The sequence below is a fragment of the Glycine max genome, chromosome 17 (assembly GCF_000004515.6).
Source record: "Glycine max cultivar Williams 82 chromosome 17, Glycine_max_v4.0, whole genome shotgun sequence".
In the NCBI taxonomy this organism is placed as follows: domain Eukaryota; kingdom Viridiplantae; phylum Streptophyta; class Magnoliopsida; order Fabales; family Fabaceae; genus Glycine; species Glycine max.
Window position 1 is genome coordinate 12,125,214 of NC_038253.2, and position 126,734 is coordinate 12,251,947.

At 33.5% G+C, this 126,734-nt stretch overlaps 9 protein-coding genes across 14 annotated transcripts; 3 read left to right on the plus strand and 6 right to left on the minus strand.

The window, feature by feature from the left end:
* Window positions 1-7,272: 7,272 nt before the first annotated feature.
* LOC100779487 (expansin-like B1) lies at window positions 7,273-9,943 on the minus strand. Its single transcript, XM_003549899.5, has 4 exons — window positions 9,700-9,943; window positions 9,161-9,267; window positions 8,381-8,695; window positions 7,273-7,760 (listed from the first exon to the last, which is right to left on the minus strand). The coding sequence occupies exons 1-4, from the start codon at window positions 9,833-9,835 to the stop codon at window positions 7,563-7,565; spliced, it is 756 nt and encodes a 251-aa protein (XP_003549947.1). The 5' UTR covers window positions 9,836-9,943; the 3' UTR covers window positions 7,273-7,562.
* A 3,716-nt stretch (window positions 9,944-13,659) lies between these two features.
* Window positions 13,660-24,623, minus strand: LOC100780029 (ATP-dependent Clp protease proteolytic subunit-related protein 4, chloroplastic). Of its 3 annotated transcripts, none has more exons than XM_006600793.4 (8): window positions 24,302-24,621; window positions 22,041-22,244; window positions 18,142-18,197; window positions 17,200-17,326; window positions 16,220-16,297; window positions 15,536-15,649; window positions 15,359-15,466; window positions 13,660-13,896 (listed from the first exon to the last, which is right to left on the minus strand). In XM_006600793.4, the coding sequence occupies exons 1-7, from the start codon at window positions 24,563-24,565 to the stop codon at window positions 15,395-15,397; spliced, it is 915 nt and encodes a 304-aa protein (XP_006600856.1). In that variant the 5' UTR covers window positions 24,566-24,621; the 3' UTR covers window positions 13,660-13,896; window positions 15,359-15,394. The 3 variants fall into 3 exon arrangements, with proteins under 3 accessions (XP_006600856.1, XP_003549948.1, XP_040867146.1); XM_003549900.5 differs by having other exon boundaries at window positions 13,660-13,902; XM_041011212.1 differs by having other exon boundaries at window positions 13,660-13,902; window positions 15,359-15,649; window positions 24,302-24,623.
* A 5,705-nt stretch (window positions 24,624-30,328) lies between these two features.
* Window positions 30,329-32,390, plus strand: LOC100780555 (light-harvesting complex-like protein 3 isotype 2, chloroplastic). The gene is made up of 3 exons (XM_003549901.5): window positions 30,329-31,128; window positions 31,730-31,867; window positions 31,974-32,390. The coding sequence occupies exons 1-3, from the start codon at window positions 30,723-30,725 to the stop codon at window positions 32,222-32,224; spliced, it is 795 nt and encodes a 264-aa protein (XP_003549949.1). The 5' UTR covers window positions 30,329-30,722; the 3' UTR covers window positions 32,225-32,390.
* A 782-nt stretch (window positions 32,391-33,172) lies between these two features.
* On the minus strand, window positions 33,173-37,250 carry GDH2 (glutamate dehydrogenase 2). Of its 2 annotated transcripts, NM_001249488.2 has the most exons (9): window positions 36,948-37,153; window positions 36,646-36,759; window positions 34,923-35,144; window positions 34,745-34,819; window positions 34,538-34,654; window positions 34,198-34,451; window positions 33,817-33,892; window positions 33,642-33,728; window positions 33,173-33,543 (listed from the first exon to the last, which is right to left on the minus strand). In NM_001249488.2, the coding sequence occupies exons 1-9, from the start codon at window positions 37,053-37,055 to the stop codon at window positions 33,358-33,360; spliced, it is 1,239 nt and encodes a 412-aa protein (NP_001236417.2). In that variant the 5' UTR covers window positions 37,056-37,153; the 3' UTR covers window positions 33,173-33,357. The 2 variants fall into 2 exon arrangements, 1 of the variants encoding a protein (NP_001236417.2); XR_005889158.1 differs by lacking the exon at window positions 33,173-33,543 and having other exon boundaries at window positions 34,067-34,451; window positions 36,948-37,250.
* An 11,589-nt stretch (window positions 37,251-48,839) lies between these two features.
* LOC100781097 (uncharacterized) lies at window positions 48,840-72,998 on the plus strand. 2 transcript variants are annotated; one of them, XM_041011213.1, is made up of 5 exons: window positions 48,840-49,130; window positions 49,314-49,592; window positions 50,188-50,361; window positions 50,450-50,549; window positions 72,693-72,998. In XM_041011213.1, exons 1-4 carry the CDS (start codon window positions 49,116-49,118, stop codon window positions 50,501-50,503), a joined length of 522 nt encoding a protein of 173 aa, XP_040867147.1. In that variant the 5' UTR covers window positions 48,840-49,115; the 3' UTR covers window positions 50,504-50,549; window positions 72,693-72,998. The 2 variants fall into 2 exon arrangements, with proteins under 2 accessions (XP_040867147.1, XP_003549950.1); XM_003549902.4 differs by lacking the exon at window positions 72,693-72,998 and having other exon boundaries at window positions 48,842-49,130; window positions 50,450-50,760.
* Window positions 51,573-97,247, minus strand: LOC100809637 (uncharacterized). 2 transcript variants are annotated; one of them, XM_014769639.3, is made up of 35 exons: window positions 96,371-97,247; window positions 96,171-96,267; window positions 95,869-95,963; window positions 95,230-95,747; window positions 94,922-95,138; window positions 94,522-94,833; window positions 93,509-93,656; window positions 93,191-93,328; window positions 92,882-92,963; window positions 91,033-91,307; window positions 90,621-90,734; window positions 75,817-76,079; window positions 68,374-68,616; window positions 68,126-68,281; window positions 64,542-64,679; window positions 64,202-64,441; window positions 63,784-63,911; window positions 63,445-63,568; window positions 62,505-62,666; window positions 62,261-62,408; window positions 62,058-62,158; window positions 61,703-61,864; window positions 60,030-60,077; window positions 59,717-59,824; window positions 58,910-58,984; window positions 57,605-57,655; window positions 55,595-55,738; window positions 55,360-55,490; window positions 54,528-54,615; window positions 53,328-53,387; window positions 53,007-53,247; window positions 52,687-52,838; window positions 52,500-52,570; window positions 52,074-52,230; window positions 51,573-51,963 (listed from the first exon to the last, which is right to left on the minus strand). In XM_014769639.3, the coding sequence occupies exons 1-35, from the start codon at window positions 96,548-96,550 to the stop codon at window positions 51,799-51,801; spliced, it is 5,532 nt and encodes a 1,843-aa protein (XP_014625125.1). In that variant the 5' UTR covers window positions 96,551-97,247; the 3' UTR covers window positions 51,573-51,798. The 2 variants fall into 2 exon arrangements, with proteins under 2 accessions (XP_014625125.1, XP_014625126.1); XM_014769640.3 differs by lacking the exons at window positions 94,922-95,138; window positions 95,230-95,747; window positions 95,869-95,963; window positions 96,171-96,267; window positions 96,371-97,247 and having other exon boundaries at window positions 94,596-94,768.
* A 2,869-nt stretch (window positions 97,248-100,116) lies between these two features.
* Window positions 100,117-101,599, minus strand: LOC102662090 (protein ALP1-like). The gene is made up of 3 exons (XM_014769434.3): window positions 101,348-101,599; window positions 101,042-101,230; window positions 100,117-100,951 (listed from the first exon to the last, which is right to left on the minus strand). Exons 1-3 carry the CDS (start codon window positions 101,597-101,599, stop codon window positions 100,253-100,255), a joined length of 1,140 nt encoding a protein of 379 aa, XP_014624920.2. The 3' UTR covers window positions 100,117-100,252.
* A 535-nt stretch (window positions 101,600-102,134) lies between these two features.
* On the minus strand, window positions 102,135-103,306 carry LOC102670199 (uncharacterized protein At2g29880). Its single transcript, XM_006601393.4, has 2 exons — window positions 102,680-103,306; window positions 102,135-102,585 (listed from the first exon to the last, which is right to left on the minus strand). The coding sequence occupies exons 1-2, from the start codon at window positions 103,034-103,036 to the stop codon at window positions 102,421-102,423; spliced, it is 522 nt and encodes a 173-aa protein (XP_006601456.1). The 5' UTR covers window positions 103,037-103,306; the 3' UTR covers window positions 102,135-102,420.
* A 1,001-nt stretch (window positions 103,307-104,307) lies between these two features.
* LOC100781644 ((S)-ureidoglycine aminohydrolase) lies at window positions 104,308-111,483 on the plus strand. The gene is made up of 13 exons (XM_003549903.3): window positions 104,308-104,498; window positions 104,717-104,833; window positions 105,320-105,407; window positions 105,502-105,578; window positions 106,442-106,481; window positions 106,610-106,676; window positions 107,913-107,998; window positions 108,271-108,352; window positions 108,847-108,903; window positions 109,035-109,073; window positions 110,125-110,195; window positions 110,875-110,928; window positions 111,256-111,483. Exons 1-13 carry the CDS (start codon window positions 104,465-104,467, stop codon window positions 111,323-111,325), a joined length of 882 nt encoding a protein of 293 aa, XP_003549951.1. The 5' UTR covers window positions 104,308-104,464; the 3' UTR covers window positions 111,326-111,483.
* Window positions 111,484-126,734: the final 15,251 nt, after the last annotated feature.

The window sequence follows — 126,734 nt, forward strand, 5'->3', positions numbered from 1 at the left end:
CAACTTCTGGAAGATGTCAAGGAACTGCTTGAAGTAGCACTCCTTGTCCTTCTTTGATGTCACCAGAGAGTACGGTGCCTCCTTTGGTGAGGTTGGTGGTATCTCTCTTCTATCTTCCTGAGCTAACTGACTCTTGGTCTTAAGGATTAAGACCTCGTCATTTTTCTTCTTCCCCTCATCATCTTCTTCCCTCTTCGTATCCTCTCCTTCCCCTTTGGTCACATCCTGCAATACTCTGTCAGCTTCAATGTGCTCTTGCTTCTAGCTTCAAGTGACGACTGCCTTGCATTCCTCTTTGAGGTTCTTCTCAGTGTTGGCCCCAAAGGTTCCAGTAGGCCTTTCAGCCATTTGCTTAGCTAACTGGCCCATTGTACCTCTAGATTCCTGATTGTTGCATCAGTGCTCTTCTGGTGTGACATAGTAGTCTACATGAACTGCGTCAGCAATTCTTCTAGCTTGGTAGTTTTCTCCTATATACTAGGCTCTTGGCTGGGAGGTTGATGAGATGAACCTCTTGATTGAAAATATTACCTGGATGGGATCTCCAACCTTGGCCCTAAGAAAAATTACCTCTTTGATAGAATCTTAATGGTCCTCCTTGATGGAATCCTTGACGATTATGACTTCCCATGTAGTTGACCTCATTGGCTATGTCGTCTTGGACCATGCATGAACTTGATTCATGAGCACCCCCATAAATGTTGCATCCCCCACTATGCATGGCTGAAGGAGGTTGCACTACATGTAGTTGTTGAGAAAGATTACTCATAGTGGCTATGAGAGTCTCTAAGGTCTTGGCCAGGAGCTTGTTTTGAGCCAGCATAGCATCTTGAGAAGTGAGCTCAAGAAGGTTTTTCTTTGTGGGCGTGTAGGCTCAATCATAGAGGATGGTGTGATCACTGGCTATCATATTCTCTATCAGCTCCATGGCTTCTTCTCGCATCTTCAGCTTGATCTTCCCACCGACGGAGGAATCGAGGAGCTGCTTGGAATGGGGTCACAAGCCATCAATGAAAATGTTAAGCTAGATTGGCTTGCTGAACCCATGTGTAGGAGTCTTCCGGAGTAACCCATGGAAGTGGTCAAGTGCTTCACTCAACGATTCATCAGGGTGTTGGTGGAAGAATGAGATCTCCACCTTACCCTCAACGGTCTTGGACTCCGGGAAGTACTTCTTCAGGAACTTCTCCACTACCTCTTCCCATTTCCGCAGGCTATTCCTTGAACGAGTGAAGCCATTTTTTTGCTTCACCGGCCAAGAAGAAAGAGAATAGGTTAAGGTGGATGGCGTCTTTTGGCACTTTTGCTATCTTAACCATGTTGCAAATCTCGATGTATGTGGCTAGATGTGTGTATGGATCTTCACTCGGCAAGCCATGGAACATATTCCCCTGAATCAGCTGGATGAGGGAATATGGATATGTGATGTTGACTGCCTGCACATCCGGTCTAGCTATGCTGTTGAAGTAATGAGGTGTAACAAAGCTACAGTAGTCCTCTAGCATCATCCTCTGTGGACAGTCCTCTGCCATGATGCATTCTTCAGAGAAAGGTTGTGGGCTGGTCACAAAAGAGGGAGAGGATAATTCAGATAAGGATCTTTTCTCTTCTTGATTGATCTAAACCTCTTGTTGCTCTCTCCTTTTTTCTTGCAGTGTTGTTCCTTCTGCAAGTCACTTCGATCTCTAGGTTCAAAGGAACAAGATTTTCCCCTGTAGTTGTACCTCACATACAAGAAAGAGAAACATTGTCGTGCAGGTTATCAAGATAAAAGAATTAAAAATAGAAACATAAAAAGAATAAAATAAAAAAGAAAAAATTGCTTTCAAATTGGGATATGTGACAACCAAATACGAAGGACAAAGTCCCCGGCAACGACGCCAAAAACTTGTTAATTGATTGGCAAGTGTACCAATTTTATCACAAGTAGTAAAGACTAAATGGAAGACCGAGTGTCGAGTCCACACAGACTTTGTTTGTACTTGCGTTGATGAATACCCAATTTATAAGCAAGAGAAGAGGAAGTATAATAGAAATAAGAAAGAAATAAATTGTAATTTTAAAAAAAAATAATAAAATAAGCAAGATGGATGCAAAAGATGACTTCAGAATGCAATTATGTTGGGACCTAGCGTGCCTAACTACCCTTGATGCAATATTAATGTTTTTCTCTATTAACTACTTTCCTAATTTCCACCAACATCTGCTAAGATATTCAACCCTGATCCCTCACGATGAAGAACCTAATTTATGTATTCTCTCTCTCAAATCTCTTTGCAAAGATTGAATCATAAATTGCATTAAGTACGAAGATATATGCAGAGGCACAATAAAGTCACTTTATCCCTACCAATGCATTGTTGAGATGTTCTTTCCTAGTTCTTTAGACATTACCATTTCCTAATGTATAACCCTTAAAACAAATGCATGGATGGTCAAACCACACAATAAAGATGAAGAGCATAAAAGAGACAATAGAAATTGAAATTACATTAATAGATAAGAAGAGCAGTTACATTACAAGGACATTGGCTGCTAGGCTCCCAACAGAGAGGGTTTAGCCTCTCATAGCTGAGAGGATTTACACTTCAAAGGTTAATAGCAGAAGATATTGGATGACTAATAGCAAGAAAAAGGGAGAATGGCTAAGAAAGAGGGTTTCCCCTAAGGGAGAGGCTCAGACTTTGGATTTCTTCACTAGAGAGCTCTGAGACTTGGTATGTCTTTCCATTCTGCTTCATCCTCCTTTTATAGGCTTCAGGTAGCTTAATTTTCATGTTGACTCTGCGCTTAGCACGAGTTCTCGCGCTAAGTGTGCCTTTTGGCTTCATTGTGAGCTTTTCCGCGCCCTAAGCCTGAACTACGCACTAAGCGCGGACACACGCTAAGCCTGTGTGGTGCGATAAGCGAGCTGTCCATTTCTTTCATTTTTCTTTAAGGCTTTTTCTTCTAATTTTTGCCTCAATTTCCATTCAAAACACTTGATTTCTTCTTCTCTTGACTTCTGTTAATCAAAAATAGCAAAGATATTAATTTCTTCATTATTTCAGTAAAAACAATAATAAAGTAAAGAAATTATATTCATTTATTAAGAAAAATTGATTATCAAATTAACTCATATTTCACAGTTATCAACTAACAAATAACACAAGAAAACCATAAAAACATTAAACTTTAATTGGTGTTTTGGAACTTAAAACCAGAACATGAAGCGAAATGCAATAAAAATGATATTTTTATGGTCTTTTAATAAGAATGACGTTAAAAATAACAAAATTTTCAAATAACAAAGATATTGTCTTTAGACTTTGTCAAACTTTACTCTTTTGTTACTTGAATGCATAATACATATACCCATTGTAAATCAATGTTAAAATCAATCAATACATATTTTCTTAGCCTTGATCCTTTTCCGTTGAGTGAAAAGTCTTAGTTCCGTTATTAAGTTCTAATTCCTCAAAACTTAATAAAGAAATTAGCTTTTAAATCTAATGACTCAAGATAATGTCGGAACTAAACTTCATTCCTAGACAAAGTCTACTTGGTATTTGCTTCAGTTCAAGACTTTGAAAGTATTTTTTAACAACAATCAAGTCCCAAAAAATATCATGATTAGCTCATTCCACAACAAGCATTAAGTAAAAAAAAGTAAATACTAACATTAATACACTGAAAATATATATATATATATATATATATATATATATATATATATATATATATAAAGAGTATAACTTTGATTACATCTAACCCAACAATGGACAAAACTAGCTACTCATATAATCATGAGTAGCATAAAATACATGGAGTGAATAAGAACATATATGAAGAATGAAACCCAAAGGAAATTTTCTCTCTCAATAGGTTAGTAGTTTCGTGCCAAATAAAGTACGTATTTTCTCAAATTACACTCGAGTCATATTTATACAAGAGCAAAATTTCTATTTTTAGTGAATTGTAGTTTAAACTCGGAATTTTTACTTAGCTAAAGTGCAAAATAACGTAAGTGCAAAAATAGAACCTAGCTTGGCTCTCAAATTTAGCTCAAGCATGCAGAGATCTTTTTGCTTCGTGCCAAAATTTAGCTTAAGCTCCATTTCTTAGCTTAGTTGCACTGAAATTTGTCTTTTCTTCAAAATGGCTCTAAAGGTTTTCCATTTTCTACGACACTTCTACATTAAAGTAGATAAAAATATAAGATACAACCTAAGAAATTAAACATCTAAACTAAACATTTAATATTTATAAAACTAAGAAAAAATGAGTAAAACATCACTCTAAAATTGAATAAAATAAGATTAATTGTCTTATGAAACATGTAAAAATTCAGTATGTAAGACGATTAATATAACACTCAATGTGTTGTGATTTTGGAAGCTTGGTTTGATTTTAACATGTAAGATTAATTGATTTTCACAAACGATTAATCTTTCCTTCTTATACTGAGACAGATTATTCAATCTGACACCATTTGTTTTGATAGGTTGAAGCAGGATCAACATGTTAAAATCTTTTTAATTATTGAATTTTGTGACAATTTATTAATATTTTACTAATTTTAATTATTTTATATTGGCACATATTATTGGCTTGGTTAATTTGCATTGGTATGGCAGTTTGACTTTCTTTTTTTTCTTTGGTTAACTATTTGAGTGCCCTTTACAAAACTATTTTTTGAATAATTTTGTGCCATTTACCCTTCTTTTTCTTTTTGAATAACTTAACTTCCATATACCCTCTATGACTTTTGAATATACAATGTTTATTCTTCAATGTGCAGTGCTCTATTCTATGATTTATGTTTATGTATGGTTTGAATCATCCATAGGTTATTTTGATTTGCAGTTGAAAAACACTCTTTAAATCTTGAACTGAAGTACGGTAGCTAATAAACATTGTTGCTACTTGCTAGGAATAGGACTTGGTTTATTAGTCATCTTAAGATCATGCATTTTTCTTAAGACATTTTTCTTAATGAAGAAATTTAGCTTCTCTCCACCTAAGGCATTAGGATTTGAGTAAAATTGTGGATTGATATGTCTTTTGAAGTATAAATGTAATTAAAGTTCTTGAGATACATGATAAAAAGGTTTCAAGAAGTTGAATTTTGATGTTTTATGTTATCTTATTAAACCAAAATTTTCTATGTTGTAAGTGTTCCTTAAAATTACCAAAACAAAAATCCCATCACTTGTTTAGTTTAATCATTGTTTAATTCACACTCATATCATTTATATTTTTGTTATTCAAATCAATTATGATTTCTAATAGTTTAGAGAGTGAAAAACATGATTTTAATTAAGTATTACACAACTCTCTTGAAAGATGATATACCCTATGTATCACTTTGCTACTTATGTAATTTTATAAGTTGTCATTAGCATAATAGCCACCATAATTCATACTCATTTGAAGGCGAGAGCTCTTGCTTTCCATTGTAACTGACTTTTTCTTTCTCTTAATTTAATTTGTTCACAAATAAAAATATGCTACAACACTATCTCAATTCAATTTTGTGTAGAAATAGATATGCTAGAATGGATTCTTATTGTAATTCCATGAGTGATAAATAACATGAGGAGATGGATTATATTTTTCTATTATTGCCCTACAAAAGCATGTTACAATGGTGAGGCTTAAAATGGGTAATTCCTTATGAAATTGCTATCTTTGAGTGACGAGTGACTCTAAAATTGTGGTTTCTTAGGGAACCATTGTTAAAAGGCCCCTCCTTCTTAAGTCATTGATACTTCAAAAACAACAATTCTATAGGAAACTCAATAAAAGGCCTCTCTTTTTAGTCATCGATACTGCTATTAAAAGGCTATTTTTCAGAACATGTTAAAACAATTCATGGATCATAAACACAAGCCTAACTAATCTTGAGGGAACGACCAAGATCAAAGACTGATAAGCTTTGATCAATTTCAATCCTTCACCATTTGAATCCTCTCCAACACCGATTGGCGTTTGGATCCGAATCAAACAATAATAATGTGATGCATTATAACAAAAAATTATGTTAATATTATATAAAAAAAATTAATATATCATCGTTATATCTTACTCTTTACATAGTAATGCATCGTATTTGACTCTCTTTTTTGTGGTGGTACATGCCCTATCCAAAATAAATCAGAAGAGGCGTATCCAAATAAGCAACTACAATTTATTCTTTTTAGGTAGTGGGAGGCAAAACAAGTACAAGTTATTCACAAAGTAAATTAAATAAGCAACTAAATAGGAATAAATTATAAATGGGGTGTGTTCCTTTATCAATTACCCACTAAATAATCCCTAACCTTTTTCACATATGCAATATTTGACTATGCCTCTTGCCATCATTTGGATCGGGTAATACCTCAGATACTCGCATGATCACTTTTGAGAGCTTCGAAGGCGATAATGTACTTCATGTTGCTCCCGGTGTAAGAACTGTGATCTGGTCAAGGTCATTTTGTCACAATATGCTCAAGTTTATTCTGATTACTCTTCAGTTGTTTGTCATTGCCAAATTGTTAAGCTTTTTTGGGTACAGAGTGAGACGTTATTCCCAGTGTTTCGGATATATTAATTTTTAAATAAATTATTAATATTTTCTATTTTTTTATTTTTCTTTTCTCTGGGTTTACCCCATCTTCCTGTTAACACTTGTCGCCTCCCAACCACAACTCTCGGGTCAGAATTCCACCGTAAATGTTTTCACATCTAAATTTTAGATGGGTTAGCGATAAACTTATTTGGAAAAAATGCAATAGCATTTTCAAAATTAACTCATCGAATTTCTTCTCTTTTTTTTGGTGAAGAACTAATTGAGTTTCTAAATCAGTTCTTGTTTGTTCCTAAAAAAAAAAAAAATCAGTTCTTGTATATTTTTCTAAAATTAATCGTTTTCTTTAAAGGCTCTAAAATTAATCGTTTATAACACAATATCAATACAGAAAATTATGCTCAGATTCTCATATGTTCTCCATTGCCCTGGATCCCATCTAATGCTGCATTTTCGGTCTGTTCTTCTCCATCTAGCAGGTCCCTTCGATTTCTTGTTCTTCGTCCACCTAGCTGCTTACACAATAAATTTTGTTTACACCTTTTTTTCTTAGAAACAGGATTTTCCAGTCCGCAAATTTTGAAATAGAACTGTTGCTCGATCAGTGCAAAGAACAGTAGAACACGATTTCGATTTCGATTTCGATTTTGACAACAGAAAAAGGGTTCAACAGAAAAAACGCGAGAACCAAGAAGAAGAAGAAGCAGAAACATGCCCAGAAGAAAAGGGAGTTTTTCCTTTTCAAATTCATGTAACCTTGATCAAGATGGAAACTTGCCTTTACTGTTATACCAATGTAGGAAAAGGGTACCATGTTTATTTTATTCAAATTCATGTAATCTAAGATGGAAGTACATGAATCCCCATTATTTTAGTCTTCAACAAAAGAGACACACAACAGTACACACTACACACAAACATTCTTAGAGTGAAACTAAACAGAAACAAATTGAATACTAGTGCCTATCTATTTCTAATCCGTTCAAGGGATCTCAAAGTGCTTCTTTCCTTCCTAATTAAGCTGAACATTGGTGTCATATGTTGCTCCGGCCTTCCAATCACCAGAGATAGCATTCTTGGACTGTACCCAATAAAGCCCTGCACTGCCACTCACTTGGAACCTCAAGTAGATCTCACCGTTTGGTGGGTTGCTATAGTCAAACATTGCCCCAAATGCCCTGCGCATTGGCTTCCATTCTTGGCAATCTTGCTGCACAGTTCAGAACATTTCATGAATCAAACTTTGTACTACATTGAGAGACGAAGTAAAAATTAACTAATCTTTTAGTGCTTGTTTAGCTTCACATTTGATAATCCAAATTTTCAAATACTGGTTAGCATATTTTAAGTGAATGTTTATATAACAGACCACGTGTTGAGAAATTGATTTAGGTTCAGAATTGAACGAGTTGAAATAACTTCTTTTTTTGTTGAGTGTGGTATCCTTCGGCCCAGAGTAAGAAATTATTTTTTTGAAGTAATAATATTCATTTAAGGGATAAATCTCTCTTCACTTATGGAAATGTTTACATTTTTAATTACACGTTGATAAATAACTTTAAAAAAATCACATTGGATAAGTTTTACTACTAACTTTTTTAAAAATTTAAAACATCACACATAAATAAATCACTTCACTTCAAAATCAATTTTAATCAACATCAATTATATTCAAAAATTAATTTTACAAACACTCACCAAAAACACACACTTAAGCCAATTTGCATGACAAAGTTTATATATTTCAATGATTCCACCTAATAATTCAGAATTTTTTTTGCTAAGAATTGCAAGCATATAAGTGCAATAACCAACCAAACATACGCATACCTGAAACAACTCAACAGCAGTGACATCGTATGTTCCATCAACATAGAGAACCACAACAGCAAAGTAGTCAGGGTTTCTGCTGTGTTCATGAACCTTAAACACCACGTTATAACCAGTGTAACTGCAGGGGACCCTTCTGTATTCAATATCCACTACACCGTATTTGAACAACTCTGCAGATGCATCCGCGTTGCGTCCCAATCTCGAGTAGGCGCGTGGACTCATTATGAAGTCTGTTCTGTCTCCTTCACCATAGTCTGTTACCACCACATATGCTCCATTTTCATCACAGTATTGTGGTATTTTGCACCTTGCCTGGATTATCATCATCGTTTATTACTAGCCAACTTTTGTCAAATAAATAAATATTTTGTTTTAAGGACGAAGAAGCTTTTTCTTTTACGCTAAACTATATTTTTCGTACTCAAAAATATAAAAATGATCAAGTATAAAAAGATTTAGTATATTTTTCATTCTCATAAAATTTAAACATGTCAATTTTAGGATTAAAACAAGATTTGGATACCTAAACTGTATTACTTTTTTACATCCATTATATATATAATTGATATAAAAAAATATTACATTTATATTAAATATATGTATGATTGGTATAAAAAAAATGTTATATTTTAATTTTATGAAAATAAAAAATATATTAAAATTTTTATAAGAATGAATTTTGATCATTTTTATATTTATGAAGATAAAAAAAAATATTTTAATTTTTTTTTAAGGACAATAGGAAAAAATGATTATTGAAAAGGGAAAGAAAATTACCTGATAGCATGCACCACAACCACTTCCATTCCTCCATAGCCTAGACACTCCTGCCACACTTCCATCATTCACAGTCCTTCCATATTCGCCAAAGCCACAAGCTCCCCCTGAAAAATATTTTATTTGTTGTGTCATGCTGCAAATAATAATGATTTTTTTATACAAATACCATAGAAGTATTCTTGAAATACGTGTCTGCAAAACTAAAAACGGAAAGATTTTAAAAAAAACTATAAATGTTAAATATATTGTCAATTATTTAATGTTGAGATAATGGGGCATAGTCGCAAAAGGTGGTATAATGTCACACTACCATATAGTGCACATTTTTTACTTCTAAAAAGCATGCCCAGGAAGTACCATGCATCAACAGAGTAAATTTTCTAAATTTATTTTTGGTTAAAAAATATCAAGATCATTATTGAAACATGCAAACATGGGTGTATATCCTAAATGCCTAGTCAGCAATCAAATGTGTTTGGTACAAACAATTTATATGTACTAGCACATTCCATAGTTAGTTAGAAAAAGGCTCATACTTGGATTCCCATAGCAATCAGGGCTACCATAATATGTTGCTCTGGAGTCAGTAAAAGAGTCCTGTGAGCTACACAATGCAGGTAAAAGAAGTACAACACAAGCAAGGCCAAGTTGGTGCTTAAAACTAAGTTCCATGTCCAAATGACAAATTCTCAAGGGTGAAGAGTAGGAAAGAAAATGCAGCAAGTGATTAGTAGTGACCAATGTAATGAAGTAATGACTATGTAATGATAGAATGCTTTGTGAGATAGGAAGCAAAGATTGGGGTCATATTTATAGTAATGGACTAAGGTCTAGATAGTACAGGTGTTAGTCCACTTTTTTCTCCCACTTGAGGACTATGGATTGGGATAATGATGTGCATACATTTTAGACCCTAGCTAGCAATATTGAATAATCACAAGGGTCCTTCCTATGAACTGATTTATCGTTACATATTATTAATATTACAATGCTAAAATGCCTAACTTGGTTCTAAAGTAAGAAACAGTATTCTGGGAAGGTCCATGCACTTGCAGCTCCAGTCAAAGTTCAGAAATGTTATCCGAAGGGGCGCGAGCGCGAGGATATATACCATTGTTTTTTAAAATCGATCCCGTCGTTAGACTAGTCAATTTTATAAACCGGAAACTAAAGTACTAAATCAGAAACTAATCATAAGTTCAAAATAGTTTAAACCAGAAACTAAACCGGTTTAGGCGGTTCATCAATTTTCTATTGGACTAACCAGGATTATATAATTTAAAAAAACACATTTATTTCGTGTCTGATTATAGGACATTGTTAACTAATTCATGTATGTTAAGAAAGTTAGTCAATTTAATTATTAGTATTAAACTTGTATATAACTGTAATATTTTTTTAAAAAATTATCTTTAAATAATTAATGCATTGAGAGAAAATAATAGTAGTGAAATTTTAATTTTTAAAACTAAATCCTTCAATTTTTCAATCTCACAAGAGAGAGAGAGAAAATCATAATATTTATTATTTATGAACTAAAATAATTAAGAGTATTTTGGTTAAAAAATAATTAATGCAATCAACAATTAAAAAAAGTCTTTATAAGAGAAAAAAAATTTAAAACAATGTCTTAAAAATAAAAAGCAAAGGAAATACTACTTATAGGTACTATTTTTATTTTATTTAAAAAATATAATTTTTTCATATATATCCGAGGGGGTGTATATAGGAGTGTATAAACACCCGGGAGAAATAATGAGCGATGGCGAAATGATTATTATTTTTTGTTGAAAGGTGGGTATCCTTGTAATCAAAATTCATGAAATTAATTTCTCAGAGACATAGAAATTAATTGTCTTTTTTAATTAAAAAATTATACAGACGATAAAAAAAATTAAACTTTATCATTATGCTTAAAAAATTAATTATTTATTTATCAATTATATTATACATTGTTAGTGATGAAGACAAAAGAGAAATATGATAACACGTAATAATGTGATAAAAAGAGGAAAGTAATAACTCAATTATTTTTAAAATATTAATTTTTATATCTTCTTTATATTATATATTTTTCTTTTATTTTTATTACATTATTATTATTATATATTTATCATTTTTTCTTTTAGTAGACATCATTGTTACCTTAAATTAGTTTTTTGTCCTTTAATTTTTTTTGGGTTCAATTTAATCTTTTAATTTTTTAAAAATAATTCATCTTTTCGGGGATAAATATGCCGTGTGTCAACATTTAAAATTTGATAGTGATGATTTTAAACCGTCACAAATTATGATTTTTTACTATTTAAATTGAAGGATTGATTTTAAAAATTAGAGTACCAAATTTAACCCAAAAAAATTAGAGGATCAAATTGAAACTAAATAATAAATTTGAGAAAATAAACTAATTTAACCTTATTGTTATTCTTCCTGTTTTTGGAATGGTTTACTGGTTCTGAATACTAGATTTAACGATAGAGTGCATTTTTCTGCCATTATATGCTTGATGTATAACTAAAAATTTAAGACTATGGTTTCAGTTGGATCTAACTTTGATTGAAAAATACTTTTACTTTTCTATTTATTTTCCAACTTCGTCCTATTTGTTACTTGGTGAGACTGTGAAAGTACAAAAACATCAACCATGTACCCTGAGGAGAGGGTGGGTATACATCAAATCTTCAGCTATGTTCGCATCTCTACAGCATTAAGTTGTTTGAATGATATGAGACTCATTTTCCAGTTGATTAGAAACTGAAAAGACAAAGATATGACATATTGATAATCTTTGAACAAACACACACTAAGGTATAGTTTTGACTTTTGAGGATTCTCCTGTTAAAATGTGGTTTATTCTTCCGGTTTTTCCAACTGTTCTCTTTTCTGATTGTGAATTTCACCACGGAGTCATTTTTTCAAATATAACTAGTACAAAAGTTAAAATTGTTAGATTTAATGATGAAGGTATACTTGAGAGACTTTAATTTACAGACATCAAACAATCAAACTAGTTTTAATATAATAATCATATAAATAAATAGATGAAGAAACGTATAAACAACTAGAGTGATTATTGTTCAAGATTCCATACGCATGCACTTAAATCTCTAGCAGCCACGTTGGTCGTAACGCACCCACAGATTCATTATTTGGCACGCAATGAAATCGACAAATTGTAATTGAATTACTTGGGGCTCGTTCAGGTCAAAATAAATCAGTTTAAATTGCATAAAAAGTTATAATAGTGATACTAATAATAATAGGTCCCTTTAATTCCTTTGTGCCTGCCGCCAAGTTACTAGCGATTTTATGGTTGCCAAGTAGAAACGAGAACTGCAAAGGCATCCCCTCGAGTATAGTAATTAGCAGTGTTAATCTTAGTTGGCCCTCTCTCCCATGTGAAGTTAAATTACAAAGGCTTCAATTGATCTTCTAGCATAGTTTGCATTGTTATTAAATATGCATATATCTAAATGTTAATAAGAAAATAAAATAAAATAAAATATTAGATTTATTTTAATGAAGAACATTAATGTTAGATTTATTTTTGTTTATATAAATATAGTTTACCAAAACTAAATTATTAACATAAACATTAATGGGCAAGTGTTAGTCCCCCATTGTGAAGGAGGCAACCAATCAATCACCAAAATTTGAAATCTAATGGAGTAGGTGCTTCTTAAGTCCAGCCATCCATGTGGTGGCTCCATCCTTATTACACGAAGCTGCCAAGAAAGATGATGCTGAACACGCAGTTATCTTACAATAGAGTGCTTTGAATAATTGAACTTTTTTTGTTACACCCACAATTGTTTGAATGATAGAACTTCCCTTCTTTTTTTATCTTTTGTTTGTTTTATGTGATAAGTACCCACGGGTCAAAAAAGAACTACACACGGGATATCAAAAATGGAGAGTAAAACGAGAATACGCGATATTTTAAGGAATTAAATATAAAAAAATAGCAATATTATATATTACTGGATCATTGATTCCACGCTTTGACGGTTAATAAAAGAAAACTTAATGCAAAACAAGATATTTATTTATTTATATTTTATATGATTTTACCACCCAATTAAAATCGACTGCATCTACCATTGACCGTATGAATTAACAAACACTGAAATACTCCACTTAACTGGTGATCTCAAAGCCCTGAATATGCAACTTATTTAATATTTTTAGAAAAAAAAATTACCATTATTTTGTCAAAGTTATCATATATAACTTAAAATAAGATAGTTTCTTGCAAAAGATACTTGTGGTTAAAAAAAATCTAAACTTTTACGTATCCACACTGATCTTACCATCTTATGTTAGCAAGGTGACGTGACAAGAAGCCTTAAATCGCCATTAAGTTTTTGAAAAAAAAAACTTATTTTCACATGTTTGACATATTATTCACTAAATGTGGTTTTTAGTTCGTACGAGTAATAAATTAAACAAGACTTGCCTACACTCGACCAATATCAATTCTCATACATTGCCATTAATTTGACAGAAAAACATTTTGAATTAGAATGAACCAGAATACAATAATGTGATGTGCACAACAGAAACCAATCATGTGTACAATTAGAAAACAAGTAATGGTAGATCCTTCAGCCTATATTGTTGGGGGAGGGAAATGTAGTCTACGATATTAACAATGAGACTCCAATGTCCGCTACTTGCTTGGCGCGGTTGTACAATTTGACTGCTGATCTTGATCTTCTTCCATTTCAATTGATCTACTTCTACTCATAAACAAAGAATTTATTAAGAATAGAAAAAAACTATTGAAAGAGAATAAGGAATCCGCATGACCAATTCCACACTAATTCCTGTAGTCAGGAACAATTCCATCAGAAGAAATATATCAGATCATGCTAAAACAGCCTTTGATTGGAACACTTAATATATTTATATTTAGCTCAGCACACATTTTACCATTCTTGCTAAATAGTAGAGTACTATCTTTTCTTTCACGGTTTCACCCCTCCCATCTCAAAAATAAATCAGGTCAGAAAAAGGAAACAAAGGGGAATATTGTTTTAAAAAGCAAAAAGTACAATCACTATAATGGCCATCAATATTGATAACACACTCCATCAACAGGACATGCCACTTAAATTAGATAATGCAAAAAAATACACAGCCAAGACTAACGGACCACAAATGTGCAAGTAGCATATTCCTGTGTCTCCCTTAGATCTGTCTTCAACACGTGTGGTGAAGCAAGCACCCAACTAACAAAATGAAACTAAATGAGGCCAAATACATTATACAAAGGATGCCTATTCACCAATTCAATCATAGTCTTAACTCTAATGGCTATTTGTAATGCAAATGCAAGATATAAACAAGTATACCAAACAGCCCAAGCAACAACCTTAGCATGATCATAAATGTACCCTCCTGGGATTATGATTCCCTAAAGTTCAAAAGTAACTGCACCATCATGCAGTTCAAATCCAACAGATTATATTATATCTTAAGTTTCATATTTTATCTTAATTTTTTGTTTGTCTGTTATAAAATAAAGCTTATTTATGGCTTAGATCCTTAGCAGTTATTTTCTTGACTGTAGAGATCTTGATCCCTTCAGATATATTTCTGTATAGTTTGGGGGTAGGTGAGGAAAATAATCGCATAGGCCATAATGCCATATAGACATTAAAATATGTAACCACTCCCTTCATAGCGAGAACCGGGTTATGCTTGTAGTGGAAAAGAAAAGAATAGAAACTACAGAAGTTGTGGATATTGCTGTCAATAAAAGCTTACTATTTAGATCATTAAGAGTGACAAGCTTACTGAAAGCATCATATATTCCCAAATAGGTTCAAACAAAGGGCTTTGGCACACAAACATGAAACACTAACTCATGGTTGATGCAATCATTATATCACACGAGCCATAATATCTCTGACCCATGCAATATCATGAAAAATGGATACAAATTTTTGGCTAGAAAATTACCCACTTTACAGTGACAAATACCAAAAGCTTAAAGCCAAGTGTAAATAGAAAAATTATTACCACAGGTGATTGCTTAATTAACCAATAGCTTCATGTGCATTTAATTTCTGAGTGTTTCATGATTCATGTAGGTAAAAAGGGGACCGTTACTCTTCTTCTAAGATAACATTAGATCAATTTTGAAGTTGCTGGCAACTGTTTAATACAATAATGACTCACGATGTACTTTACCTGAACTCCAAGAAAAGGGCATTTTAATTCCAACTGTCAAATAAGCCGTGCCTTTTTAAGGTCAGAAACAACTCCACGATCTTCAGTACCCCTATCATTGTATATAACCTGCAACAAGACAGTTATTTTAATTTTCAAGGCAAACAAATGACAAAAAGAAATGTCTATGGAAAGTACCTTATCTATGATGCCATACTCAACAGCTTCACTAGGGCTAAAATACTTTGGACGCTGGATATCAGCTTCAATCTGCTCAGGTGTTTTTTCCATATGCTTTGCATACAATTTAACCTTTAAAAAAGTTAAACATCGTGCATGTGAGTTGTTACAATAATCTTTCAATCAGCCTTTGTTAAAGATAATTAGTAAAACACTAAAACCTACATTCTTAAGAGTCCGTAGTAAACCAAAAGCATGCACAAATCCATTGTGAAGCCCAAATATATAACAATTCATAATCTCATATGCTTTGCAGTTGAAGGGAACCAACAAATGTTTGGCTACTGCTCAACAAACTGATATTTCAATATTTTGAAAGGACTAAAAACACAAAATAATGTGCTGGTCCACATAGCTTTACAGATAGTAATAATCAATTACTAGTTAAAAAAGAGGCACTTGGTGCCTCTATCTTTATTTTTAAAAAAGAAAAAGTAGTTAAAGAAAGTAGTGGTAGCAATTTTTTTAGAAGTGATAACAATTATATCTTGAAGGTTCATGAAGGAAATAAAAACAGTTATATATATTAAAGGGTAATTTAGGAATAAGAAATGTGTACACCAAAGGAGGTAATTGCCTTTACTAATAGTTATATATAACTAAAACTTAACTATATAAAAAAAATTAGATTGAAGTACTTACCAATTCTGTCTTCACATTATTGACTTCTCTTCTTGCAAGGTTAACATCTGTTGCTTGACCTTGAAACCTTGCAATTGGCTGCAAATTGAAAAAGCATACTACTGTTAAGAAACTTGGATAAAAGATCCCCAAAAGACTAAGTAACTGAAGCGACCATTCATGTGCTAGCACACAACAACTCAAGCTCAACTCAAGCTTTTGGGATAGTTAGGGTTTGTTTGGTTTAAGAAAATGTTTTTTATTTTCATTTTTTATTTTCACTTTGAAGTAGAAAAATGCCACCTTATTTTCAGTTTATTTCCTGTTTTCAAACGTTAGTATAGAAAACAGTAAAAACTTTTTATTGTTCTATTTTCAGAGTTTTGTATCTGAACTTTTGTGTCAGAAAGTGAGTTATGAGCCTAACTCAATCCTACAAAACCAGCTTATAAGGTGAGGACTACTCTCCACTTATATAGTTTATCTTGACACTATCTTTAATCGATGTGCAACTTCAACATGTCTCATTTTGTCCACAGCTACCTGCCATATGTGACTTTCAACACACTCCCTCTATCTAAGGGTGACCACAATTTAGGTAACTTTTCCAACACCCCCCCTCACACACAAGGCTACCTACCTAGAGCATGACAGACACAAGGACCCATCTAGGATAGGCTCTGATATCATGTCAGAAAGTGAGTTATGAGCCTAACTCAACCCTATAAAATCGACTAGTAAGGTGAAGATTGTTCCCCACTTATATAGTTTATCTCGGCACTATCTTTAGTCGATATGGGACTTCAACATGTCCCTTTTTGCCCACAGCTACCCGCCATGTGAGACTTTCAACACACTCCTATCTAGAGATGACCACAATTTAGGTGACTTTCCAACATTTTGAAAACGGGAATCAAAGTAAAAAGTAAATACAGAAAATGAAAACAAGAAATTTTTCTCAACCCAAACGATGTAACAGTAAGAAATGGTTGGGAACAAACCTGTCTTATCATTATTGTTGATGATGGCAAAGCAGAACGGTTTCCCTTTGCACCAGCAGCCAAAAGCAACGCTGCTTCTCCCCAAGCATTACCAACACAAAGAGTAAAAATAGGAGGCTTGACATACCTGTATCATAACAACTTGGCTAGATTTATAAACAGACTTTCTATGGGGAATTCTTCAAGTTGGGAAAAGACTATAGAATAAAAAGAGAATATGTGTCCTATTTGGGGGTAGGGTTGTACAGGAAAAGTAAACATGGTTGTTCCATCATACATATAAACATTTGGCATCATGTCCATTTAAAATCTAATAGATATTAACATCATGTAGTTAGCATCCAAGGGCAGAAATATTAATCCATAAGAGATAAGGAGAAGGTATGCAGTATAGCAAAACTTGGGAAAATCATTGCCAAATAAACGGGGAAACACACAACAACTTCTAAACGGGGTCAGTAATATACATAAGCTGAAATATATTAGCTCCATGAATCATGAAACACTCAATGAAAACAACAGCTTTAGAGAAAGAGTTAATTTAGAAATCTGGCAGTCAGTTTAAAACCTTCATACAATTTAGAGATCCTCAAAAGTACTCAACAAAAGTCAGCACCAGCTAGATAATCACTTTCAATGGAAAATACCTGGGTAAGGATGCATATTATAGGTACTACTACCACGCAAATTGCCACCCCACAGAGGGCCTTGTGGGTTCCTAATTATCAAAATATGAACACAGTGCCTATGTAAGCACTGCCAACAAAAGAACTTCTCCACCTTACAACCCAAAGCGTGCAATGTAAGGTGCAGCAGAGAAAATAAATAAAGACAGTTAAGATTTTTTCCATTTAATGACACCTATGTAGTATATAGTTGAAGAGCCCAACATAAGTGAGATAAAAAAAATAAATGACATGATCACACAAAGCATAGTGAAACCTCATCACGTCATAAATTGCAAAGGCCTCAGTCTCATAACCCAACTTCTCACCTCCCTGAAAGAAGGAAACAAAATTCTGTTAAACAAATGAATATTTTCATGGAGATTGTAGCACCAAAATTCTAGTATCTTATGAAAGTTATTTGCTGTTCAATAGTAGTCACACTATAGCCCAATAGTTCAGATTGATTCCTGTAGCCACCTCCTAGTAGGATAAGGCTGAATTCTTGCTGTTGTTATCGTTGTATATGATATTCTCATAAAGCTGGGTAGCTATCTGCTCATAATACAAATTCTACATTTTGATACAAAAAGAAATATAGTAACTTTTATTATTTTTATTAATTTCATTCAGCTAGGCTATTTAAAATAATTATTAAATTATCTATGCTAATATGTCTTAGGCAGAGGTTTAGCATTAGCATCATTGCATCCCCATAAAAATATTAAACTAAACCCAAAAAATGTCATGATTAGTAATAGTTTCTTGTAGTTTCAACTTTCAAAACTCATCCTTATTATTCTTTAGTTTCTAAAAGAACTAGATTGACAATTGTTGGCAACTTGGCATGGCCCTATATGATAAGATTAGATATGAACTGCAATTAAGTAGGATTGTGATTGTAATTACCGAAATTAGGGGATGGATTGTGTGCAGTTTTAATTTGTGATCTGTTTCCTTATTTCCTTGATTAGGGTAGCCTCATTAGGATCTATATATTTGTATCAATTTTCTACATTTCAGTCAACAGAAACAATTCAGTCTTTCCTCTCTTCTCTATTTTCAAGTACATGCATGTATCAAGATGGCAATTTCAACATATTATTAGCTATTAAATATTGGTCCCCTTTACTCGAAATCCTGGCTCCAACACTTTTGGCTGTCACAAAAGCTCCATAAGCCATGGTGTACATAAAAAGTGAGGCTTGGTAGATTTATAGGCTTTAGATATGCTTCATCCTCACAGGATTGAGCCTAGACTCAAGCCAACCTAGAACCCCCCCACTACCTGCCCAATGCTTGCAACCTGGTAGTACCTTAGGCTAGTTTGGACTTAGCTCAAGAGCTGCACTTTCTGTGCACTATAATCTAGTGAGAGCATGGACTAGTGCACTCATGAACACCTCTATTCACCATAACTGATAGAATATATGTTTACTGTGCATCACAATTAAAAGCAACTGCCACCAATATTGTGCTTGTCAAAATTTACATTGATATGCATTTCAGATAAATAACCAAATTTAACGATTAAGCAAGTCTTGCAATTTCTTAGCACATAGGATAACTTGAAAAAGGAAACCCCAAAAGGCATGATTTTTATTAAGGTGCACTGCACTAGGGAAGAATATACTTATTAATTCCTAAAAAATAAAATGTGTTTACACTACAAAACCAATTATATTTCTAATGAAGTTGTTAGAAACCAAGAATTGAAATGAGGAAGAAAAGAAATGATTTTATTGACTAGTAAGAAAAGAACAGAAAATAGGAGAAAAAACTCTCCTCCAAGGGTTTATCCTTCACAAAGGATTTCTCATTCAAAAAGAGCTAATGCTCAATTTACAATGACAACAAATCTGCCTCTATCCTATCCTTCTTCCCCTATTTATATCTAATAAACCCCTCTACCTAACTAACTCATTAATAGTCTAACTATCTCAACTAACTCTTCATTCTCCTTATATCCTAACAATACACTCATCCTAAAAATCAACCTTTTCCTCAAGGTTGGAATTTGAAAACCGGAATTGCACATTGAAACCTCCTCAAGTTTTCTCTGATTGTTGGAAGACATTTGCATCCCTTGTAGCTTAACTGGGAACAACCCACTGCCCCTGCATGCGGGGTTGAGTTTGGTGGCTCCGGTGGAGGTCAAGATGGGAGCAAACTCTGATTAAACTGGACCTCCATGTGTGATGCTTCAATCTCTTTCCACCTCTGCTCTTTTAACATGTCATCAGGTACACAGACATCCAACTTTAGCAATATAAATCCTACCACCCAGTTTGAATTCCAAGTTTCAGCTCCTCTTTTATGAATCTCATTTCTACAGCCCATTTGGGCATGACCCACTATGTAAAAAGTTGGACCTCCTTTGCTGAATTCCAAAACTCCCCCTTCCTCTTTCATATCCTTCAGAACTGAATCATTTACACTAACAGGGTGTCCCTCTTTGGCGCCCCACTATGGGGGACCAACTGTGAACCCATTGGCCACTTCATGCAAACTCAGGTCCGGTGGCTTCGGTGGTGGTGGGGATGAGGGTGGAATCCGTATAACTTGAATCATCATGACTATCTTTGTTCCTCCCTTCTGCCTTGGCTCCATTGTCGAGTTGTCATCCATAGACATAACAAAATTTAATGCTAAAGGTTCACCCAACAAGTTGACATTCCAAGATTCCAACACCATTGATGTTCCAACAACTTCATGAATTATTTTTGTTTCATCATAACAATTTTTTTATGGAAATCTGAACCTTGAAAACAATGTGGCTTGGTTGCATCACCAGCTTTGACTTCCTTCTTGATCAAATTTGTAATTGGGTTATCAAAAAAATCATCTTCGCAGCCCACATTCATCACTCTATTTTCCTTGTGCTTCTCCCTCTTTATCGATGGATCAACTTCTTCCTCCATAATCTTTTCAGTCTTTGTTTCTCGCTAATTTTGCTTCATCATTTTTGGTTTCTTCTCCACCACAAAGGGTGTGGTTCTTGATCACTGAACATTCTTTACTTCTATTTTCTGATTTCAAGAACTGCAATGGGTCACTGTCACACTCAAAACTCTTACCCTTTAAATCAGTTCCCCCTTCTATGCTTCTATCAAAGCAGGGTAGTTCCACCTTTCTTGTCCAAGAACTAGCCTTTGCTTCACTGAATTCTGAGTCACTTCCCTCCATGTTATTTTTGTCTTGTTGAGAGGCATAGGATTCAATTTCTCCGTTCAATATCTTGTGCAACATGTGTTTCAGCTCTAAAATGTTGGTCCTCTCTTTCAAGAAGTCTCCCTTTTTTTTATGTGGGTTTCTACCTCAATTTGCTTTTCTTGCTTCAAGATACTCAATCTGTCAAAGATGTGATTACCATAGCAATCTCCGAATCTTTTGATCAAAGCTATGGAAAATGACTATCAATCTGAATCTGGGTTGTTTTGGCTCCGAATGTAGAACTAATGAGTCACAGCACCCTCCATGCTCATGAATGCATATTGCAGCTTATGAAACGAAGGAATTTCTTGTACCTCAAAGAATTTTTTAGCCCTAGCAATCCAAACAATTGGGTCTGTCCCCATGAACACTGGCAGCTCCACCTTCTTAGCCCAAATTTGCACTTCCTCCATCTCTAACACTGGCTCTGCCTCTGCCTCGAAGATCCGGCAGGTCAGACCAATTTTTAGGAACCAAGAATTGAAATGAGAAAGAAAAGAAAGGATTTTATTGACTAATAAGAAAAGAACAGAAAATAGGAGAAAAACTCTCTTCCAAGGGCTTCCCCTTCACAGAGGATTTCTCCTTCACAAAGAGCTAATGCTCAATTCACAATGACAACAAATTTGTCTCTCTCCTATCCTTCTTCCCTTATTTATATCTAATAAACCCCTCTAACTAACTCATTAATAGTCTAACTATCTTAACTAATTTGATATGTCACATCTACTTCAATATCACTCCTCTAATCCACACACTCCCCAGCCCCCTACATCTTCATATTCTATTCCCTCTTAAACCATGTCATTCTACATCAAGCGACTCCTGCTATGTGCACTTCAGTAATAAGGTAAATGCTTTAAAATTAAATAAATCAGTTGTCAACGCACATCAAACTATGAGAAAGTATTTCTGATGGAGAAGACAAATCCTAGGCTAAATACATAGAGAAAGGTTACTCACCTTAGTTGTCCCAGTGGAGTTTATGTATAGGTAAATAGGCTTATCATCATCTTCATATTGAAGGTAAAGAAATTCAGCTAGTATCAACTCAGTAACAGATGGAACAAGAGACATGCCCAAATAAACAATTCGATTTTTGTATAAGTAAGAAGCTAAGTCCGGTGGAGGTTGCTCCCATGCACTTCCTCGTTGAAAAGGAATAACCTATCCAAAGACAAAAAAAAAAAGAACAACAAACCTGCATAAATATTATTTATAGCATATATTGTTCTGCAATGTGCCATAAATATTGTGAGAAATGCCAGTAAACTCTATTTTTGGTTGAAATTTATTGAAAAGTACAAGTTTTGGTGGGTCTCACTTCTTAAAGAATCTCTCTTAATTTTGTAGTTATCAACAAATTTTAACCAATAGTAAAATGTGCATTAGTAAAAGTGTGTTGCTTTCACTCCTCAAATATTGTACATTACAAGTGATACCACTTACTCAGTTTATATATATATATATATATATATATATATATATATATATATCATGCACAAAGAACTTTACACCTTAAGGAACCAAGCAAGTTACAGAACGTTAGTTCAAGACACTGCACAGAAATGACCACATAAAACTTCTAATACAACATACAACAGAGATCTACATAGTACATACATCAGTCTCTTTTCAACAAAAGAAACACAAAAACTAACAGGAAATTAGAAGAAAAACAAAAAAGAACAAGGACATGAGCTCTATACACATGGCATCAAACAAAGACAGATAAAATAAAATAAAAAGAGGCTCCCTGCCCTCTCCACATACCTACCAAAAAGACTCTGAATAAACTGTCCAGTGTCCACTGACTACCAAAGAGAATCCATCAATAAAAATCCTATCCCTTATCAAGTAGACAAGTATGAGGACAAAGTGACAAAGAAATCTAAAAAGGTGTGCAAGGCAAGTTACCGGAATGGATCATTGCCTCTTGGCACCTTAGGAATGTCTTTTCTAGTTCAGGCAAAGCATGCCTCTATCATCTTACTAGTAGCCTAGCCATCTAACTTGCTATCCACTATGATAAATGGGGGTAAAGTAAGCTGAATGTGGCAAGAATTACTAGTTGTCAATCTTTGGGATTCTTAGCATCAAGTAGTTTAGGGTTTTTCATTTTGTAAATTGAACATCATAATCTTGACTTGTTGTATGAACATTGTGCTTGCAGAATGAGTAGTTTATTTCTATAGAAAATCGATGGAAAAAAAGTCGAATATTTTACTGTTTTATTTTGATGATGTTAAAATTTTCTTTGGTAAGGTGAACATGCTTTTTATGGGCCTCTGATCCTTCAGGGATTAAGGTGGCATTTGGTAAACATGCTAGAACAAGACAGAACATAACATGAGTTCTATTTAATGTTTAGTTTCAAAAATGTAGAACATGTGGTTAAAAATGGTTGGCTACCCTTTGTTTGTTTGTTTGTTTGGAGAGGAAGAAATAGGGTGGAGAGGAAAGACATAGGTGGGAAATAAAAAAAGTATGGGATCCACAAGTTATTTTCACTCTATATCTCACCTATCTCCATTCACCTATTTCCGTTCACCTATATATCTCTTACCTATTTCTTCCCAATTTCTCTTAAACCAAACTCATTTAATTGTCACTCTATTTCTTACCTATTTCCATTCACCTTCCCTATTTTCATCTATCCTATTTCTCACCTAATATGATCGTCTATCCCAATAAATATTTTCTAGTTCTGCTTCCGAGAGAAAGCTATTTTTGATCAAGTTTGTCGTCCCAGCTTACAACTTCGTTTTGTTAGGTGTGCTTATGATGATTGACCTCAAGGACTCATTGATACATTTCAAATCCCTGATTTGTAACTGCAAACTCTATTCGAAAATGCCCTTAGCCATCACCAAAACCTACTCACCTCTTCTTCAATCACCATCAAAGTCAAATTCAACACCTCTATACCATGTTTCGAATTGTATAAATTCCACATACAGCAACATTTTCTGCTCTAGCAAAACGAAAACTATAAACCCTACGACCTCATACGCGTGATCAGTGACAAATTAAGCGTTGAAACCGATAAATTCACACTCGAAACTATCACAGCACGCACAGACAAGTTGTGAATATTCACGCCTAATCAGATTCTGAACTATTACAGCATTCGCGTCAAGTCTCCAATCTCTTATCCAATTCGAAACAAGCACCGAAAACGCGAATGCGAAACGCGCTGATAAAAGAAGTTGAAAAGGCCGTACCATGGTAACGACGCCTCGTTTAGCGTTGGAGCCAAGAAACGACGCCGGATTGAGGGAGGAGGGACGGAGCTTGTGGCCGGAGAAAGGGCTAGACGCGCTGCAGATTCCGGCGTAAGGAGCGACGAAGCTGGTAGAGAGAGAGGTCCTGACGGGGGAGGTGGAGGTGTTCATGCATCTGATTGGGGTTACAGTTCGAGATGAAGAGGGCAATGCCAGCATGGGCTTGTTGAGTGCGAAGCTAGAAGCTGCTGTAGCAACCTCCATGGTGTGACTGGGGTGAGTGAGACACTGCGTGAGAGGAGAAGAAAATGGAGATGCGATGAAGGCGCACGGCTTTTAAATGGATGGCCTTGGGTTGGGCTTATTGGACTACGGCCCAGTTAGATTGTTTTGTTGGGAACACCCCCAACTGCAAGGCAATTGTTTCGTGCACTCAAATCCAGAGTGTAATTTACATTTTGGATTGCATTCCGAAAGGTTAATCCATAAAATTATATTCTGAATTATGTTTTTTCGGAAGTTTAAGAGGTGCAGGAAGTAAATGCAGAAGTGTATGAAACAATTGTCCAATTGCAAACATCCTTCACCCCTTTCCTTGTTCTTTACTCTCTACTTTTTCACCCCCTTGGCCCATTACAGTTGACGAAGGACCATGTAGGCAAGCATTGAAGTCTCTCAAGCATGCAAGTAAGGTTATCCACATGCCTATGGATGAGAGTGATAGAAGGTATGTCAAGGAGTCAGGGTTGGATCCTCTCACATGCACACAATAGGGCATAACAAATAAGGTTATAGTGTTTGTTTTTATTGAGCAATGATATAGAGACATCGGCTAATTTTACCTTCCTATAGGAGAAATGGCCATCACACTAGATGATGTGTCAAGTCTTTGACACATTCTTGTCACTAGAAAGTTATTTTCTTACCTTTCCAATTCACACAATGAGGTCATTGTCATATTAACAACATGATCAGAGTCAATTCCATGGAGGCGATGTCAAGTACAAATAAGGGCTCACACAAGAAACTTGTACGAGTAGCACTCAGTGAGAAGAGAGACAGTTTATGCCATGCATGCTAACATTCTACATCTTGTTGGTTGCACAATGTTCATAGGATAAGAGCTCATATTGTGGGTTAGTCTACTACTTGTCATTGTTTCAAGATCTTAGTACATGTTTTTGATATGCCTAGGGTGTTACATTTTTGTCTTGTGTTTCATGTATAAATATTATATATTATATTGTTATGTAATTCTAGATTTTTAGTTTTACAATAATTATTTATGTTAATGTTCTATGTAAGCATGGTTGTATGAGAAGTTTTCGATTGTCGATTATGAGGTATTTTAAAAAGGATGAAAACATTATTCTATCATAGTTTTATTCTAGAGACCAATCAAGTCCATCAACATAGGTTACACAACTATTTAAAATGCTAAATGCTATTACAATAAACATTTATGTTAATGTTCTATGCAAGCATGGGCGTATGAGAAGTTTTCGATTGTCGATTATGAGGTAGTTTAAAAAGGATGAAAACATTATTCTATCATAGTTTTATTCTAGAGACCAATCAAGTCCATCAACATAGGTTACACAACTATTTAAAATGCAAAATTCTATTAAAGATGAATTTTTCCATGCGGTACTTTGTGACTCGACATGGTATCTATGTAGGACACTGAAGTGTACCACTTCAATATCCTACATGGATGTCATGTGACCTCGACTAATTAAATTTTTTTGTTAACAAAAGGTAAGAGCTAACATGACAATGAAAACTCTTGACAAATTAGAATTTTCTAGGTGTTGGCTATCCTATTTTGATAAAACATTTCATAAAAATCATTTTGGTAATTTTTTTTTTGTAAAAGTGAACCCCTTTTATCAATTAGCCAAATATAGAGTGGTGCTAAAGAAGTGAAACATGTTATAAATGTTTTGTAGAAAGAAGAGAAGCAAAGTGTTGTTTATAGTTGAATAACAAGCAACAAATGATTCATCTTTAGAGACAAAATCTTCATGATGAATTTTTTTTAGTAGAAAAGAAGATTAAATGTTTCATTTTATAACCTTAGACAATAATAAAGACTTTTTCTTTGGCTTTCGGTTTCCCACCAAGCATAAAGAAGGGTGTTACAAGTGAAGAAGGGTGTTACACTATAACTTGTTTCTTATAAATAAGATTGGAGATAATAATATTTAATTGAAGAATAATAAATAGAAATACACTTATGATCACTTTTTGGGATGACAAAAAAATTTGAGATCAAGGATATTCATGGACAAAATGGATACTCACAGGTAGAGGGTATAAGTATTCTTTTTATCTTGTCATTAATAGGTAAGGTACAAGTATCATAGTATTTGTATTCATGAATATCTATTACCGGTTAAATTACAAAACTACACTTATATATATATATATATATATATACACTAAATCTATAATCTAATTTTCATATTGTCTGAATCTTCATCCCCTTTCTTCCTTTATTTTTCAACCAAACTGTAGCATGTGTTTGCTTCTGCTCATTGCCACACATGTTTGCTTCCTACCTACCATCCCACCAAAATCTAATTTCTTTACACACAAAATCTAAAAATATTATAATTTTATTTTCAAATTTTGTAACAAATAAAGAGTTTGTTTGATAAAGTGTATTCTTATAATTGATCACCATTTGATTGAATTTTTACTTTAAATTTTAATTAAAAATTAATATCTAAATTAAATAGAATTGTGAGTTGTTTATTCTTGATTCTTAATATGTATCTATATTGTGTTATTGAACTTAAAGTTTATTTTGAGTTAAATTCACTTAAGGAGTTAAGATTTTGGTTAATGATAAAAGAATTATATATCAATGGACTAGGGTTAATTTAGTTATACAAACATGGATATAACTTGTATGAGTTAAATGATATCAGGTTAATTTAGATGATCAGGTCACATTGGAAGAAAATTAAGAGATTTTAATGCCTACCTATTTGTATTCATTAAATTTAAATTTATAGATTTATGCTGTGATTTGTCACTCATTATTTATATTATTGTGTTGTGTTTATTATATAATCATATGATAATTTTGCATGACTTGTTTGCATTATTGTCAATTATATTTTTACCTTAACCAAATTTACATCAAGCATCATTAAATAACCAGTTCAATTAGTAACCTCTTATAGTAATTGATAATTAATATCATAATTCTTATATAAATGGTAGTTTACTTATTTACTTTATTATTTGTATGATTGTTGTATTTGTCACTTTTATTTGTTGAAACCAACATAACTCAATATTTATTCTTTGTGAAAAAATAGATTTTAAATTGATGTGAATAATATTTTATAATAATGATAAATTAGTATTGTGGTTGCAAAATATTTAATACATATTTTTAATCACTATTTAGATATTGTAGAAATAATTTTTTTATTGAAACATATTTTTTTCAAGTTTACTTAAATATCACAATGTGATAATGACATGACTATATGCACTTATGTGTATGCATATACACCATTGAATACACATTTTTAGTCAATATTTAAATGTTATTAAAATTGAGAAAAAAATTAGTTAAAAGTATTATCTTTTTTATTTTCAATGTTAACTTAAGCTTATAAATATATGAGTAAATTTCACATGAATTAAAGAATAATTATTTCATAGTAATATAAATTTTGATGACAACTATATATATTTGTTAAAATTCTTACATTTTAAATTAGAAAAATTTTTAAAGTGTTTAACAACAATAAGAATACATTGTTATTGTTGTTGATGAGGATGATATAATATTATACCTTATAGTTTTATCTAGAATAAAGATTAATATGTTGTCAAATGAATGAGATAGTCATAATCATAATTGATCTTGTTTGTCACCGTATCATAATTGGTGTTGATAATGTTATTGGTGTTAAGGTTGTCATAAGTAATAATCCTCTATCATCACACATTATTGAGTTTTAATGTGTAATTGTTATTCCCCTGGGTTTGAAATTTTAGATTTAATATTTTTGCCATATTTTGTTATGGATTGTGAAGGCTCCATATTGTTCATATTTTTGTCAAACCTTAGTTTTATGTAACCAATACTCAAGTAAAGTTAGGCAAAATTTTCAATAGATTGACTTTTTAGTACAATTGTGCATACCAAAAGTATATTTGCATTGTTTTTTTTGTTATGGTATTAGCCAAATGAATTAACTAAATAGCTGAATAAAATCAACTAATTGCAAAAAATATTACTCCTTATTGATCATGTTATTTTGTTAAGAGATTTTGTTTCTCAATTATAGAATTTCCAGTTATTTTAGAAAGTGTTCGGTGTAAAAATTGATTGAATTTATCTAAAAGTTGGATTTTAAAGTAAAACAAAGGCAAAAAAACATTAAATATAAAACTTTAAAAATGTTTCAAAGGAAAAACTATAGAAAAAGTTTTAAACAAAGTTAAAATGTAAAGCTAAAGAGGCAAAAATATAAAGATAAATGAGTGTAAAAGCCTTGTAGTTTAATTGAAGTATTGCAAATCATGCACTTAGTTGTGAGGTTAGTATTTTTAAGTTTATAATATATGTTTATATATGAGATCGTATCTAAGAACCATATCAACGGTAATCGTTACATCAACCATTAAACCAATTTATATACCAAAATACATTGAACGACTAATGCATTAAGAGGATTCTTAACTCACCATGCTAACCATGTTCCTATATTCAAATAAGTTAACATTTCATCTTAACTTCACAAACATTGTTAAGTCCTCTTTTGCACATTAAAATGGTGTAGCTTCTATAAATATTTTTAATCCTCAGTCCTAAATTATATAAATCAATTAAGTAGTCAATCTATCTATTTAGTTAAATCTTCATATTTCTAAAAACTTTGCTACAAGAACTAAATATGGTAACCATACATAAATTTATACCAATTTTTTTTCAAATTACCATACAAACTCGATTATCTCAATACTTAGTCAATATCCTAATCAACCAATATACTCATATTGGCTTCATTGGTATTAGATTGGTCGATTAATTGGGTAGGTTAACTTAAATTTTATGATCAACCACTTCATTGATGATCAACCCAATTTGGACAATAACAATAATTTAGCATGTGAATAAGAGAATTATTCTTCTTAAATGTCCGCAGTATTTTTTTCCTATAAAACTCAAATATATTCAAATCCATAAAATTTATCCTCTTCTCACACCCAAGCCATATATAGTCTTCACATTTTAAAAAAATTGAAAAAACATTAGGATAATCCGTTAATCACAAATGAGACACAAGCCATCCTAAGTTCCTAACTCCTAAGTTGACACACACTAACATAGACTCAAGAAAGCAACCAATAAATGAATCATTTTGATGTCCATCCCTCCCAAGTGATGGGGCAATTGCTTTGCATACCAGTCAAATTGTTGGTACACCCAATACAAGATGGACATTTTGAATATTGTCCTTTCTTAAAGCTGATATGGATATGGATTCACAATCTGTAAATTTACGTAATCTGTAAACAAATCTGTAACATAATCTATATACAAATTGTCAATCTGTATATTCATACGAATTGTCAATTTGTGTATTCATATAAATTGTCAACCTTTGACTTTTAGGTTATTAGCATGATGCTCTAACCAATTGAGTTAATAGGTCAATTATGTTATAAAATAATTAATGTCACTATATATATAACACTAACATTTCTAATGTATATTGCACATGTAAATTTACATAATAAATTTTGTGACAATTAATTTTGATCTAATAATTAATTTATTTATATATAAAAAAATTATGAAACCTATGATTTTTATTTAAAATTTATATATATAAAAAATACATTATTATATAAAATTAATTGTAATAAAATACATACGAATTATCAATACAGATTGTCAATCCATATACGGATTATGTTACATATTACATAAACTTTATGAATTACAAATCCATAAGCTTACTCTTATATATTACAAATCCATATCAATTTCATGTAAGAATAATATTAGAATTCTACATCTTGTGCTAAGTAATTTGACAGGTGTGTAAAACAATTGCCACTTATGGGCCATTTTGTAAGTTGGAAGATGGTGCAATCCATAGATTTTGCAAAGCAACATGTGATTGGATGAGGAAATGATGAGAAGGGACAAACGACAAACGAGTTGCGAAGCCAGCAACAGTGTACCTTTTTTTTCCTTTTTCACTTCACACACTCCAAATTCACACTCGTGCTGTGCCCATAATTTCTGAGGCTGAGGAAAGTGAGTTAGGATAGCCCCAGAAATAGAAACTCGAAGTTACTCACTTACTCAACTACCACCACCACCACCATGTTCTGATATTCCCCCAACCACACACAGTCACTCTTAAAAAAATAATTAAACTTTATGCAAATGCAAAGCATGTCAACCACCATGGCTTCGTTTTCTCCTCCGACCCATTTCTCAGCCGCACCTTCTTCCTCGAAACTCCGTCTTGTCTACAAGAACAACAATTTCTTCTCTCTCAGGTCGAAGAGTCTTGCTTTCTCTCCCTTGAAGGCTGCTGCTGCTGAGAACGGCGTTGGGACCGCCGTGGAGCCGCCGCCGGAGCAGGCCGTTTCGGTGCCGGAGCTGCCTCCGCCGGCGGTGGGAAATTCTGTGGGGACCAATGGGTCAGCTGCTGTTGCGGTCGAAAGTGAGGAAGTTAAGGTTAAAACCGGTTTCGTGGATCCGAGGTGGGTTTCAGGAACATGGGATTTGAAGCAGTTTCAGAAAAATGGAACCACCGATTGGGACGCTGTTATTGATGCTGGTAACGTTATCCCTTTGCTCAGGGTGCTACAATCCCTTTTTAACTATTTTTTTTATTATTGAAAATTGAAGTTAATTTGTTGCTTAAAATTGAAGTTGAAATTTTTTCTTTAAAATTCTTTCGAATTGGATAAAAGGGGAATTTTGGTTGGTGTCTGTAGCCTTATAGCCTTATCTATGGTTATTTCTTCTTCTGGGGTCCTTCAATTTTGTTTTAATTTTTGGATATAAAGGAGGTATGGGACTTGGTTCAAGAGCTTCTCAGCCATGATCTAGCTCCATATCTATGACAGATTCGTTGATTTCCTTTGTTCTTCAATCTTGTCCTCATTGCCAACAAAATGGTTGTTCAATGCTGCAAATTGTATTGGTGTAGGTTGTGATTTCTTTCTGGTTTGAAACTACAACCGCAATCACAACCTTGCCAATTATATGGAATAAGTGCATATGTTAATAATGTCATTTCTTTTTGACACTGCATGGGTTCATTTTGTGTTTCGATTGAGTTGATGTAGGATTAGATTCATATTTTGTTGTTTTCATTTTTTCCCTTATCAAAGTACTTCAAACTTTACTTCATCCAAGGATGTAATTATTTTCAGAGGCTAGAAGGAGAAAATGGCTCGAGGATAACCCGGAATCATCCAGCAATGAAAATCCTGTAGTTTTTGACACCTCTATCATACCTTGGTGGGCGTGGATGAAAAGGTTTCATCTCCCTGAAGCTGAACTACTCAATGGTCAGTTTTGATTTGCATTCCATAATGAAATCAGAGAAGAAAGGGACAAATAAAAATTAAGAAAACCTTCACTGCTGACATTTTTCTTGTTTTGATTATCATTCAGGCCGTGCCGCGATGGTAGGATTCTTTATGGCGTATTTTGTTGATAGCTTGACAGGAGTAGGTCTAGTTGATCAAATGGGCAACTTCTTTTGCAAAACTCTGCTGTTCGTAGCAGTGTTGGGAGTACTTCTGATCCGAAAGAATGAGGACTTTGAAAACCTTAAGAAGCTATTTGATGAGACTACATTATATGACAAGCAATGGCAAGCAACTTGGCAGGATGAGAATTCAAGCACTTCCAAAAATGAGTAGTGGAATTGCTGTTTTGTAGTTCTCCCTCCCTCAATTGTCTCTTAATACAGTGCTGTCTGATAATTTTGTTAGTACAAAACAAGACATGGATATGGATTAGACATTATATTTCGTTTCCTTCTCTCGTCCTAGTTCCAAATGACCGAGAAAGTTTGTTTGTTTGCAATGCTGGAATTTTCTTGAGAGTCTGAGATTGTTTTGTTAATTTTAGTAGTTCTTAATTAATTAGGTTTGTTACAGTCAATTTGACAAATATAGTACATTCTCTACTCATAATGACTACTAAAATAAATTCACGGTAGCAACTAGCAACTTATTTTTTTGTTTTTTGTTATCATTTTTACATTTTCATTTTTGCTGTCATTTTGACTGATAATTTGAACTAATTCACCAAAAAACCTAATTGGAACTTCTCAGCAGCATCATTCCTAAAAAGTATACAAAAGTTGAACACATTGGAATGACTCATTAAGGGGTAATTGCGGTTGAGGGATTACTAAATGTCAAACATCTAACGGAAACTAATTTTTCAAGGAATTGAAATTCAACATAGAAACCAATGTACATTGTCTTTTAAAGTAAGAGTGGTCATCATATAACTTATCTTCCTTAAGTTGTTGTCACTTTCAGTGGAGATAACCCATACGTTCAGTATCTAGTATCTGAAAGCAGTGGATGCTTTTAACTTGCTGCAACTATAAAACACTTTTGTTTTTTGTTTTAAGGAATCTACATATCTGTTAGTTAAACACTGTTATTATCTATTTTATTAATGATTCTTTAAAACAATCTTTGGTACTTCTCCCATATCGTCCTTGGACTGATGGAGAGATTATTTATTAGTTAGGAAAGGATCTTATTTTTTTCTTCAATCGGCCGGCGAGGTTGTGACTACGATTTCAAATAAAATTACAACAAAAATACGATTGACATGTTTCAACTAATCAGGAACCGCGATGCATCAAATATTTTTAACAAATATGGTAGTAACTTCCATTCGCAGGACCCAATGGCAAGAATAATGTTTTATTGGCAAGTCTCACATGACTAATATTGTTATTGTTTGACTAACACTAAGACAATAAAGAAAGAAAAACACAACCTTGTAAAATCCTACTTCTCATGTAGTAAACCTATGCTTCCCAACCCCTCAAAAGGGTAGCACGGGCAACACGGTTCACTCCTAGAGTGAATGCCCCCATTCGCAGGTCACAGTTGTGAATTTTACACATTGCCTTGATATCCTGGAAAGCTTTGGTCATGTACTTCTTCAGCTCACGGTTCACTTTCTCTTCATCCCACATGAAACCTTGAATATTCTACAAGCAGCATAGAACCAAAGGAGATTTAAATTAAAAGAGAGACTTAAGGAAGATTTTCAAAATAGGCTTTGAGTGTTTATGTTGATTCCATTTACCTGAACCCATTCAAAGTAGCTCACAGTCACTCCGCCAGCATTGGCATAAATATCAGGTAATATAATGACTCCTTTCTTAGACAAGATCTGCAAAAAGAATCGCTTTCATTATGTAATGTAAGTTCAGGATATATATTTCACAACAAATGGCATAGCCGCAAGTCAGTAAACTTACCCCATCCGCATCAGGGTCAGTGGGGTGATTTGCTGCTTCTATTATAAATTTTGCCTTCACATCAGCAGCATTTTCCCTTCAAGAATAATATCCCAAAATTAGGTTGTAGTTCTTCAGATCCAAAGTGTTAAGTTAAACTTAAAAGTATAATGGGAAAGATAAAACTAAATAAGGAGGATGCTGTTTTTTAAGTTTAGTGTGCAAGATAAAGAGAAAACTAAAATCACTTTGGATGTGTTTGAAACCCAACCAGGTAACGTTGAATGCCAATCCACTGTGAGAGAAGGACTAGCGTTAAATGTGCATTGGAAAGTGGGAACCGGCGAAAACACACTCTTGAACGCTGATGATTTGATTTTAAGGTGAAATAGGCATACATACTTGTTTAGAACTCCACCCAAGGCACAAGGGACAAGAACATCGCATTCATGAACAAGCAATTCATCTGGATCCATGGCTTCTGCACCTGGGAAGTCCTTCAAGACTCCACCATTGCCATCCTTGTGTTTCAGAAGGGCAAGGATGTCGATTCCATTTAGGTTTTTGATAGCACCACTGATGTCACTCACAGCAATCACCTTTCCCCCCCTCTCAAAAATAGACTTAGCAGCCCACGTGCCCACATTTCCAAAGCCCTGAATAGTGTGATTAAAATCAAATAGATGTTGAAAGTGGGATTAATATGCATATACTATATCCTGCCATGGCGGTGAAGGAATACCTGGATGACAAATGTGTGATCCGAAATTGACTTCCCATATTCAGCAAATAAAGCCTCAGTTGCAAAAACCACTCCGAGACCTGTTGCAGCCTCCCTCCCCAACGAACCTCCAAGATCCTGCAGGAAAAGAACATTCAAAGCCAATTTCCTAATCATCAACAGAGGATTTTGCAGTCTCTTAAGGGTATGTGTGTGTTTGATACTTACAATAGGCTTCCCTGTCACAACTGCAGGTGAATGCCCATGAAACTTTGAATATTCATCAAGAATCCATGCCATGGTCTGTCAAACAGTGGACCAATAAGAAAGGATATATGAAACTATTGAATGCTATTTTTTAGATAAAATAAATGGACAGAAATGTACTGTGTTGTGAAATCAGTACCTGAGCATTAGTTCCCATATCAGGGGCAGGAACATCCCTCTGAACGCCAATGAGATCATGAATCTTTTGGGTGAAAACCCGAGTTAGACGTTCTAACTCACTGATACTCAGATCCCTTGGGTTGCAGCCGATCCCACCCTTTGCTCCTCCATAAGGAATGTCTGCTACAGCAGTCTTCCATGTCATCAGCTGAGCTAGAGCATTCACTTCATCAGGGTCAACCTGGCATCACAGAATTTGACAGTTTGATATTCAAAAATAGTATAAAGAATCTATATTGATAACATTCATAGCTGTAACTTAAAAAGTATCAAAATGCAAAAATGGTCATTAGAAGAACTGTGTAGATTAACATCTCTTTTTGGTAAGCAATGTGTAGATTAACATTAAAGTTAAAGCACTGTGAATTGATACATTTACATTTCTCAGGTAAGTAACAAAATGAAAAGGAAAATGCAGCATGCATCATCTCATGATTGAATTCATAGGAATGAAATAGGAAGGTAAAAATTCAAAGGCATCTATAGAATTTCATTATGACCTTATGACAAGCATGCAGATTCAAGAAAATAATATTAGCACGCAGAACAAAACCACTGCATTACAAAATAAGTAAACATGGCCAAGGTTTTGAATTGCAATTGCGGTTGCAGTCATGTTGCGAGAAAATGTGGCATGTATCTCATGATTGGATTCAGCGGACCTAAAGAGGAAGGTAACATTTGGAATGCATTTTGGAATTGCAGCATGTATCTAATGATTGGGTTCAGCAGTCCAAAAGAGGGAGGTAATATTTGAAACACATTTTGCAATTGCAGCATGTATCTCATGATTGAATTAGGCATGTATCTCAAGCAAGATTGGGTTCAGCAGTCCAAAATAGGGAGGTAACACTTAAAACACATTCTGAAATTGGGCATGTATCTCATGATTGGGTTCAGCAGTTCTAAATAGGGAGGTAAGTGGTTAACATTTGAAACACATTTTTGAAATTTCATTATTTATGACAACAGAAGAAGCAGACAGGTACAAAAATTCATATCTGCACATCGAATTAAACCACGACACGACAAAATGAGTAAACATCATAGAATTTAAATTACGGTTATGGTCGTTATAGGCAGATGTGGCCGTTGGAACGGCTACTGAAGTCAAGGCATCGTAACCAGATCACATGACATGATCCATGTCTTGAAACCCACATCACATAATATCAAAATCGTTGGTCTCTTCTTACTCTTGGAAAATGAGAATAGTTCACAAATTTGTATAATCACTTTTACAAAATAATAATTATAATGATAATAAGCAGTTTTGCACAAGTTTTATAACTAAATAATCACATTTTTTTAACAGATTGACCAGTATGGAATAAAATCAAATACTTTTCGCCAAATAGAACTTCCCTGTAGTTTTCCAATTGGGCTCCTGGCAGTGATCACGTAAACCTACAAACCACTGTCACATTCCCATAACCCCAAAATACAATCTGAAAATTTTCCCAACAATTCTCCACCAATGATTGTAGAACTGCCTATTTTATGAATCGGGGTTCCATAAAAAAAATTAATTTGACAAAACATGATGTATCAAATAGCACACACGAGTTAAAGCACATAAATTTTCAAGCACAGGGAATTCAATTGAACATAAACTCAAATTCCAAATCCATTTGTATTGATGAGAAAACAAAAAACAAATAAAAAGAACAAAACATGAGAACCTCAGGATGATAACGAATCCCTCCCTTCATAGGACCACGGGCATTATCATGTTGGATCCTGAATCCCACATAGGAAACCAGAGTTCCATCATCCTTGGGGATCGTGCATTCAACCTGCGAATCAGACACAACAAACAACCGATAAACCCTTTTCAACACACACCACATGAAAAAACAGAACAAAAAGATCATTTTTTCCACCAGGACAGTGAGAAAGAAAAACCATGCAAATGAATTTTTTTTCAGAGAAAACAAGAAAACGGATTGAGACTCAGAAAAGGGTTGATTGGAAAGACGATTACTTTGATTTCTCTGAAGGGTATGAGGAGACTCTTCTCAAGCTTGGAATCCAAACCGAGAATGCGAGCTGCACGTTGAAAGTTGCGGTTGGTAGCTGCAAGAGCGTTCATAGTTGACAACAAAGAAGCAATGAATGAAACAGAGAAGAGAGATGAGTGAGTGAATGACTCAAAGGGAGTGAGTGATGATCTTCAATGAAATATGAAATATATAAAAATAATAGAATGCAAATGAAAACGCACCATTTGCTGAGGATGTATATTGGAGAAAGTCAAGAAGAGAGACTAGGCATTCATTGCTATGCGTAAAACACTGAAGCAAGTGTAACCGTCATTACTAGTTATTCTTGTGTATTAATATTATTTAATGATTTAATTAATTAGGAATGGATACATTACATTTAACCTCATTTATATCGTTTTTTTACTCTGGGAAAAATAATATCTTTCATTCTTTCTCATCTATGAATTGACTTTTTTTTTAGTTCTATGGATCAGGCACGTAAAAGCTTTTAATACTGTGAACTAGTAACCGAAAATGAGCAAAAATATACTTTATGATTGTAATAAGAGAAAATAAGCTGGTGTAAAATAATCTTATACCATCTTTCAATTATAAATTATTATATTATATATAATAAATTTAATAATTTATGTTAAGCTTCTTTTATAAAAAAAAAACTTTGTTAAATTTAAAATTAACTTTCATAAAAGTTATACTAACGACAATGTTTTTTATTGATCGTTAGTGTAATTTTTTTTTATATTTTCAACGTATAACCATTAAATTTATATAAAAATTAATAATCTCATTATATGTAGTTATTTATAATCAGATGAAAAGCTAAGATTATTTACATTGATATGTGTTTGAATTAAATCATTATAAATTAGAGATTTGTTTTTTAATAGAAATTAGAGATTTGTTAATACACACTCAGTCATATTTCTTTTTGTAAAAAAAACTATATAAGTTTGTTAATTTTTATAATATTTAAAAATTATACTTAAAATGATTTTTTATTAATTAATTATGTATAGTTTATATTAAAATTTCATAAAAATTTTACTCTCTCTTTCTCTTCCTATTAGATCTTATCATGAATAATTAAACACAATGTCACATTCTTTTTCAAGTAATACTCTCTTCATTCTAAAATAAATATTGTGCTACGTTGTTCTATAGATATTAAAAAAGCTAATAAAATAAATTTAAAAAATGATAATTTTAAAAAATTAACCTTAATATTGATATTATATATAAAATTTAAAGTAACATTTATTAGGAATATTAATGAAAATAATAATTAATATTATATTGAAAAAATAAATATAAAACTTATTTTTTAAGACTTTTTTCCTCTTATTTTAAGACTGAGAGAGGGAGTATTTATATATTTACCTTTTATAATTATTAGCATTAATTATTAGGATTAATTTCAGAAAGAATTTGTCTATCCATCTTTAATAATCACATTAGTCTTATTATTATTAAAAATTACGAGTTCTTATTCTTGAATGAAAGTATTAATTTAGCATTTAATTTTTTATTATATTTTGTTTTGTTCATTTAAATGTTTAAATATTGAGGAATCAATGATTGAATTCTTGTTTATAGAAGTGTAGCTAAAACTCCAATTTAAATTTTAGACATCGACGATTAAAAGTTTAATTTCTTAATGATAGAACTATAAAATTGTTCATATTTAATATTATACGATATCTCAAGTAAAATTATCTTGAAAGGAATATATTATGTAAAACATAAAAAAATCATGAAAAAAACTTTTTTTTTTAAATCTTAACACAATATATCAAATTAAATACATTTTTTTAGATAAAATAAAATGTAATATTATTGTAATATTATGCCCTCTTAATTAAATTGAATTTGATTGTATTTTAAATTTTGATACACCATCTTAAGGAAGATATGTGTTTTGATTTAAATAATTAAGTTTAATATTTCGGCTCATAATTCCAGAAGGTTTATATTTTAAATTTATTTATATATTTTTTTCATTGGTATCTTTCTTCAAAAACATTTTTGTCAATGCACCTTCAAATATCAGACACAAACACTTATTTTCAGATAATTTATTATATTTACTACAATAAAATATTTATTATTAATAATAAAACTATTTTATATTTTTCTAATTTATTATTTGTATATTTTTTATTGAATTCAAAATATATTGGTGCATTTTATGATTTTTATTTTCTAATAATAATGTAATGATGTTTAAACAAATCATGAATGTGATGGTTACTCCTAGTACTAATAATAATGTAATGCAGTGTCAATGACATGTTCACCCACGGAAGATATAATGTTAACAATATATTCTCTTACATATTTTTTTAATTGATTATTTTTTTAATTGGTTAAAATTTATTTAAAATGATAAAATTTTATGAATCTCATAATTCTTTATTTTAATTGTGTAACTATTTAAAATACCTTCGAAAAAATATTATGTTAGCACTTCTCCCTACAAAATAACTCTAGCACTTGAACCATAAATAATTTAATTTATTCAATCTCAAGATCTCGACTACTTGGAGTATGTTTAAGTAAATATTCTCCTGCCTTAAAATTACGTTTGTCAAAGCAATTCATGTCTTACTTATGTGCAACAATTTAGACGGTAATCTAAACTAAACATGTACTTCATTAGAATCTCTACGCCAGAGATTTTTTTTTTAAAGAGTATGTGTTAGTTCAAAAGAATATTTCAGTATCATCAAGAAAAATCAAAGGGCATGCATTAAAAAAAACGAATTTCTATATGTAAAGGTGATTTTAAGTTCTCCTAGCCATTGATCAAAATTTACACTTTATATTATACGTAAGATATGATTTCATTTAGTGGTTCTAATTACATTAAAGAATTGAATTACTGAAATTAATATTATATATATATATATATATATTGTAAATAAAAGGGGACTTAAACCCCGAACATATTTATATATAAATATAAATTTGATTATTAAAATATTAAGTAGTAACATTTCTACTTATAATATAAATTTCTTTAAAACAATAATAAAATATAAAAATTAAATAAGAAACAATTACTTATATATATTCTTTATTTTTTAATTTAATTCATTTCAAATCTTAAATACTATTATAGACGTAAAACATGTACAAGAAAAAAAATACTATAATAATAATAATAAGAGCTTTTTCATAACAAACTATAAGAAACTAAATATCCATTACATATACTAAAATATAAAATAGTTATAAAGTACACAATAATAATGTATTTATTTATTTATTTTTCTTTTGATTGACAAATGTTAATTGTTAGTAAAAAGAATAAAATCTGTGATCTATTTTTTGTTTTCTTATTTTTAAATTACCAAATCAATCTTATATCATCAATAATTATATCATCAATAATAATATAGTTATTATCAATGCTCCTTTTACAACTCGCTAGAAAGAGAAAACAATAAAATATGAAGAGTACCATGCAATAATATTAAATAAAAATAACAACACATAAGTAATAATTTTATACAGAAATAATACTCATAATAGTTCAATTATAAAATATAAAATTAAAAAGTATAACAATCTTTATAGATAAATATTTTTTTAAGAAAATCATAGATTAATAACTTTAAAATAAAGCAAGCAATGAAATTAAAATTAAATAACAAATAATAATAATAAATAAATAAATCTCATTGTATTGATAAAGAGTATTCAAGTTAAGTTATAATGAGGTTAAATCGATCAAAACCTTAATAATCTCACATAATTAAAACAAATATATTCAAAATGATTAAAAATATAATTTTAATATAAATTTTAATTTTTAGAATAAATACATTTAAAATTTATTTATTATAAACACACAAAATTAAACTACATTTAAACAAAGTATCTACGATAACAAAAATGAATACTCATATTTAAATAATTATAAAATTATATTTATTATTATTTTTAATTTTTATATTTCTTATGGATATTACATCTCTAATATTACTTAACAAAATAATAACCCATAATAAATTTCAGTACATTTAATTTTTTTAAGACAATGTTTTATCAACTAAAAAAATTAAATTGACCATCTTCTTCAATTTTAATATAATTAATTTGATAAGCTACTAGTACTCTAAAAATTAATTTTATTTATGTATATATATAATTTAATAAATATTAAATATAAATATAAAAAAATATAATTAAAATGAATTCATGGATCACATGTGTTTAAATTGTAGTTAACTATGAATCTTTAACAACTTGTATTAACCCACACATTTAGCACAAATGACTGCTTTACCCTCCCCAACAAAGCTGTCGGAAATTGCAGTTGAGAATTGGACACGCCTAACCCAGTAAACCCAGCTGGAATGAGATTTGGTTCATGTTTTTCCTTATTAGAAAAATAAAAAAGAAGGAAAAAAGTGTTGAATATGTATATGCAAGATTATTATTATTATTATTAAATCAGTTACTATTATTTTTATTGAAATAATTTTAAGTGAATTATTAGGTTCGAAATCAGAATATATCTCAAGATTAAAAATTTCATGTAAAAAATCATATAAAGTAATTGATAAATATAAAATGATATTGAAGAATATATTGATATGATTTTGCATATATATTTTTAAGTAATTGTAATTTTCATTTTTTAGTTAATTTTCTACTTTTTCTTTTTTTATATAAGATTAAATTATTTTATTGTATCATAACAAAAAGACTATAAAGGAATGTGGTAAACATATGAATAAAATAAATATACAAATTAATCAAATAAATTATAAATGAACTAAACATAAATTCGTGAAATATAGTCAAGATCCTATAAACAAGACAGTTCAATCCGTATTTACTAAAATGAATTGTCAAAATCTTCATAAAATACGTTCGATGGCGATGCTTACCAAATACTACCAACTGTAGCAAGCATGGCAAATCAGTTACAGTACTATATTTAATAATGAATTAAGCCACCCCATTTATTGATACAGGAATGTAACTAAAAAGTGGGCCTTTGTACCACAATAGTCGTAATTTGAAATTAATTTACTCAAAAATATAATTTCAAACAATTTCTTTTTTTGGAATAATTTTGTCGCGTGATAATAATATTCTCTTTCTCTGTCTCTTTTGTTTTTCCTTCTTGTCTTGTTACGTAAAATGCAATTTCATGTTGCATTGACATGTTTGTATCACGTAGTTACTAAAAAAAACTTTGTAACAAGGGTGATTTTTTTTTTTAATATAAAGTAGCAAGTGAAGATATATAGTTCAAGTATCGTGTTACCAATTTTTTTCCCTAAAAAATAAGTTTCTTAATATTTTTTTTGGTTCAATGAGGAAATAGAACAACATCTAAAGCAAAAAAATAAAAAGAATAACAAACTCCTATGTTTCCTAAAAAAACTCCTTTCTATTCATGTAGAGAGAAATTATCTCATAAAGATCAATAAAATCTCATTGTGTTCTCATACTCAAAATCATGATGAAAACTAAACGTGGAAGCATACCTGAATTATTCATAATAGAATGATGAAAGGTTGATGAGAATCAAGATTGATTTTACGATCTTCCAACTATAGAGAGCTTTTTTTTTTCTTTGAATTTTCTCTTTTGATGCGCATAAAGAGAAAAGAAAGCAAAACTATAAGTTTTGTCTCTTCTCTCTATAAATGGGACCATAACCTCTTATATTGGTAACTGTCATCAGTTACCTCAAATTTGATAATTATAATTTGACCCTTCATTAAATTATAATATCACTTATGGTATTTACACAATTAGTCTTTCATGACATATATGTATTTAGTCATAATTTTATATTCATTAGACCACGTAAAATAATGATCATAAATCATTCAATTATGTGATATATATATAATCAAGTATATCCAAAAGTCAATGTATGCATATATAAAATCTAACATAGAACATAAAATACATAAAAGTAACTAATTCCCACTAAACCAAAGATTTTTTGAACTGTAAAACACCCATGTGAGCAACATACTCATGAAAGACCTTGGGTGAAAGTCCCTTAGTTAGAGGATCTGTTATCATATAGTTTGTCCCTAAGTGTTCTATGGAAATTTGTCCACTTTGTACCATTTCCTTAACAACTAGGAACTTGATGTCAATATGTTTCGACTTGGTTGAGCTCCTATTGTTGTTAGAATACAATACAACTGATTTATTGTCATAATATAACTTAAGTGGTCTTTCAATTCCTTCCACAATTTGCAGCCCTGTGACAAAATTTCTCAGCCATATTTCATAATTTGATGCCTCATAGCATACCACAAATTCTGTCACCATAGTGGATGAAGTAGTAAGGGTTTGCTTGGCACTGCGCCAAGAAACTGCACCACCAACTAACATGAAAATGTAACAGAAGTGGATCTTAAACTATCTAGGCATCCTACAAAGTCTGAGTCAGAATACCCAGTGATCTCTAACTGATCTGACCTCTTGTATGTGAGCAAATAATACTTTGTTCTCTTCAAATACCTCATAACTCTTTTGGCTGTTTTCCAATGATTCATTCCTGGATTGCTAAAATATCTGCCTAATACCCCAACTATGTATGCTATATCCGAACGCGTACATACTTGGACATACATCAAACTCCCTACAACTGATGCATAGAGAATCTTCTGCATCTCCTGAATTTCCAAATTTCCTTTTGGGCACTGTTTGAGACTGAACTTATCTCCCTTAGCAACTGTAGTATCCTTGAATTTACATTCCTGCATGTCAAACCTTTAAGTACCTTTTCGATATAACTCCTTTCTGATAGTCCTAGAATACCCCAAGATCGATCTCAGTGCATCTGAATTCCTAATACAAAGGAGGCGTCACCAAGATCTTTCATTTCGAAGTTTCTTGATAGAAATCTCTTGGTTTCGTGCAATATATCTATATCATTAGTGACAAGCAGTATGTCATCAACATATAAGACTAGGAAAATGTACTTGCTCCCACTGAATTTGTGATACACACAATCATCAACAAGATTCATCTCGAAACCAAATGAGAGAATTACTTGATGAAATTTGTGGTACCATTGACGAGATGCCTATTTTAGCCCATAAATTAGTTAAATGGTAACTTTCATTTGGGTCAATCACCATTCATATAAATAATCATACATGTTAACATTTCTCATGAACAATCTACACAAGAGAGGTCACTTTGGTGATATCTTGATTCAATTAGCTCATTTAAATGCTAAACAATTAAAATGATATACTATAGCTAAATTTTGAACATTGATGCACCTAACCCAAAATTAAAACATTTTTAGAGTAGATTATTTTAACTTTATTTATTTATTTTAAATTTTAGAAGCCCATGATTGTTATTTTAATTTAATGCAGTGGTCTCTAAAAGTAAGAACAAATACAAAGTTTCATATATATATATATATATATATATATATATATATATATATATATATATATATATATATATATATATATATTAGTGATGTACTGTAACCTTTAAATGAGCGATGCATTTAAATATTGTTGAAAGTTACGCTTTAGTAAAAGGTAAGATCAAGCAACAATATGTAAAATAGTTAAATTCATTTAAAATTTAGAATATGCCAAACAACCTGAATAAATAAAATTTCCAAAATTATACATGAATCAAGTATGGGTGGCTGTGATACCAAATTGTAGGGATTTAATCAATCAACCTAGTTTGATTTTAATAGACAATCATCAATTTTAACCACATGTTTTCTATCCATGTAAAGAGAAATTACTGTATAAAGATGAATAAAACCACATTGAATTCTCATACTCAAAATCATGATGAAAACTAAATGTGGAAGCGTACCTGGTTAGCCATAATGGAATGATGAAAAGTTGATGAGGATTAAGATTGATTTTATGATCTTCCAATGATGATAAATAGAAAAGAAAGCAAAACTGTACGCTCTGTCATTTCTCTCCACAAATGGGGACCATAACCATAACATCTTGTATTGGTACCCCAAATTTGATAATTATAATGTGACCCTTCATTAAATTATAATATCACTTATGGTATCTATATAATTAGCCTTTCATGACATATACTTCCTTAGTCATAATTTTATATTGATTAGACCACTTTAATATTTTGACTAATAAAATAATAACCCTAACTCATTTAATTATGTGATATATATATATAACCCAAAATTGCTAACAAATAATAAAAAAATTATTTTAATCATATTTTAAGATAAACTATTTTCATACTACCACTATTATATATGAAAAAAGTACAAAAAAATTACTAATTCGTCATCTAGACTCTGCTTAGTGCATACATTACACGGAGGCTAAAAAAAAGTTTACTTATGCCATTTGCATCGATTCATAATTTTCTCGAATTTAAAATTTAAAATCCCATACTCTCAGCTAATTAACAAAGTATATTAAGCATAATTATTTAAATTTACTCCTAATAATACTACCTTCGCTCCTTATTAATTATAAAGTTCAATTAACTAATTTATTAGAATTGAATAATTTAGTTAATTTAGTTGATCAGGATATTAAATTTAATATTTTTTTTCCAAAACTATCTATATGAACAAAATTAATAAATATTAATGGGTTATGTTTCTCTTATTATCATGTCATTCTAGAATTGACTTTAATGAAGGATATATTTTCATAAAAATATTAATAGAAAAGATATTTTGGATTGGACTTTATAATATAAGAACCAGAGGTAGGATAATGGAGAGATGAACGAATTGTTTTTTCTATCAGAGAAATCTCCAAAGAAGCCATTTAATCAATGAGGCAATGATAGTCATAAGAATGAACTAAAGATTTATTTCCAGGATAAAGTCGTTGGAAACAAGCAAAGTATGAGAGAAAGACGATCTCAATGCAAAAAATTGGTCCACATTGAATGTGAGGAAGGAAAAAGATTGTTGCCTAAAGTTTCCTTAGATGATTGAGTACTTAAGGAGTTGTGTAGTCCATTGGATAATATAAAAACCGATGTATAATGCTCGATGTAGTATCTCCATTTTGTATTAATGAAGGTTGAATGAATTAGATTTCCTAGCTTAAATCTTATATACAATAATGAAAGTTTTATGCTAGCCATGACATCAAGATTGGGAAGCCATTATGGGTGGATAATAATACCTCAAAGGTGAAGATGAGGAGATTCGTTAGGGTTTGTATTGAAATAAACATAAGATAAATTAGTAGTAAGCAAGGTATATATGGGAGAACAAACATTGGTATAAGGTGGAATAGGGATTGCACATCATTTGTACTACATATTGGCACCTAAATGGTGGTGACAATTGGAAGCTAGTTAGTGAAGCCTTTTGTCACGAGTTTCTTTGCTCTTTAACTAGCTGAGACACTTATTGTCTTAATTTCTTAGATAATCTAAGCATTTTTTTTATAAAAGTATTACTGAGGTCATGGTGAATAGATTTGGACATTTATTAATGACATTATTGGTCCTTGCCGGAGTAGTATTTTGCTAGGAAGATGAACTTCTAATGACACAATTCTCATTCTTAAAACAAATGTTATAATTCTTTAAGAAATTATCATAAAAGGAGGAAATAAGACGTGGCCTTCAAAATTAACCTAGAGAGGACATATGATAATTTTGATTAGATGTTTCTTAAAAATTGTTATTGATTTTAGTTTTTGTCATTACTATGAATCTAATAATGCATTATGTGACTTCATCATTTTTATGTATCACATGAAATAGGAAGAGATTTTCTGATTTTTCTCCTTCTAAAGGTTTAAGACAAATTGATCCTGCTTGTCATATCTTTTTGTTATATGCATGAAGAAGTTAAACTGACCATACCTAAATCAATTTATTCCAGGAGCTAGTTACCTTCGAAAACTTTGAAAAATAAACCTTTTGTATCGTATTTTTTTCATTATAAATAAAAATTTTCTCTTCAGGAAGACTAAAAGTTTTAAGGTAATTAAGATTTGTCACTAATATCTTTTACAGCAAACACTCTAACTTTACCATAATTCCACAAAGTCAATAACTTTTTTATCCAAAGAAACTCCAATATACTAAGATTGAAAAACTCACATCTATTTGATCTATTCGCTGCACAACCTCTTCGAAAAAATATCTAGGCTTTCTAATTCTCAAATAATGACCAAGTAAGGCTCATTTTAATTAATTTCATTACGGGCGTTTTTCTTTAACAAATTTTGTCCTTTCTTCTATTCCTACTTAGTACATACAAATTTATTTCTTCACACAAAGTACTTGCTCGATTGATAGAATAATACGATAATTCATAGGAAAATAAACTTAAATAAAAGGTTTCACTCGGGCTGAGCACGGGCCGGTTTCGGGCGGGCTCGGTTCCAAAAACTCTACTCCGTTGTAAACAGATGCGGGCCGGTTTTGTCGGTTTGGGTTTAATGGGTGTGGCAGATTATTCGGGTGGGTTGTACCGGGTAAGTTAAAGTTTGCATTTTCTCTTTCATCAATCTATGTAAAACTAATATAATAAACAAAAGGGGAGTTAGTTTTGCTTTTAAAAATAAAATAAAGTAAGTAACTTTAAAAAAGATATTATATTTATACTAGCATGCACCGTTTTATGTGCAAATGAAGTGACATGATGGGAGGTTATAGCAGACAAAGCAATTAGATTTACGTGCACAATACTTCATTTATAGAGAAGTGCTAAATTATCAATATAGAAGTGCTAAATTGACAAAAGAAAAATCAGCTGTCTTCATTCCTTCTCAACTTTCGCATTTTTCTACATCTATATGATTAACATTTATGGTGCAAATTAAAGTTGGATTTCCATAGTTGCATTCAAACTTGATCTAAGCAAGAAATTATTTTTTTACCCTCTTAATTTTTATAGGTGTGAAAACATCGAACAAATATCTAAATTATTTTCTTCATCAATGTATCCAAGTTACTAATACAACACAAGCACTAAGTAAGAACATAATTCAATAATATACACAATTTATTGGCTAAGTACAACCGTTTTATTAGTTATATAGTTGACATAACTATGTATATTAATTAACACATGCGAGTATGTGACTATTCATAGTTATCATAATATGAACTGTCTAGTTACATTAATGCCAAGAACTCAATTTGTTTTTAAAATAAATATACTTTTTAGTCTTTATATTTTCAATTAAACTTGGTTAAGATCCTATTATATTAATAAATTTAATCATTAAATTTTAAGAAAACATGATGAAATCTTAAAGAAGAGAAATTAAACTTAATCCACACTTGTTTTTAAATTTTGAAAACCAAATTCATCAATTTAAAAAGTATAAGAACTTTGATTACGTTTAGACAAAATAAAAACACATTTTTTCCATAAGAATTATTTACAAAAAAACTAATTTCGTGGCAAGAAATATATATTGCAATATTATTCATGATTTAGGAGTTTAATTAGGATAATAATACATGATAAACATTTATTTATATAACTAAAATTGATAATATATAAATACTTCTAAATATATAAATTATAATATAATTAAAATTTATAATCAATATATATTTTTAATATATCAATTATATTTTAGATTTAAAATTATGTACATATTGTGATAAAGTGTCATTTTTAACTGTTGATAATTTCTTTTAAAAGACTTCAAAATTTAATTTAAAAATAAAGATGAAAAAATATATTGAAATGAGTAAAAGGTTTAATTTTTTTTCCTAACTATGCTTCAAAACTTTAATGAACAGACCGGGTTTCAGCTATAAAAAAAAAAACTCTAATAACTAAGTTTGATTTTATGAATAAAAAAACATGTAGGTAGGTGAATGTACTAACAATATAATCAGCTAAATTTTGTTGAGGGAAAACAAAGCAAAGGACAAGCTGGCCATAAGATCGATCCCAGGTTTAAGCTGATGTGGTCGCCGCACCACAATTGGGCCTCAACATTGGTGATGACGATAATTTGATAATTACGTCAACTGCACTTTCGTTCCACCCAAAGAAACATATTAAACACACGCTTTGTTTTGTCTCTTCCCAAACTTCTACATTAACACTGCTATATATTGCTAACATCTCCAAGACCTCCATGATGCCATCAAGGTAGGTGTTGCTAGCAAAACTGAACAAAATTAACTTCCTTGATTATCCTAAGATGCCAACGAAGCAGGTAAATCAGATGTTCATGTTGCGTTAGTGCCTTTGTACTCTGTGCTATATATGCTTGACATGTGGTTTTATTTAGTTGTTAATTGTTAAATTTTTGTTAGCTGAGAATTAAACCCACGACCTTCTTTTCTCTATTCTTCTCTTACCATTAAATTAATCTTATAACTCCTTATGATCTATGTAGGTAACTTACTGCAATGATAAAGCGGTGTTAGTGAAGGTATATGTTGAGAAGCCTAGGAAGAAGAGCTCATCATCAATTCAGCATCAGCACCTTCATTATCATATTCGTCACACAATTAGACAAGAGGTAGTGCTTGGCTCTGGTAGCAAGGGATCATATGCTAGAAGAGCAGGGTTGCTTATGTACTCGCATCTCCTACGTGAGTCTGCAAAAGGAGCATTATCAACACCCTCATTCTCCAAGTTGGTTGCAAACAACAATCTCCAACCTCCAACCCAGGTATGTACACCATTGACATTGTATAGATAGATATATTTTATACTTTTAATCTTCTAAAATGTATGAATGAAGAGGTACATAGTTTTTTTTTCTTTTAATTTATGTTACCATGAGTGTTAAACACGTACTTTTTTTTTTATTTTTATAATGTTTGTCTTGTACATTCTTTTTAACTCACATTTTACTAATAGATCAAAATTTATCAAAAAATTGAAATGACTCATTAAATAGAAGTGAGACTTATAAAAATATATGATTTTTAACAAATTTTAGTCATTAATAGAGTTTGTGTTAAAAAATGTATTATATATAAAATAAAAGAATACTAGTGATATCATCTTTTTAACACTCTTTTTATAATTGACTGAAATTTATTAAAAATTATTTATTTTAGTGGATCCAACTTCTCATTTGTCTTTTGATTTAGACTTAAGAACCCTCAAAGAGAGTGTTACGTAAAGAGTGATGCTAGCATTTTTCTCTACAACATATATTAGTAACATTTCTTGCATTTTATTAATGCTTGTTTTTTGACCGATGGGATGTGGCTGAATTTATTATATTGTACTGCCGTTTACTTGTTATCCTATTACAGATAACCCCTTCCAACAAGAAAAAGCCGGTGTACAGGGAAAAGCCAACTTGCTTTGGCAGTTTGAAACTACTGATTCCAAGATTCTTAAGGTCATGGTCAAAAGCCAAAAATAAGGAGAAAAACAAGAAACCGATGCATGGAGGTTTTTCGGGAAATGGAATGAAAATGTTACAGGTATTTTGAATGAAAATTTTACGATAATCTGATGTTAATTATAAGCACTGATACTATGTGCTACTCTGATGCATTTTTCATTCTTAAGGTTTGGAAAGGAAAAAGTTTCTTAACGAATGTGTTTTCAACAACACGCAATTAAGTATGCTTGAGGTTCAATTTTGCCCCGGTCATTCACCTCTCTCAAGGTATAATGTCTCGAATCAAATAAGAAATTTTATCATTTAATTAGATTCAAGTTCTTATTTTCCATCATGCTAATCACCGACAACTCCCTTTATTTGAATGTGTGTCTTAAGATTAATGTATAACACTAGAAATTATTAGGTGATTCAGAATTACTACATTATTTATGATCTTAATCTAATAATTTCTCGTGTAATATATCACTTATCTTAATTCTTGTATCTTCTCTTTTTATTTTGTTTTCATAGTACAAAAATTTATTGTACAAATGCAACTTTCCTTTATGGATTGCAATCACTGAAATTTTGATGTAATATATATACAAGAATTCAAATAGTCAAATTACTACATTTATTTATAAACTTTTTGTTGTACAAATATCATACCTAAGTAGATTAAGAAATAGAAGCAAAAGTTACTGGGTTATGCTAGGTACACAAGCTCTATTGTTTGTACACCCAATATTTTCTGTTAATTCCAAAATTATCCTACGCCAAAGGTATGCGAGTTTATAATTAATCCGTATAATTTGTACAAATGAACTTGATCCGTAAATATAATTTAAACATAAAGATCAATTTAAGTGGATGACATTTTCGCTCATTCACTTAAAATACTGGGTACACCTAACATCACCCAAAGTTACTTCATCAGGAGGTAAGAATGATAAATAAAATTTGCTTAGAGCTTGTTGTAAAGTACTTACGTAAAGCCCCAAAAGTTGAGGGGTTTCAACATCCTTAAAATACGTTCGTAAAGTTAAGAATAGTTCTTGTCTAAGTTCGGTGTTAGAGGAAAATGGTATTGATTTCATGTGTTAGAATACTTCTAGTAGAACACAGGGTCTTGCTTACATATTAAAAAGAAAATTGTGGAATGAGAGATGGGTGACAAAGGAGTTATGGAAGAATGGATTCTTGACCCACCGTTCGTTGAAGTGATGCATCAGCAAGGAATTGCAACAAGTCTTTGAAGAAATAACCTTTGAATCGAAAGCAAACGTTGTTGTGTTTGGCAACTCATACTTCAATTTCAAAAGTAGGACTATAAATTGAAAGAATGAAATTGCCAAGCCAAAAAATGCTGCGAGGACGTCGGCAATGTGTCAAATACTTCGGTAAATTGCACGTTTCTAAAGTAACGGAACCAAAACACATCAGTTACAACACAAAAAGAGTTTCCTAGAGTTTTTACCTATTTTACATAAATATTACAACGTAATTGGCTTGCAAGATTAGTCTCAGTCATGGACTATTGAGATCTCTGTTGTCGAGTATACTCCCAGAGAGCAATTGCACCACTGACATGAACATTGAGAGATCTAACAACTCCAAATTGCGGAATTTCGATGCAAGCATCTAAAATATGAATTATATCCACAGGTATACCTTCTTTCTCTCGGCCGAGAACCAGGACCTGAATAAACAACCAAATATGAAATAATATATTTAAACATAAAGTCAGGAATGTTAGAAATGTATGGCTTAAAGCATGTACCTAAGCAACTGGAAGGTCAGAATACTTACCATTTTTTTGGGAAAGATATACTGATCAAGGGGTACACTGTTTGCAGTTTGTTCCAAACCCAAGATGGAAAATCCTTCTTTCTTTTTTTTCTGCAAGTAAATCTTTATGCTATCTACTGGGACTTCTATTATAGGAACCCACTTTTCGGCTGTTACACTGCAAACAACAGACAATTTCCAGCAAGATTGACGACATTAGAGTGCAATGAATTAAAACACTTCCTATATCACGAGACATGCTTAAATATACATGTGTTTGTGTGTGTGCATTTCCTTTTTGAAAGTTTGAGCATTTAGAATTATTAGCGGTCACCAACAGTATTTCCCTTTTGACATTTAAGCAGAAGCCAAGTAGTAAGTCCACTCAGTTTGTGACATCTATAAAGCAAGAAAAAATAAAGGAAAAAAAAGTTCTATCATCAAAACCTGATTAGTTGGAACTGTTTGTCATTTATGATTTTTGTATCAGCAATGGCCAGCCCTGATGCTCTAAATACCTGCTTAACACGACAATAGGAGTAAAGAAAATATTTTTTTTCTCCAGAAAATAGAAAAAAGAAGTTAAACATAGTATAACATAAGATTGACAAATGGAGCAGAATGAGTAACGTACCTCACATGTACGAGCCAAGCCAGCAAGATTGGGTATGCGGTCAAGCAATGATGCAACAAGGATAAAATTCTGTCGACTTGCTTTTTGTTGATCTAGAGATGATCTTCTTGACTGCAATAGTTGGTCGAGAAGGAGATCATCCCTCTCTATCTCTGTCATGTTGATCTTGAAATTAAATAATGGTAGATACAAAACTATGAATCACACAAAAGGTGGAACACAGACTACAAACACAGTACACGGTCATAATGACAACAAAAATAGTGTTAGATAGTCAGTTCCTTTTTCTTTTATTAGTTGCTGAACAAATTCAAACATACCAGCCAACTTTTTATAGGTTTCATCATTGCCATAAAGGAAACCTGCTTCGTTGCCCCCCTTGTCATGTTTGGTAAAAGTAACCTTTTTCTGGAAATCTGAAGACATATCTTTAAGCATGGTTCCTTCAATGCCACCAGATAAATTTTCGATGCAATTCTTATCCCCATTGAAATTTAGAGTCTCATTCCTGATTGTCACCACATCCTTTGCCATTGAACACCGCAGGTCTTCTCTAGCATCCTAGACAGGGAGGAAAAACTTAAAAGATAAATCAGAAACTATAGCCTTTCTCTTTTAGAAAAGTACGGCAAAGTACTTACATTTAAAAATTTGAGAACCTGCTCCATGAGAGATGTTGGAACACACTCAAAACCATCCTCCTTCACACACCAAAAAAGAGAGAATAAACAAATCTATCATAAAAGCAGAAACATAAACTCATATATATTGACCGTACACATTGAAATAGATTTTTTTTATTAGAGAGAAGATTTTATCTAGAGACATCACAACGAGCTTTGTTAGTTCAAATGAGTAAGTAATTGACAAATGTTTCCACCAAGTGAATGAGAGGTCCTCGGATAGGCTACATATGAAATAAGCTTGATGCATATAATCTAAATTCTCTGGCTTGAAGAAGAGTTAGAAGCAATGCAAATAGGTTAATTATATCTTGTATTAATAAGGGTAACTACAAATCGTTGTAGATATTATTTTCATCATAAACAATATTCAAAGCTATGTGATTCACACACATGGATTTCACCATGTCTCATTTCTCTCGTCTCTTAGCATCAAAGCCTTATAAAGACAATCATTATCCATGAATACCGTAGTATCAATCCCGGACACTAGAGCACATAACTGTGAATATCATAAGATGGTGCATGGCTGTAGCACAGAGAAAAGAACGGAGGTTGAAGGCATGCTTTAGAGTTCAAAACAAAGAAAGAATGGTGGGTGAGTGCCATTGGAAATCCTTGTGGAAGTGGGTGGGTGTCGGACCTGTAGGTTGCAGTGTGGAAATCACACAGAAGAGTCCCCCTCCCCTCCGCAGGGCAAAAGCCAGTTTTTTGAAATGCCTCTTTGCAGTGCTGCTATAGGGTTGCAAAGAGCCACTACTTTGACCGTGATTGAAGCTGTGATGATCACTATGTATTGCTATGCTATTTTTTGTAGTGGACCATGGCCATTCCACACATCTACACTGCTATAGTGGTATATCAATAACTATGGTCAATACCTAGTGGACCAAGGGGACATTTTATTAAGTTTGTCATCTAGTGTCATTTGACCTTGTCCATATATGTGTGTGTGGCTTGGGGGTGGAGGGGGTGGGGGTGATAAACATGTGAAGATTGCCTTGGCAATTGGACCACACCATGATATGCGTTTGACTGATCCAAAATTCAAAATTAAAAGTCATATATTAACTACTCATTTTGCAATTGAGATTGCTAGTCAAGGGTAGCATTTGTATAATTGTCCAAATACATGTTATTCACCACACAGACCCTCACCTCAACTCGATTGATGAAAATTCCAGCAGGTGTAACAGAGCTATTTGGGTCATAAGCATCAAGATATCCTTCCATTGATGTTCGTAAGCTGAAAGATAATACAAATTAATGATTTTAGTCCATTAGAAAGAAGTACAAAGCAATGAATTTAGTTCATTAAAAGTAGTACAAAGCTTTTCACAGTTAAACATTTTTCTTCCAATAATGTGAGAAAACGAATACAAAATATATACTACCTGGTTTATTTAAGGAAAAGAGAATATGAACTAATGAAAAAATGATATCGGACTGATTCCACATTATAAAATGCAAAACACTAACACCTGTTTTATACTAGTAATTAGGTCACATACTAGTACTGCACCACAAACCCAACCCCAATCATACAATAAAATTAGGAAACACAATCAAAATTAGAAAACTCCCAAGATTGTATCACCAATTAAAGGACTAATAGATTTCACAATATATTCTACACACTGGAAGATTTTTTGTAAAGACAATGTAGCAATGAAAGAATCAAATGATATCCTAATTACCATAATTACAAGACATCGTTATTTTTTTTTACATAAATTACATATATTTGAACTATAGACAGGGGGAGAATAATTACTTTTAGATAGTCACTCCTATTTGTATTCTTCTCTTGACTTTATCTAACGAAGTGGAAAATTAAGGATAAAACATAATTTACTTGAAGAGCATACTAAAAAGTGACTTATCATTCTGACTGTTTTATAGATGTCATAATATTGGAAATCTACATAGTATAGAAAATAATGATTAACAATATAGATAAATAACGAGAAACAAAAAATAAGAATTATACCGTGCACAATCAGAATTTCTTGCAAGGTATGTTTTCAAATCTACAAAGCACCTCTTCTCTAAAGGTAGCATCTCAGAAGATCCATAATTCAACAATGGAAACAGTTTATGTAGAATTTGATATGCAAGTAACTGCAACAACAATCACACATATCATGACCCATTTATTTCCGTGTGATATATATATATATATATAGAGAGAGAGAGAGAGAGAGATCAACACCATAAATGATAACCTGGGTAAAACCACGTAAGCTATGATGATGTGATGTTAATAATGGAACTAGAGGAGGAAACAATTCGTTCAAATGACTAGATTGAACATCTTTAGATGAGTTGAGAATGACATTAGCTGCTATGAATACATATGAAGATAGTGCCTGCATTTTAAGAATAACAATTAGAAGCTTAAAGCAGAATGTTCTAAAAGCTTGTGATATACATTACATCTATAATTTATTTATCCTTTTTTATAGTCATCAAACATATTAAGCTAACAGAGAAGATAATAAACAAAAAGGTGTTAAAGAATTTGCAACTACTAGTAGATGGTCATTTATAATCTAACCAATTCAACTCATATAATAGTGTTGGAAATGGTAATAGCAATTAGTATGTCATTGGAAATTGTGGGAGTTAATGTATCATTGCAAAGATTAGTGTCATAGAATAGTTTATTATTATTCCTGTTATTCTTTATTAATATCCAGAGATTCTTGAGAAAGTAATGGCAAGTGAATGAAATAGAAAGAAAAAGTGAGGGAGAGAAAGTGACTGTTTTTCTGAAATGACTCAAATTACTGTTCATTATCAAACTTTGATTTGCATTTCTATTTATGGAGAGTACAAGCTTCTAAACTAACCATTCTGTTATAGTTCACTCTAACTGTAACTGTAACAGAATGTTGACAGATTGCTAAATTATCTACACAAGCACCAGCAGAAACCATTAATCCTAACAGAACTGACTGCACCCACCATTGCTAAATTATATTTCAGAATAGCTGCAAGCCTGCACCCACCATGCTATACATCTATCATCCCCCCTCCCCAGAAAAACCCAGGGTGGTTGAGAAGGAAGCACCAAGTTTGTCTCAAAAGCAGAATTATGTGTACTAACGACTTGTTCAGAACCTTCTCAAACAAAAAAACGTCTAATTCCATGTGTCCAGTGTCGGCATTCAACAATGGGTCATGAGTTGTAACACAGCAACTGCTCTTCGATTGTTACGACAGACAATAGGAGTAGGAATTATGATGTAAAGTTCCGTAAGAAGATATTGAGCCCAGATCATTTCTGCCATAGTAGTAGCTAAACTCCTATATTCCACCTCTGCACTAGAGTGAGCCAAATAAGAACTGGACCAGAAAGTGAAGAAGGAATAATTCTTTAGTGTATGTAAACTGAATCATAGGTTTCCAAGAAACCTGCACTCTCCACAACAATGATTAATTTTTCTCTCCCTACACCTAACTCTGAACCCTCTTTTTATACCCACCCAACTAATAACTAACTAGTTAGTTATTAACTATTTCTATTACAATCATATAATGGCATCATCCCAAAATATATACATAACCCTGATATAGATTGCCTATCATCTGGATCAGAGTCCCAATTAACATTTGAAATAGATTCCAATTTCATTGGAGAGTATATTATTTGGAAATATCACTACCCAACTGTTGAAAAAACCACCTAAATTGTGGTCACCCCTAGATAGAAGGGGTGTGTTGAAAGTCCCACATGGCGGGTAGTTGTGGACAAAAGGGGACATGTTGAAGTCCCACATCAAATAAAGATACTGCTAAGATAAACTATATTAGAGGGAGTAATCCTTTCCATATGTACAAATGGTTTCTATAATTGAAGAGGAAGTTGGGTTAAATTGTTTTTAAAATTTTGTAAGTTGTTTTCAAAAGCTATCTTGGAGAACTTTTTGAAATAAGCTGAAAACTGCTCATGGACATATCCTAAGCTATTTTCATAAGCTCTCCCAAACACTTGCTCTGTTTATGACAAAAGATAAGTCCAAATAACTTGTAAATAAGTTCTTCAAAATGGACCCTTAAGTCTTTGAGGGGTCTTTGTATAAGCTACATATGGAGCAAGCCTGGTAAATAATCTATTTGCACCAACATGACAAGAATTGTTAGACAGAAAAAGTACATAGGGCAATCGTAATGAGACATTACTCTTTGTTTTTACAAGATAAATTTACATGTTCAGTAAAAATAAAATTTACCTGCTGCCTCATGTCATAATCCCGCAATATGGGGACCAAATGCTCTTTGACCTGTGAATTAAAGATAATTTCAACATAGATAGGCAACAGACTACAAACTTTAGATGGTAAGTTGCACTGAAAGGTACATATATCAGATTTAAAGGAAACACTGAATGCCAGCAATTCTCTTACAACTTAATGTGAAATTAATCTGAACACATAAAGAAACTGAAAGAGTAGCCACTTGCTCTCATCCCCAAACGAAATGAATAAAAAATAAATGCTAAAACTAACTTCATTTAAATAACTTATTGAGTCCAAGAAAACCAAAACTCAAGTAAACAACACCAAACATGTAGCTTCCTTGGCCATGTTATAAAACAAAAGTTATTTTTTATTTTATTTTTGCCAAGCACTTTAAGGATTAAAACTTCTCTCCATTGTTTGTTCATTTCTATGATAATCAATCATAGGAGGGCCCTTTTTTAAAGTTTTGGGCAAAAGTATAAAATACAAAGTAGGATTCCATCCTGGCATTAACCTGGTTGTCCTGGAAAAAAAATGGGTCAAGTCAACCCACCCCATTTAAGGTGGGTTAGCCAGTTGACCCACCTAACAATTAAAAGAAACATTAATTAAAAAAAAAGGGGGGGGGGGGGGGGGCAAACAATATCTTAAAAGGGGAAAACTAAAAATAAGAGAAATAACAAATCTGTACACCTAACTATGACAAATTTAATTGTCAATAATTAAATCATAATAATCAAATAGTGATAAAGTATCATTTTTTAATTTGTTATAAAATTTTAAAAAAGCTAAAAAAAAACCCCAAGGTTTCAACATGCCCTGACCTGTCCCCAACATATTTTGGACGTGGGTTGAGTGAGGCAAGTTTAGCAGGTTAATGGATTCTAAAACCCAACCTGACCCACCAAAATAGGAGGGTTTTGTAGGTTGACCGATCAAGTTGGAAATGTTTTGCCAATACTACTACAAAGTGCTTTTATGTATGAGCAGAAGCAGAAAATCTGCTGTTAATAGAAGCAAGAAACTGGTGCTTTTCCTATCAAGCAAAAGCATAAAATCTTCCATTTTTTATATTATTTACTCATCTGGAGCTTAAAAGGAAAAGTTATTGCTATTTTAAGCCAATTTATCAACCCTGCTTTTGGAAGGATCTCTCTCTTGGACATACACTCTTTATTTCTATTCCCCAATAAAAATAAAAATAAAAAAGCTACTTGAAAATGAATATGGGCATAAATATAATAAATATAAAGAGGAAAATGATGAGACAAAAAAGGGGGAAGAAGAAAGTCTGACAAGAGATGGAAACTTCAAGTAAATGTTGATTGCAAATGTCTCTAAGTATTGGCGAACAGCAGGTAAGTTATTTCTCTGCAAGAGAACAAAAAATATAGTTAGATATATAGCAATGGGCAAGAGTATAATACATGCATATAACAGTAAAAATAAATTTTAAAAAATGGTTATCACATTAACTTTAAAATTGATAAAAAAAATTTAATCACCACGATATTGGTGCGAAGTATCCATCGGCTTTGCCGATAACTAATTTTTGCCAAGAAACCTGGCTGACCACCTATAGTGGGGTCTCCCCTCCCAAGCACTTTTTTTTTCATTCACAAGGCTCGAAACCGAGACCTTGCTTAAGGGGATTGAGCCGAGTTCTACTTGAACCAACGACATGTTGGTAGAGAATAAAAATCCTATAAGCTATATATATATATATATAGCAATTGGTAAGTCTAAAGCAATTTTCTTTTTATTGGTCAGAAGTGATTTCAGTTTAAATAAAATGCAATGTAAATATAATTAAACACACTATTACAGAAGGTAAGTATGCATCTCTCTCTCACAGACACAGATAGAGGAGGGAAGCAAAACATGGTAATTGTCTAAAAAATGGATGAAAGAAATGATTCTATAAACAAAAATACATCTAATAAAACATTTAAATGAAATTTGAATAGAAAAGAACTTAAGAGCATGCATATGCTTACATGAGATCACAAATATATGCTTCCAATACTACTAAATACACAACATATTAAAAATTCCAATAGGAAAACAAATATTAAAGAATGACAACATGCAAAATCTACTTACATTAAGTGATATGTACAAGTATTCCAAAACTTTCCCAACTATATCTTCCTCCACAAATGGTGACAATACACATATTATTTGCCAAGCACGTATTTTACGTCTATGAATCTGGAACAACAATGTAACAAATTGAACAAAATGAGTTATAGCAAAGATTGATAAGAGAAAAAATTACAGTAGCAATGAGAAATTTCCAGTATCATGCCATATTCAAACCATTGAAAGCAGACAATCTTTATAGACATTCTCAGGGACATAAGGCTGACCAGTTTAATTCCAGTTAAACAGAGAAACAAAAGGCCATGATACTTACAGCACTGTACTTTTTGTATAACTCCTTTGCAAGATCTTTATCATTCACCTATATCAACAGATGTTATACGTAACATTAGCATTTGAAAATAAACTTCTGATCTTTGTAATAAATTAAAATTGTGCGCTGAAAAAACGCTTGAACAGAACCATACAGGGCATCACCAAAAAAAATTATTCAAAAGAAATTACACTCCAAAATTTGCATAGTATAGCTGCAGCCATATTAGTAAATTTACTAACATTATGCTCATTCCAAATTTAGAACCATCATGCTCTCTGAATTCATATTAGAAATTAGTCAATGTTATAATGCCACAATCATTTGTAATCAAAAACTAGCTTACAACAGTTAAAGTCTCTGCCGTTGGCTTACAATTGATAAAAACCTTGGGAGAAGAAACTAGAAACACACCACAAAAGCTAGCATTGCAGTTGGAGATCTCAAGGCCTTATAAACCCACACAAAAATCCTGTACTTCTAAATGTGAGACTCTTTTACAATTTGGGTTTAGCCTAACTCAACACCAGAAGTTAGCTCAAGAGGTAACAAATCTAGGAAAGGCTCTGTTACCATCTTAAAATTTCAATTTGAGCATAACTCAATCCCAAAAACCAGCTCAAGAGGTACTTGGGTTGCTCTCACTTATACTTTATTTTGGCTATCTCTAGTCAATGAGGGACTTGGGTTTTTCCCAATAGACTCAAGTCCCATGCCTTGCAAGCGGATACTAAAATCCCAACACACTCAACAACCCCGGTGCCCACGTGGGTTGCTTATGCACTAGTCCATTCTCTAAACACTGCAATGTGACACCATCAAGTGCAGCTTGTTTGCAGTCAAAGAGAAATGATGGTAAAAGGCCAATTCATAAAACCTTGGGAGAAATACACCACAAAAGCCAGACGTTGTAATTGGAGACTGGAGAGACCAAAGCCTTATAAACCCCACACCAAAATCCCATACTTCCAGTATGAGACTCAAGTACTATATGCAACTGGATCCTAACAACTTATGTTCTTAATAGATGGGACTGTTCCTTTTTCTATTCAGTATGATTCTTGCATGCAATACTAATGCTAACTTTCATTTTTGTTTTCACACATCAACATAAGCACTAGACAATCTGAGACTGAAATTATCTTAAAACCAATTCATAAATTCAAATAACCCCAAAGGATTCTTCAAAACTTGAAGCCAGATGTTGATAGGACTAGTAGCGCCAAACTGACTAGTACAACTACAATATCAGCAAGAATAGAACCACACAGCATTTAACATACTCCCTACGGTCTCAACTCAAATATAATAAGAAAAAAAACTGATTCACACTAACATAGAAAGTTAGTTAACCACATTTAATTGTGTCAATTTCAATTAAGTAATTTTTTTCCCAACTTACCCTTTATTGGAGCTTGGTATCAAGAATAAAAGAGTCATTGAAACCAACACCTCAATTAAATGAAGGGTATTTTAGAGATAGTAGCATTAAATAAGGTAAAGTTAGTTGAAATTTTCTTTGAGACCAAGAAAATGATGTTTTTTTCTTATATTTGAGACCAGAGGGTATACAATACATATATGTCTATCTTCAAAGTACTCTAGTAGCAAAAACTACATGATTTAGAATGGAATTTATTTTTTAGCATCAATTGATAATAGTAATCTACTACCACAGAGTCAAGAAGCTCTAGTAGAAATGATTTGCCAGATTCTTGTGCCGCAATACAGTTTGCATCTTCATTTGGTGATCCCACCATCCTAGCCAAGTCTGCCAACTTGTAAAACAGAACAGCAACTGATACACGTGCATAGACCTCTGTATTAATAAATGCCTGATAAGAGAAGTGCCCAATTATTACACAGTCAAAAAGCTTCAAGATTATTTTTCTTAAAAAATTAATAAAATTGCAATTAATGGTAATCAGAATATGTTGTTAAGATAAAATGTATTAATTCTTTAACAAATTAGGGTAGAGAAAAAGATAATAAAATCATCCAAAATCATATAATTGTTGAGTAGCTCACTTCAGTCAGCTCAGGATCAGGACTCCTGGCCAGTATAGAAACTTCCAGTCTAGCATCATTGTTGTCAGCTAGTTCAGCTTCAAAATCCTCATCAAATGCAACTGAAAGAGATAATCTCAAATTCATATGACAATTTTATATAAAAAAACAACAGACAGCCAAGTAAATCATATGCTGATACAGCAAATAAACATATTTGGCACCAGATCCATAGAGAGATAGCAATTTGAGCTCCTTCAGGTAAAACTTTATAATCCTAGGATTTAAGAGCCATAATCCTGTTAAGTGCAATGCTGCAAGACGAATTGTACGAGGACTCTTTATGCCCTCCTCAAGAAGATTTTCAATAAACTGAGTGCCAGATATAAAAAGAAATTAGTCACTATTTGGAATAAATTAGCAGAGATAATACACAGGAACAGGAAACTTATAGAAAAGAACACATACCCACTTCAGGGGTCCAGGTGCATTGTCTGTTTGATGCATGTTCTCATCATTAAATACCAAAGGATGCAGAACAGATGACAAAAGAGCAGCAATTGATGCAACTCTTCGCTTATTGCAGCTGATATGCAATATCCAAGAGGAATGGACCAAATTCCACATCATCTAATCAATGATTGCAAATCTTAGGAGAGGATAAGTAATTAAGTATGCAATAAAATACAAGAAAGATCCATCATTCTAAATATAACTCATTCAACCAAAAAGTGATGCAAACTAAAGTAAGAGGAAGGGAGGCACCATTCCTGGATATAAGATGGCATTGGTATTAAGGATTCACATGTTCAATATGGCAATTGTTAATCACCTTAATTCCCAAGCAAATTGATGCTGTTATCTTTCACTTGGCAATCTTAACATTTTAAAAAGAGGGCATCACATTCACAGGCCTACAAACATTTGGGCATCTTAGACAAAGGGAATACGAAATGCTTGTGGCAGTCCCATTTATATACCAAACATGGGCATGTTGCTCAAGCATCTAACATGCCCAGGCACCAAATGCCTCCATAATTTTGGACCCTAATCAATGATAACAGCATTGATTATGCTATTGCAATAAAAACAATAGCACATATGCTCCAAGTGGTTTTGACAAGAGTATAGTTTTTACTCCTGACAGAATAGCATCTCTAGATCTCTGAAATTTCAATGGGCATACACCTTATCACACTGGTAACAGAACAGTAATCAAGGCTATGGGTCTTTGAAGTTTTCATCACAACTACCAATGCTTTATATCAGGGCATGATGCTGACTGCCCATCTTAAAATCAGACCCCTAGTTACATGCTTACCACTAATTCATTCACTAATTCATTTCATTCAATTAAGGCAATAGTTAATTGAACACAAACTAAACAACCAGCTATGAAATAAATCACCTGTGCGTTTATTAAGTGACAATGGGAAGCAGCTGCATTTGACATTACTTTGGCAACTAGCTCAAATAACATTCTGAGTGATCTCAGCATGGGTAAAACACAACTTTCTGCAGCATTTTCAAGGCTGCAAAATACAACTTTGAGTAAGCTAAGCTTCATAAATAAGACAAGACACGGGGAGAAAAAAAAGAAGATATGGCCAACATATGTAAAGAATACCCATGGCATTGAAACAAATTAAGGATATTCATCATGTCTGTGGTCTAATTCACAAATAAGCCTAACTGTAACAACACTTGCATGCATGCACAATTGCGTATAGATCATCCTGCTACTTACCTCTCAACAAGATCACCAAAAATGCATTTTAGAGTGTCATCTGAGAAGAATGTAGGGTTTTCCTCCAAATTAAACCCATTCTTGAAAGCACATGAAGGAATTGACAGCAAAGATTCTAGGCACACCCACTGAATCATTAATAAATCAGTTAAAATCTTCCAATTTATTACTTAACATCTTATAACTAGTGAAAACTAACCATTGTATTAATTGCTAAAGCTTTATGACTATTAGATGAAACAGTTTAATTGAAAGAATAATATGCCAGGACACAGGTAACGAATGATCAGAACATTTAAATTAGAAAAACAGAAGAGGAAATGAATATAAAAATTTCAGAGTCAAATTATGACAATCCAAAAATCAGATAATAAGGCAGTAAAGATATGTGCCTCATGACAAAGAGAAAGATTCAAACCTTTATCTCCAACAAAACAGCCCTCCGAGTTCTTGCCAATACTCCTGACCCTAGGAGATCATTGATATTTTGAATGAAAGATACACACATATAATCTAACCGAGGCCTTCCTTCTATCTCTGAAAACAATTGCTCATTTTCCTCAACAAGATAAAAAGAATGAGGAAAGTATGTTGAAGCAAGAACTCTGAGAACCGAAACTAATGCTTCATATGCTGCAAGAGAAATTTCTGCTCCCATCTACATTACACATACATAGCAACAAGTATATCATCACACACTTCAATTGTGACAGAAACTCGGGAATTTTAACAGATAATTCATCTAATATTCAAGATACCTCTGAGCAAGAAAGCGAAGACCTAGTAGTCCTCCAGAAGAATTGCCACATAAAAGTGAAAGCAGAGTTATGTGGAGCATCTCTTTTGATTTGGTAACGCCACAACAAGATTAATGATATAGCCTTTACTGACATCATCTGCTTGGTTAAACACAGCAAAATCAGACAAGATGCAAAAAAGAAAGGTGTGGCAAATTCTAAAAAATGAAGAGAACAAGAATGACTGATTAATGACAATATCAACTAGTAGAAAGTGCATGCATTGAGCAAAGAGTAAATCAGTCTTTTGAAAACAAATAGAAACAGAACAGGGTCAAACGGTGGGTGCTGATAATGATATGGCACATGGTTACAAAGTACAGTACTACATACTTTTCAGTACCACTGATGGTATTCTATAAAGGAAAAAACAAAATTACAATAATAACAGACCCTGCATGGTCAAAAGATAACTCCAAGATGCTACTTAGACCTAATTTTTCCCTCTATTATAGATAAAAGACAATTCCTTAGCTTGCACCTAATAGCTTAGACTTTAATGAAATGGTTCGTGACATAGTTCCAACTACCAAAGCCTCATTGACCAAGCTGTCATGAATTGAATCTAACTGCCCAAATGAGAGAGAGAGAGAGAGAGAGGAGGAATCAAGTTACTTCAAGAGTAACCTGAAGAGAGTACTCTTAATCCTCACCATTCATCTTCTTGAGATCTAATTGTTTTAACGAGTAACTAATCCTCACCATTAGATTTCAAGAAAATGAATGATGAGGATTAAGAGTAACTCTTTTAAAGTTACACTTAGAGTAATTTGATCCCTCTTCATACACACACACATACATATATAGGGGACGCATCAACTGATAGGAATAAATATTTATCATTAGAACTTGTCATAATCGATCAAGATTCAAATAAATAAGTCATGTGTGCTTTTTAAAAAGACAAGTGACTTTATTAAGTTATTATTAGGAAAAACCCAAGTCCCACATTGGCTTAGAGATAGTATTAAGATATGGTATATAAGTGGAGGGTAACCCTCACCCTATGAGCTAGCTTTTACGGTTGAGTTATGCCAAAACCCACATTCTAAGAATTTATCAGAGCCTATCCTAGATCCATTCAAAGGGTCACCCACCATATTTTTTTTTTTGAACGGCCAAAAGTATCATATATTATAAAAGGATAGTACCAGGGGTACTACAAAGATACAAATAGAAAGCCATAGGCTGAGGTTAGAGAGTAAAAGCTACAAAAGCTTCCCCAACAAGAAATCTTACAAAACCCACCCATCCTTCCCAGACTAGGAGAAAGCGAAGGACATAGATGATGACCATTGTTGAAACGGAATGGCAAAGTCCTTTTCCCACCCCCTCAACCAAGACCAGGTGCGAAAAATTGCATCATCCACCAACTTAGAAATATCAAACTGTTGATTTTTAAAAATCATGGCATTCCTATAGTTCCAAATAGAAACTGTGGCTGCTACCCACCAAATCTTCCACTTTCTATTAATAGCTTGCGAAGCAGCCAAAGAGAGGTGCTGAGTGAAGTGGTCCACAGGCCTACAATGCATGACTCTAGCTTCCTTGACCCAAGAGGTAAATTCCCACCACAGTGGCATAATCTTCTTGCAAGAGAAGAAAAGATGAGAGGCAGATTCCACTTGACTTTGGCAAAAGGTGCAGAGGTCACTATCAAGAGCAACTTGCCGTCTAGATAAGTTTTCCTTAGTCGGTAGTCTATCCCAAAGAAGTCTCCAAGCAAAGGATAGAGCTTTCGGAGGAGCTTTTATATCCCAGAGCCGACTGAAGGCATGATTAAGGTATGCTGTTGATTGATCATCTTTAATATAATGGTAAGCACTGGATGTAGTGAAAGTTCCTTTTGGATCAGCACCCCATACCCACTGGTCCTTCAAAGCTGCATTAAGAGATAAGGCTGAAACCTGGTCGATAAAGTCTGAAGCACTTCCCAACTCATGATCAAAAAGGTTTCTCCTCCAAGAAAAATTCCACTGCCATCCTGCTTCTCCAAAGGACCCCATGTTTCCCACTATCTCAGCTTTATGAGAAGATACTTGATACAAAACAGGATATCTTTCTCTAAGAGTTCTTCCATCACCCATCCAAGAGTCTTCCCAAAATAAAATTTGGTCGCCACTGCCCAGTTTCCATTTGATCTGATTAAGGACCCCATCCATGCTGTTGTGAAGCATTACAGACTTCAAATCAGACCACCAAAAGGAATGAGTCTGCTTGTGAGAAGCCTCTTCCAACCCTCTCCATCCTTTGTATTTTGAGATGAGAATTCTGCTCCATAAGTGGTCTGATTGGTGGAACATCAGCCACTTCCATTTGATGAGAAGGGCTCTGTTAAAATCCTTAATAGCTTTGATTCCCAAGCCTCCTTGATTTCTAGGAGCACAGATATGATCCCAAGCCACCCAAGCAATCTTTTTCCCTTCAGCACCTCCTCCCCACAGAAAATTCCTTTGGATTGAAGTCAGCCTCTTTAACACTGCTGAAGGAGCCCTGAAGAAAGACAGGTAAAACAAAGGCAAGGCTGTCAAGACAGAATTAATTAAAGTAATTCTGCCTGCCATAGAGACTTTCCTCTGGTTATTAAGCTTAGCCTCAAATTTTCGAAAAATGGGCTCCCACATAATTATCCTTCTTGGGTTAGCTCCAATGGGCATCCCTAGATAGGTAAAAGGGAGCTGCAGAGATCCACAGTTAAGGAGATCAGCTGCAGATCGACACCACTGCTGAGATTGGCCAATAGCTCCAAAGTGACTCTTAGCAAAGTTATTTCTAAGGCCAGATACCATCTCGTAACTTCTGAGCATAGCTTTTATAAGGGTGACATTTTCCATAGAAGGTTCCCCAAAGAATATAGTGTCGTCAGCAAATTGGAGCATATTTACTGTGACCTTATTCTGGGTCACCCACCATGTTATTCATGCACCAAGCCCAAAAGTGTTGAGCATGAGGGGGTATATTCGAAAAAATCAAGTCCCACATTGGCTAGTGATAGTACCAAGATAGAGTATATAAGTGGAGGGTAACCCTCACCATATGAGCTAGCTTTTGGGGTTGAGTTAGGCCTAAACTCACATTCTAAGAGTAATCATGTGACCTTAAACACTTTAAAATCTTGACCATTCACGTATGGTTGTATGGCTCCGATTTAAAAAACTCACGTCACACTAGATATGGCCCATACCCACCCATTCACCCACCCACACATAATATATCTATGTTATTGTCTCTACACCTATCAGCTTAGCTTTTACCAGGTTGGTTCCTTCACAATTTATAGGCTATGCCTATATCCATGAAAATTACTTGAGTAGTGAGTACCCAAATTATTCAAGGACTTCCATTAAACTGATTGTACTGATGCATAAAGTAAAATGTTGAAGCTAGCATGAAAGAAAAATCAAAGCTAGCAGCCATGCCTACAGTTTGGTTATGTCTAAATTTTAAGGAACTACGGTACCACCTCAAATGAATAATTTTCTAGTATCCAACTCTTGATGAAATGGCAAACAGTAAACCATAATAAAAGTCTCGAATGTACTTACTGCCTGCAATACAGTAGTGGTAGCAGAAACTGACAACCTTCGTTGACTAGGGCCTCCAAGTTTTCCTTTCACTGCACCAGGCAGTGCAGTGTCCTCTGTAACAACACCAGACCAGAAAACAGAACAAGATTGCTTGGCAAATTGAACCAGATCATCCTGCATTCCAAATTTCCAATAAACATTTAAAAATCATAAAAAGTAGAGATGGATCACCAGATCATAACAGAAAGAGGTATAAAATATGATACCAATAAACATAGAAATTCATCTGAAAGCTTCTCAGAGATGTCATCAATGAAACACAGATCATCAACTACACCAGGGAAGGTATTCTCTATATTTGTTCTGGCTTTATTATCATATTCAACTGCTCTTTCCTTTGCTCTGCGAAGCTCCAAAACCAAGCTCAAGACAAGAATCAAGAATTTGACAACTACGAATCTTCTATCATGGTTTTGTTTCAAGATATTAGTGTCATTGTCTTGAATGAACTGCAATAATAGTTATCCTTTCATTGTTAGACTTTAAAACAGAAAATTGATACAGGTATACCCGTGTTGAAAATCAAAATAGGATCAATTTCATATTCTATCTTTTATTATCATATCAGAATTATAGGAACAATATCTACTATAATTAATTGTAATTAATCTATGTTAAAGTTGTTGTTTGATAATGTTTTTATTAATGTTTTATATTTCTAGCTTGTTGTAGAAGCACTTAGAAGCCATCCTGTAATTTGTCACCATAGATAGCCTGTAGCCTTCATCATGAACTATTTTTTGTAGTATCGGTTAATTCTCACATATATATATATATATATATATATATATATATATATACACATTTCTATGCAAACTAAGGCTGAGGATCCTTTTTGTGTGCATATTTTCATACTCAAACATTTCAAGTTGGTATTAGAGAGGGACGATCCTGCTCTGCACTTCCATCTCTGTCTATCGTCGTCTGCCGCCGCACCTATCTCCGAGATACCCAGTTCTGGGTCGTCTCTTTCAACGCATGCCAACCCTGGAGGTTTTGAAGTCAGAAACCTCAACACACACTCCCACACATCGTTCTCAGGCGTGTGCGTCCCACACGCCTATCTCCGATCATTAGAACTCCGACACGACACCTGGGTTTTGTTCGTCAACCTCTCCCCACTTTGTTTCAGTCATTAGATTGTTGTTTTGGTGCTGTTTGGACAGTGGGTCTGTACACCTCCGTCCCTTGGCCTATATTTGTTTCCTTAGGTTTGGTGCTACGCATCTGTTACTGGATACTTGCCCTTGAGTTCTCAAAATGACATCTATGAATTCCACTCTCACTTCTACTCCTTCTCCTCTTTCGGGAACTCCCACTATTACTACTTAGAAACTCAATTGGAAAAATTATCTATCTTGGTCTACCTCAATTGAGTTATGGTTCCTTGGTCAAGGGCACTATGATCATTTGGAGAAAGAAGCACGCAAAATTCCAGCAAAGAGCAGATATCGGTGGAAGACACTTGACTTCCAACTGTGCGTTGTTTTATGGCAATTAGTTGAACCTGATGTGTTGAAAATACTCAAATCCTTCAAGACTTGTTGTTCCTTCTAGAAAAATGCTCAAGATACTTATGCTAATGACATCCAGAGTTTATTTGATTTAGCAAACTGTGCATTTTCTCTCAAACAAACTAACCATGATATGACCTCACACATAGCCAAAGCTATTGTTGAAGAATTAAAGAAGTTCCTAATACATGACTCTATGGATGAAATGAAAAGAAGACTCAATAAGCTGGTGGTGATTTTGCGGACTCTACACTCAGATTTTGATCATGTGTGTGACGAAATTCTAGCTGGTGAGCATGTTCTTTCAATGGACAGCCTAGTAACTAGGCTTCTTCCTATTCCTACTTTGGTGAGTGGTGAAAACTCAGTTGTAGCCGCTGAAACTTCAGCAACACCTGCTCAAACATCAGCCATGGTAGCATCTCGTGGAAGAGAAGGTCATGGAAATAGAGGTGGACGTCCTCAATGTACATATTGCAAAAAGCCTGGTCATACTCAAGAAAAGTGTTATGCCTTGCACGATTAATAAACATGATGCCTTCTCCTTCTCTTAACAACAAATTTCCTTATTCCATTGTTTTACCACATGAACCAACCGTTGTATCATGTCACCCCTAAAGTTTTTGGTTGTACATCTTTTGTTCATAATGTCTCACAAGGATTAGACAAACTTTCTGCAAAGATTATTAAGTGTGTCTTTTTAGGATATTCTGGCCTGCAGAAAAGTTACAAATGTTACTCTCCACAAACTAAAAAGTGTTACATGTCTGTTGATGTTACTTTCTTTGAAGAAACTCCTTTTTCTCATCCTCCATGCAGGATCCTAGTTCCATATACAAGTTCTACCTGTTCCATCTAACACAGACCCTTTTGACAAAAAAGGACATCAGGCTCAGTCTCCTATTCCTAGTTTAGCTAATAGTGTCTCTCTTTCTTCTCCACACACAACACAGGAAGCTAGTTGTTCAGTGCCAGTAGGTTCTCCAGATTCATGTCCTTCGCCAACAGCTTCCCATACAACGGATTCTTCCTCCACATCGCATCCTAGTGAACCAAGTTCTGATGGCCCATTGCTATTAGGAAACGTATTCGACCTACTTGAAATTCTCACCTTATTTACAAATTTTTGAGCTATCATCGCATATCTCCTTCATATTTCTCCTTCGTCTCTTTCTTGTCTTCTATTACTATTCCTAAAAATGTTGAAGAAGCACTTGATCATCCTGGTTGGCGACAAGCCATGATTGTTGAAATGCAGGCTCTTGAGAACAGTGACACATGGGAATTAGTTCCTCTTCCCCCTGGGAAGAAGACAGTTGGTTGTAGATGGATTTATGATGTTAAAGTCGGGCCTAATGGTGAGGTTGATCAACTTAAGGCTCGGTTAGTTGTCAAAGGCTACACTTAGATTTATGGCCTTGATTACTGTGACACTTTTTCTCCTGTGGCCAAGATCACAATTGTCGGCTCTTCCTAGCTATGGCAGGTATTCGTCATTGGCCTCTTCATCAATTAGACATAAAAAATGTCTTTCTTCATGGTGATTTAGAGGAGGAAATCTATATGGAGCAACTTCTTGGTTTTGTTGCTCAAGGGGCGTCTAGTTTGGTGTATAAATTGCTTTGATCTTTGTATGGGCTCAAACAGTCACCACGTTCTTGGTTTGGAAAATTTAGTCATATTGTTCAAAATTTTGGAATGAAACAAAGTGAAGTTGTAACATCTCATTTTTTATAAAATAAATTAAAAAGAATTTTATCTAAAAATAAATAGAATTTTAGGAAAATAGAGATTTTTGTAATTAAATAAATAAGGAGAAATAGTTATATTAATTAAAATAATGATTTTAAGGTAAATAAAATAAATATGTTCTTAGAAAATAAAAAATATATTTTATTTATTTATTTGATAGAAAATAAAATAGAATTTATTTTTAATAATAAAATAGAGTAAACAATAAGCTGAGAATATCCTAGCCATAAATAGAAACATATTAAGTCAACTTTTACATTTATGATACGTCTCTACACTCTTTCTTCTCTCAAATTCGTTTTTCTTCCCCCTCTCCCAAAATCCTTTCTTTTTCCCACATACACAAATTTGTCTCAGTAAAACTACAATCCCAGACTCGTTAACTGTTGGATCGTTGTAAAATTTGAACACCAGGTTCGGAACTCATTTTCGTACATCCTCACCGTTGGAATTTGCAAAATAATGTCTGCGGTGAGAGAAATGTATATCGCACAGAGACAGTGAAATGGAGACTTCAATCCCTTCTCCTCTTTAATGCTTGAAAATCCTAGTAAAACAACCAAAGAAAAAACTTGAAGAATCTTAGAAAACCGCTAGAGGCGCTGCTATCACTAACGAAGTACACACGTGAGTCCGCTTGGACGTAAGGGATAAGTTTATCACAATTGAAATTAGAATAAACATGTATAGGGATCCTTAGAGGATCAAATTGGGATGTTTATAGTATTGTGATTCTTCCTTTATGATTATAATTACGACATTGTTGTGTTTGACGGGCCAACTGATGCCCTGATGTCAATTGGTTGATAAAATTGAGTGTTCTTGGTGTTTTCATGTTTTTTACCTATGATTATGTAAAATTGTTTGAGAGATATAATCATATTAACATAATATATTAATATTATTATTGTGCAACATGTATATAATGCATGAGGCGTGATAACGTATTGTCTTGGGATTATGAAAGTGTGATAAAATATGTGCAAGTGACAAGTTGAGTATGTGTTAAATTGTGAGATCATGTGTATTGAGATGTTGTGTGCATTGAGTTGTGAGCTATGAACCGTACAATCACATGACTGTAAAATCCTCTATGGGTGACGAGTATTGTGATGTGATCCACTGTGTGAACTCAACGAGTTTAGTCACTTTGAGACGCGATGAATTATAATTATTTTGAGAATGTGACAACTCACTCTCTGTGTGCTGTTTGTGTTTGAATCCTGTGATGATCTCGAACTTTGTGTTCGTGGGAGCAGATGATTAGGTGGATGACTATGGAGAACCTCATACTAGAGGACGTTGGAACACAATACTATGATAGGATATGACATTGGGACATAAGGTTCTGTATTAATTGCATGAAGTTCTGAAGATGTAGTTTTTATCATTTTGTTTCACATACTGAGTCTTTAGTTCATTCTCTGGAGTCTTGGGCGACCTTGTTTTGAGCCGAAGATGTTTTTAATAAGTTTTATTTGATAACAGTGAAGTGAATGTGACTCTTTTACCCACGTGAATTTGTTTAAGTGATTTGAATAAAATTGACTTAATTAAATTCTGGATTTTTATATGTTTTTCTTAAGTATATGTATGTCAGGGTAGAGGGTATCACAGAAGCAACACTTATTTAGTCATTTTAGGCCTATTAATAGTCCTAAGGATCCAAATTAGAAGTTAATGTCAAATCAAGGTGAATTTTTTCCAAATCCAGAGATATAGAAGGCTAGTTGGGAAACTCATTTATCTCACAATTACAAGGCCTGATCTATCATTTGTAGTCGGAGTTGTCAGTCAATTTATGCAAGATCCTCACATTGACCACTAGAAAGTTGTGATTCACATTCTTAGATACATCAAAAAGACTCCAGGACAGGGATTATTGTATAAGGATAATGGAAATACCCAAATTTGTGGGTATTGTGATGCCGATTGGGCAAGTCATCCCATAGACAGGCGATCCACCACTGGATATGGTGTATCCTTTGGAGGAAATATTGTCTCTTGAAAAAGCAAGAAACAGAGTGTTTTTGCTTGATCAAGTGCAAAAGCAGAATATAGAGCTATGGCTCTTGTTACTTGTGAATTGTTGTGGATTAAACAACTTCAATAATTAAAATTTTGTGATGTTCAGCAAATAAAGTTGTATTGTGATAATCAGGCAGCTCTTCACATCACCTCTAATCCTGTATTTCACAAAAGAACAAAACATATAGAGATTGATTGTCATTTTGTTCGGAAAAAGCTGCAGTCCAAAGAAATTAGTACTAAATTTATTAACTCCAACAACCAGCTTATAGACATCTTGACCAAGTCCTTGAGAGTTCCTCGGATCCACTTTATATGTTCCAAGCTTGGAACCACACAATTTATATGCTACAGCTTGAGGGGGAGTGTTAAAGTTGTTGTTTGATAATGTTTTATATTTCAAGCTTGTTGTAGAAGCTTATCCAGTAATCTGACACCATAGGCTAGGCTGTAGCCTTCATCATGGACTATTTTTTGTACCATTTGTTAATTCTCATATATATATATATATATATATATATATATATATATATATATATATATATATGTGCATCTCTCAGCAAACTAAGGTTGGGATCCTTTTTGTGTGCATATTTCCATACTCAAACATTTCAAGTATCTATCCAAAGGAGCATCCGTTGTGTACTCTGACACATGGTTTTCACACAAATATTCCTCAATTTTATCCTATTTTACATGGTATCAAAGCCAAGTTGAGGGAATAACGAAAATTGTCTCCCACTGGGGATAGCGAGACCTATTGTCCCCGGTGGACCTCTCTGGTCGTCACACTTATTCTTGCGACCTACTCCTATTTTTTGACAATCCTTTCTCCTTTTCCAATGACATTTCCACCCGTCATCACTTTTCAAACAACCCACTCTCCCCAATGAGCCCTTTCGCTCACCTCATTTCTTTTGGTGGACCTTATATCCTCGCTGTATCTTTTCCAGCAATTTTTTCTTCATTTCTGGTGCATTTTTCGGCCACCGCCGTCGTTCAGCCACCATTCCTACCGGCAACCCTACAGTTTGGATCGCCAATCTACATGTTCCCAAAACCACTTTCCCATTCGGCGTTCCACACGCTCTTTCTTTGACAAGCCAAACAGCACCCACGCATCATTGTTCTCTGACGCGTGACAATGCCTTTGCCGGTGTGCTTCCAGCTCCGGCGATGTGTCTTCCTCGCACACCTACCCCTGCTGTTTGGGGCCATTCTGACCTCGTTTGATGTGGTCTCTCTTTTGTAAGCCGTTCATTTTTCCAGCTTCTTTCTTTTGTTGAAGGACTGTTTGTTTGTCATTTTCCTGCACTCTCATGGCTGCTTCGGGTTCTTGTGAGAATTTTAGCCAATGTTTGCCCCTGACTCCTACTTGATGTTCATTTTCCGGAAAAGAATTTTTGTCGCCTATCCTGCTGCTGTCTCTTTAGTGTGTTTTCTGGCAACTGCCTTCAGCTCGCCACTCATTTTCCGGCAAAAACAAAAAACTTTTTGGTTGCCTCTCTATCGCTGTACTTTTCCAGTGTGTTTATCAGTGACTTTTGTGCTTCATTGGCTGTGTGTTTCTGCCACTAATTCCTCTTTTTCAAGTTTGAATAAGTTTGTGTCTCCACTGCTCGTTTGAAGCTTCCAAATCTTGGTTTTAAGAAGACTGAAACTTGCTTTGAATTTTCTTAGGTTGATAGTATTTCAGCTCTCTTTCTAGCAATATTCCCTGATTTCACCAGGATCCCCAAGTTGTCTTCAAAATATTGGTTTGAAGCTTCCAAATGATGGTTTTAAGAAAGTCAGAAATTGTTGTTCCTAGGCTGATAGATATTCCCACTCTCTCTTTCTAGCAATATTCTCTAACTTCACGAACATCACTACGTTGGCATTCAAATTATTGTCTTTTTTTAGTAGAGCTCAAGTTTTATGTTTCTGTTGGGAATAAATTTTCTTGTAAAAAGCTAAAACTTAGTAAGCTTCAACTTGAGGGGGGGAGTGTTGAGAATCAAAATAGGATCAATTTCATATTTTGTCTTTTATTATCATATCAGAATTATAGGAACAATATCTCCTATAATTAACAATATTAATTGTAACTAATCCATATAAAGGAGCATCCGTTGTGTACTCTAACACACGGTTTTCACACAAATATCCTTAAGTTTTATCATGTTTTACACCCTACCATCAGAAGTATCAATTGCAAGCCATAAAATAATCTTATTACTCTCTTATAGCAAAACAAATATATAACCTTAGACACTAATGATGATTGTCTTTTTCCTAGAACTACTTAATTTTCACTATACAGACAGAGTTAATAAATATTTATAAAAATTCCATAGGACAAAGGCAAAAGCAAACCACAAAAATAAGTTCCAGAGGATGATCCTTCTTGATAGCAAGGAAAAGCATTTTTGCCCATCTATTTGCTTCAGACTCCCATGCACTCAAGTCTTCATCATCATAAGTAAGAGAAACATCAATTGAAAGATTATTGCTGACAAAGTTCTGTGGGAAGTCATAAAGACTCTTCCACCACTTTATCTCATTATTACAGCAATTGGCACACCTATCCTTGTAACCACAACCTGAAAGCCATCTTTGCACAGTCATCCTTAACTGGCCTGGGGGTAAGAGGAAGAGAGTAGTCAAAATTTACTAACTGAAAATCCTACTTCAGATTTTTTGTCTAATTCATTGACAAAAATATGGTTTACATACACAAGCATGAAAAATTCTTGTTTGAGAGCAGTTAAATGTGATGAAAATTAATCTACAGACGTATTTTTAGTAGATATCCTCATATTCCAATCCCACCCAACAATACTGTAACAAGTAATGCTCCTAAGTACAATTGTGGTCAGAAAAATACTCCGCATTCCAGATCCACATCCTTTTAACCCTGACTAATTTTGGCATTAGAATATGAAACAGCCAAACCTGATATATCTGAACTCATCAGTATGAATGATAGACAGCTGGCTGAATCATGAAAATATTCATTTAGTCAGACCAAAGAAAAAGAACATGGGTCATATGTGGTTGTTTGGTTCAGTGTTGTAATGGTGCATGTATTCAACAACTTCTGTACAAAAAGCTAAACTTGTGATTAGAGAGAGACTTAAATGTTTCTATAAATTACTCCACAGAACCATGTTGTTGCAATTTTCAATTCAGCCAGTGGAAATGATTTTCACCCTTTCCCTCCTCAGCTTCTCCCATGTTTTTTTTTTATCAGCAAAAATAATAATATATTGATAGAAGTACCAGAGGTACTAAGTACAGAAAGTTAGGTCCATACTCATGGTTCCAAAATAAAACTAATGAAGTTTGAAAAGGAACCATAGTATGGCTACAAAATAAGGTATCTAATTAGACTTAGACTTAGAGCTTATTAGAGTATTAGTCATGCTATACAAAACTCTATTCTGATATAGGTGATAGACTTAGAGTATTATTCGGTTAGACTTTGATTATGACAGCTGTAACAAACAAAAATGGATCTAGAATTAACTGCTGAGCTAGTAGTCAGTTATATATAAACCCCACACTATCTCTTCTTCAATAATGAAATCATCTCAGATTCTGCGTGCTTTCTCTCTCTGCCTTCATTTCAAACATGGTGTTAGAGTTTCTTGATGATCCTACTGTGGCTCTGTCACAAGAACCAGTCTTAAACCCAGGCCTCAAACTTTTGGCTCAAGCTGAGAGGCTATGTTTTTCAATGATGATCAAGGAGGTCACCAACTCTAGATTAGATCTTTTACTTTTTGAAACAATTAGCAAAATGATGCCTCATAGCATTTTTCTGTAAGGCTCATTATTATAGGACTTAACCAGCTGTTTTACGAGTTATGTTTGATCTTCTTTTCTTGGGATTTTTTTGTGAAGATTCATTATGAAATGATCCCTCGTTCCCTCTTAGTATTCTTTTTGTGAAGGTTATTGCCATATGAAAATTGTAAAGCTTAACAACTTTACTTTCAGAAGGTGAATATATAATTCTTAATTTAATTCTCAATGAGTACACACACACACATATATGTGGTGTCCCGGTGTTCTATATTTTAGAATTATTCGTGTACGGTGTCGGCACTTCATAGGTTGCAATCTATAGATGGTCCAATACCTTATTAGGATAGAAACATGATAGCATAGAATTAAAAAAATGCACAAATCATTTTTTTTATCAGCAAAATTAATTGTATTATAAATGAAATAGAGTACCAGAGTTACTAATTTACAATTCCACAAGTAGTCAATGAAGAGCTACTTATGTGGTGTACATCGATTGTTGTTCTATTTGTACTACCCTCTACAAAAACAAAAAACCCTGTCTGATATTGCTTGACCTCTGATTAAAATGGGTTGTGAAATCCTTCTCGAAATGTCTAAGTCAAGTCCAAATTAAGAAAATAGCATCTTCGAACAGTCGGTTAGCATCAAATTCTGCATTTGAAAACAAAATTCTGTTTCGGAGCTTCCAAATAGACCATGTTACCGCCAGCCACCAGTACCTCCACCTCTTGGCCCTTATTCCTTCAATCTGGATAGAAATACGCTGGAGAAAATGCTGTTTAGGGCTGAATGGGAAGACACCTTTAATATTCATCCATGACATCAATTCCCACCAGATTGGTTGGATTTTGATGCAATGGATAAATAAGTGAGATGCATTCTCCTCAACACTTCTACAAAAAGGACATAACATATCCTGGATCTGCATTTGTCTCCTGTGAAGATTCTTCTTTGTCAGCAATTTGTCCCTAAATAGTCTCCATGCAAATACCGCAATTTTGCTAGGGATCTTTGTCTTCCATAATTCCTCACACCATTCCTCCTGCTGGCCTCCTGCAATGTCCTCATATATCAGATTATAAGCACTGCGTGTAGAGTAATTGCCTGACGGATCACCTGACCACTCCCAAACATCAGTTCCATGTTGCTGTATACCCTTCCCTCCTACCTCCCTTAGGAAATTGACAGTTGAATCAATTTCATTATCGAACAACAGTCTTCTTCATAAGAAATTCCACTCCCACCCCATATCCTTGTGAGATCCCATCTGTCTGATAGTGTGATTCTGTTGTGATGATATCAGATACAGTCTAGGATATCTTTCTGCTAGTGTGTCCTCTTGGTGAAACCACTTGTCTTCCCAAAACTTGATCTTATCCCCACCTCCAACCTTCCATCTCATGTTATTTTGAATGATCACTCCTTGGTGTGAGTGATTAAAAGCTTGTTTTAGATCCCTCCACCATACAGATTGGTGTCCTGCCCTCCCTGGTTCATCAAGATTCCTCCATCCATCATATTTGGATTCCAATACTCTAGTCCATAACTCCCCTTTTTCTTGCATTAGGTGCCACTTCCATTTACCAAGCAGTGCAAGGTTAAATGTCTCAATATCCTTAATGCCCAAACCTCCCTTCTCTTTTGATAAGCATACTGACTCCCATTTAATCCAGGCAATCTTGTTATGGTCTGGTCCACCTCCCTATAAGAATCTATGCTACAACCTCAGTAACTTGTCCACCACTGATTTTGGAACCCCCCCCCCCCCCATGATGTGTCTTTGTTTCCACTTTGCCAATTTTCTCTAACATATGTAGATAATGGTATCCCACATCTATCGTCGCCTCGGATTGGCCCCTATAGGTATGCCAAGATACACAAAAGGAAGAGTCAACAAACTACAATTCAGGTACTTAGCCGCTTCTTGCTTCCACTGGTCAGATACCCCAAATGCTCCGAAAAAAACTCTTTGCAAAATTGATTTTTAGGCCTGACACTAGCTTAAAAGCCCTTAGGATAGCCTTTAAAGCTCTAACCTAATCCATGCTTGCCTCTCCAAAAAAGATAGTGTCATCCGCATACTGTAATAAGCTGATGCTGACATTATTGGACCCCACTGAGAATCCTTTGTACAAATTTTCTGCCATTGCTCTCCTCATCAACCCAGTTAAAGCTTCCGCTATAACATTGAATAGGAAAGGTGTTAGCGGATCCCGTTGCCTTAGTCCCCTTTGAGGAAGGAACTCAGCCGTAGGATTCCCATTCACCAAAACTGAAATTGAGGCAGATTTAATGCATCCCTCAATCCAATTAACCCACTAGGGGCTAAATCCCATCCTTCTCAACATGTGCAACAAGAATTCCCATGATACCGAATCGTATGCCTTCTCATAATCTACTTTGAATATAAGGCATGGTTTGTGGCTTCTTCTGGCTTCTTCAATTACCTCATTGGTAATAAGTGCACTTAGCAATAAGTGTCTACCTTCAATGAAAGCAAATTGTGTTTCATCTATGATAGTTGGCATGACCATCTTCATTCTTTTGACAAGCAGTTTCGCCACTATCTTATACATGCACCCTATTAATGAAATGGGTCTACACTCATTTAGATGTTGTGGTTCAGATACCTTAGGGATTAATGATATAAAGGAAGCATTGCACCCTCAAGGGAAGTCACCATTAACATGAAATTCATGTATGAATCGAAGGATATCAGGCTTTAGTGTATTCCAAAACTGCTTAATGAACTTAAAGTTCATGCCATCAGGACCCGGGCGTTTGTCACTACCACACTCCCAAACCGCATTATGTACTTCCACCTCTTGGATAGGTGCCACAAGCAAGTTATTCTGATGTTGATCGGTGGTTTTAAAACTGATACCATCAATCTCGGGTCTCTGATCATCTGGTTCTTGAAATCTTTGGGAGAAAAAGTATCTAACTTCTTCCTTCACCTTATGTGGGTCATTAGTCCATATGCCATCAATGAATACCCCCTTAATAGAGTTTCTATTTCGATTAGCATTCATCATTAGGTGAAAATAGCGTGTATTGCAATCTCCCTCCTTTATCCATCTTGACCTAGATTTCTGTCTTAGCAAGGATTTATGGGCTTGGGCAGCTGCCCATAGTGATTCCTATAATTGCTTTCTTTCCATCATTTCTTGATCAGTTAGCTGTCTTCGTGTTGTGTCTTCCTCCAGTTTATTTAATTCAGCTTCTAGGTTTTTGACCTTTTTGAGGATGTCTCCAAACTGTTCCTGATTCCATATCTTTAGCCTTTGCGTTAACCTCTTAATTTTTTCTTTTAGTACATATGCTCCCTACCCTGATTGCTAAAAAGAATTCCAACACTAAAGAACAGTTGCCTTGAATGATTTGTCTATTAACAATTTAGGATCCAAAAAGGTTTAGGACCCCAGTCTACAGTCTTAGCTCTAAGCAGAATAGGACAATGATCTGAAAAATTCCTTGGTAGAGTAAGCTGCAAGCTTCCAAGGCCATCTATCCAGCCACTCAGGAGATACTAAGAACCTGTCCAATCTACTTCTTGATGCTCCATTTGGTTTGAACCAAGTGAACTGTCAGCCCAAACAAGGTATCTCCAAGACCTCCAAATCATCTATCCAATCATTGAATTCTTTAATGTTGTTGTCCCTTGATATCCTTTCACAGGTTCCAAATCTCTCTGTTGGATCCCTGATGCTATTAAAATCACCTAGAACACACCATAGCCCCCCTTGGGATGAATCTTTCGACTGCCTCACTTTATCCCATAGAATTCTCTTGTTGTGGATGTCACATGGTGAATATATGGTGACAATACTTATTTGTTGTGCCTCTCTGATCCATTCCCCTTCCAGAAAGATGAAACCATTACCGATTACCTTGTTCTGTAATCTAAATTCTGTTTCACTCCACATACATAGAATGCCTCCTACTGAGTTGTTAGCAGGTTGCATCTCCCAGGTAACATCAGCATTCCCCCATAGTGCCTGACACAATGACTTATCAATGGCTTCTTTCTTAGTCTCTTGAATACAAATCATATCAACGTTCTCCTTCTTAATCAATATCCTAATTACTGCCCACTTTACGCCCTAGCCCTCTGACATTGTATGAAACTATATTCATGGATTATTTGTCATGGCTCCCAACCTCTCAGCTTCTGTTCTGTCTCTGTCCTCCATACACCTGATTCTTGCTATGACTCTACTCTGCTGGTCCCCTCCTGTGTTCCCCAATGTCACCCCCAGTTGTTTGATCATTGTCCACATGTTGGCTGCCTCTTGAGAATTGCTATATCTGTGTTTAACTCCATATCCATGTCATTACTATTGGCGGTTATCTCACTGGTATGGACCTTGCCTCTGCTATTTGCATGTGTCTCACTGTCTTGGACTTGGTTAGCAATCGGCTGTATTGCACCCAAACATTGTTTCCTTTGGGACCAACTCCCACGAGAATATACTTGTCACTTACTGTCCTCTTCATTATTTTTTAGTGGAGTGAGGCCCAAATTGGATAAGGGGTCATTTCTTGAGTAAGGTGATAGGCCCAAATTAGGCCCAGTTTGCATTACCATATCAGCCTCTTGTTCCCTGTTTTTCGCTATTTCAATTGCCACGTCAACACCTTCATGTTCCTGATAAGCGTCCACCGCCCTTGATGGGATTTTATCTCCTGCAAAGTCATGTGATGGCGGAAAAGGCTCCTTCTGGACTCCGCTGGACTCTCCTTTATCTCTCTTACTATTATCGTGAAACTCACGATCCTGTGGCTCCTGGTTGGTTAAGCGCCGTCCCATACAAAGGTCATTTGCAACGCTTACCTCGAAGCTCGAGTTTACCATTGCCTTACCTTTACAACCGGTCAATACCTGAGGGTCGTTGGTCTTATCCCACGGATAATCGTACCCGCGCCGACCACTATGTAATCCAATCGACCAGGATTTTCCATCGCCGGCGGTTGGCATAGAAGGTTTGTGGGGTGATTTGGGGTGATGGTCTGTCGCGGTGGCGTGTTTATGATCGTGGTCAACAACCGTTAGTCTTGTCATAGCTGGAGGTAAATCACCAAGGAGGCTTTCGTCGGAATCGATCTCCTCCGACGAGCCTCTGTAGCTGCAACCCTGTTGTGATTCTCGCAAAAAGCCGCTCCGCACTCCTCGACTACATGCACCTTGAAGGTTTCGCCAATGATATGAATGTCAACGGTGTGCTTGATCAGTGGCGTCCATGGGGTCTTGATGAGCACTCTTGCTCTATCCAACCTTCATTTGATTTCAACGTCGTCGTTGACATTCACCACTTCTCCCATAACCGCGACAATCTACCTAATATGTTTCTTATCCCAAGTTTGAAGTGGGATACCCCAGCATTGAACCCAAATCATCCTATTCCCCGTGCGTATACTTGGATTCCATCTCTCCATCGAGTAGAAGAGAGATGCATTTCCATATGTTCCGCCATTCATAACTCGTTCTGCTCCAATCTCGCTTAATCCATGTAAGAGAACTAGGTCATCCCCTAGGTATTTAGGGGTTATATCCATTCCCAGCTCCCACTGCAGATCGTCCTCCACCCTGTCAAACATGGCTGGGTTCTTCAATCGCTCGACCCACGCATCCTCTAGCCATTTGATGTCTTCTGCATGTATGTCCAGGTGAACTGAGGAAGTGGGATTTTCAGACCCATGGAAGTGTCGAGTTTGGTCCTTTCTTTGTCGTTGAGTGATGTTTTTTCCTCTCACATCATCCGCATAGGATAGCAATTTTGTCTAATGGTCTTGTGTGACTCGGTGAGTTCGTGTCTGTATTCCTTCTCCCTTGCTCTGTGATTGTCTCCCTGTAGCTTCCTGTGTTCGTCTCTCTCGTTTGTACTTAGGAATGGTCACATATAGCTTCATTCCACCGATGACAATCCTGTCTAACTGCCTTGCCAAATGCCTGATATCTCGTACCCCTTTAAATCAAACAAAGCCATACCTCCTTCCATTGTAATTTCTTCGACTGGGTATGAAGATTTCTCTTACATCAACCCATCTTTTGAAATGCTGCCATAGCTCCCTCTCCGTGATGTCGTCCACGAACCTTGTAAAGTAGAATGATGAGATGTCTTTGTGATCCCTCCAATTTGTTGCAGCAGCATAATGCTGGACTCTTCCTTTGTTCTCGGCATGATCCCATCGGGATTCCTTTTCGAAGCCTGCCCTGTTTCTCTCAACTTTCTCACCTCTACGCCTAACTCTCACCCACCCAGTGTTTCTCTCTCTACTCATTTCTCTCTATCGTGTTTCAATATGGTTCCTTTGGCAATCAATACAGACGACAAGGTGAACTGAAATCAGTCACAAATTGCACTTTAATGGCATCAGAATTATGTGAATCATGATTCTGTGCTGAATCATGTGATTGTAGACTTTCATTTCAGATCACGAGCAGCAATGGTTCACAACACATGCAACCTCGTTCTAGTTATCTAGTAAACATCTTTTTAGGGTTCTTTTCAATTCTTTTATAAGATTGGAGCAGAAGTGAAGAACTCTTCCCCTCCAATTTTTTTTTTTTTTTTTTTTTGCTCAGCAAAATTAAATATATTATAGATGAGTACCAGAGGTACTAAAATATACAGATTTAGAGCCATATTACAAGTAGTTTTGGACATACAATGATACAGTAGCTGAAATATCCCAAAAACTACTCAAATAAGACTTGGAGCTATACTCTAAACCTATGATGCTGTCCTAAGAAAAGCATCTTTGAGACTTGAAGACCATTGATTGAAATGTAGAGAGAAATCTTTTTCAAAACATCTGAGCCATGTCCATAAAATAAACACTGCATCATCCATTAATTTATGAGCGTCAAAATTAGCATTGGAGAAAATGATGCTGTTCCTATGCTTCCAAATCGAGTAAGTGAGAGCGAACCACCACCACTGCCATCTTTTTCCCTGCAACCCTACGGAAGCTCCTAAGATATGCTGACTAAAATGCTGGTCCGGCTGATAAGGGAAAACACCCATCATATTTACCCAAGACTGTGATTCCCACCATAGAGGACTAACTTTACTGCAGTGAAAAAATAAGTGACTTGCAGTCTCTTCCACAGATCTGCATAAGGGGCACAAGTACTCTTGTAACTCAACCCGCTTCTTTCTCAAATTGGCTTTAGTTGGCAGTTTGTCTTGAATCAACCTCCACGCGAAGATAGCCACTTTCAATGGGACCCTAAGCTTCCATAATTCCTTGAACTTTCCATCCTGCTCTTCTCCCGCTGTGACATGATGTAATGCCTTATATGCACTCTTAGTCGAATACCAGCCACTAGGCTCTGCTGCCCATTTCCATTGGTCACTTAATTCCGGCCTGATTGTGAACCCTTCCAGCTGTTGGAGAAAAGCTACCGCCATATCTATCTCGCTATCAAACAAATGTCTCCTCCACTTAAGACTCCATTCCCACCCACCTTTCGCAGCACCTATTTGATGGATGAAATGATGTTTTTGAGCTGATATGGTATACAATCTAGGATATTTATCAGCCAAGCAGTTGTCTCCGCCTATCCACCTATCCTCCCAAAACTTAAACTTGTCCCCACATCCGACCCTCCACAATATCAACCTATTCAGCTGTTGACCTTGATTCATGCTTTGATTTACTATCTTTAGATCCCTCCACCATGATGATTCAGTACTAGCCCTCGAAGCTCCGTCAAGACTCCTCCATCCTCCATACTTCGATTCAAGGACTCTAGCCCAAGTCTCCTCCTGATTCTGAAACATCTCCCATTTCCATTTTCCTAATAATGATGTGTTGAACGAGATGATATCCTTGACTCCCAACCCACCTTGTTCCTTTGGCAAACACACCTTTTCCCACTTGATCCAAGGGATCTTATTTTGATCAGCTGCACCACCCCATAAGAAGTTCCTTTGTAATCTGGTTATCTTGCTAATCACCTGCCTAGGGACCCTGAAAAAAGATAGAAAATAAATTGGAATAGATGTTAGCACTGAATTTATGAGAATCACTCTCCCCCCAAAAGACAAGTGTCTCTGTTTCCATCCTGCCAGTTTTCTCTCACACTTATTGATTAAAGGTTCCCACATCTGACATCTTCTAGGATTAGCACCAATAGGTATGCCAAGATATGTGAAAGGAAAAGACATCAATCCACAGTTGAGATAACTGGATGCACCATAAGTCCACTGCTCAGGCACCCCAAAGGCCCCACAACTACTCTTGGCGAAATTTATCTTTAACCCCGATGACATCTCAAAAGCACGAAGTATTGCTTTGATTGTTCTTACGTTCGCTAATGTTGCCTCTCCCAAAAATATAGTGTCATCTGCATACTGAAGCAGGCTAATCTCCACCTTCTTTAAGCCCACTAAAAATCCCTTATAGAATCCTCCCTCAATTGCTTTGGTCATTAGACCGCTCAAACCTTCTGCCACAATATTAAACAAAAGGGGTGATAATGGATCCCCCTGTCTAAGACCTTTCTGTGGATAGAACTCCTTCGTAGGGCTTCCATTTACCAAGACTGAGATGGAAGCTGATTTTAAACATCCCTGTATCCACTGGATCCACTTCGGTCCAAAACCCAATCTCCTCATCATGTATATCAAAAAATCCCAAGACACTGAGTCATACGCCTTCTCATAGTCCACCTTGAAAACCATGCATGGTTTTTGACATCTTTTGGCCTCTTCAACTACCTCATTTGCAATCACCACACTATGAAGCATGTGCCTACCTTGTATAAATGCTGACTGACGATCACTAATTATGAGGGGCATAACTCTCTTCAGTCTATTAGCCAACACTTTAGCGAGGATTTTATAAGTACATCCAATGAGTGAAATAGGTCTGTATTCATTCAACCCTTGAGGGTCCGCCACCTTCGGGATTAAAGCTATGAATGATGCGTTCAAGCCCCTCGGGAAGACTCCGTTGACATAGAACTCGTCAAAGAATCTAAGAAAATCTGGTTTGATGACCTCCCAAAATTGCTTGATGAATTTGAAATTGAACCCGTCTGGGCCCGGACTTTTATCACTTCCACAACTCCAAACAGCCCTCCTTATCTCCTCTTCCTGAAAGTGCTCGACTAACATGGCATTCTGATGGGAATCAATGGTATTGAAGCTGATCCCATTCAGAGTTGGCCTATCAAAATCTGTTTCATGGAACCTCTGTGAAAAAAATCTCCTAACTTCCTCTTTGACTTCAGCCGGCTCCTCCTTCCACAGCCCATCAACCATGAGTCCATTTAGGCTATTGGATCGCCTCCTGGAATTTATCAGCAAATGAAAATACCTCGAATTACAATCACCCTCCTTAATCCACCTGGATCTTGCCTTCTGACGTAACAGCGACTCATGAGTTTGGGCTGCCTCCCAAACCTTCTGCTGCAACTTCTTTTTGAGTATCCTCTCATTATCATCCAGTGGTCTGTCTGTTGATTCCTCTTCTAGTTTGTTCAACTCTTCCTCTATCCTCTTGAAACGGCTTAAAGTGTCTCCAAAGTGATCTTTATTCCACACCTTTATCTTCTGTTTGAGGGCCTTGATTTTGTTTTTTAAAACATGAACCCCCCATCCACTCTGAGTATTGGATGACCAGGTTTCGGACACCAGCTTCTTAAAAGATACATCAGATAATCAACAATCCAATAATCTGAAAGGTTTTGGGCCCCAATCAATGGTTTTAGATCTAAGCAATATGGGACAATGGTCCGAAAAATTCCTGGCTAGCGGTGTTTGGACCGATCCGGGCCATTTGGAAAGCCACTCTGAGGAAACGAAGGCTCTATCCAACTTGCTTTTAGCTGTACCGTTCGGTCTAAACCATGTAAATCTCTTTCCCACCCAAGGCGCTTCTTCTAATTCCAACTCCTCAATCCAGCTATTAAAATCCCGTATGCTTCCATCCACCATCCCCCTCTGCGAAGACCCCACTCTTTCTCCACTTCTCCTAATGTTGTTAAAATCCCCTATAATACACCAATAACCATTTGGATTCTGGATTTTCAGCTGAGTGACTTTATCCCATAACACCCTTTTGTCCTGCAGGTTACATGGAGAGTATATATTTACAACATGCACTGCTATGGATTCTTGACCCCACTTTCCTGACAGTAGTATGAAGCCCGATCCAGCTGATTTGCTCTCTACCTTCAGAGACTTTTGATTCCAAATACAGAGAATACCACCAGCTGTATTTACGGCTGGAACCTCCTCCCAGCAGAAATCAGAATTCCCCCATAGAGCCCTGCACATACTCTTATTGACCGATTCCTTCTTTGTTTCTTGTAAGCATAACAGGTCAATATGATACTCTTTGACCATGCGTCTAATTGCTGGCCATTTAACCCCCCTCCCCAACCCCCTTACATTATAAGAGATGATATTCATGAGTCCCTTCCCCTTCCTCCCAAGCTATCTGCCTCTTTTCCATCTCTATCTTCCATTTCTGTCAACTGTTGAACATAATCTCTTTGAGTTTTTCCTGTTGTCAGTCCCAACTCCTTGATCATTGTCCATAGACTTTCTTCGTGCGAGTCAAAAGTTTCCTCCTGAAGCTGATTTTCCTGCCTATTGTGAGTTGATGATGTTTCTGTTTGTATTTGGGGGTTGGCTGATCCACGTCCCTCGTTGTCTCGCTGGAATGGTCCATTTTGAACATGCTCTGGGCTTGAAAGCACCTGGTTCGAAACAACCTCACCTATTTGGGCTTTAACTCTCTTCATTTTCCCTTTACGGGAGTACGTTAACAAAGGGGTTGGGAGAGGTGTTGTTTTTAAAACTGGGCCATTTTTGGGAGAAGGACATAATTTAGGGGGGGTGTTAATAGCTTGGCCCAAATCCAGCAGCCCCATCATCTCCTTGTCACGTGACTTGGGTGAGGGGGATTCAAAATTATGTTTGTCTTCCTCGTACACCATGCCTCCAACGTATCTTGTCTGCCTCCTCATACTATTTTCATACAAATTGCCCAAACCGTCAGAGCCGACATCCCCCCCGAGGTTATCTTCTTTACCTAAATCGGTCTTCCCTTCTTCCTGCGACACTGGTAGCTCACGGTCCCTGGTCTGCACGCATTTATCACCTGTCAGTGCTTTATCCGCTTGCTTCACGACCCATCGGACAATAGCTTTGTCCTTTGGGTCATGTCCGCTCTTCGTCCCGATCGCGTTTCCGTTTTGGTCCGCACCGGCCGCGACTGTCGCCGGTCCTTCTGACCGAGAGACCTGCCTGAGTCGCCCTTCTTCCACACCACGCGGCGACCTCTCCTCATCACCACCCCTATCCTCTGTGTCATCCACCGTCTCCGACTGGGCTGAAGCTCCCCTTTGGGTTTTCCATGGCACGATTTCACTTATCCCTCTGCGGTTATCTTCCTCGCCCCCCACCACTCCCTCCGTCGCCATATCCTCCATGGCTTCTGCCTCCATGGTCCCTCCCTTCGCTACTGTTCGTATTTCCTCCGCCACGCTCTCTGTTCGCGCTTTGTACCGCCACCCCTGCAGCTCACTACCAGACCACGCGTCATCGTTACAATCGTCAGAAAGGATTTCCTCTGATGAGCTGAAATCACGTTCCCTTCTTGGCTGCCACCTAGCTCCAAACAACCCAATCTCCTCCGCTATGTGCACCGGAAAAATCTCCCCCTGTATATGAATATTTACCGTGTGCTGAATCAGCGGTTTCCATGGCGTCTTGACCAGTATCCTCGCGACGTCGTACCTCCTTTGATCTTCTAAGCTCTCCTCAGCCTCCACCATCTCACCTATTCCCGCGACTATCTGCTTGATACAGTTCATGTCCCATGCAACCAAAGGTATTCCCCAACATTGGATCCAAGTTAGTCTAAAACCAGGGCGTAGACTTGGATTCCACTTCTCTATGGAGTAGAACAGGTCTCCCCATCCTTCATCTTCTTCATTCATCATTTTCTCTGCGTTCTCTTCTGTGAGCCCCAGTAGCAAAACCATGTCATCACCGATGTACTTTGGTGATATGTTTTGTCCGCTATCCCACCATATGGCTTCTTCTATGCTATCAAAGCTAGCCAAGTTTTTCAGTCTACCCACCCAGGCCTCCTTGAGCCATTGTTTACCCGTCATCGGAATGTCCAGGTTCACTTCCGATGTGGCATTGGAACTTATGTATTGGAGTTTGGCTGTTGTTCTCCTCTGTGCTGGTTTCGGGATATTCGTGTTGACCACCTCCGCAAACGACCGTCCTTGGATTCCCATATTCGCTTCTGGTAACCTGCTCAGGTACACTTCTGTTCTTCCCTTTTGTGTTTGTCCTGTCTCTGCTGTCCCCCTCTCGACTGTTTGTGGTTCTCCCTTCTTTGGTCTCCCATATTTAGGGATGTTAACATTCATCTTCATTCCTCCGAAGAACCTATTGTCCAAATGCTGCTGAAGTTGATGCACATCTCTCACCCCCTTATACCTCACAAAACCATATCTCCTTCCTTGGTTGTTTCTTTTCCTGGGTATGAAAACCTCTCTCACGTCTCCTTGCTGTTTAAAGTGGAACCACAAATCCTTTGCTGTTGCGTCTTCCGGGAACCTCGTAAAGTAAAAAGATATAACGTCCTTATGGTCTCTCCAGTTCGCTCGCGTGTAGGATTGATGCTGTCCTGTGGCTAACCCTTCAATGGTCAGATGGGAACCCTCTGACTCTCGGAATCTGACTCTAGCTCTCCTCTCTTTCCTAGTCCTAACTCTCTCCCACCCACTGTTTCTCTCTCTACTCTCTCTCTCTCTCTCCATCTCTCTCACCATTGTGTAAGAGAATTCTACTCTTCCCCTCCAATGATTCAAAGCCAGAATATTAAAGAACAAAGCCTCTTCACGTTTGTATGTCTTCCCCTCATATCCATATGTTGCTCACGGTGCTTTGTGTCTCCTCCCAAAGAGCTGAGCAGATTGTTGGGTATGTTTATATTCAGTTTGTTTGTTATACAATGAGTCATTTGACTTGAAAATCCTAAAATCTATATGTTTTAAATGTTTCTTTACATGAAAACAAATTTTATATTTTTAATTATTGATCATGTAGCTTACAATTTGTGATAAAAACTCAGTTCGTGCTTCAAGAAAATAGGTCTTCTTATTCATGATTCAAATCTCAATTTGATAACCGTGATGGATAGTATTTGATATGTCTCATCCAGCTTCTTCGGATCAGTAGATCAGAAGAATGTGATGAATTTGTCAGCTAGCAAACAACTAAAGGGATTTGGAGTGTTTGGCATTTCTTTTCTGCTTTTAAAATAGTGTAGACACACATGTTCCTGACTATAAAGAGTAGAAAGCAATGGACATTATATATTTCACTTACCACCATAATCCGTAAATTCCTTTGGCAATGCGGAAATGAAAAGCAAAAGAATTTCAAGCGGAATATCAAATGGGCACACCACATAAACAGCAGCCTCCAGAATTTTGCCACAAACTGTAAACATCATCATCACATAAGTTGACTTATACTATGCATTCTAAATTTATGAATATCAAATGAATATCATAAGAGATTAATGCTTACGCACTGACAGCGTAAAACAGTTTTACGCTGTCATCAAATCACAAATCACTGTTTCAATTACTTTAAGATAATTATTTTAAAAGTCAACAAACTTACCATACATGGTGAGTTGTGATTGGATGACTGTGTAAAACTTTTTACACTGCCAGTTTATACCCCTTTTTCTCATATTATAAATGACATAATTCAAGCAGAGTAAATTAGAAACCTTGAAGACGGTAACTGGGATTGAAATGTTGTTTGCTGCTCTCAACAACATATCTAAAGATATCCAGTAATTCCTTTTTATCAGTTTGATTTTCCATTTCAGAAACAAATTCCACAGGAAAAGTTCCATTAAATGATTCTGTCCTGACACGATTAAGTATTCCAATGCCAGAAGCAGCTGAAGCAATGCATTCAGCAAGGCCCATAAGTCCAGCTCGTCCAAAAGATTGATGTTTAGCAGTAGATGCTAAATTGTACAAAAATGCAATGCATTTCCTGTAATTAACTTTTAGACAATAAGAAAAGTAAAGCCAAAAAATATTGCATCACGTATTTACATTAACAAAGTGATAAGGACAAGCATAAAAGGCATTAAGAATAGCATTACCACTAAACTATAGACAGACAAGCAACCATGCATGCATATCATCATTTTTCTATAAAAGAAGAATTTGAGAAGATAAGGAGAAAAGAAAGAAAAAGAGAATTAAGGTCCCCCTAAAGCATAAATAATGTAAAAACTAGTCAAAAAACAAGGACAGAGCAGAGAGTAAAAACCTTGGTTTAAAATCTCTAACTTCTAGATTAGGGATTTTGCAGACATACACTATCTCTGAATGAGGCTACTTGTTAATTCTTCCAAAGAAGCCTAATCTCTCATTCATACCCAAAAATAAAATCTCTTAAGTGTCTACTTTGCGTCTAGAACAAGCATGGGATTGGAGCTTGGAATCTGCACTGGACCTATTACTTCTAATTTTTATATTTGGAAAGGCTTTTGAGAATTATTAGAATCACGACTCCTCCATCTCTATGTTGATAAAAAAAAAAGTATACGTTTGATTTTTCTTTAGTTTTAATTGTTCCATTTTTTTCTATAATTATTATAATTACATTCCTACTTGTTTAAATACATAAAATGAGCGCTGAATTATCTGTATTTGTTACTATTTGTTAAATTATTATTATTATAATTAAAATTTCAACATTCATAATATTCTAATTTTTCCTACCATTAATCATATTGTTTGATAATTATTTTTTCCTATCCATTCTTTTGTTCCATATTGTTCAATTTGAATAGTTCCTATTTGTTCTTATCTCATAACAAGTCCCATTCTATCGGATAAATATTCCTTTTAAGACAATTGGAAGTAAATTATACTTTCAAAATCTTTGCACAACACAAACCTAGAATTTGTAATGCTAAGCTAATTCCAATTCTAAAAAAGTATAATTGAAATAAACATTTAAAATCATAATTTTGATTCCTTCATCCAAACAAAAGTTATAAAACCCTAATAATGTTTTCATATTTTATTTAGAAAAAAAAAAAAAAAAAAAAAAAAAATATATATATATATATATATATATATATATATATATATTATCAGCTTAATACACTCTATCCAGTCTCTTTGCAAGTATGATGAAGCAACCCCCTAAAATACCCATGAACTGTGCATGTATTATGTAATGTAAGGAGCTCTGACCAAAAACTATTACTTTACACTCAAGCCAAATTCGCCAGAATTCAGCAGCATTTTCACTCATAAAACCTTGAAATAGAAAGATTAATCCACTATGTTTGGCAAGAAGTATGCTGTTTATCATAATATCATAGAGATTATGTCAATAAGATTGCAAAAGCATAGGGTACAGCTTATTTTGAATTTGTGCAAGACTTTGGAAATCTAAAATCCAGTTAAAAAAATTGCATAGACAAATATAGACCTAGATTAAAAGAAATACAGCCAAATCCTCCTATTTTTTAAAACAATTCTTTCCTATGAATTCTTTTAGACATAGACACACAAACCAGTCTCTACTTGCACAATTTCTAAGCATACCTTGGAGCTATAAAACTAACATAATAATGTAGAAACTGGGCTGCACCTTCAATCACCCTTGACATATAAACTCCTTTTACACCTGAAATGTAAGGTCAATCAGGGCAGTACTAAGTAGAATATAATATTTGGATAAGATGATGGAGACTCACTTTATCATGCAACAAATGGAACATCTGATTTGAAGAAAGTAATAATTTAAGCAGCATTAAATCATTGCATAAGTAGCTCAAAAAGAAAATTAACGTAGATTCAAATATGGATAAAAAGAAACCATTTGAAAAGGGCCCAAAGGAGTGAAGCACCAACCAAACTCTTTGTGGTGTATTGGGTCATTTAGCCCTTGCATAAATGGACCAAGAACAAAAGTTTCAGGCACTGATTTTATGTAGTTCCCATAATTCTCCCAATTGATGTCAAGAAAAGACTGCATGATCAGGCACCTCACTGCATTTAATAGATAAACCACATAAAAGAAAAAATGGTAAGCAAGGATGGAGGACTAATTTAATACAGGAAAAACTATAGAATTTAGCAAACTAAAAGTATTTGTATCCTGACTTTAAAGTTTTACTAACAAAAATATAAGATGATTCAACACTAGTACATAATGGTGAACACACTAACCCTGAGGATTGTCATGATGAAGGCCCCGTTCCCATAAAATAGATAACCAGTCAAAAGTCTCACCATACATTTCAAATTGATTTTGAACTTTACTGATACTGCTTCCAACATTGAGATATGACCCTGAGAACTGAAGCAACAAAGAGACCTGTATGAAACAATTAATTTAGCACGTCAAATCCATTGATTGCGAGCAGCACAAAAGTCAGAAACCAAAATACCAAGTCCTAGAGAAATAACTTATAACAGTGAAATATATAGACATTAAGAGAATCTGACAGGGGGTCAAAACTATGTGCAAGAAAGTATACATTTAAAAGCAAACCAAATATATATATATACATATATATGCACTAGGATTATTTGATCCAGAGAATTTAAAAAATAATGTCCTCACAGCTTCATATTCCAAAATATATTAAGATCTTTGCAACTCTTACAAGGGTTTCTGGACCTCAACAACCATATGAAAAGGAACTGTTAAAAAATTAATGTACAGACAAACAAATAGCTTGTATATGGTATATCCACATCAAAAAAAGAAACCTGGCCTTTGCATTATCACCTCATTTTTTAGTAAATTAAAAGAAATTTTCTTTCAAAGTATGACACAAAAATAGCAGACAACATATCTAGGACGGATTTATCACAACTTCCTACCTCTTCATTCTTATAACTCATTTCCTACTGTCCAAATTATTTCCAAATATCATTACAATTGAATCTTAAAATATCTTCTACTATCTTGTTGGGTGATATCTTAGGATTGGTTTCCATATTTGACCATACTTTATGATTCATTTCAATATTTAATTAGGATTAGAAGTTATGTGTTCGTATAAACAGAAGTTAGTGAATTGCATTTTGTAAGCTGTAACACATCATTACCCACCAGATATCAATATTATATTCTATAATGTGGAGTTTGTTCTCTCAGTTCTCCCTCATCTACCCTTAATCTCTATAATTTCAACAAAGAATAAGAAAAAAAATGTGAACACGTGATTATACACCTGATGATTCCAGGCTGCTTCAACTAAATGGGTACCATATTCTTCAAGCATCTCATATAAAAGCACAAACGCACCCCAATACTGCTGGCTGTTAATAACCAGTTCATCTATCATCGGAAGGTTCCCAACACCAAGTGATTTGGCTTCCTTGTAAGCCCATTTTTCCCTCTTTGTCACGCCATGAGGTACTGAACACTTTTCATTCGTATTCCCTTTTGAAATGCTAGAGATGGAATTGGTGCCTCCTTGTATATTTAGAACCATCTTCAATATATGTAAACTCTGCTTCCTCACCAAACTCTCCTTGTCAACCTGACCAGATTCAGTTTGGTTCTTAAGTAAGCAAAGCAATAACAAATTAAATAAACTGACAGACAATCACTAAACAGAGCTTGAGTACCAGCGCTATCTTTATTTCATCCCAGAACTCTTTTTCTGCTCTTATGTCAAATTCTTCAGTTTTAATGATTGTATCAATATCAGCATCTTCACATTCTTCTGAGGACCAGGAAAAGGCGAAATACAGAGATAGTATAGTATATGCTGCCCTTCTCTCTAAAGGTCCAATTGAAAACAGTGTTCTGCAGCAGTTCCAGAGTTTGATAAAGAAATACTCCCTGAAAACCAATAATATACAAGATACATTCATAAACAGTTGATAGAATGCATATAAATGAGATAAACATCAATCAATGCATCTGAATCTACCGAGAAAACCCATGTTTCTGCCCACGAATTGAGATTTCGAATGAGCCATTGGCAGGTAATGCTTTGAGAATGATAGGAAGAAGAAGGCCAACTGCGCAAGACCTGTGCTCTGGACTATGTAAAAGCATCCGCTCAATCATATTACTTAATTCCCAAATCAAAATGTTAACAAATTTATCCACAATGCACCCTTTTCTTTCTGCTGATTTAGGTAGTGTATCTGTTTGCATATACTGAAGGGCAGCTTCCAGAATTACAGACAGAAGATTACATGAAGTTAGCAATTTGAAACTATTTGACAGAGACAGCAATAGCTCCTTGTCCATTAGTGGATCAATCATGACGTCATACGAGTCTTGGTGAGATGAATTACTACTCCATTCATAAAAATCCAAATCATCGTTATGAAGCATACCCATGGAAAGACCAACTGATCTTAAGAAAATTGGCACCGAAGTTGCTTCAAGAACTTCCCAGGCGCAAGTTTCAATCACTACACCCATGAACAATTCTGTGATCTATCATCAAAATTATGCACATCCAACGACAACAGAGACAAAATAGAGAAAAAAAATTAGTTAAAAGCTCTCCAATAAATACCAATAAAACACAATAGCTTGGCTACTTCTGTACTAATACCTGATTAAGCAAGTCATGCTGCAATGGCTGTAGCACCTTAACTAAAGGAAGAAAACACCTCCACACAAACGACCTTACAGCGTCACAATCAGCCCCTGTAAAGAAATAAATTAGACAGAAGAACTCCTAGAAGAATATGAGGGGTAATGTAAGAGCTGCAAATGCTCCATTTCAGCGTTGCATCCTAGTTTCTACTTAAAATCCACTTCCAGATGAAAAACAGAGCAAAAGCCATACACAACTTAAAAAAAAAATGAATGAATGTTCAAGGTAAAAAAAACGCAGTAAAGAGAATAACTCACCCATTTTCTTCAGGAGGTGACAAAACGCGCCCACCATTGACACAAGGTGGAGGCGTTTATCAGCATCCAAATCATCATCACCTTCATTGGTAATATCCTATTTACATTCATCAAAGAAAACAAAAGGTAAACACCAAAGAGAGAGAGAGAAAGACAAGAGAGAGGAACAAAGACAAGGGCAGAAGAAGAATTAGGGGTACCTTGAGAAGAATTCGAGGGAAATCGTGGAGGAGTGAAGCGAAGAGCGAGGGCGGAGACAAACCGGTGGAGACCAGAATGCAATCCAGCATTGCAGGAACCGCAGACGGAGGCACTTGATAGAAGCTTGCTGATAGCGAAGCAACCACGGAAGCCATGGAACCTGCTTCTGCTTCGGACATTGTAACACTCTTCTCGAATGGAATTCGCAGTAGTAAAACCCTAGTTATCGGCTGCTAAACCCTAAACCCTCAGCCACGTGTCATGGTTCGCCAACGTAACGTCCATCTGTCAATCTTCGGTAACAACACATATTTTTCGAGACGACGTCGGATCAATTTTATTATTAAGTGATTTTTGGTGGACCACTTTTACCGTCATTGGATTAATCTGATCTCACGATCATAACATACATCCTCTCGCACAGGATTACAACATCCTCCACAGCACCGCGCACCTTCTCCGACGAAGCTCACTGCCAATACCTCTGGCAACCCCTTCTTTGTCACCGCCAATGAGGCTAATCGACTACGTTGCTTTCTCGGTGTCGACGACGAGGAGATTCGAGAAGGACATTAGCTTTCTCCACATCGTCATCGTGTGCGTGAATTGAAATTTGTTGATTAATTTTGCTTTGATTTGCGAAGTGAATGTTATGGACGGAGAAGTGGTATATTCTCCAGTTTCTTTTTCTCCGACATCCCCTCCCTCCTCCATCTCATGATGCCAGACAGCCTCGTTGGTTTGCGGCGGCGGCGGCTGAAGGTGGCGGTTGGAGATTATTGGTGAAATGGTGATGTTGAGGAGGATGGTGGGGTTTGTCGGAGACGAAGGTGTAGATGACAGAGGGAATGATTTGATGTTGTAATCCTGTGTGAGAGGATGTATGTTATGATCATGAGACCAGATTAATCCAATGACAGATAAAAGTAGTCCACCGAAAATCACTTAATAACTTGGTCCACCGTAGATGGGTCATTTTTTATTACTAAAGGTAACAACTCCTACGACGCTACTCATCTCCTTTATTACGATGATCGATCATTTTGGTTCACTTTTAATTTTTTTATTACCAAAGTAGGTATTTTTATAAAACATAGTATTGGTATGATATCTTTTTATCAAAGATCCGATCAAACTTTTAAGAGTTAATTAACTTTTGTTTAATGTCTCTTTAGGATGATTATATTTTACAATTGTTTTAGTATTAGACATTAAGTTTAAAAGGTTTACTTAAAATCAAACATAAAGTATGGATAATGAAATTAGAAAGAGAAATATCTTGTTTTTACTTCTGGTGAGAAAAAAAAAGAACTTACCTTGAAATGTGAATTAAAAAATATAATATTTTTTTATAAAAACTTTTATTAGGTTTTTTCTTATAGATAATAATAAGAAATATGCTCAGTTGAGGAAAGATAAATCTCAATGATGATATGATGTATGAGAAGAATAATAGAGATAAAATAAAGAAAATGAAAGTTTAAAAAGAATAATAATTGTGTGTATTAAGTACAAGAGAAATAACTTATTTATAGATATAGGAAGTAACAGGATAGTTACAAAAAATAAACACAGAGTCGTCTCCAATATTTCTTGGGCCAAAGCAAGAACTTAAAAAAGATCCTTAAACAACGGAAACGTATTTCATAAATAATTCATCGACAAAAAATTGTATGAATTTATAAATTCAATCATAAAATAAATAATACACAAAATTGTTATATATTAAAAAGTTCACCAGAATGAAGTTAATAATTTTTTTCCAAATTTTTTAAAAGTTGTGGGTCCATCAAAATGGGAACATTGAACCATGGATCACCTTGCGCATGTGTTCGAGACGACATTGGATAGACATAAATACAAATAAAAAAAAGAAAGATAATAACATTCATAAAAAATTATTCATAACAAAAGAAGATTATAAAAAAAACAGTAACAATGTCAAATTTAATTTTACTTGTCATTTAGATTTTTTATTTATTTATTTTATTAATTTTATAATTATTACTAATTGTCTCTAAGAATAATGCATTAGATTTATATCTACCTTAAAGTTTCTCATTGAATATGATATAAAAAAATTGATGACCTTAACACACATTATATAGTGTTCCATCGAGCTAAACTCCCTCGTTATATTCTTTATGTATTCATTTGTGTTAATTGTTGGATGCTCTAAATATATCTTAAAAGTGTTTAATGATATTTCGTTTGTCAATACTTCGGTGTGCAATTGATTCATTAGTTTTTCTAGATAGGCTTGTTAGTTTGACTAATTTCTATGAAGATTTCAATATCAATAATATTCATGATCAACATCAATTTTCAAATCTATTATTTATTATGTATATTAAAAAGATTCATCGCATAAACAATTTCCCATGTTATTATCATATTTATTATTATTTTTTCTAAAAAATACTTATCTCATTTTATTGTGAACTAAATCCTCAACACAAGAAATTACATGATTAAAAGTATAAAAATTATCCAATGAAATTATCCTTAGTAACTCATGAACAATTTCATTAATTTGCCTCTTTATGTCTCTTGTGGCAAAAGATAAATTATGGGTCAATATCTTCATCACTTATCAATTAACTGAATTCCTAACTATGACAAGTCAAATCGGTTTTTATAACTATAATTTATGATCTTGTTTTTTGCCTAAAGAAAAAACTTATGGAAGAGTTGGGAGAGATCCCACTTCTTATCTTATTTATAATATAAAAATAAATAATAGATATTTGACAATTGAGTTGATAATTAAGTATTGATAATAGATTTAAATGTTTTTAGGATATCATAATAGATTTAAGATCAATCAATATATTTATTTTAAATTCTAACTATATCTAAAAATATATAATTAAAAATAGATAATAGATATTTGGTACTGAGTTGATAATTAACTCTCAAATTCTCACTTTTATCCCATAATCCACACAAGATAATATTAAAAGTGTTTTAAAGTATGCATTTCCGTACATGACAAAAAAATAATAAAAAATGTGTGCACCACGGGAGTTGATGGGAGGGCACCACTAAAAATAGCTCCACATAAATAAAGGTAAAAGCTACTTGAGTAAGCTTTTACAATTCTCTTTCTTATTTTTTTTAAATAAAAGTCATTTGTTTTAACTTTTAAGAATTTGTTTCAAAAGAGTTTTGACCTAGTTTTTATTCTTATAAAGAAAAAAAAGTAAATAAAAAGTTAGACTAAAGACTAAGGAGAAGTTTCAAGTATATTTTCAATTCTTGTTAATTTTGAATTTGATTATTGTATTTTAAAATCTTGATTTTACATTTTATTAATATCAAAAACATTAAAATACATCCTTATCGAATTATCTTCATGCATGCATTTTAATTTTGCTATCTGAATAATTAATTTATAAATATGGAGGCAGAAAACTAAAATTTTAGATGAAACATAAAATCATAAAAAATAAAAAAAAAATGTATTTTTTGGTAGAACATTAAGGGGGGTGTATTGGATTGGGATTTTGAGAGAATATTTTGACAAAAACAATCTTGAAGATTTTAAAAGATTATGTGGGATTGTATTGATTTTGTGGGATTTTAAAAGATTTTTTTTAAAAGACTTTTTACAATCAGGATTCTTAACCCAAGATTTTAATGGATTTCTAACACAGATTTTTAAGATTTCAAAGTACTTTATGGATTTTTAAGATTTTGAAAGATTAATACATTTTAAACAAAAAAATAACGGAAGTTACAAAAGTGAATGAAAAAGATGATAAATAAATTATAATGTTTGAATAAAGAAAATAAAAACGATAGAAATTTTAAACCTTTTAATAACAAAGTCATTATTGCCTAAAAAAATAATAACAAAGTGATTCTCACTTCATGTTCGCCTAATTATTAGCATTTCTCCACATATCTGAACCTATATTAGTCCTCCATATATTAGCATCTTCTCGTTCCTGCTCTTGTGTTTGAACAATGGGTTCATGATCATTGTCTTCGTAATTTGGTAACACTGAAGATGAAGATGAAGACTCGTCAGTAGGTTCCACTGGAAATTCATCAGAACGACATTCTTTGCGAAGAAAATTATGAAGTGTTGCACATGCCAACACAAGCTCTGCTTGTGTTTTAAATAGAAATGGAGGTGCTGACTTAAAAATTGTGAACCGCGATTTAAAAATACCAAATATCCTCTCAATCACATTCCTTAAGGATGCATGCCGAAGATTAAATAATTCCTTTTCATTTTCAGGGTCATTACCGTGACCTGCAAAATCTTGTAGATGATATCGTACACCTCGATATGGGGCTAAAAATTTGCGTCGATTAGGAAATCCACAATCCACCAGATAATACTTACCTTGGGGCACTTTAAGTCCATTCTTCCTTGCCAAAGCATCACTTAACACCTTGGAATCATGTGCTGAACCCTCCCACCCGCTAAGAACATACATGAATTCCAAATCAAAGTTACAAGCAGCTAATACATTTTGTGATATATTTCCATGACGATCACGATAACTGCTTACATCTCGTCCTTTTACTGATGCGGGAATATGTGTACCATCAATAGCTCCAATGCAATCCTAAAGTGTGTGTATCAATAATCATAAATATTATTATAATAATCACAATTATAATTATAATTTTGTTATAATTAGATAATGATCACATACCTTAAAATAAGGATAAAACCTTGTGCTTTCCCTTATTTTTGCAGGCACAGTTGAGCCTGGTCTAACCATTAAATCAGGTGCTAATAAGTTCAGAGCTTTCAAAATCTTGTGAAAATTTTCACTTGTAGCAAATTGTGATCGGCCAAATGTATTGCGGATTACACAATATCGAGTGTTCTGGCCGACAATCTGTAGGAATGATGCAAGCATTTTTTCAACACAAATAAATCTTGTATCCTCCAAAGGTGTTTTTTCTCTTATAATCGTGCACAACTTTCGAAATACATCAGGATACATCCTATATACTTGTCGAAAGATTGCAGGATCATCGTTTAATGCTTTGTGTATATAGTCATATCCCCGACTAGTAATTTGTCGTCGAGTTAATGGACGTTCAATATGTTCACCACGCATCATATTCAAAAACTGATTTAATATATCTATTAAAGCATAAATTGCCATCACATATGTGTATGTGGCTTCATAAAATTCTTCATTTGTTTCCTCGTCATCTATATCTTCATCATTTGTATCTTCATTATATATATCTCCATCCATATCTTCGTTCTTTATGTCATGGTCATGGTTATAAGTCAATATCAAAGTTAATATCAAAGTTAATACAAATTCATATATAAAATAAATATAACTAAAGTTTAACCACAACAATTTCACAAAATATATAACCTAAATACTTCAACCATAATAGTTCGACCAAAAAACAAACCAAATATTTAAACCAAAAAACAAACCAAATATTTCAACCAAAATACAACCATAATAGTTCGACCAAAAAACAAACCAAATACTTCAACCAAAATAGAGACCCAAAAGATATAGTTCAACAAACTCACGATGTTTAAAATAATATGTTAAAAATAGATGATCAAAATATTAATTATTCCCTAACTTAAAGTTTATCCAAGATGAGCGTTCTTCCGGTGACATCTTCAAGAAAAAATCATTTTTTGCTTTAGTATTTAACAATTCAGCTGTCTTGAAACGCGTTATGTCATCCAAATTTGGAATTTCTTTTATAACATCCCAAATAATACCCTCGAGCTCTCTATCTCTATCTCTATCCTTTTCTCTTTTCTCCATCATGTTGGATATTTTTTCAAAATTCACAGCAATAGTCCCAATGCCAACAGAAAGATTTTCCAGAACGTTGCCTTGATTGTTGATCCCAACAGCGCTTGAACTCCCTCCATACTCGGATCTCCTTCGCTTGTGACAGTTTTGTTTTTCTATGGGAACCTCTGAATCTAAAGGGGGGTGGGATGGTGGACTTGGTTGGTTTGGTGATGGAGGCTGATATGCTGGTTCATAGTTATTTGGTGTTATGAATGTATCACTATTAGGATCATATGAAAATTCTTCTATCCCAACAGTCTATTTTCTGGCTCAAAAGTTGTTGCATCAGTATCATCTGGATCGACTGATATAGAATTATTCCCGCTAGAAACTCCACCCCCAACAACGATCTTCAAATACTCATAATCAACCATACTTTTTCCTCGAAGTTTGCTGTGACTTGGGTGGGACTAAAAAAAAAATCATTGTTAATATACTACAAATATTATAATTTACTAAATTTATAACTATTAATATATTTAAAAGATTATGAACTTAGCTCACCTTTAAGTAATCTTTCCATACATCCTCATGAGCAGTGAAAGTTTTTCCAATTGGGTCCCATCCAAAGCCAGAGTTGTTGCGCATAAGGGTTGACATCATGTTATACTGGTTTCGAAACCACTTCATCCGACTCAAATAATGACTATAAGTTTTAGGGAATTTAGTTTTTGCATTGAGTTGAGGAAGTATTATTCGTTCTACATTTTGTTTGCTAAGTGACCCATTGGCATCACGCAATCCCCTATTCATAGCATCCACCAAGAGGTGCAACAACTCATTGGTATCCTCCATAGTCCAAGATACATAATTATCTTTGTCTCTACTCTTTCCTTTGTTATTTTCTTGTGAATCCCCCATTTGATCGCTAATATATATATAAGAAACTAGTTATTTGACAAAAATAGTTATTGTTTCCTAATTGTCAAAAATATAGTGACTATATCCTGAATAATATACAATTCAATAGAAAAACCAATAAAAAACTACCTAATAATAAAATAAGGGTCATGCTAACATGCGCACTTAGGGCACATGTTAATGATACTTCCAATAGTAACTATGTCTTAAAAACAACAATTTTTGACTTTTAAAAAAGTAAATTGCACAACTTTCAATACAAAATTTCTATACATAATACACTAACAAGTGTCTTAAGGGCACATGTTAGCATTTTTCATAAAAATAATACTCATATATCATAAAATCATTTAAAAAAAAACTATTAACAAAATAACAATAATAATAACACAATAACAATTAAAAAATTATTAACACAATAATAATAATAATAACACGCTGTCAAAAAAATAATAATAACACATTAATAATTAACATTTTAATAATAACACAAGAAAATAATAATAATAATAATGGACGTTGTAAAAAAACAAGTTGAAAAAACAGAAAAAAAAGAGTTTTTTATTTTGATTTGCATATACAGTACTAAAAAAAAAGCAATATGAAATCTTGATGCATATCAATTGCCATTCTTTTGATGCATATTCATTGCCTGGACGTTGAAAACAATATGAATACGAAATCTTGAAGCATATATAGCACCCTTTTCTTTTGATTTGCGTAATATACATATAGTATGAACAATATTGACTATCGATTGCCATTAAAAAAATAGGTAAAATTGATTGAAAAGTTGTAAGAGAATGAACCTGGTAGTGGTTTGTGTCTTGTTCGGCAGGAGAAGAAAAAGTCTTTGGAAGATTATGAAAAGTCTCAAGGGTTTGGGTGAGATTGTTGGAGGAGTATTTTATGTGTATTTCTAACTAAAAAGTCTCTCAAAATCCATTCCACAAAAGAATCCATCAAAATCTATTTACTTTTGAATACCAAAAGACATTTTAAAAGTGGTAAGAAATCTCAATTGAATACCAACAGATTTTGTTGCCCTGAAAAAAAAATCTTTATTGTCTTAATTGAATACCACAATATTTATTTATATTTTATAAAAGTCTTGATTGAATACCAGGAGACTTTTAACCCGCATTTATTTAAATAAATCAAAAGCAGAAAGAAAGAAAAATATCCTTGTCCAATAAAAAAAATGAATACTGGATTCCATGGGACCCAACGCTGATACCATGAAAAATTTACAATGAATTATTGTACGGATGTATCAGTGTGTTCTGTTCAGTATTTGTAGGTTTTGAGGAATCAGTGTCTCTGTCTCAGTGCTAGTGTGAGTGTGAGTCCGTGACACACTTATCCACCTACTTTCATTTGAGCCACTCTTCTCAGTCCAAAACAGTTTCTCGTTTTCTCATCTGAAAAATGAGGAGCATCTTTGTCCTTCTCCTTGTTCTGGGTACTCTCTTCTTTCTCTGTTTCGTTCTATGCTCTGTTTGGCCCCCACAAAGAAAAAAGAAGGCAGAAACAAACACATTAATATATCTTCTCGTCTGTAAAATTTTTAATGTTTTGTTGGTTGTTATTGGTTGCCGAAAGGAGGAGTTTTTTTTATTTTTTTGTGGTTGAAGAGTGTAGGATAAATAACTTGTTATGTTTTGTTCTGTGTTTCTTCAGGTTTGTTTAAGTATGCATTTGCTGAAGAAGGGTTTTGCTCTGCTCCTTCGGAATCGAAATCAAAGCCTCTTTATTGGAAAGTGGATAACCCCACTCTCTCACCTATCCACCTTCAAGGTTTGACAGCTATTTTTGTTGTACTATTTTTTTTCTTAATCTTAAATTATTATTATGTTATTGATTTAAATTGTTTAATGGAGCATGGAGAAAACAAAGACTGTTGGTGGTTACTGATTTCATTTCCCTTTTATTTTCTATTTTTTTTAATAAAAGGGAGTTTTGTGTTTGTGTCTTTTTAAGACAGGCTTGTGAGCTTGGTTAAAACTCAAGATGTTCACAAAGTTTTGAACACGTGATTTTTTTTCCTAAGATAAAGATGTGAACTTTAAAATTACTATGATATTATTTATTATTTTTGGTTGCTGAAAGAATTGGCTTAAATGGTGAAGTGTGACACCCTAATATATTATTTATTAATGAACTATATGTAAAGGTTGTTTAGATCTCATAGTTTCTGTTAGTGTCGAGTCTTCAACTATTTTCTTGAAAAGAACTATATAGTGAATTTGTGTTGAACTGAATTTACTATGTTTTTGTTTGCAGATTTGCCTGGATTCACACGCAGTGTTTATAAGAGTAATCATGCTTTGGTATCACCAGAAAGTCATGTATATGGCCCATTGCCTGATTGGTACTCTTGACATTCTTCATTTGTTTTGGTTTAAGATGTTTAAGCCTCTTCATTGCCCTCTTGTTGTGTAATAACTTAAAAATTGCTTTGACAGGATCGACACGTCAGGCGCATATTTAATTTCACCAGAAATGGGTTCACACTTTGTAATGTACCTAGCTAAGTTGAAAGGTTTGAATAGACATATTTCACTTAATCCACTATGTTTACTAAGTTGCCTGAATAAATTCTTATCAGATGAGATATAGTTGCTTCAGCATATGAGAATCAATTATTCTAGTCTTCTAGACTACATATAGTTGCCAACATACTAATGTTGTGATGTCATTTTCTGCTCATATACAATGATGCATCATTTGGATGCTGCTTCCTTCCTTGAATATCTTAAGCATATGGGGTATGTACAGGCCTCCTTAACATATATCAATATATTGTTGAAAAAAACAAAAGAAGTGTGGCATGAAAAATATTGAACACTCGGAAAGACATTGAAAAAGAAATTACTCTGTGAAGGTGAGTGCATATAAGAAAATTTGGTTTCATCCCTCACAAAGGATTCTTCTCTCTCCAAATTAGTGTTTCTCTGGTCCAATGCTTCATGTGTCACACTGGTTCAAGAACAACTTTCATGTACTTCAACTCTACAAAGCCCTGGAATGGCTTGTAAGTTGTAACTGCACCTTAACAAAATATCTTTTTTTTTTCATGATTCAGTGCCATTATGATGGTGCCCTGTTTGTTTCATTGTCCTGGAACCAACCTCCACACTAAAATACTGTTTGTCTTTTGTTTCAGCCTAAATTTTAATGTTTGGCAATATCTCATTATTTGCTTCTCTTTTTAGGGATCAAAGTGATATTGGGTTACAATTTCCATCATATCCTCCAAATCTACCTTTACACTTTCCGTTCATTCAGCCATAGGCATTTTGTTTATGACGCTTGATGTTTTATGTATGTATGGTGCAATTCACAGTTTGCCATGAAACTGAATTTTCTGGTACACTTATGAGATATGCTTTGCCTCTTTTCCAGAAAAATCAAAATCAGGACTACCCCTGCCTGGTGTGGAGAGGTTATTTCAGTTTCTGCATTGTACCCCTCCCCAATTTCTTTTCCATGACACTCCAAACCATTTAACATTGTTTCTGGCTCTAAATGCATTTTTGATGTATTTACAAGATTGTTATGTGTATTGTGTAGATTTATCTTTGTGCTCCAAGGTGCTGTCACCCTCACTAATGCTGCTGGTGTTAGCCAACTACTGAAGGTAATGAGTTTCCGATTATTATGTAAATGAAGTTGTATTGTCAGTATGATCACCAATTTTTAGTACTGTTAAAAATTGATATTTTATGTAAATCTCAGGTTTGGTTAATGTGTTTTTTAAACTACTATAAGCTCTATTTTTATTTTATTTTATTATTAAAGTATTAAAGGAAGAAAATATTAGTTGAAAGGAAAAATAATCTAGGGGAGAATAAAATACCCTCCTTAAAAGAAACAGTTGAAAATAACAGTGAGCCAAACTGGCTCTATGAAATAAGACTTCCAATCTCTTTTCATATCAGTAATAGCAATTCCCTTAAGAAAACCATGAGTAAAGCACATCAAAGGGAAGCTACAGACACTTCTCGTCCTATAAAAATATTAAGGGAAAAGAGAAACCCTTGAAAAGTTGGACATTCCTCTACTGCCAAATGCACTAGAGAGCTGCACATGCCACTCATTACTATAAACTTGCATCCTCGTAATTCCAGTTGTACCCTTTGAAACATATCGTGATAAACTTCTCCAAGGTGGAATGACACACCCAGTGTTCCCCTGTAGCCACTCAATGCAAACACAAGCAGAAGGCTGCTTTTGAACTATGTCTACCCATGAACCACATATCAGGAGAAAAAGCTTTCCACATATAATTTCCTCTTACCAGTATATAAGACTTGTGGGAGAAGTTCCATGTTAATTATGCTAGTTTCTGGAAATATATTATACATGATGTATTCTTATTACTTTTTTTAATAAATTTTGGTTACATTTCTGAGATTGAGCTCATTATTCATTGAAATGTTTTTATATTAAAAAAATAAAAAAATGACTGATATTGCTTCAAAAGTTTATTTTCATATACCATGCTGTTACTATTTTTTATTGCTAGAGAGCTTTATGCATTGAAAATTAAGATGATAGGAAATTTTATGATAAAAGGGAAAAGGGAAGGAATGTAGGCTCAAACTGATTGACAGATTATGATATTGCTTTCTTATTTCTCCTTTGGTGAGTCCTCTTATTTTCTGGTTATATGAAGTAATCATAGGAATATATATTTCCCTCTTGTGTGATACTTATAATTGACCTTAGTCTATTTGCACATAACAATTGCTGTGTCTTTCATTCATGTTTTGTCTGGCTACTAGCTTTTATGTGATTTTTCTTGAAAATTTAGATAATCACTATATTATCTATAAAGGATATAAAAAAATTGACACCAAGGTTTTAATTCCAGGTTGATTCTTATGCTTATTTTCCTCCAAATTTTGAACATTCAATTGAATGTGATACACCTGCTACTATTGTGGTATTTGAACGGAGGTTTGTACTATGTACTTCTCCCTCTTGCAATTTATATGTTTCATCCCCGTCACCTTGCCATTATGAGAATGCATGCAATCAATTATGATTGTTATATTGAAAATGGATTGATGAATCCATTTTATATTTCAAGATTCCCTGATAAGTAGTCACAACATAAGTTGGCATAGCTTTCAAGGATTGCATATCATATTTTAATTGTGTATATTCAGATAGTGAGCAGTTGAGTACTCTAATGACTTTGAGTATGAAAAATGTCTATAATCTATTAGATATTCTCCGCTACCAAATCATATCCCAGAGCCATTGGTTGGTTCAACTGATAAGCAGCCACTCCTTGAGACTCCAGGCGAGGTAAGTTGTTGACTCCAACATACTGAAAATCATTTTTTTTCTTCATTTTTTTGCTTTAAATTCAGTGATTATATTTTCCAATTTAAGATGATAGTTCATAAAAGAACATTTATGCCACTGTTACAACTTACAACTATTAATGTCATTGCCTGGAGCAACTCTTACACGCTTTGGGTTCATGTCACTTCTCTTCATCAATCTGAGAGTATGTTTATTACTCTGAACATGCAAGCATCCTTTTCTGGGTGTATTACGCCCATGGATTCAGATAACTTTCTGACGGTCCATGTTTAACAACTAATACAAGTCACTATGATTTTGGTCTGTACGTAATACAATTGTGATATATTACAAACTCCCCATTTGTTGAGGTTATCCTCGACAATCAAGTCTCTCTGCTCTCTCTTGCTCTATCTATCTTAGGTTTTTGATCTGTTATTCACTGTATCCTAAGTTTTTGGACGGTTTTTATTTCTCTCTATATGCATTATCAGATTTTTGAACTGAGGAAGCTAATTCCAACATCTTTGGCATATGACTTCAATATCCACGTAAGCTCAAATCTCTCGTGTACCTATTCCTTTGGCTGTCTGTTATTCATTGCATATGTCCAATTTTCATGACTGTGGTTTGGTTTCTGGTAAATTTTGGTTAAATGTTACTGATGTACCCATGACTGCAGATAATGGATTTTCAACCTGGAGAATTTCTTAATGTGAAGGTAATTTGTTTCTCTACCCTTACAATACCTGATGCGAATGTTATATATGTATGACTTCAGCTGCATTAAGAATGTGGGTCTTTACAATGGGGATTTGATGATAAATCACCTCTCTTTTGTTGGACAAATCAATGGTTCGTAGCTAAATAAATGATGGTCAAGAACCAAATGAATGACTATCCTTGGCCAGATTCTAGTGACATTTAGTTTGTGGTCAAAGCTCATTCTTGAAGCCCAATATAAGGGAGGCTTGAATGATGTTTTGTATCATCCCCATTTTATTCAATCTCTTCCCTTGTGTAGCTTTTCTTTATATTTTCTAGAGGGAAATTGTAAGGTGATTTTACTCCTATGGATACAGATAGTGATAGTTGTTGTCTCCTAACAAGTTTGAGAGTGATTGTAATTACTATATTCTTTCTAGTGTGATCCTTGTTTCTCTTACTTGTGGATGTAGCCTATGGCGGGAGAACCATATAATCCTTGGTGTTCATTTTATCTTCATTTTTCTCATTTCAACTTTTGTTGCATGTCAAATTATGATCCAAAATTTCCAAACATCTTTTTACTTTGATAACTTTTCATTGAATGACATATAACTGGTATAAATCATAATAATGTACTGTAATAGTCTAGTCATGAAAATAAGCAATCATCCTTTGGGCTGGGTAATAATTGGGTATGCTTAATGTATACTTCTGATTTGGCCAATTATCTCAAGTTCCCATTTTCAAACATCAAATTAATATTTTGGTTTTTTCATGTGATTTCATGATTGAAACTTGTATAAAACAATGTTTTTTTTATCACTTTCGGGACTAATTAATGTGATGTTATGCTATCTTCAAAACATATCCTCAGTACATAAAAGGATACACAGCTTTATTAGAATTGCATTTCCATCTTTTTGAAATCAGCAGGGGCATTTTCTTCTTAATGTTAGGATCTTTGGTACATCTTTCCTTAGTTATTCATATACAAGTCTAGGAGAGAGTTTGTCTTCCAATTTCGAAGGACTTTTAAATTTTTATTAAATTTGTGGCTTTTGCAGGAGGTCCATTATAACCAGCATGGTTTGCTGCTACTGGAAGGGCAAGGCATTTATCGTTTGGGTGATAGTTGGTAAGAGTTTAGACCTAGCCTGTCAAAAAAATTGGTCTGAATGTCGCATGGAGTTCTATATAGTGGCATTTTTGTTTCCATTAAATGGTCACTGCTGCATTGAAAGAGGAGTTTCACTTGGTCTATGTGGTATATATACAAAATCTATTACTTTGGGCTATGCCTATCGCTTGAGCTTTTGGTTTTGCGTCGAATTTGGGGTCTTGGCCCTAGGTTGGCTACTAATGGTGAGCTATTTGAACTTAACTGGTCAGGTATAAACGATTGTGCATCTTGGTCGAGAGTAGGGTTGTGCATGACCTGTCTCATGCCTCTAATCCGGCCTGATCTGAAGTTAATTTTTATGTATTCAGGTTTTAGAAATTAGACTCAAATGTATTTTGAGGACAAGTTTGAGTTATGTTTTGGGTCATCTCAATCCAATTTGGTTATCATTGAAACAATTGGTTATGAATAAACTTTTAATTTATTTAATAGATATGTTCTACTTTATTTTATGTGGTGTCTGCTAGATTTTGGGTTGGATTTTAGGCTGTGTTCTTCAGTTTTGGATGGAATATACTATTGTTTATGGTTTTCCAAGATTGTTTTGTTACAGGATATAGTTTATTCTTATCACTGAAAACTGGCACTTTACATCCGTGATTTGTTTTTTCATTTTCTTTTTCCTTGTGAATAGGTACCCAGTTCAGGCTGGTGATGTCATTTGGATGGCACCATTCGTCCCACAATGGTAAATCATACGTATTATATATAGCCACATTAATGATTTATAGTTACATTACATGTAACTTGAGAAATGGTAATAACATATTCTTTGGCACATTCTTTTTAACATATTCTCTAATTAGTTCTAATTTATTGAAAATATCGTTTTTGTGGATCCCACTTCATATTTAATTCTCTCTTGATTTAATAATTTTTAATAAATTTTAATCAATTAGAGGATGTGTACTTAAAAGAGTGTGTTAGAAAATTTATTGCTAGCTCTTCTTAGTTCTTATGTAACTTTCATCTCATTTACATGTTCAATAATAATACATGTGCTGTCACTCATCAGGTATGCTGCCCTGGGAAAAACAAGAACACGTTATCTTATATACAAAGACGCGAACAGAAGCCCACTGTAACCAACGTTGATGGACTTCAGATGAATGATATGGATGATAGTGACCCCCTTCTAATGATGTAATGATTTAAATAAAGTGCTAAATACATTTAGATGGTTGTATTGGACTAAGATTTTAAAAGATTATTTTTGTTTAAAAAAATCTTTTGGATTTTAAAAGATTTTGTAATAATTGTAACGACTTCTAGAGTGCGTTTGGATGAGAGAATTTAAAATTTTGAGAAATTTTAAATTTTAAGAATTTTAAATACTTCAATTGAAATTTTTTATTTTTAAAATTTTGTATTTTGATAAAAAAAATTAAAATTGTGAGGGTGAAAGAAAATGAATGCAAAGAGAAGAGAAAATATGGTTGGTGTGTTTCTAAAGAAAAGAATATTGATATGGCATGGGGAGTTGTAGGGGAATCGAGACACAACAGCGTACATCACCATATCTGATCATAGCTTTTAGTCAACGGTGTAAGGCCCGTGTCGGCAAGTACCTCCATCGCGTGATAGGCAACGACAACTGCTCCCCTGACTGACAGATGTAGTTCTACGTGTCCCCTTATGTTCGCACCCGATTGATGCTCCACGAGTTCAGACGCTATTTCTTGAAGAAGAGGATCATTGGCGTAAGGGAAGAGTCACGAGTTCGAGAATGAGATTTTTGAAACTTTCAGGTGAAATGTTGTAAAGGAAATACATGAAAGTTTTGGAAAGTTTTTCTATCAAGAAGAGAATTTCAATTTCTCACTTTCTAGAATGATTAAAATTTCACATTTTTAGTTGTTTAAAATTTTGTTTTAAAATTTTAAAAATTTAATTTTTTTTATAAAAAACATTCAAATAATGAATTTTAAATTAAAGAAATTTAAATTCTCTGGTAAATTATTTCTCTCACTTAAAATTTCATGAAATTTCAAGGATTTTGGTAGAATTGTTTAACGTGTATTTTTTACCAAATTTTTTTATAAAATTCATCCCATAAAAGAATCCATCGAAATTTATATACTTTTGAATATCTAAGACTTTTTTTAAGTTATAAAAATTCTTAATTAAACATGAAATTTTTTATATTGAATTTCTTAAAAAAATCTAATAATCTTGATTGAATACTGTAAAACTTATTTTTATTATTTAAAAGTCTTAATTGAATAACTCAAAACTTTTTTATGAAAAAAAAACTTTTTTTAAATTTTTTTAAAACTCTAATTGAATATACCTCTTGACTATCTATCATATACTAAATGTTTTTAGTATTTGTTCACTTGAGTTTTTATTGTAGGAGTATTGAACAAACACTACTAAATTATCTTTGGGATTGAATATTTCATTTTCATCACCGAGTTGAGTTTTCAAACCGTCGTTGAAAAATTACCTTCAACTTAAAAAAATGCATCATAAGTTTTTAGGAGTTCATGAATGATTATATTTTGAACAAATCCTTAACTTAGTCCTTTAAAATTACATATGTTATCACACATATCTTTAAGAAAATGATTATTAAATTAGTCTTTTAAATTTTGTCACCACTTGAAATAAGTTCAAAGATTGGATTAGTCAATAAATTAGTTTTTTCAATATTTTGATGAGAAATAAAATCTTACATTGTCGTGACAATTTGTAGAAAACTAAAGATAGTAAGAGTCAATGCTTCAAATCTTTGAGGAAAATGTAGTGACTAAATTTTTGGACTTTATGTGATGATGTATGTAACCTTAATACATCTCTAACATATTATTTAATATATTAAATATAGGTCTAATTTTCATTTGAAAAAATGAGATTTATAAAGATTAAATTTCAAACCTTCCTATGTTTATCTATTATTATATTTCATCCCCTCATTTTAAATCCCTACTCAAATCTCCCCTGACTTTTGAAATTCCAAACCGTTGCGTGCCGTGCACATGCTCATCTGATGAAAATTTTGGACAATTTCCGTCTGTTAACTATTACATATTGTATTTGTATGATGTGTGGGTTTGATAAATTATAAAATTTTAAATCTGTATTTAGTATTATTTTAATAATATATAAAAATAAATAAATTTATAATTTTCAAAATATTTAATATCATATTAAATATAATTACATTAAAATTGAATAAAAAAATTAATTGTATTTTGAATTGAGTAGATATTATCTTCAAAAATATTAAGTCTATTGAAATATATCATGATTTATTCTTTATCTAAGTAATAATAATGATGCAATACCATTTATCAAACAAAAAAATAGTGATATAATATTTATATGAAATGTATAAATTCAAAAGAAAATAGTAAATATAATTTATAATTATTTAAATTAAATTTTATTAAACTCATGAGCTATAAAATATTTAAAAAGTAAAATTGTTATCAATATATAATTTATTATAAACAATTCAATTTAAATTGAATTCTTAAGTATTATGTGTATTTTTTAAATTAAATATATTGATCATCAATTTTACACGAGGTTATCATTATAAAATAAAATATATCAAATACTATAGTTTTAATAAAGTAGCTTATTGTTAATGGTTTAACAAGTGTACCAAATGTTCAAATATTAAAGACTCGAAGTTCGAGTGTCTCCATAAGTACTTTGTTTGCACTTGTGTTGAATAATTTTTAATTTATAAGAGAAAAGATGAGATAAGGTAAAAGAAAAGATGAGTTTAAAAGGAACAATAACTGAAATAATAGATAAAAAGAGGCAAAAGATATAAAAGAGAAGAAAGTTTCTTCTATTTTTTTTATAGGATTTATCTCCTTTTTCTCATTTTTTTAGGAAAAAAACTTTGGGCTTACAAGCTTTTTTGAGGGTGTCTTATTGTGTGTTAGTTTTAACTTCGTGAGACAATTTTTACCTTAATCCTCCCCCAAATTAGGGGCATATTATGACTAAAATCCTTATGCTCTCTTAAACCCTAAAACAAGGTAGGAGATAATTAAAGTAGGTTTACGGGTTTTACAAAATAACATGATTATCATTTTTGACTCAAATAAGGTGCAATGGATAAATTATCGTCAAAGATTGACTTTTTGGTTAAGTGGCTGAAAATAAGAAGAAACGGGGCCTTAATCATTTTCATCTCATGTAATTAATCTAACAGTCTAGGAATGATGCAAAATCAGGAAATTAAAAACAAACGTTCTCTCACAAGTAGGTTTCACACAACTCACAGGGATAAGACAATGTTATTGGCTTACTGTACCATGATTTCATTCAAACAGACTAACGTTTTCCTCTCTTTGTTGTGATTCATACTCCACTACTTGAACTGACGTTTGCCTTCATGGAACCAGCATTTTCACAAAAATTGATATGCAACATTTCAAGTGTTTGAGTAATTCAGAAAAAGCTTTAGCAATGACTTCATAAATATCATGCAATTATTTGAGAGAAATAAAAAATAAAAACTAAAAACTGAATAAAATCTTGCTTTCTTCAACATAATTTTGGCCATGGGTCCCAATCAGCTGTTAGATCTGCAATATGGTGTCATCCTCAGTTCCGACTTTAATAGTATTTCTGACCTCGGAGGACTCACCCTCCATCAGTAGAGGGTTGGACTCCTGGCCAAACAACTTGCTGGATGAAGGTCTTTGGGTCATCAGTGGTGGATACATCCCAAGTGGTGGACTGAGAGTTTGTGAAGATCCTGAACAAAATCCTTTTTTTTTTATTGAAGAACAGACATTAACAAAAATATTGGGTTGCCTTCCCAATAAGCACTTAATCTATCGTCGTTAGCTAGATGTTGTTCTTCATTTTATGAATTGTTCAAGTAGACAACACTAATTAATCTTTCTAACTGGCCTTATCCATAAAATATTATGGATTATTTTAAATTTAACTATGCATTTATAAAATCAGAACTTTCAATTATTTTTTTATAAATATATTATATAGTAACCAATTTAAATTTTTTAATAAAGTTGAGAATAAGTATTAACATAATATTCAATGGTATTATAATATATATTTATATGTCTATGAAATATTTAGGATTTTAATAAAATAAAATTAAAACATAAAACATATTTTCATTTGAAAACTAATTATTGGTAAGAAAAGTAACATTTCTAGTAACCAATTTTAATAATTTAATAAAGTTGAGAATAAGAATTAATATAATATTTAGTATTATTGTAATATATATTGTATATCTATAAATATTTAAGATTTTAATTAAATAAAATAAAAAATATAAAACTTATTTTTATTTGAAAACTGATTATTGGTAAGAAAAAATAATAGTATATTATTATTATTATTATTATTATTATTATTATTTATAACAATATTTACAATTTGAATAAAATAAAATAAAAATTTTGAGTTTATTATAATATATACATAATATCTTATTACTTAATTTTATCCTTAGTTATTAATTTAAAATAAAATTGTATCATATATAAAATATTACTAAATATTAAGTTATCAAAGCTAACATTCAATTATTAAAATTATATATAAAAATAAAATTAATGTCAACAATTTAATTCTTCCTTAAGAACATAGAAGCATTAAATTCGGTTAAATCCAATGACTATTATAGAGTTAATAGATAGATAGCAAAGCATGAGTCAAGCTTCTCTTCAAAAAATTCTCTTAAGAGAGAGAAAGACACAACTCTTTTGTAGGTCCCACCATGGAGATTTTTTCCAACAAGCATAGACCATATTTAAAACAAATCTTATTATATAAAGATAATATATAATCTAGTGGATCTCATGAAAATTGAAGTCAACAATGTCATGATCAAAACTTAATTAAAACAATATTTATGGTGCTTGTTTTCAATTAACAACTAATATTGATTGATTAAAAAAATATTTTTAATTAAAATTAAAATTTTATCTTTGCAACCCATTGCTTTCATATCAATAACTGAAATTGGTATCAATTATCAAGATAAAATGATGATTTTGATTTAAAGAACAAAGAAGACAACTAGGTCAATCCAACATATTTTATTCCTAAAACAAATTTTGAGGTTGTGGAAGCAATATTTTCCAAGATTATTTTGATGATGCCAAAGACTCAAGTCAAGAATCAAGAGTCAAACAAGTTTCAAGAATCAAAGAGTCGTTCAATCAAAGCAAGTTTCAAGAATCAAAGAGTCGTTCAATCTAGATTCAAGATTCAAGTAAAGAATCAAGAGAATACTCAATTAAGATAAGTATTAAAAGAGTTTTTCAAAATATTGAATAGCACAATTTTGTTCAAAATAATTTTTCAAAGAAAAATCTTTTATCAAGAGTTTTACTCTCTGGTAATCGATTATCAAAAGTCACTAATCGATTACCAGTAGCCAACATTCTTTTCAAACTGATTTACAAAACTGTAATTGATTTCCATGAGCAAGTAATTGATTACCAATGTTTTAAAATGTTAGATTTCAAATTTCAAGAGTCACAGCTTGTGATAAAACATTTTCAAATCATTTCAAACTTGTGTAATCGATTACACAATACTTGTAATCGATTACCAGTGTTTTTAAACGTTTTGATTTTCAAATTGAAACATGAAGAGTCACATCTGTTGATGTGCAATCGATTACACTATGATGGTAATCGATTACCAGTGACTTATTTTGAAAATTAAATTACCAAAAGTCATAATTTTTAAAGTGACTAGTTTCTGAAGATTTTTCAAAAGTCACAACCTTTAAAGTGACTAGTTTTCAAAAGAGTCGCAACTTTTAAAGTGACTAGTTTTCAAAAGAATCACAACTTTTAAAAAGTGACTAGTTTTGAAGAAATTGCCAAGAGTCATAAACTTTTAACTTGAGTCATCAAATGACTATAAATATGTGATCATGACACAAATTTTAAAGAGACAACTTTCAGATTTCTTTCATTCATTCAAATCATTCTTCTAAGAGTTTTTGTTCAAAACTTTCTTTATTCAAGAAAAGTTCATTGGCCAAAAACTTGTGTTATTCTTCTTCTTCATTCCTTCTCTCTCTTGTCAAAAGATTCAAATGACTAATTGCCTGAGAATTCTTTTGTTTCTTCCTTCTCCCTCTTGCCAAAAGATTCAAAGGACTAACTGCCTGAAAATTCTTTTGATTCTTCCTCTTCCCTTTAAACAAAAGATTTCAAAGGACTAACCGCCTGAGATATCTTTTGTTTCCCCTTACAAAGATTCAAGGGATTAACCGTCTAAGAATTCTTTGTCTTAACACATTGGAGGGTACATCCTTTGTGGTACAAGTAGAGGATACATCTACTTGGGTTGTAATACTGAGAACAAGAGATGATACATCTCTTGTGGATCAGTTCAAGTGGAGGGTACATTCACTTGGTTGTTCAAAGAAATCAAGGAAGGGTACATCCCTTGTGGATCTTTGCTTGTAAAGGATTTTACAAGGTTATTGGAAATCTCAAGAACCGGTGGTTGCTTGGGGACTGGATGTAGGCACGGATTGTTGCCGAACCAGTATAAATCTTGTGTTTGTCTTTTTCTTCCCTACACTCTTTATCTTTCCGCTGTGTACTTTTTATTTCTGCTTTACTTTTGTCTAAGTTATTGTTTATGTTCTTTACTTTCTCATAACTTAGTAGTAAAGCCTAATTGAATCTAGTAACATTAAGAATGATAAATTTTTAATTATTCAAGACACATTAATAATTAATTCAACTCTCCCTTCTTAATTATTTTGAGGCCATTTGATCCAACAGAGGTGAGACATTTTAAGTGAAAAAAGTAACAAAAATTTAAGGGCTTTAAAAAATTAAAAGTGATTTTTACTTTAAGAGGGCTCAAACTTGATTCACATCACGGTGTTCAAGAAAAAAAAAATCTAGTGTTTGTTGAGTATCTATTGTTAGAGTAGAATCTTAAATAAGACTAGCTTCTTCTTATATAAGTATTAGATCTTAAATTGATTGTAGAATCTATATATTTGCATTTTTGAGAAAAAGTGATAAAATATAATGTGTGGTTATTTATGGGACCATTTAATAAAATTCGTAAAATTGTTAGATTTTGTTTTTTGAAACAGAATTGCTAGATTAAAAAGGTAAGATTTTAAATTATAAAAAGTAGATATGGATTATGTGTAAAGGTAGGACACATTTAAGAACTTCAAAGTAAATGGCTGGGTTGTGGATGCTCTTGGTTACCATCACACTAAACTAGCTAATAATAAATTTTGTACAACACTAATAGAAAATAGAGGTTTGGACCACTTTATGATAAATCTGGCCCTGAAACAATGGTTATGCATCTTAATATAGAAGAATGTGTTACAAGAACTCTTACCTTTTACTTCTCACTAGTTATAAGCAATGGAGAGTGAGGGGTAGGGGTTGGCTTCATCTTTGACAATTAAACAATTCAGCTGGCTTATATTTTTCTATAACAAAATTGATTATCCGATTTCATCTTGAAGCACAAGAAGATTATTGAAAGGAGTCAATAGGAAGACTTGGGAGGAGGCCAGCAAAATTGTAGAGGAAAGCAGCTGCTTCATAGTCAATAAAAGTAAAATTGGGTGTTTGAAAAGTAGGGGTTGTGAAGCCACATACAAATTAAAAATCCTCATTATTTAGGATCGTGTGGTATAAAGACCAAGAGCACTTCATACAGATAAAAATTGTGCCTTGGGCTATGGGATCAAAGAATTTGGAATCTCTTTTATTCAATCTTTGTTTTGGTGACCATAACAACATTATCATAAAAAAAGGTTTAATCTAATCTTTCTGTGGTTATCATCTAGAGGCCAAACAAAACCAATTGGAATATGAATAAGAGTAACATGAGGTATATGAGCTTCCGCGTGCCTCAATGGAGAATTTATGTGAATGAATCTGAATTGGCCCCTCACCTTTTTGTGCGCGATGACTGGTAAGAAAGGATAAGAAAATAGTAATAAGCAAAATTTTATGCACATATATAATTTGCTTGTCATCTATCACTAAGCGTGTAGATCAATTGGTGTGAGATTGTTTCAGTTTAATGAGAGATATTAAGTTCGAATTCTGAATATGTAACTATATTAAATATTTAATGAAAGAATTTTATCGTTGATAATAATTCAGATGTTATCCGACTTAATTAAATTAACTTTTGTAAAAGATACCTATGGACTACGGACTAGAACAAATAATTTGCTTGTCATCTCATCAGGACCTGAATGGGAATAGTATGATAAAAACATTAATTTGTATACTTTGCCGCCAGAAAGTATTTCAGCTTTTACGTATATTTTGAGTCTCTCAAGTTATTTATCCCACATAATTGATCAAATTCTTTGCATCTTAGATCTTTATTGGTCACAAAATTCGATTCTCGTGAACCCTAGATGCCTTTTGCAATTGCAAACACAGGATATATACAAGCAAAGGCAGGCCCTCCTTTCCCCCTGGAAGCACAATGTGGGCCCAAAATGTACTGGCTCTCATCAGTAGTCTCTAGGGATATGCAAGAATTTATTCATGGTCTAGGCTTCTTAGGATAATGATTAATGTTTTATGTTTAGTGCTAGTTGTATTGTACCCACCAGACCAGATCTTGCACCAGGATCGGCTCCTAACCAAAGTCCAACCAGCATCGCCCATTTAATTTGGATAACAGATCTAAAATATGCGAGTTTCAATTTTATCCATTCATAGTATAGTTTCTTTTTCCTTTTTCTTTCCAATATTAGTTTAATTATATGTTTTGAATTCAGTCACTGATTTTTTATGTGTATGTTTGGTTTTCATTGAATTTTCTAGAATCAAATTAAAAACGATTTGAAATTTTTTTGCAATTTTAGTTTCATGTGGATGAATTAATTCTGAACTGAATCAACTTTACATAATTTGTGTTATATGAAAAAATGTATACTAAATTTTACTAGTAAGTTTCTTTTTTAATAAAAAAAAATATGAAAAAATTATATAACATCAAAATCAATTTCAATCAAAATTAATTTTATAAAAATAAATTTATTCAAAATCATTTTTGCATATGTTTATCCATACTATGAAACTCAAAAAATATTTGCTTGTAGAAATATTTAGTTTTTTTTATGCAAGTAAAAGTATTTAACTAAAAATACTTTCTTTTAAAGTATTTGAAAAATATAAATATGTAAAAATATATTATCGGTTAAAAGATATAGTACTTTACAACTTAGCTCAGTTGATTGAACAAAGTATACATGTGAGTATTATAAATCTCTGGTATCATGTTTAATTTCAACGAATAAAAGAAAATAGTCTGAAAAAAATCAATTTTTTAACGGATCTTTTGGATTATTTTTATCATAATATTAATTTGTCATGCAGTTAGTTAAAAATATTGAAATAATTCTAATCCCTACCCGGTTTAACAGCCATTATCATTGACCACGTTGCATCAATGTTAAATTGTTAATTACTAATACATGGAGAATAACTGCGTAGTCCCCAAAATGTCCAGTATATTCTCAGAATACCTCTTCTATATCTTGGCAATTTCATTTTCATATTACATCTCGGGTAACACTTGGTTGAGGTGAAGGGGAAAATGTATTTGTCAATATAATTCTTGTATAATGGATAATTATTTTTTGGTATATAGATTATATAAGATGGAGGGCACGAGGCAACAACAGCATATATATGATCCCCTAAGCTATATATAGTGCCATTTTACAGCTGCATTTCACTCGTTTTCCTTATCAATAAATATTAATCATTAATTATTAATTTTTTTAATAGAGGAAATCAAATTCGCCATTTTACCTTTCCTTCATTGTACAGCTGCATCTCACTCGTAATTCCAACATAAATTCTGTCTCTTCTCTCCACTTTCTGAGATGGAAAATAAATAACTCCAACTTTTTTCTCCCTAGTCCTATATATATGGATAGCTCTTAATTTCTTTTCATTGTACTGTGTGCATGGGCTACCCAGCTGGTGGCAAATCTTCTTTGACATGACAAATAACTAATAAGAAATCATGATAAAAATTAAAGAAGACAAAAGTTTCAAATGCTTTGAAGTGTAGTTTGCTATATCTTTGTAGAGCTAGCGCCCAAAAGATGAAATTCATGTAAAATAGAAAAACATGCAAAAGTATATCTGCGAGAGCGCGCTCTCTGAGTTTTCACAAATAATTAATTATAACTAACTTTGCTTTCATAAAAAAATAAATGCCTCTAGTTAGATTATGGTACTTCATATATATACGCAATTAATTAACAATGCAGCAAATTAATTAATCACTTTTCTACTAGCTATAGTTATGCTATGAATTTGAGCAGATGCTAGCAGCACGCGTGCAGTGTTCCAATTCTAGTTATATATTATTATATGTCATGGTCCGATATGCTGTATATTTGGTTTGGTAATAGAAACATGTGAATGGATTTCTTCCTTTTAAGATGCTTGACATAATGGAACCATTTTACCAATTTTAAATAAAGACGAACGAATGACAATGTAGAAAGTAAACTTATAGTTGCACATTATTTTGCCTTTATGTAATTTTTAATTTGATTATTGAACCGGAGTAAGTTGTTAATTTCCTAAGACACACACACACCGGAGTAAGTTGCACAATATATATATGTATGTATTCTCCTGTGTAAGAATATGGAACTAATTATTGTGGTGTATATTTAATGATGCGCAAAATTGATCATCCGCACCCAATGCAAATTGCTTAAGGCTCTGTATTAAAGAATTTTCTTCTTCTTTTTTTATCAATTCCTGATCCTTAAACTTTGGCTTTTCATTATAATAAATTAAGAGATAATGAAACCATATCATTTCCTAAGAAATATGCTTTCTTTTTTACTTTGTTAAATATTAGAAGTAGAATATGAGTGTCATGTGTGATGGGAATCCTCTTATTCCAAAGGGATAGGGCAAAGGAAATTTTTTTTTTAGGTTTTGCTCGGATACATGAACAAACTTGATGGAATCAGTGAATTTGATATCTGTAGAAAGAGGGTATATTAATTTAAGCCTATAGCTTCAAGATTTAACTAAGAAAGTTATAGTTTTAAAGTTTATACCTAATTATTAAATAGAGTGGAAACCTGTGACGGTGAATTCTAGTTTATAATGACAAAAACCAATATTATTGGGGCTTTGCCTGGCTGAAAGTTTCCTATCTGATAATATATATTTGTGTGTTTGTGATCCCTGCGTACGTGTTTTAACTCAGTAAGTCCGAGTTAGCTAGATGGTGTAGCAGAGAAGCTCACGTGGTTTGATTGACTTTTTTCTTATTCTTCCTTATGCCTGCAGGTTTACATGGTTAGCCAGTACGTAAAAATAATATTCTCATACTATCAAAATGTATTTATTTATTATTTGACTGAGATTGATTTAAACTCTCGTGAAATCAAGGATCTTATTTTTTATTCAATGAATCTTACTCAAATATTTCATGATTTTTAATAAATTTTAATTAATAAAAAGATGTGCAGCTAACATTCTATTTCTAAAAAGATATATACATAAAAATACGTACGTGTTAGCACACTTTTATTTTTTTGGTGAAGGCTACAATTTTGAGATGTGCACCACTTTTTTTTAATGTAAAAAATGTCTCACTAATCTGATTTGTATTTAATTTTAAGACCAAATAATCTTTTTGATTATTTTTTATTCAATTTGATTTTTAATCTTTAGAAAATTTATTTAAATCATTTATGTTTCTGTCAATATAAACTTAATGTTGTTCATGAAGAATAGGTATTGACAACTAAAATTGTTGTCATAAAATGTAATATTTTTTCCTTCAACTTCTCCCTTTTCTTTTGCCTTCTCCTTCCTCCTACTTCATCTTTGCTATCTTCATCTCCAATTCAACAACATACAACAAAAATCACAACACCACCAAAAATCACAATAAAAGGTAGTAATTTAGAAGGTTGACTAAGATTTTTAACTAGAAGGTCAGCGTTGGAAACTCTACACTAGCATTAAATGGTAGGGTCTTCTAAGATTTTTTAGTTCAAGGTTTAAGAAATCCCATAAGCATCCAATGCTGACAGCTAAAATATTTGTGCATTATAATTGATTCTTTTGGGCATTTAGGTCCATAATTGCATTTTTAATCTCAATACATTTATACTCTTCTTCAAAACTAGGGTTAGGCATTGGGCAGATTAAGGCCCAATCCAATCCAATGAGACATACTTCATTTCACGCCCATGTTTGACCAATTGGACAATAGGTTTAGGTGGGAGTAGGTTTGGCGAGTCATAGACTAGGTTGTGTGGGTTGAAATGGTTTGGCCCAAAATGTCTTTGCCTTATCTATTTCAATCACTCCCTTAAGTCATCATCATCTTATTGAACACTACAAGCCACCATCAGTGAGAACACTACTCCTTAAAGCGCCACATCGCGCACATCCACTACATATGCACAACTATATCATAGTTGCAAAATGTAAATCCCAACCCTAATTTGCACAGAAACACAATCAGGCATATATTTACAAAATCACAATAAAATTGAACAAAAAAATGTTTTCGGATTAGCAAAGAGAGGAAGAAAATTGTGGGATCTTGAAGTTGTTAAGACAACGAGCATGGTAGGATTTAGAAAGGTTGTTCTAATGATCTCAAAGTTGTCTATCTAGATGAAAAGTGCACTAGGATTTAGAAGAGTTGTGCCAATTATCTCAAAGTTTTCTAGACAAAGAGCGATGTTAGGATTTAGAGGAATGATATGATGGGAAAAAAAGAGAGGAATGACAAAGTACAGAGTTAGGATTTAGAGAAAATGTTAGGATTTTCAATGTTTATTTCAATTTTGAGACTATTGAGTCTTTTACTCTCTCTCTCTCTCACACACACATGGTGCTACTCGACAAGTTTTGATCTGGTCATGATGAAATTTCAATGGATTTACTCAGTCAAAATCAAACTCGTGTGATGTAACCATATGAGACTGAAATTAAAGTCTAATTAGTGTTACTTGACAACTCACCAGAAATCGTCCAAACACATTTTTTATTTTATTTTATCTGGTTTGGGTTGGATCACAAGTTTTTCCCGAACCCTATTTAGGACCATGTCACTTAACATGCTATTTTCTTATATCAATGCCCATTTACATGTATGTTGATCGGCAAATTAATTAACTAAGGTTAACGGCAAAAAAGGCAAGGCTACCTATCTAATTTGAGAAAGTTCAGCAAAAAGTCAAAAAGGTACTATTTTGTAGCTTGGGATTATTCGCGTCGATTCCAAATATTTTTTTTATTAATTTCTTTTAATTTCTGGAGTGATATCCCCCCCTCTCTCTCTGCTTTTTAACCGGTATCTTGTCTCTTGTGATGATATAAAAACAAAACAAAGCATCTTTCACACACATGATATGACCTTATGAATGGCAAAGAAAGCTGATACTACGTACAGATCCTGTGGAGGTGAGGTGAGTTTGTGTTATGTGGCCAACACACCCACTAGGAGGAGGAGAGGTGAGGGATGAGGTCAATGCAAATTTGGATGACCCACTTAAAAAATAAATAGAAGCAAAAGGCTGACACTACTGCTTCCTACCGTCCTTCCTCAGTGCAACTTAATCACCAATCACATTGAAAAGTGTAACCAAAATTCCACTCCTCTAGTGCTTTTCTCATAGACAATTAACTATGTGATGAATATGCTTATCTCTTCCTCTTATGTATTATTAATCCCATCAAAATGGCCCCTCAATGTAAAATGCTCACACACACATTTCATCATATATGTTTACTCCGACCCTTACAAGTTGCATGGCCCTAATGAAAGCTTTTATCTGAAGCTAATCATCTAATTATTACTTAGACACTTTAGGAAAAAAAAATGGCAAATGTACTGGGCAGAATTGTAAGTTTACAAAAGTCAACCTGTGCTCATTATTAGGCCTTATTAGATATGTTATTATAAATATATAGCACGCTAACAAAGATTGGATCAAAAGAGGATTAATTAAGGTGGTCATGGGTTTCCATGTTTCATTACATCACTGAAAGTCATTATGCCCTTGACCTAGCTAGCTAGCTAGCTAGAACGGTATATATAACTTTCCTTCCTTTACACTGTCCTCCAAATAGAAGTATATATATATGGAAACGATAACCAAATAAATTATCTATTACTTGATTAATTTTGTGTGTGATCATAGCGTGAAATAGCGGGCAGCATTTTTGCATGACAATTTGCAGTCAAGGTTTGTAATTGCATTCAAACAGTTATAGTTGTTTCACACGTTTTTGGATATTGTAGAAAAATGCTAATGCGACTATAATTACAGTCGTGAACAACCTAAAAATCTAGGCATTGCGGTTAAAATTACGGTCACAAACTTTTTTTAAAATGATATTTTAGTTCCTAACTGTGTAATTAGGTGAAAATATAATCTTTAAAAGGATAAAATTTTTAATTTAATCCTTGAATAGGTAAAAAATATGATAATTACAGTTTATCACTAAATTTTCTTAGAACTATTTAATCAATAAATTATAATGTTGAAAGATTAATTTATTATTGAATTATAAAATTTAAAATCAATATATAATTAAGTTGTACAACAGAAGGAAAATATTTTATTTTTTATATATTAAGAAGCTAAATCAAAATTTTTATTCTTTAATAATTAAATTAATATTAATTTATGTATTTAAAGATTAAAATAATCATTTATCCATTTTAAAACATTACTTAGTAAATTTTACAAAGGAGACCTTAAAAATGAGTTTATATGTGCATGTGATTTTTTTAAAGCTTATATGTCTCGTCTTTCCTATCCGTGAAACTTCTACCATTTGCCCTTTTCAGCTACAGATCGAATCCAGATTGATCATTAACGAGGGAAAAGCTAGTTTCAGAATAAATCGGAGTGCTGTACTTTATGATTGTCATTCACTATTTCCAATTATCTAGTGAATCATGATGTCACTTGAAAATGAATTTTCTATTCTAATAATTAATTGATAATATAATTTAATATTATAAAATAATTATATTAGTTATTTATTATTAGTAAATTTTATTTTATATGATTAAATTAAACAAGTTCATTAAACTATTAAATAAAATAATATCAACTTAAATGAATGGATATTCATGTAAATATTAACCCATTAAGTAATTCTAATAATTAACACTCCTTTGATATTTACTCTAATGACACACGCATCTCTTCTTTTTCACTGTACACAAAACCCTCTAACTTTTCTACTCTCGTTAGAGTTGCACCCTCTCCCTATTAAAAAGTGTTAACTCCGTTTAGCTTTAAAGCACGTCGTGATTCGTACATGTTTTTCTTTAAAAAATATAAGCCCAAAAATGACCCCTTCTTCGTTTCCAATGTTTCCTTTGCTGAAGAGCTGAAACTCATCCTTTTCGTCTCAACATTTGCCTAGTGTTCTGAGTTCTCATAATTGATGAACCAAATCATACATCTCTACCTTGAAAAAATCATTGTCCTAACCGACCCTTTGCTTC

Bases quoted from the DNA above. Each gene is read 5' to 3' on its own strand.
- LOC100779487 (XM_003549899.5), bottom strand. From the start codon at position 9,835: ATGGAACTTAGTTTTAAGCACCAACTTGGCCTTGCTTGTGTTGTACTT. The intron at 9,268-9,699 runs GTATGAGCCTTT...AATATTTTTCAG, and splicing joins TGATTGCTATGGGAATCCAA to GGGGAGCTTGTGGCTTTGGC. The intron at 7,761-8,380 runs GTATGCGTATGT...TGAACTGTGCAG, and splicing joins CTGCTGTTGAGTTGTTTCAG to CAAGATTGCCAAGAATGGAA.
- LOC100780029 (XM_041011212.1), bottom strand. From the start codon at position 24,565: ATGGAGGTTGCTACAGCAGCTTCTAGCTTCGCACTCAACAAGCCCATG. The intron at 22,245-24,301 runs GTACGGCCTTTT...GTCTTTGGATAG, and splicing joins AACGAGGCGTCGTTACCATG to GTTATTCCTTTTCAACGAGG. The intron at 16,298-17,199 runs GTTTGTTCCCAA...TTCAATTTGCAG, and splicing joins CAACAATAATGATAAGACAG to CCAATTGCAAGGTTTCAAGG.
- LOC100780555 (XM_003549901.5), top strand. From the start codon at position 30,723: ATGCAAATGCAAAGCATGTCAACCACCATGGCTTCGTTTTCTCCTCCG. The intron at 31,129-31,729 runs GTAACGTTATCC...AATTATTTTCAG, and splicing joins GGACGCTGTTATTGATGCTG to AGGCTAGAAGGAGAAAATGG. The intron at 31,868-31,973 runs GTCAGTTTTGAT...ATTATCATTCAG, and splicing joins TGAAGCTGAACTACTCAATG to GCCGTGCCGCGATGGTAGGA.
- GDH2 (NM_001249488.2), bottom strand. From the start codon at position 37,055: ATGAACGCTCTTGCAGCTACCAACCGCAACTTTCAACGTGCAGCTCGC. The intron at 34,820-34,922 runs GTACTGATTTCA...ACTGTTTGACAG, and splicing joins ATATGGGAACTAATGCTCAG to ACCATGGCATGGATTCTTGA. The intron at 33,893-34,197 runs GTATGTATGCCT...TTATTCTTGAAG, and splicing joins TTGGGTGGAGTTCTAAACAA to GGAAAATGCTGCTGATGTGA.
- LOC100781097 (XM_041011213.1), top strand. The intron at 49,593-50,187 runs GTATGTACACCA...ATCCTATTACAG, and splicing joins ATCTCCAACCTCCAACCCAG to ATAACCCCTTCCAACAAGAA. The intron at 50,362-50,449 runs GTATTTTGAATG...TTCATTCTTAAG, and splicing joins ATGGAATGAAAATGTTACAG to GTTTGGAAAGGAAAAAGTTT.
- LOC100809637 (XM_014769639.3), bottom strand. From the start codon at position 96,550: ATGTCCGAAGCAGAAGCAGGTTCCATGGCTTCCGTGGTTGCTTCGCTA. The intron at 60,078-61,702 runs GTAGTAGATTAC...CTGTTGATATAG, and splicing joins TAGAGCTTCTTGACTCTGTG to GTGAATGATAAAGATCTTGC. The intron at 52,571-52,686 runs GTACGTTACTCA...CGTGTTAAGCAG, and splicing joins GCTTGGCTCGTACATGTGAG to GTATTTAGAGCATCAGGGCT.
- LOC102662090 (XM_014769434.3), bottom strand. From the start codon at position 101,599: ATGGATGGAGATATATATAATGAAGATACAAATGATGAAGATATAGAT. The intron at 101,231-101,347 runs GTATATAGGATG...TCATTCCTACAG, and splicing joins ATCCTGCAATCTTTCGACAA to ATTGTCGGCCAGAACACTCG. The intron at 100,952-101,041 runs GTATGTGATCAT...CACACACTTTAG, and splicing joins GGTTTTATCCTTATTTTAAG to GATTGCATTGGAGCTATTGA.
- LOC102670199 (XM_006601393.4), bottom strand. From the start codon at position 103,036: ATGGGGGATTCACAAGAAAATAACAAAGGAAAGAGTAGAGACAAAGAT. The intron at 102,586-102,679 runs GTGAGCTAAGTT...TTTTTTTTTTAG, and splicing joins TATGGAAAGATTACTTAAAG to TCCCACCCAAGTCACAGCAA.
- LOC100781644 (XM_003549903.3), top strand. From the start codon at position 104,465: ATGAGGAGCATCTTTGTCCTTCTCCTTGTTCTGG. The intron at 105,579-106,441 runs GTTTGAATAGAC...CCTCTTTTCCAG, and splicing joins GTACCTAGCTAAGTTGAAAG to AAAAATCAAAATCAGGACTA. The intron at 109,074-110,124 runs GTAATTTGTTTC...TGGCTTTTGCAG, and splicing joins GAGAATTTCTTAATGTGAAG to GAGGTCCATTATAACCAGCA.